The sequence below is a fragment of the Hyperolius riggenbachi genome, chromosome 1, assembly GCF_040937935.1.
Source record: "Hyperolius riggenbachi isolate aHypRig1 chromosome 1, aHypRig1.pri, whole genome shotgun sequence".
Lineage (NCBI taxonomy): Eukaryota > Metazoa > Chordata > Amphibia > Anura > Hyperoliidae > Hyperolius > Hyperolius riggenbachi.
This window is the reverse complement of record NC_090646.1, coordinates 58,153,771-58,297,949: the sequence shown is the minus strand read 5'-3', so window position 1 is coordinate 58,297,949 and position 144,179 is coordinate 58,153,771. Positions and strand designations below refer to the sequence as shown.

The window sequence follows — 144,179 nt, the reverse complement described above, 5'->3', positions numbered from 1 at the left end:
ACCCTACCTCTCAAGCCCGCTGTCTGGGTGTCACCCTGGACTCCGCACTCTCCTTCACTCCCCACATCCAAAACCTCACAAAGTCCTGCAACTTCCACCTTCGTAACATCTGTAAGATTCGCCCTTTCCTGACCCCTGCCACCACCAAACTCCTCATCCATGCCCTCATAATTTCCCACCTCGACTACTGCAATGCCCTTCTGTCTGGACTCCCTAAGACCCGAATAGCCCCACAGCAGTCCATCATGAATGCGGCTGCCAGAATTATCCACTCCTCCCATCGCTCCACCAGGGCGGCTCCCCTCCGTGAATTCCTCCACTGGCTTCCTATCCAGTCCAGAATCAGATTCAAGATATTGTGTCTGACCTACAAATCCATCCACAAAACCTGTCCAACCTACATTTCTGATCTTACTCAGAGATACACACCAAGCCGCTCACTCCGCTTCCCCAATGAACTTCGCCTGACCGTCCCCCGCATCACCCAGTCCCATGCACGCCTCCAAGACTTCTCAAGAGCCGCTCCGACACTATGGAACTCCCTACCTCCACCCATTAGGGCAGCCCCCTCCTTCAACACCTTCAAGAAGGCCCTCAAAACTCACCTTTTCACTCTTGCCTACCACCCCTCACAATTGCTCTAAACCCACAGCCGAACTCTGGTCCCCTACCTCTCGTGTCCCTTCCTCTCCCTCTAGATTGTAAGCCTTTGGGCAGGGTCCTCACTCCTTTTGTGTCCTACCTGATCATGCACCTCCATTACTGTGCACCCATGCTATGCATTTGAGTGAACCTAACTTGCCTAACTCCATGCTCCCATCCAGTGACTGACTAAGCATTACCTTGTACTCATACTGTGCTGTGTGATCTGGTTTTCTTGTATTCCTGTATTGTCATATTGCTGTTTGTCACCCCTAAATATTGTCTGTAACCTAAATTAATGTCCAGCGCTGCGTAATATGTTGGCGCTTTATAAATACAACAAATAAATAAATAATAAAATAAATAGTGACCAGGCCATTTTTTTTTACAATTCGGCACTTCACCCACAACTTTAAGGCTGCTTTTACAGTGAGACGTTACAGGCGCACGTTGTGCAGCCTGTAACGCAGCCCACCGCACAGTAATGAAAAATCAATGGGCTGTTCACAGTGCCCACGTTGCGTTACATTGTAACGCAAGACGTCAAGACAACGTACTGCATGCAGTACTTTATACACGGCTAAGCCGCGTTAGACTGCTTGCACATGCTTAGTAATGTTGGGGAGGAGGGGAGAACGGCGAGGCACATGGCTAATTCATATTCACTGCACTTTGCAGTGTTTACTTCCTGGAGCGACCGCTCTGTGCGGCGGGACCACTTGGCTGGCGGGACCACGTGATGCCGCATGCATCCAAGAGCTGCACGTGATGCCGCATGCGTCATCAGTGAGCTGCACAACGCGGCTCGCTCTGACGTCCACATCCAACACCACCAAGCGTTGCGTTAGGGGCACGTTATGCGACCATAACGTCCCCTAAAACGCAACGTCCTGGTGGGAAAGTAGCCTAATGGTTAATTGCTCGGTCATACAACTTAGCACCCAAATGAATTTTACCTGCTTTTATTATCACAAATAGAGCTTTCTTTAGGTGGTATTTGGCTGCTGCTATTTTTATGGATTTATTTTTATTAATCAAAAAGACCTACATTTTTTGAGAACAAAATATATATTTTTTATTTCCCCCACCAATTGGCCCTATATTAAGATACATTCACTACACTATACATACATAGACATATGCCCATGGTAGGGGATTAGATTGTGAGCCCCTCCTAGGGACATTTAGAGACAAGACTATACTCTGTACAATGCTGCGTAAGATGTCAGCGCTATATAAACACTCAAATGTAAATTGCAAAAAAAAAACAGCCTGCCTGCGCTGATCAGCAGATGGCAGGCTGATTGCTGGTTAAGCGGTTAACAGTGCTAGGGGGCCAAACTAGTCAAATAAAACACATTTTTTTGCTGATTGCTGTTAGGTGCACTATGCCTGTAACATTCATTGGTAATAAAACATTTCAACTGGAAATAACCCATATACCATGTGCAGTTGGCACAGGGCCAGCAGCTTATCAGTGGCTGTTACTGTGACTGCTACTGACACAGTGGCAGCTGCTAATTAGTGGTTGTTACTGCTGCTGGCACAGTGGCGGCTGCTAATCAGTGGCTGTTACTGTTGCTGGCACAGTGTCAGCTGCTAATCAGTGGATGTTACTGCTGCTGGCACAGTGGCGGCTGCTAATCATAGGCTGTTACTGCTGCTGGCATAGTGGCAGCTACTAATCAGTGGATTTTACTGCTGCTGGCACAGTGGCAGCTGCTAATCAGTGGCTGTTACTGCTGCTGGCACAGTGGCAGCTGCTAATCAGTAGCTGTTACTGCTGCTGGCATAGTGGCAGCTGCTAATCAGTGGCTGCTACTGCTACAGTGGTGGCTGATAGCCTACAGGCAAGCAAAGGGGGAGGCAGAGCGGTGCAACAAGGTGGCCCCTGCATGCAGCACTTCAGCTAATGTCTGCGGGCTGCGTGGAATTACCAACAGTAGATAGCTTTGGGGGCCACCAACAAAGTCTCCGTGGTCCGCATTGCCCCCCAGTGACAGATTTGGACATGACTAAATTAATGGAACTTTGCTACCAAACATATAGAGAGAGACCGTTAACTCCGAGGCAGAATTTTTACTACCTGATCCTAAAATTGGGCTTCCCTTGTTTTGCATAGGATCTGTTTACATTCGTTTGGATCCATTCCATTCCTATAAATAGAACATTTTTACTGGCAGTGTGAAAGGAGCCTTAGTCTGTATGGCACCTGGTCATGAGGTGGTTAATAAAGTTGTTATTCCTGCTTAATATGAAGAAGTGGAAAACAAAACATTGAGGGCTGTTCCCGTAGACACTAATGACAGGGATGACAGATGAAAGTGCTCTCATAAAAGCTCATAAGTGTGTCCTCACACAGCTCTCCCCAGCTAATGAACAGTCCAATGTTTGCACACGTCCTGTGTGTGCAAATATATAGATTGCATTTTATCTTAATGTGTCAGCCAGATGGGAATTCTCAAGCTCTCCGCTTCCCCGATGAACACTGTGCTGTTGTAGCCGGAGGAGTTTGTGCCCAATGCTTGTGCCTGAATATCACAAACAGTATACTCTGATAGTAGAACAATAACTGCATTCAGGGCTGGATTTACCATAAGGCATTGTAGGCATGTGACTACAGGCGTCTGATAATGGAATGGCGGTTCACTCCTCTCCCCATGTGCCTTTCTCTCCCCTTCCCTTTGCAGAGGCCTGAGTAGAGCATAAATGGGAGGTTATTTTATTTGCCCATGTTGTCCCGGTTATTAAAACATTTAAAATATTTCCTTAATACAATGTATGGCGCTAATATTTTATTTGGAAATAAAGGTGCATTTTTTCAATTTTGCGTCCATCACTAATTTCAAGTCCATAATTTCATAAATGACATTAATATACCCTTTTGACATACATATTAAAAAAAGTTCAGTCCCTAAGGTAACTATTTATGTATTTTTTTTTATTTGTCATTTTTTTTAATATGCATATAATTTATTTAGGTAACTATGGGATAGGGTGGGAGGTCAGGGGTTAATTTTAAATGTATACATACTGTATATGAGTCTTTTTATTAAAATAAATGAATGTAGGTGTAATTTTACTATTTGACCACAAGATGTCCTTGTGCATTATTTCCTGTTAGTGTACTATAAGTACGCTAACAGGAAGTAATGTGTGGATGTATTACTTCGGAAGTTACAAATGATTGTGGCATCTCATTGACACCGGGACTTAGTTTAATGAACGGGAACTACGTTCCCATTCATTCATCTCCCCACTAAAGGGTGTCGATGAGTGCCTGCATGGGAGCGAGCGGTGCCCACCCGCTGCAATAGTCGAATATCTACGTCCCTGTGCAGGAACTGAAGTTCTGCGGGACGTACAGTAGATATACCATCTTAAATCACATAAGTGGTTAATACTGAGTGTACCTCTGGCTACCTAATATTAAGGGACACGTGGGCTAGCCAGCACACCTGTGGTGCAGCTCTGAGGGGGTTTGTAGGTTCATGGAGGGTGGAAGTCTAGGGTGCCAGAACACCTGTGCCTATAGGCTTCTGTAATGTACTGACTGTATTCTTATTACTAATGCCTGTAGATGCACAAGTTTTACAAATGGGCAAAGGGCTAGTACTGTTCTAGCAGCTGGATAGTGGATAGTGTGCTAGTTTAAGACACCGCCTTTGTACACAGGAGACCAGCATTCGCATCCTGGCTGCGGCTAGTTACCTATACAGCAAAGAATGGGCATCTCTCCCTAATCATTCAGGGTGGTCTGTTGTGTGCAGCACAACTCTCCCTACACTGACTCCAGGCAGACTGTACACTGGCTCCCAGGTTTGTCTCTTTTATAAGGGGTGAAAGTGGCCTGTGTGGTAAAAATGCTTAATTGGTCGTCCTGTCCCACCTGACTTAAGGGTGAAGAGTCAAAGTATGGTTCCATGTTAAAGTATGGGACGAACGCAAACACTACATAAGGCAGTAGATGCAGTGGTGGGTAAAATTTACGCATCGTAATTGTAATGCAAAATTTCAGAGAAAATTGTAATTAATTTCATATGTAAAAGTAGTTTTTCAAAATTTCGCGTAATGTTTTGCGTAATTTAGCAAAATTTCGCATAATTTCGTGCCGAATTTAGGGGTTAATAGCAAAGCCCCCATACATGCTATTGCTTCCAAACTGGCTACCTATGTTAAGCAGAGTAGTGGGTATAAGTCACAACATTTTTCAAAATGACCTTGTAGTTTTTGAGAAACTCGATTTTTTACTTTGCATTTTTAAAATCGAGTTTCTCAAAACTACAAGGTCTTTTTGCAAAATTCTTTTTTTTGACTTGTACCCACAATTCTCCTTAACATAGGTAGCAATTTTGGTGCCAATAGCATGTATGGGGGCTTTGCTATTCACTGCCAAAGTCGGCAAGAAATTATGCAAAATTTTGGGAAATTTTGCGAAATTGTGTACGAAATTACGAGTGACTACACGAAATCAATTGAATTTACAAATCGAAATTACGTATAAGCGTAATTGCGAAAATGTATGCGATCATATGATTACGATCATTACTACGTAGATGTGAACCACAAGCATACGAAATTCACCAACTTTTTGAATTTTTTCATTTAAGTTGTAGCCACATCTCACCTTTATAATCCATGCAAATTTGGTGTTTCTAGCAGGCATGGGCTAAAATTCGGCTTCGGGTGACAGTAGTGCTGTGCGGGTTGGGCGGGGGGGTCAAGCTTACCTCTCTGACGTCTTCTTCGCTCGTCCCTCGGCGCCTCCCACGATGCAGTCCAATCCGCCGTCACATGATTACAAACACTATCTCCTTCCGGGTTGAACATGGACTGCATCGTGGGAGGCGCCGAGGGACGAGCAAAGAAGACATCAGAGAGGTAAGCTTGACCCCCCGCCCAACCCGCACAGCACTACTGGGTGACATCTGGATAGTAACTATCCGGATCATCCGAAGCCGAATTTTAGCCCATGCCTGGTTTCTAGCATGTAGGGGGCTTTGCTATTAACCATTAAAGTCAAATCATGATCACGGATATCACTTTTAATCAGGGTTAAAATCCGAGTCAAATTCTGAATTGGGCATCAAGTCTGGATCACGATCACGGTGTATCCGGATTTCGATGCTGCCGTGATCGGATTTACTTGAATCCGTGATAGGGAGTATTCGAGCACCACCGATCCTGTCTACCAAATGAAAGTAATGCTACACATTCATGTAAAACAAGTAATGGGCTATTATTGAAGATTAAGAAGCATCGGTTTATAAGAATCAATATATTTTAGGTTGTACCGGCAGAACAGACCTGCAATTCTGGATGCACAATTTGCCACTGAGCATAAAGGAGTTCATTACTGGTCTCTGTTCTTAAGTCCAACAGAAATACAAAAGTCCATGGTACCTTGACTTGTGATTGTAGTGGGACACAAATTCATTTTCATTGAACAAATATGATACCCATTTCATATAAGCAGCTAAAAATAAATTGTGTAAACTAACTTGTGTTTTAAAGTTACAGGATGCTGCTGAAGATTGTTTGTATCGCTGTATTCCAATATCAGCACACACAAGAACTGAGTAGCGTAAATGACATGGTGGATGTTTAAGCTATCACAGTGGAAATAAATGCTACCATGGCAATGCAGATAAAGGACTCACACCTCCCGCTTCTTATTGGAGAAAACCTTTAAAAGGGAGCTAACTGTCCAGGTGTGCTTTTGTGTCATCAAAAACACATATGGAAGGTATATCGATGCTGGAGATGTAAGGTGGTCCAGAACCGATTTGTGAAGAACTACGGATCCTTGATCTCTAAACTATGACATTAAGTGGACCGGATATTGCCTCTCTAATCATTTATTTTTCTGCTCTTTTGGGAACTGTGGCAAACTTGGTCCTCATCTTTGCCTTTGCTAGCAATGCCATCAAGAATAAAGTATTCCAGCCATTGGACAGAATCATCGTGAACATGGCAGTGGTCAACCTGTTGTTGTGTTTTTACAAGGAGATCCCTGCGGTACTTTTGTTCTTCAACATCAAGGTTTTTGGGCGTGTTAGCTGTAAGATTCTGCTTTATTTTTACCATACCCTGCGTCTCGTCAGTATCTGGTCTGTGGAGAACTTAAGCTTTCTTCACCTCATCAAGATAAGGAGGCCAAGTCACCGCTGGTCAAAGTTTATCCATCGCCATCAGGCCCTGTATGTCAATTGGTCACTTGCTGGCTGCTGGGTCATTACCATGACCTACCATATACCTTATCTGCTCTACACAGAATCTTCAAGCTTTCTTAACAAGAGCAACCTTAGGATGACAAGCACTAACTGCATTGGGCCATCACAAAGCCGAATGGTGAGTGCTCTGACTTACACCACCGTGAGTGTGGACTTCATATTTGTTTTCCTAGTTGTCCTCTTGAATGGGTTCACTATTGACCTGATCTGTAGACACCGGAGACAGGTGAGGGACTCAATGACTGCCAGACGTGGTTGGAATAAGCACTCAGCCCAGGCAACAAAGATATTGCTGTCTCTTATGTCCCTTTATGTCATCTGTTGGATATCCAGTGACTTGGTGTGGATATTAATAGTCTCTGGCCAATCTGAAAATGACTACAAAAGTGGACTTCTCTCAGCTTTGTACGGAATCCTCTCCTCTGTTTATTATTCCATCAGTTCGTGTATCATGGTGTTTGGCTACAGGCGAGTGAAGGACTACTTAATGCAGTCTGGTCATTGCTGCTGCCTCCCGGAGCCACCATTGCCCTCAACAGCTGTGCACAGTATCCAAGACCAGCAGTGACATCAATGCCAATGTCAGTATTGAAGTGTATAAACGTTTTTTTTTTAATTTTTTACAATTTTAGTGTACAACGTTAGTGTAATTTTAATAAAACTTATATTTGCAATAGTTTATTTTAATAAATGTGGATTTTTTTATGCAACTTGATTATTGGAAATCTAGTACTAAGGCTGTGCATACTGCTGCTGTGGAATTATATGAAATGGTAAATGTAAGTATTAAAGGATAATGACGTAGAATAATGACAAGAATATAAAAGGACACCTAGACTAAGAGGCATATAAAGGCTGCCATATTTATTTGCTTTTAAACAATACCAGTTGTCTGGCAGTCCTGCTGATCTCTTTGGCTGCAGTAGTGTCTAAATCACGCCAGAAACAAGTATCCAGCTAATCCAGTCAGACTTCAGTCAGAAACATATGATCTTAAGGACAACTAGGCAACTGGTATTGTTTTAAAGGAAATAAATATGGCAGCCTCCACTCAGTTCAGGTGGCCTTTAAAGGAAATCTTAAGTAAAAGAAACAAACAAAAAAAAAGAAGCTGTTTAACTTACCTGGGACCCCTGCAGTCATCCTGTGCCCTCGCCATCCTTCTGTGACCCAACAGCAAGCAGCGTTGACCCCTACAAAGCTGGCCGGCCTTGCGCCTCCTCTTTGTGTACCCGTTCATACAGCATTCTGCACATGTACATTAAGGGAAAATCGCTACTGTGCAGAACGCTCCCAGCAACGGGAGCGCGTTCAGTGTGCACAGAGCCACACATGCGCAGTAGCCAGTGACTGGCCATGACCGGCCAACTTCATGGCGGTCGCAGCTGCTGGCTGAAGGATCTCGGAAAGACCGCCCAGGCACAGGATGTCTGCAGGGGGCTGACCCCAGGTAAGTTAAAGTGGATCCGAGATAAACTTTTACTCATTGCATAATTGTGTCCCTTTCCTATTGTTTATAGGACATTCCTCAAGCCAAATACTTTTTTGTTTTTGTTTTAATACTTTAATTCCCTATAAACTAAACAAGCCTCGCCCACAGCTTTTCAGAGAGTCAAGGCACTTTCAGACAATAGCAAGGGCTTACAGGAGCTCAGTCTGGGCAGGAGGAGGGGGAGGGGTTACTAGCCATTGATTTCAATGGCAGAGGGGAGGAGAGAGAAGGAGAGGGGACTGAATTGACACACAGGCAAGCTGATAGCATCTCCAGCCCTTAGCCTGTGACAATATGACAAAAAGAACATGGCTGCCCTCATTGTATCACAGGAATAAATAATTAAACTTTTGCAGCTAGATATGCAGTGTAAACTATCTAAACTTTAGATAAGATATATAGACAAGTTACTTGTTATAGTTAGTTTTTCATCTCGGATCTGCTTTAAGCTGAGTTAATGAGTTTTTTGGCAGATTGATGGCTTGAAAGATAATTTCAGACAGGTCCAATCTGATTTCTATGTTTTTTTTGATCGATTTTTTTCTCATAGAAGTGAATGAATGCATAAACACATCCAATTTACTACAGGGAGGTGGTAAAATTGGTCAAACATAACTGGAAGTGTGTACCAGGCTTAAGCCTCTATAAGGCAAGAACACGTTAGGCTTAAAGTGGAGCTGTCAGCCAAACTATCTCAGAAAAAGACCCCAATATATAAGTAGATAAATACTTGCTCTACTTACATAACATATGTATTGCACTGTCCACATTTTGATTCTAGTGACTTTTCTATAGTTAAGAGAAAATGGTTCTTAAAGAGAATCTGTATTGTTAAAATCGCACAAAAGTAAACATACCAGTGCGTTAGGGGACATCTCCTATTACCCTCTGACACAATTTCGCCGCTCCTCGACGCATTAAAAGTGGTTAAAAACAGTTTTTAAAAGTTTGTTTATAAACAAACAAAATGGCCACCAAAACAGGAAGTAGGTTGATGTACAGCATGTCCACACATAGAAAATACATCCATACACAAGCAGGCTGTATACAGCCTTCCTTTTGAATCTCAAGAGATCATTTGTGTGTTTCTGTCCCCCTGTTCTCATGCACTGAAGTTTCAGGCTGCTTGTTTCTTCCTGCAAACAGCTTTGCCCTTGTCTGTAATTCTTCAGTATGTGAAAGCCCAGCCAGCTCAGAGGACGATTTATCCAGCTTGTAAAAGATAAGAGAGAAGAGAGAAGCTGCTCTAATCCTAAATAACACACAGGCAGTGTGCATAGAGGGGCCTGGTTCATAGCAGAACCACAACACTGAAGAACTTGGCAGCCTTCCAGACACAGGCCGACAAGTCTGACAGGGGAAAGATACATTGATTTATTACAGAGACCGTGATAGTATAAAGTGCTGCAGTAAGCCAGAACACATTAGAATAGCTTTTTGAACTTGTAGGATGATAAAAAACAGGATGCAATTTTTGTTACGGAGTCTCTTTAAGAGTTTCCATTTTGTCTGTCTGTGTCTATCTTGAAGCCAATTCTGACATAATTTCCTCCCTTACTCTGTCTGTGTATGCATTGCTTGTGCACCAACCAGTCTTCAGACACTCCCACCCAGCTCTGCAGTAGAAAGTGCTTTGAGAAATATTGGAAAATCAAAGAGGAACAGTGATTTTGGAGGGAAAAACAGGTGGAAAAGAGGCTTCAGCCAATCAGGCTGCATTAGTTACGTCTGAGGGGAAAGTAAAGAAGAAAAAAAGAAAACCCAGCATGCCCTGCAACTTCCTTTGCGCGGCAGATGTACCAAATACGAGCCAGGGAAACTGGGGAATTATTTTTTTATGAAGAAGAAAAATAGGAGTGATTTTTAACTTTTGGATTGCCTGGTTAGCATCCCTATTACTTGTTTATCAGATAAAAATAAATAATTGATTTTTGATTTTTATACCTGACAGTTACCTGGCAGTCAGTGTACAGATTGTTTAACTGTAAATTTGCTGTCCCACCAAAATAACTCAACACACAGCCATTAATCGCTAAACAGCTGGCAACAAAACAAAAAAGTACACCCTTAAGTAAATAAAGTCTAATATTGCGCCAAAAGTGTCAATATTTTGTGTGGCCACCATTCTTTTCCACCACTACCTTAAAGAGGAACTCCAGTGAAAATAATGTAATTGAAAAAAAAGTGCTTAATTTTTACAATAATTATGTATAAATGATTAATTCAGTGTTTACCCATTGTAAAAGCTTTCCTCTCCCTGATTTACATTCTAAACATTTATCACATGGTGACATTTTCACTGCTGGCAGGTGATGTCACTGGAAGTAGCTGCTGCTTGCTTTTTTGGCAGTTGGAAACAGCTGTAAACAGCAATTTCCCACAATGCAACGAGGTTCACAGACAGTAAACTGCCAGCACCATGGTCCTCACAGTTCTCTGTGGGAGGGGTTTCACCACAATATCAGTCATATAGCGCCCCCTGATGATCCGTTTGAGAAAAGGAATAGATTTCTTTTGGGAATGGGGGTATCAGCTACTGATTGGGATGAAGTTCAATTCGTGGTCACGGTTTCTCTTCAACTCTCTTCGGCATGGAGCTCACTAGAACTTCACAGGTCGCCAATGGAATCCTCTCATCCATTCTTCATGACAAAGCTGGTAGATGTTAAATACTTTGCACTCCTCCAACACCAGGTGCAAACCCAGGATTTTCGGGTGGGAGGGGGGGGGGGGGTATTGGGAATTCCTGAAATGTCTCTCTTAGCCACAAACAATATAATAATATAGTTAGGACATTGGACTGTGACTCTAGTAGGGATTAGACTGTGGCTGGATAGTGTACTGGTTAAGGGCTCTGCCTTTGACATGGGAGACCAGGTTTCGAATCCTGGCTAGGTCAAGTACCTATTCAGTAAGGAGTTTAAGGCAAGACTCCCTAACACTGCAAGGTGGCCTCCTGAGCGCGTCCGAGAGGCTGCAGCTCTTGAGCGCTTTGAGTCCGACAGGAGAAAAGCGCTATATAAATGTTCAGATTATTATTATTATTATTATTAGACTGTGATCTCCTCTGAGGACAGTCAATGACATGACTATGTACTCCGTAAAATGCTGCAAAAGACACCAGTGTTATATAAATATTATACATTAGTTAGAATTTTTTATTAGAATGTTGATTTTTTTTCTATTCTTTTAGGGAGGAGGGTGGTGAGAGAAAGATGGCGAGACAAAGACAGGAGAGTGGAAGAAGGAGATGAAGGGGGGAGGGGTGTAGGGAAAGTGAGAGGCAGGAAAGTGGGAAGAAACATGAGTGAGTGTGTGTCCGTGAGGAAGTAGAAAGTGGGGGAAAGAGAGAGAGGAGAGGGGAAGAGTGAGAGACAAAGAATGGGGGAAACAGAGAGAGAGACACACAGAACAGAGTAGGGGAGAGGGAGGCAACACAGAAGCAGGTGAGAGATACCTGACCAGGATTGGAAAATTCTATTTTGCAGGGACATACTGAGATAATACACCATTGCACTGTGGAGGAGAGACGGGGGGTAAAGGGAGAGGGGATAAACCATCAAGAAAGGGTGAGAAAGACATGGGGGAGAGCGAGACACACACTTCAGTGATAAATAGAGGTAATTGGATGTAAGAGGGCTATCACATGAGCAGCCAGAGACCAGGAAGTATTCAGCTGGCTTATCCATCCAGACTTTCTTCAGTGCTTCTTCTCCTATCACTACAGAAGTCGGCTGATTGTAAGCAGTTTTATCTGTATCCACTGGCCGCTGCAGCATATTCAGTTTGGTGCCAGCGAATACAGATAATAATGAGGACAGCCAGGATCAGCAATGAAGGGGAAAGTGAAGCCTTCTGCAAGATCCTAACTTCCTTCTTTACTAGCACACTGCAGGGACACAGGACTGTGCTCATACTGGGTTCTGTGCTCTATCATGTTCCCCAGAGCTGCTCCATGCTCTGTACACTTGCTTCTGCTACATCCAAAGTCAACAGAGCAGCGTGGTGCTGTGAGCTGCAGGGTGCTTGCAGACACTCTGGTGTTTCAACAAAAATTTCCACAAGTTGTACACTGATTACTTCATATTGTATCAAAGTGCCTCTTCATCGTCACTGTTGTTCCGTTGTTCCTTAAAAAGATATAATAAAATATATAGAAGAAAATGTGATAGATGTACTCACTTTTGTGAGATTCTGTATGTTAACGTGTAATCTTGTGCTAGTCATGGTCACAAGGTTAGTGGAAATGCTGGGGCACTAAGGGAGTGGCAGAGGCGTAGCTAGGCTTTTCAGTGCCCGGGGACAAAAACAGTTCTTGCGCCCCCCTCTGGAGAAATTGGGCATGGCCACGCATCAGAATGTGGTCATGGTCATGGGTGGAGCCATATGTACAAATGCTTTTTAGATAGCCAGTGATCTGCCTCTTACTCACTTGGGGGTGCGGTGGCCATGCTCTGTGCCCCCTTACAGTGCTGCACCCGTGGACATGTGTCTCCCCTTGCCCACTCACAACTACGCCTCTGGGCAGAGGGGGAGAAGCAGGACCACACAAGGAGCAGATAGGTGAATGTATTCACTCCTCTAAAGATCCATTCATGGGAGGGATGCATGCAATCCTTTTTCTTAGGTGTCTCCATTGCTGCAGCGGCCTCCGTCATCACTTGACCCTCATCCGCGGTTTACGTGATGATAGACGCCGCTGCTGCCATTGGAGATCAGGACGCCTAAGAGATAGATGGATCTTGTGTGTCTGGTCCATCACTGGATCTTAGAGTGGTGAGTCACGGCACTCCTCTGTTCCGCTGCACTCTCTATGGATAAAAGGGCACTCTGGCTACCAATACAGGGGTTCATATTGAGCTACCTATACGGGAGGGCTAGCTAATATGGGAGGCTCATCTTGCTGTCTATACTGGAAGTCCCATCTGTCTACTTATATTGTAGGGCCACATGTGTCTACCTAATATTGGGGGCTAGTTTGGCTACCCATTCTGGGATCCCACACTCGCCCTGGGGACTATTTAGCCTAGAAACTGCCCTGCGAGTTACAAATCATATTAAAGAGTACTTCCAGTATAAATGACAGAGCTGTCATGTCAAGATGCAGGACTGGAAGGGTCTCAGGGTTAATGGGCTGAGCCATGACAGGCTCTGTCTTCTATACTGGAGGTACTCTTTAGTGACTTCTACTGACAACGAGCTCTTAGAGCTTCAAATTATGTGCTGAGACTAGCAGCTGCCAATGCAGAGGACCAAGGTATCAGGTAAGGCATGAAGCTTACATTTATAATAGCTTAGAGTTCCTCTTTAAAGGGACATTTACCATATATTCCGGCGTATAAGTCGACCGGGCGTATAAGACGACCCCCCAACTTTTCCAGTTAAAATATAGAGTTTGGGATATACTTGCCATATAAGACTACCCCTCTTCCAACGCACACCAAATAAAAATTAAAAAAACATCATATACTGGTGCAATGTATGAACAGATACTGGTGCTGTACTGTATGTGGTACTCAGCATATAACTGCATATAGGCGATTGACGGGTTGGATTGGTCAACTCTCCCTCTCCCTAGATTGGTGAGCTCTCCTTGTCTGTCTGTTTATCAGAGCGGTATGGAAGAATAGATAGCGCTGTACCCATAAAACATGCCTCTTTCAACTTTCTAGCCCACCCTTGTATCCTATTTATCTCCTTCTCTGCCTCTCAGATCTCGCACATGTGTGCCTGCGCTGCTTCACTACAGCCCTCAGCAGCGAGATCTGAGAGGTGGTAACAGGATAGGGCGTATCACCCGGCATCAATGACATCCGGCGTATAAGACGACCCCTGACTTTTCAGATGATTTTCAAGGGTTAAAAAGTAGTCAACGCCAGAATATACAGTAAGGGCCTGTACACACTGAAAAACGCAGGCAAAAACGCAAGCGCATGCGTTTTTAAAGTGCCTGTAGTTTTAAAAACGCATGCGCTTTTGCCTGCGTTTTTTGTGCGTTTGCGTTTTTCTTGTAATTGCTGATTGGCTAAAGAATCCTTTGTTTTTTTCTAGTTTACATTTCAACAGGAATCAGGACATTGCGGAGTCTTCTGGGATACTGACTTCTGAAAAACGCAGGCAAAAACGCAAGCGCATGCGTTTTTAATGCGTTTTTTTTATGCGCTGCGCTTAAAAAAGCGCAGCAGGCACTGCGATTGCGTTTTTCTAAAAACGCATCGCACCAGTGTGTACAAGTCATCACGATTTTCATTCTTTTTCAAAAGACCTTGCGTTTTTAAAAACGCATGCGTTTTTAAAAACGCAACGCAAGCGCAGCAGTGTGTACAGGCCCTAACTGGAAAAAAAAAATGGTCAATTACTTACCTGGGGCTTTTTCCAGCCCCCTAAAGTTATTCTGCTCCCTCGCTGTGATTCCACGCTGCTCCGCTCCTCTGCTCTTTCCCTTCGCAAGCCGGGCAACTGTGTGAGTTTCCTCCTACTGAGCATGTGCAGCACGCGCTTCATGCCTTCTCTATCACGCTTCCATGGCCAGGAGCATTGTGCCCATGAGCAGTAGCAACGGAGGGGGACAGCGGCCATATGGACCAGTAAGGAATGACAGTGTGGGACCAGGTGGACTTCAGGTAGGTAACTACCCATTTTTATTTTAAGTTAACCATTACTGCCGCACGGACATGAGTCTCACGTCCGTGGCTGATGCTGGTGTACCTCACAGGAGCCTATAGGCACAGATAGACTTCACCTTTTAATGAACCTACAAACACCTGCCGAACTGCACCACAAGTGTGCTGGCTGGCCCAGCTGTCACTCCTCCCTTACTTCCCTTGCCCGTCATAGTTAGCTACAGATGCCCCTTAGTATTAGGCAGCCAGAAGTACCTACAATATTAAGTAGCTAGAGGTGCCACCAAATATTAGGTAGCTAGAGGAACATCAGTATTAAGTAGCTAGAGGTGCTCCTGACTGAAGGGAGATCTCGTCAGTAGAAAGAGCTGGGTGAGTAACCTCTCATTTATACTCTTATCAGTTTTGCACAGGGAAGGAGGGAGGGAGGTGCTTGGGGAGGAGAGAAAGCCACCTTTTTCACCATCAGGCGCCTGTAGGCATGTGCCTACAGTGCCTTATGGTAAATCCGGCCCTGTGCATGGCTGTACGCATTATAAGCCAATTAGGCCAGATTTACAAAGCCAGATTTGTTAGGGTTAAATTTGGTGTTTGAGCACGCGTAAATTCTCTTGTGGTGAGCTGTACGCACGATTGTGCGGGTGGAAACCCGCAATTGCGATGGTCCTTGCCACAGGGGGGATTGGTGGCAGGGGTCAGAAGTCCCCGAGCCAATTCGTACTTGTCCGGTGAGAATGATCACTGTTCCAAAACTGTGATCATTCTCAAATGATGCCTCCATGCTCCCTCCCGATTGCTTATTTCCACCGCCCCCGCCGACGATCGTTAGATGAATGAATGGGAACAACGTGATCACTGGCATCAATGAGATGCCTTTGTCACATCCTAAGTAACACAGGCACATATCACTTTCTATTTAGTGTACTTATTGTACGCAATAGGAAATAATGCACAAGGACATCTTGTGGCCAAATAGTAAAATTACACCTACAGACTTTAGGGACTAAAAATGTTTTAATATGTATGCCAAGAGGATGTATTAATATTAAATAATGGGCTTGTAATTAGTGATGGATGTAAAACTGAAAATATGCACCTTTATTTCCAAATAAAATATTGTCACCACACATTGTACTAGGGATATAATTTAAGCATTGCTATAACCGGGACAAATAAAATGGGTGACTTTTATCCACAGTTTTAAAAAAAAATTTATAACTATAATGGCAGAAAACTAAGAAATAATGATTTTTTTCTTATTATTATTTCTTTTAAAATGCATTTAGAATAAATTAATTCTTAGCATAATGTATCACCCAAAGAAAGCCTAATTGGTGGTGAAAAAAAACAAGATATACTGTAAATCATTTCGTGGTGACAAGTAGTGATAAAGTTATTGGGGAATGAATGCTGTTCCTGTGCCTTGTGGTCCTGGTGTAGATGGATCGGAATCTCCGGCCTAAGGGAAGTCTACTGAAGAAGCGAAAGCCTGGGTGGGATGGATCATTAGCGATTTTATGAGCTCTGGAGTGCAGTCTAGAGATGAAGATTTGGTCTAGAGAGGGGAGTGGTTTCCCAATGATTCTCTCCGCTGATCTGATGACCCTCTGCAGTTTGTGTCTGTCGCTGGCGGAGGAGCCGGCATACCAGACCAGGATGGAGGAGCAGAGGACAGATTCAATTGTGGCAGTGTAAAAGCTCGTCAGAAGCTCACGGGCCATACCGAACTTCTTTAGTTGGCGTAGGAAAAATAGTCTCTGCTGGGCTTTTTTCTGGGTGGAGGCTGTGTTGGCTTTCCATGTCAGGTCCTTAGAGATTGTCGTGCCGAGGAGCCGTGCGCAGGGAACGTTCTCAACTACTGTGCCATCAATGCTGATCGGGGGTGGAGTGGTAGCGTGTTTCCTAAAGTCAATGGTCATCTCAACCGTTTTTGAAATAACAAGAGGAATAATTGTTTTTAATGTTTAAAGTGTAAGATCTTTCCTCTACCTGATTTACATTCTTAAATTTATCACAGGTGGTGAAATCTTTAGTTCTGCCATGCGATCTGTACGCAGTGTCGGACTGGGAGCTGGAAAAGCTGAGAAAATGCACTTGCTGGCCAAGCAGCAGTAATCAGGTTTTGCTGCTCACAGTGAAGACTTGCTACAGGTTTCTATTGGGAGTGATAACATAGGGTTTCTGCTTCTTGGCCAGCAGGTGGATTTCCTCAATTTTTCCACCTCCAAGTCTGACACTATGTGTACGGAATGTTCATTACTGATAGTTCTACACAAAGAAGGGAGATATTGCTTGCTTGGAAGAAGCTGTATTTCCCACAATGCAATGAGGTTGACAGTCAGGAAACTGTCAGGACCATGGTCATGATGACATCACACTGTGGGAGGGGTTTTACCACAATATCAGCCATACAGGCCCCCTTGATGATCTATTTGAGAAAAGGTAATGGTTTATTGTGGGAAAGGTGGTATCAGCTACTGATTCGGATTCTTGGTTAACCTGCTGGGCGGTCTGGACGAGCTCAGCTCGTCCAGTACCGCCGGAGCCTGCCGCTCAGGCCCTGCTAGGCCGATTTGGCTGAAATAAAAAGCAGCACACGCAGCCGGCACTTTGCCAGCCGCGTGTGCTGCCTGATCGCCGCCGCTCTGCGGCGATCCGCCGCGAGCAGCGGCGAAAGAGGGTCCCCCCAGCCGCCTGAGCCCAGCGTAGCCGGAACAAAAAGTTCCGGCCAGCGCTAAGGGCTGGATCGGAGGCGGCTGACGTCAGGACGTCGGCTGACGTCGATGACGTCACTCCGCTCGTCGCTATGGCGACGATGTAAGCAAAACAAGGAAGGCCGCTCATTGCGGCCTTCCTTGTTTATTCTGGGCGCCGGAGGCGATCGGAAGAACGCCTCCGGAGCGCCCTCTAGTGGGCTTTCATGCAGCCAACTTTCAGTTGGCTGCATGAAATAGTTTTTTTTTTATTAAAAAAAAACCCTCCCGCAGCCTGCCTGGCGATCTTAATAGAACGCCAGGCAGGTTAAAGTTTCTCTTTAAGGTTTCCTTTAAGCCGTATCTGGTATCTTCTCTTTTCTATTCTGTGATAGGATTATTTTCAGCATTATTTACACAACACAGGCAGACAGAATCAGCTTTTGAAATATGTATTTTGCATTCAAATATTTCCACCTACGGAAACATAAAAATAAATAAAGCTGCGTGAGTGATGGATGACAGCGGCGGTCCATCTAAACGGCACAAATAACAGCCGGCACTGATAGCTATTCCCCGATTGAATGGCAGGAATATGATATAGCAATCTGCCTCACTCAAACTGACGCAGCTCCATTCACAGGGCCGGGTATGAGAGGCATTAATAGGAATTTAATATCACAGCAAATAGAAGGAGATGGAAAATCCATGGAGTGAAACTAATGTCACCTCGTAGGTGATATGGGACTATCAGACACCTGTAATATAGGCGGGCGGGGGATGGAGAGCGCATAGGTGGCCATTTATCTGCTATCTGCCGTCTGTAACAAGCAGTTTTCCCTGTGAACAGATCAAGTTCTGGCAGTGGGATCTGTCCAGGACTCTCATAAAGAGTGGTGTAGCGAAGGAGCTTTGGGCCCCGGTGCAAGTTTTACATTGGGCCCTCCCAGGGCTGCCATCAGAAATTTCTGGGCGTCATACTGGAAAAACCTACTGGGCCCACCTCACTAAAAATCACATAAATAAATCGCAATGCAAAATCAGCTGGTCGAGACAAACACAACCATACTCACTGACGGGTTGGACATTCTGTGACAGACATACAACTGGGGCCCATGTGCGTGGCATTGTTCGCTGGGCCCTAGACTCACTCGGGCCCCGTACTGCAGTCCCACCAGTGATGCCCCTCCAAGCACTCTATACATAACAGTTGATACGGCGCACCAAAACCTGTCAAGGACAGCCACAGTGTCAGAGGTGCAGGAAGGGAATGGGGAACAGTTTGTTAATGATAACTACTATCAGGCCCGGATTTACATCACAGAAGCCTATAGGAATAGATATCCTGGCACCCTAGACTTCGGCCTCCATAAACCTACAAACCCCCACCAAACTGCACAATTGGGGGTTGATTCATAAAGCTGCTAAAGCAGCGCAGCTTAAATTGAGCAAGTTAAAATGTCAGCGCGCACCTAAGGTGAGGTAGTGCTGCGTAGCTTGCGTTGGTAACTTTTGCACTGGACAGTTTCTAGGCTAAATTGCACCCAGGACGAGGGTGTAAAAATTGCGCCCCCACGAATCCTCTCCCCCTTGGACTCGCAAACCCATACTCTTTAGGGACAGTCACACAGCCACTGGTCCCAAGTAGATCTAGCTACTTACTAGTGACCAGCCGCTCGTCCAGGAGGAAGTAGGGACCAGGAAAACACAAAGGCGAATAGAGCCCGGGCAAGCCGACTCCTGCAGGCGAATAGACCCCGGGCAAGCCGACTCCTGCAGGCGAATAGAGCCTGGGCAAGCCGACTCCTGCAGGCGAATAGAGCCCGGGCAAGCCGACTCCTGCAGGCGAATAGAGCCTGGGCAAGCCGGCTCCTGCATGGGCGCCGCACACTGACAACCTGCAGTTCCGCTACAGGACATCAGGTGTCATCACATGGTGGTGGCGTGAAGATGACTTGACGTCGGACACAGGCAGCCGCAGGACGCCCAGGAGGAGTCAAGGAAGGTGATTGCCCTGCTGTTCTTTCTTCTTCCATTTGGCTGGACCGCACCTCACCGGCTCCCTAGGGCCTAGCGGTAATGTCCTTCTGCCAGCGCCCCCCTTTTTCTACTTGCCAGTCTGCGCCCAGGGTGGTCGCCACTGCCTAAAAAGCGGCCCTGCTTTTGCCTGCTCCTTTTAAATAACAGCCGCTCCTTTAATCCCACCCTGGGCCCTGTCAGGTCCAGTCAGGGCTGGTTCTAGCAACAATTGGGCCCCAGGGCAAAATTAGCCTGGGGCCCCCCCAACAGACACTGCAACCAAAAAGCGGCACTAGGGGCCCTTTGTTGCAGCCAAATTTCCCTTCTTGGCCCTCAGCCCGCTGCTAACTCTCCTTCCCAATCACCTCCCAACTTAACTGTGCTCCCCGGGGCCCCTGCAGAGTCTTAGGCAGTGTAGTGTCTCACTTGCCTTCCAGCACAGGTGAGATGCTACGCTGCCAAAAACTCTGTAGAGGCCCCGGGGAGCAACAGTTAAGATGGTGGGAGACACCTTGGGGGACCCTACAGGCTCTGGGTTCCTGGGGCAATTGCCCCCTTTGCCTCTATGGTAGCGCCGGCCCTGAGCCCAGTTGCTTTCAGGATGTGATCCCCACACTTTGATTGGCCCAATAGGCAGCCTGTCACTTCTCTCTAGCCAGAGGTACCCTCAGTATTAAGTTACCCCCAAGTGAAAGGAGATCTTATCAGTGGAATGCAGAGAGCCAGGTGAGTAACCTCTCATTTACACTCTGCTCAGAACTCTGCATAGGGAAGGAAGGAGGGGGCACATGGGAAGGGGAGTAAGCCGCATTTCCATCATCAGGTGCTTGTAGGCCTTATGATAATTCCAGCCCTTACTACTATTCAAAGCATCTATAGCAGTGATCATTACAAGAGCAGGACCTAAAAAGAGCTAATACTGCTGTTGAAGGGGGCCCCACAGAGTCCCTCTGGCCCAAGGGCTCCATTGCTATTGCAACCTTTGCATTCCCTATCTTAAGCTACTGATCATAGGCTTGAGAGATATTTTACTTTCTATTGTTTTAGTGATCTTCTGATTGGAAATGTATGTTGAATGTATGTATGAACAGTGGCTGTATAATGTACTGGTTAAGGGCACCACCTTTGACATGGGAGACCAGGGTTTGAATCCTGGCTAGGGTCAGTAACTATTCAGTAAGGAGTTCAAGGCAAGACTCCCTAACACTGCAGGGTGGCCTCTTGAGTCCCAGTGGCTGCAGCTCTCCAACAGGAGAAAAGCGTTATACAAATGTTTGGATTATTCGGATTATGTTATATACAGGTGAAACTCGAAAAAGTTTGAATATTGTGCAAAAGTCCATTAATTTTGGTACTTCAACGTAAAAGATGAAACTGATATATGAAATAGGAACCCTCTGCAGGTGTTTTGGATGAATTAGCTGATTAGATTCTGACACTTTGAGCCTATAATATTGAACATTGTCACAATATTCTAATGGTCTGAGATTTTGATTTGGGGTTCTCATAAACTGTAATCCATTATCATCAAACTTATAACAAATAAAGACTTGAAATATTTTGCTTTGCTTGTAATGAGACTATTTAATATATTTTGCTTATATTTCACCTTTTCAGTTGAATTACAGAAATAGGTGGACTTTTGCATGATATTCTAATTTGTTGAGTTTTTACAGCAAAGTCCCCATTATCCGGCACCCACGGGGATTGGCTGATGCCAGATAAGGGCTGATTCACACTACAAGAGCTTTAACCTCTTGACGACCAGCTAACGCCGATTGGCGTAAACTAGTCGTCTGCGGGTTACCATGGAAACGGCCGCTCGATCTTTCCATGTCAGTTCACGGAGGGTGTCTAGAAGGCAAATCAGAGATCCCCGGCCTCTGATTGGCCGGGGATCGCTGGCATCTGATAGGCGGAAGCCTATCCTTCAATGCACAGGACGGAACTCCATCCTGCGCATTACGGAGAGAGGGAGGGAGGGAGGTAAGGAGGCAGAGGGCGGAAATGGCTGCGGAGGGGGGCTTTGAGGAGCCCCCCCCGCAAAACGCAGATTTTTACAAAATCACATTGCTCCAGTGAGAACACTCACATAGGATAATATTAGCAGGAGCTTTTAAAATCACAAGCACTTAGAATAGCTTTTGTAGTGTGCACCAGCCCTAAAGGGTTTGCGGATTTTTTTAAGCCCTGTCGATTTTGTAAATCGCTCTAAAAGCGCTTGTGCAATGATTTCCTATGGGAGTGTTCATATATGAGCGCTCTGCTTTCTATTGAATCACAAACACGGCTCCTGTACCATTTTATGATAGTTTGTTTTAAATAGAAAGTATAGGGAAATTGCAAAGGGCTTGAAAAAGCACTTTGAATTGTGATTTCACTAGCACTTTAATGAATAAATACATAATACATTGTGTTTATTTATTTCTGGGGACAGTGTCAAAATTAGCTCAGCAAAAGCGCTTAAAAAAAACGCTTACAAAAGCGCTTTTCTAAGCGGAATGAGCAAGGAAAAGTTCTTTTAAAATAGCTCAACAAATTGCTCAGCTCTTGCGATTGAGCTAGTGATTTATATTTTGATAAAGGGCTTAGTGTGCTTTCTGGTTGCTTGAGACTGAATGTTAAAAATAAACCTAGTTAATACAGTACAATCCTAGACTCTGTATACAGGAGCGCCACCAGGCACCAAGCAGGCCAAGCAGCCACTTGGGGCCTCACGTTTTTAGAGGTCTCAGAGGCTCCGTGATGTCGCCGTGACGTCACACTGTTATCCGCACTGGGCTGGCCATGGCATCTAATAGACGCCGTGCCAGTTTATAGCCCGCAGCCCCGCTCCAGCCTGCATAGTCTTCCGGCAGGCAGAGCAGGGCTATGGGAAGATGGCATCCGAAGGCCTGTACTGGAGACTATTTGTGTCTCCAGTACAGGGTTTCGGGCGCCATCTTCCCGTAGCCCTGCTATTCCATTCAGCGTGGGAGACTGCAGGAGCAAGATGGTCCGGGGAGCTGCGCGCCAGAGGCTGGCGGGGAGAGGAGACTTCTGTCAGGTGAGTAAATTCCTTTTTTTGCAGGTGAAATGTTGCCCACTGAGTTATTTTCTGATGAAATGTTGCCCACATTGCGTTTATTTTCTACTGAAATGTTGACCACATTGCGTTATTTTCTGCTGAAATGTTGACCACATTGCGTTTATTTTCTGCTGAAATATTGCCCAAATTGCGTTTGTTTTTTTGCTGAAATGTTGCTCAAATTGCATTTTTTTTTTTTGCTGAAATGTTTCCCAAATTGCGTTTGTTTTTTGCTGAAATGTTGCCCACATTGCGTTTGTTTTTTGTTGAAATGTTGCCCAAATTGCGTTTGTTTTTTGCTGAAATGTTGCCCAAATTGCGTTTGTTTTCTGCTGAAATGTTGCCCAAATTGCATTTGTTTTCTGCTGAAATGTTGCCCACATTGTGTTAGTTTTTTGCTGAAATGTTGCCCACATTGCGTTTTTTATCTGGTGAAATGTTGCCCACATTGCATTTATTTTCTGGTGTCTAGGGTAACTGTTGCTGCATTTATTATTTAATGGTCATAGTTGGCTATATTTGCTGCTTTGGGGTTACGGATACGCTCCGCCCATACAATGTCATGGCCACACCCATTTTTCGGTGGGGGTCGCTACGTGCGCTGCGAACACCCCCTAGTCCCCCCCTCTCGCTCCACCCACATGTCATGGCCACGCACCCCACTTTCTGCAGAATAGCCACGCCCATTTTTCGCAGGATAGGGCCACTTCCTACATTCCGCTTGGGGCCACAAAAACCTTACAGTTTTGTTTAAAATTATTCAACCCCCACTGAAATTAAGTGATTTGCCCAGTTTGACGTTGATTTTGATCATTTCAGTCATCTTGTTTACAATTAAATCAAAGAGGCACTTGTAAGTCAGACAAATATGACATAACATTTATAATGAAATAACCACAAATGTCTTTTCTGTGCTCACATCATTATCAGCTTGGTGAAGTGGTTAAAGGGGGATTCCCTTCACTTGGGAACACTCAGAACCTGGAAATTAGCACAGGTGCTAGAGATGGTCAATGGGGTGCAACAAATTCTGGCATGGAAATTTAGGTAAGTAGCTTGGAAATTAGGACTTTCAAAATCAACACGACGTACATTTGATTGCTCCAATTTCAAGATGAGTACAATTTTCATTAAATTTGCAAGCATGTTGGAATTATTTACATCTCTTATGCAACGTATGAGAAGCCTCCGGGGGGGGGGGGGGGGGAGAGGACAACAGTGAAGGAGAGAGAGGACGGGCCGTGCAGCTTCCGGGCAGCACGATGGGACTTACACCACCATGGAACAGGTGAGATGTCCCTGACAGGGTTGCTCAGCAGGACCCCCGAAAAATTCGGGTGTTTTTTGGATTTGCCGCATGCGAACCCGAATGCTGCGATCCGAGCCGAACCCGAATACGAAGCCTGCCGAATGTGCGCGCTCGAATTCGGCCTGATGGAGCTGTGGGTTCGGCTTCGGGATTTGGGGATGACGTGATTGGGCCAATCAGAAGTCCTCCTGCCGAGGAGCTGGCAACCCTAGCAACCAATCAGAGGAGGGGAGCCTGGCCCTCCCCTCCTGTATATAAGGCGGCGGTCATGTTGCGGAGCAACGCACTTGTGTGACTGCTGCTGGTACTGAGAGATTCTCCAGTGCTGTGCTGTGTCTGAGCAAGTGCTTTTCACTGCTAAACCTAGCGTTTTGCTTCCTAAACACCTCCTAAACACATTTATTGTTGTCTTATATAGTTAGCTAGTATTTTGATTGTTTTTAGTCAGCTAGTGTATAGTGTATACTGTGCTAGGCTAGTGTTAGTCTGTGAGCAGGCTAGGCCTGCTAGCCTAGGTAGCCTTAGCCTACTACTAGCTTAGGTAGGTTAGGGATTCTAGTTAGTTGTGTACTAATAGTACTAGTTTAGTTAATTATTACTGCTGTAGTCTGTTACTTTATTAGTTTCAGTACTGTGTTAGTTAGTTACTGACTGTGAGTGACAGGTCACCACCAGCATCCATTGTGAGTGACCTGACCTGCCCGAGCCTATTGATTGATTGCGTCTGACCGTGTGTGACCGATTGTTGTAATTGTCACTGACTGTCTGCAGCACTGTGATGATCTGCTCGGCTGCCTGTGCAGGCAGGCAGGCAGTTTTTTGACCATTGTTTAGGTTTGCATGCTGCAGGACTCTGGAAAGAAGAGCTTCTGTCAGTTTTGCAGCTTGTGCTTGCTGAGGAATTTGCATACGTTGTCATGCAAATTGCCTGGCCACATTCATTGGAGGCGTGTACTATAAGTACTATGTGTAACGATTGTGGGATATCTCCGTGTTCAGCGCACTAAGATGTGCGCTGACACTGCGGAGGTCCTCCACAAGCGTGTCAAGATACTAGAACCCAGCTTTTGGTGCAAGCACCAGTAGAGGGAAATTCCTGGCGGCAGAGGGCGCTGGGGAGCGCAGAGGAACCAATCCCCTGCACCTCCACAAATGCCAGACAGGAATTGCACGAAGCGCAGAACGCAATCGCAAGAGAAGCGATTGCGAATGAGAACGAGCAAAGGGACAGGTTGTATGTGTGTGCGCCAATCTAGTCGCCACCCCGCGACCGCGCACACACAACAGCAGATGCGAAACAGAAACGCAACCGCCAAGAACGGCGATTGCCAGAAGTGACACAAGGCAGATCAGAACAGAATACGAGGATAGCAAAGGCACAGCAAATCATACAATGAGAAGATACGGAAAATAATAAACGGTAGCTAACCGCGAACACCACACTCATTCGCAACAGTGCACGCGGTTATGCGCGGTCTCCACGTGATAAGCACAATAGAGACAAGCACACCTAACTAACCATCAACAGACAAACACGAAACAAAGAACGTGAACGCTTGCTTAACGGTTACCTCATCGAGCCTACAGCAAGCGCCCGTATCAGACAAGACAGACAAACGAGAAACAGGAACTAGGCAGAAAGGATCCACCGCTCTTCCGCCAGAGCAAGTGTGATCCAAGCAGGAACACAGATCAGAAAGATCCACAGCCGCTAACGCTAGCAGCTAGTGTGATCTAAACAAGACAGATCAGATGAGGTAGCTGGTAGCAACCGCTGCTCCAGCTTACACTCCAGGAACTAGATCAGAAGGATCCACAGCCGCTACCGCTAGAGGCTAGTGTGATCCAAACAAGACAGAGCGATTCGCTATCAACCGCCGCTGGTGACAGCGCAATCGCGACAGACAAGACAGGACAGAATAGGCAGTACAAATTATACACAAACTGACTGAACTAACTTGGAATGCAAGGAGCACTCCCCAAGAATTAACTATACTAAGATAGCAGTGGCTGACACTCCAGGTGAGTCCAGCAGGAACAAACCTCTATGAGCAGCGAAGCATTGTGGGACACACATAGTACTTATAGTACACGCCTCCAATGAATGTGGCCAGGCAATTTGCATGACAACGTATGCAAATTCCTCAGCAAGCACAAGCTGCAAAACTGACAGAAGGTCTTCTTTCCAGAGTCCTGCAGCATGCAGACCTGAATAATGATCAAAAGGCTGCCTGCCTGCGCAGGCAGCCGAGCGGATCGTTACAGTACCCCCCCCCCCCCCCCCCCCTCTATGGACGAATTCCAGACGTCTTTCAAAACTGGCGTTACCAAAAAACCCTAACTGAAGACTCATGAAGGTCGGGGCAGCCCGACAAGGTCCAATTCCAGAGTCAGTCCACCCGAAACCGACCTCATCGGAAACAGAAGCCACCGAAACATGCCCATCAGTGCTACCAGTCTTAGCGTAACACCCATCAGGACTGTGGATACCAGAGAAAAAGCCATCAACACCCTCCAGACAATACCCACCACCTTCCAAGGAGCGTCCAAAAATACCAAACCTGCCACAATACCTGTTCGAAGTGTCCCTTACAACACAAAAGCCACCGTTGATCTTATCCAGGGGACCAAGCAAAATCTCTCCCGGAATCTCCCAGAACCTTTTGAAGCTCCACAGAGATCCCAAGAGGGCAGAACAATCTCCAGGCTCACATGGAGAATTACCAAGAACCCCCATGGAACCAATGACAATTCCGGATTCAGAATTACGAGGACACCCATCAAGATCAAGACTTTCAGGGACCACTTCTGGGCATGCAAGCAGGCAGGCTAAATCAGAGCATGTCTCCACCGAGGAAGCATCTGAGTACGCTGGTAACCGAGGCACACTTGGGCTTTCTGGGTCACAAAGCACACTGGGGTACACCAGCACAGGAGACACCTCAGTAAATGTCGGGGGAACTGCCAACCTCAGAGTCCGGCACGACAAGACCAAAACCAGTACCGGACAGAGAATCATCATGAGTGGAGGTCACAGGCACTGGACTTTCACAAGAAGACTCGGATACAAATTCAGAAATTTCTGTGACAATAATATCATCATTGACTACATATGAGTGAAGCTCCTTTAGAGCTGAAAAGGGAGCCAGCAAGGCAGCAATGCCTACGGAAGAGACATCTCCTACAAGTTCTGCACCCTTTGGGAGGAACTCGGAGACCTCCAGAACATCAAACAAGACCTCAGGAACATCATTTTTCAAGTTTTTTTGGAAGGATTCTGAACTATCCATGTTACAGGGCAAAACTGGAACTTTATTTTGTGGACAGGGCAGATGTCCCAGGAATGGTTCCACCATAACCTGAGACTGGATCTCATCATCATGAGGGGAATGTACAGGTATATTTACTGGAACACACACTGACTCCCTAACTTCATTCTCACTGTACCCAGAATTCTGTGTGGCAGTCAAACTAGCTTGTAACTCCAAAACTGCAGAAAAACAGGTGAGTATAGTGGCAATACCTAGACGAGCCTCTAGGGACACTGCAGGAGACTCTAAACAAGGCCATCTTAACTCATCCAGAGTACAGGGTGCAGAATCACCACTTTCCTCAGAACAAGAAAGGGACTCACAAATGTCAGTGTGATTGGACATCATATTGTTATTCATGGTACAGGGCAGGCTCAGAGAAACTTTCTCTGGACCCAGCAAAGATGTTTCAGAGTCAGATTCGCAAAACCGAAGCGCTGTCTCACTCTTAGATTCGGCTAACAATGTCAAATCCGAGGAGCCAGAACGCAAAACCTGCGAATCCAAGATCGCTTTAGGTTGTGAAACTGACGCTTCCATAGCGCAAATCTCCGCGATCTGCGGAGCAGACTGCAAGGCATCTAGGGTCGAAACACTGGAGCAATTGTCCCCAGGCAACGGGCCCTTACAGGTGTGAACAGGGTGAGACAGAGACTCATCTGCAGAAGAAATAGCGACATCAACAGAATAAACTTTATTAGGCATATTAATTTCACTTTTGATGCTGCATAGTTTAGGAATTTTTCCCATAGCAGGGTCATAGATGGAAGATCTTAAAGATCTGTTCTTAGATGACAAGGGATCCCACATCTCTTTGAGAAAACTGGCACATTCATGTTGATCACAATCTGCAGGAACATCTGAGAAACAGGCATTACATCGCATAGATTCAAACTTCACGCAATCAGGAGAGAATCTTTCAAGATTCGCACAGGAATCAACCACAGTAGTGCACCCATTCATGTCAGGTCGCACAATATCTAGACTCACATGCTTTACCCCAGAAAGGCAGGAACAATCATCCGATAACGATGTCTCTTTATTTAAGTCAATTGATTGGTGTGTGTGCAATTCATCCAAAATTGTCTGCCACACATAAGTCACCGGATTCACAAAACATTCGTCACACTCATCAGAGTCAATCAAAGCGTACACCGAATCAAGACAAGCATAAAGAATCTCTGCGCTTTTTGCGATGTAGAAATCGCAAAACGCCTTCCAATCAATCTCGAACTCAATTAATGCTCCAATATCCCATGGAGCAAATGGGGGTTCAAACAACCCGGTTTCCAAGAAACCCTCATAAGCAGAGCCGGGACAAGGTCCTCCAGCACCCAAGGCAGAGACACCAAAATGCGCCCCTCCATCCCCCCCCACCCCAGCCGTCACACACTGATTGCTATTAGACTAAGAGGTGCCACGGGGCCCACAACCTCCCCAACACCTTAATATCTAGTTATCTGGCTTGCAGTCACTGTCATGTATCCCCTTTTCTTATTTCTTTCTGCTTCAAACACAATTAGGAATGACAGCTGAATGAATTGTGCGCCCCCTCCTACACTGCGCCCTGAGGCTGGAGCCTCTCCAGCCTATGCCTCGGCCCGGCCCTGCTCATAAGGGTTGGGGTCAGGAACATGCAAAGACTTTCTTACTCCTTTAATATAGAAAATAATTCTGCCTATCAAAGGATCCACAAATGCCCTTTCTTGGGGTAATGAAACCTGAGACTGAGAAATTTCAGACTTTACAGAAACAATTTTTTTATTTGTAGTTGCTATAGGCAACGGATTTTTCAGCTGAGAAGTCTTCCTTTTTTTCCTGCTTTTAGTCCTTGCTGCTTTAGGTGGCTGCTGTTTAGACCCAGGGGAATAGTTACTGCATTCATTTTCAAACTGAATGGTTTTGCATGAAGTAGGTAGAGCAGCTGACTCATTAGCAACTACACACTCATACAGGGCAGGTGGCAAGCAAGGCAACTCAAACCAGTAGGAGAATGTAAATGTAAGAAACTGATACAGATTATCATTCCAAGAATTGTCTTGCAATATTTCATGAGCCCATACAAACAGATCGTCTTTCAAAAGCACATAAGCTAATTGGAGAGCAGACGTGGACGGATCAGTAATTTGAAAAGTAGGATTCAGACAAAATGTTACGCATTCAGAGAGAAAATCCTCTTTCGTCTCTGAATTTAATATTTTGAAACTCTTAAAGACACAGGAACCAAAATCGTACAAATCAGAAATTCCCTCTACACTGGGGTTTTTGGTGTGGCTGCTCATAATGTAACGATTGTGGGATATCTCCGTGTTCAGCGCACAAAGATGTGCGCTGACACTGCGTAGGTCCTCCACAAGCGTGTCAAGATACTAGAACCCAGCTTTTGGTGCAAGCACCAGTAGAGGGAAATTCCTGTCGGCAGAGGGCGCTGGGGAGCGCAGAGGAACCAATCCCCTGCACCTCCACAAATGCCAGACAGGAATTGCACGAAGCGCAGAACGCAATCGCAAGAGAAGCGATTGCGAATGAGAACGAGCAAAGGGACAGGTTGTATGTGTGTGCGCCAATCTAGTCGCCACCCCCGCGACCGCGCACACACAACAGCAGGTGCGAAACAGAAACGCAACTGCCAAGAACGGCGATTGCCAGAAGTGACACAAGGCAGATCAGAACAGAATACGAGGATAGCAAAGGCACACAATGAGAATCATACAATGAGAATCATACAATGAGAAGATACGGAAAATAATAAACGCTAGCTAACCGCGAACACCGCACTCATTCGCAACAGTGCACACGGTTATGCGCGGTCTCCATGTGATAAGCACAATAGAGACAAGCACGCCTAACTAACCATCAACAGACAAACACGAAACAAAGAACGTGAACGCTTGCTTAACGGTTACCTCATCGAGCCTACAGCAAGCGCCCGTATCAGACAAGACAGACAAACGAGAAACAGGAACTAGGCAGAAAGGATCCACCGCTCTTCCGCCAGAGCAAGTGTGATCCAAGCAGGAACACAGATCAGAAAGATCCACAGCCGCTAACGCTAGCGGCTAGTGCGATCTAAACAAGACAGATCAGATGAGGTAGCTGGTAGCAACCGCTGCTCCAACTTACACTCCAGGAACTAGATCAGAAGGATCCACAGCCGCTACCGCTAGAGGCTAGTGCGATCCAAACAAGATAGAACGATTCGCTATCAACCGCCGCTGGTGACAGCGCAATCGCGACAGACAAGACAGGACAGAATAGGCAGTACAAATTATACACAAACTGACTGCACTAACAAGGAATGCAAGGAGCACTCCCCAAGAATTAACTATACTAAGATAGCAGTGGCTGACACTCCAGGTGAGTCCAGCAGGAACAAACCTCTATGAGCAGCGAAGCATTGTGGGACACACATAGTACTTATAGTACACGCCTCCAATGAATGTGGCCAGGCAATTTGCATGACAACGTATGCAAATTCCTCAGCAAGCAGAAGCTGCAAAACTGACAGAAGGTCTTCTTTCCAGAGTCCTGCAGCATGCAGACCTGAATAATGATCAAAAGGCTGCCTGCCTGCGCAGGCAGCCGAGCGGATCGTTACACTATGTCTTTCCCACAATGCTTCGCTGTTCATAAGGAGTCTTCCTGTGAAACACTCTGGAGAGTGTCAGCCATGCTCTTTGTTTGAAGATCAGCTTAGAGTAATTCCTGGAAAACTGCACTAGGCAGGTTTCCTTAGTGCAGTTAGGATTGCTTATCTGTTTGTTTGTTCTGTTGCTATTGTCCTGTCCCAGCGGTGGTCGACAGGAAATGGTTCTGATCTCTGTTCTTGGAGTATAGCTGGTGCAGCGGTTGCTACCAGCTATCTCTTCTGTTCTGTCTCCTTGGATCGCGCTAGCCACTTTTTGCTAGCACTGTGGATCCTTCTGTTCTGTCTCCTAGGATCGCGCTAGCCACTTTTTGCTAGCGCTGTGGATCCTTCTGTTCTGTCTCCTGGGATCGCGCTAGCCACTTTCCGCAAGTGCTGTGGATCCTTCTGTTCTGCTACTCTGTACCTGGATCGCGCTAGCCACTTTCGCTAGTGCCGTGGATCCTATCTCTCGCTTGTCCCTGTTTTCGTGTGTCTGCCTTGTCTGCTACGAACGCTTGCTGGCTCGGTGAGGTAACCGTTAAGCAAGCGCTCACGTCCTCTGTTACTTGTTTGTCTTGTCTTGGTTAGTTAGGCGTGCTTGTCTCTATTGTGCTTATCATGTGGAGACCGCGCACGAAGGCGTGCACTGTTGCGAATGAGTGCGGTGTTCGCGTTCAGTTAGCGTTTGTTATTTTCCTTGTTATTCTCATTGTATTATTTGCTGTGCCTTTGCTAACCTCGTATTCTGTTCTGATCTGCCTTGTGTCACGTCTGGCGATCGCACCTCTCGTGATCGCGTTCCTATTTCATATCTGCTGTTGTGTGTGCACTGTCGCGGGGTGGCGACTAGGTTGGCGCACACACATACAACCTGTCCCTTTGCTCGTTCTCATTCGCAATCGCCTCTCTTGCGATTGCGTTCTGCGCTTCGTACAATTCCTGTCTGGCATTTGTGGAGGTACAGAGGATTGGTTCCTCTGCACTCTCCAGCGCCATCTGCCGACAGGAATTTCCCTCTACAGGTGCGTAGCACCTTTTTGCTGGGTGCCTGCAAATATACGCTTGTGGAGGATTTCTGCCGTATCAGCGCACGCGTTGTGCGCTGATCACGGAGAAAGTTCCACAATCGTTACACGCACGACTTACTTGTACCGTAGTACGCTAGGTGTTTCTTAGTTACCTGTGTGCGTGCATACTACTAGTGTCTACTACTATACTACTAGTCTACTAGTACCCGTTCACTTATTTTTTTTTTCACTTTTACTGTGTGATTTTATTATCATCCGTAGTGTGTGTAATAAATAAGAGTTACAACACAAACAGGCCACCACCAGCATCCGTTGTGTGTGACCTGTGTCTGTCTGTCGCCTGCCCGAGCTTATTGATTGATTGCGTCTGACCGGGTGTGACCGTTTGTAATTGTCACCGACTGTCTGCCGCACGACTTACTTGTATCGTAGTACGCTAGGTGTTTCTTAGTTACCTGCGTGCGTGCATACTACTAGTGTCTACTACTATACTACTATTCTACTAGTACCCGTTCACTTATATTTTTTTTTCACTTTTACTGTGTGATTTTATTATCATCCGTAGTGTGTGTAATAAATAAGAGTTACAACACATACAGGCCACCACCAGCATCCGTTGTGAGTGACCTGTGTCTGTCTGTCGCCTGCCCGAGCGTATTGATTGATTGCGTCTGACCGTGTGTGACCGTTTTTAATTGTCACCGACTGTCTGCCGCACGACTTACTTGTAGCGTAGTACGCTAGGTGTTTCTTAGTTACCTGCGTGCGTGCATACTACTAGTGTCTACTACTATACCACTAGTCTACTAGTACCCGTTCACATATATATTTTTTTCACTTTTACTGTGTGATTTTATTATCATCCGTAGTGTGTGTAATAAATAAGAGTTACAACACATACAGGCCACCACCAGCATCCGTTGTGAGTGACCTGTGACTGTCTGTCGCCTGCCCGAGCCTATTGATTGATTGCGTCTGACCGTGTGTGACCATTTTTAATTGTCACCGACTGTCTGCCGCACGACTTACTTGAAGCGTAGTACGCTAGGTGTTTCTTAGCTACCTGCGTGCGTACTACTACTGCCTACTACTACTACTAGTAACCACCAAGTCACCACCAACACAGACTTTATTAAAGTTTACACCCTTTCCCGCCCTCTTCTACTTATTTTTTTTTTACTGTATTTGTATAGTACACAATGACTGGCAGAGGTAGGGGGCGAGGCACCACCAGGAGAGGAAGCGCAATTGCAGGAGCCACTGCCAGCAGCAGCAGGTCTGGGACTGGTCCGCCACCAGCCACTGACCAGAGGGAGGAGGGAGCAGAGGCGCAACAACAGCAAAACTGGCAGACATCCAGCAGCAGGAGGGCCTGCCACGACACCGCCTCATCATAGATGTGCCAACTCGCTGGAACTCCACCCTGGCGATGTTGGAGCGGCTGGTTGAGCAGAGGAGGGCTGTCAACCGGTACATCTATGATGCCTCTGTCGCCGGCACCGGCAGCAGAAGCAGCACCACACTCCAGCTCCTCACCAACGCGCAATGGGGGCAGATGCAGCAGGTCTGCTTGGTGTTGGATCCCTTCCTGCAGGGAACCAACCTGGTGAGTGAACAACGGGCATCCATCTGCCAGTGGGTGCCCTTTGTTTGTCTGCTGGACAGGGCACTTGGCGATTCGGTGGATTTGGGAGAGGAGGCCCTGAAGCAGCTGGAACAGCAGCCGCTTGCGCAGTGCACCGCTCCGCAGGTATTTGAGTCCCTGGAGGAGGAGGAGGAGGAGTTGGAAGTGCTGGACGTTGCTGCTGGGGGGGGGGGACATCGGAGCGCAGCAGCATTGGTGCGAGGGTGGAGAGAGGAGGAAGAGTCTCAGGGGCAAGAGGAGGAGGAGGAGGACGCTGACCCTGTTGTCTCTGTTAGATGGTCCACCCTGTTCCCCATGGCAGCGCACATGCTGCGCTGCCTGCGCACAGACCCCAAGGTCAAGCAGATGCAAGCGAGGGAGGACGCCTGCATCAGCATGATCCTGGACCCACGGCTGAGGGGGATGTGGGATCAGTTTCTGCCTGCCAGAGACCGTGAGCAGCGAGCAAGGGAGTTGTAGGAGATCCTTGTTCGGCGACTGGAGGAAGCCTTCCCCCCCGCCTTCCACTCCCTCTGTCCCTGTCCAACAGCCAGCAGCACAGCAGCAGGTGCCTGCGGCCAGCAGCAGCGTCAGGCGCCCAGGAGACCTGCTGTCATTGACGCAGGCGTTCTACATGAAGGTACAGCAGCCGAGAGAGGAGGTGCGGGCAGCAGCCACCTTCGGTGAGAGTCACAGCCAGCGCATGATCCGGATGGTGGCCGACTACATGGGGTCCTTCAGTGGGCTTGACACCGGCAGCGAAGAGCCTGTAGACCCCATGGAGTACTGGGTGGAGCACTTGCACATCTGGAGGGAGCTTGCGCAGTACGCCCTGGAGGTATTGTCTTGCCCCCCTTCCAGCGTGCTGTCTTAGAGGTGCTTCAGTGCGGCCGGTGGCGTGGTCACCGAGAAGCGCTCTCATCTGTCCACAGAGGGCGTGGACAGACTGACATTTTTGAAGATAAACCAGGCCTGGATAGAAGGCACGTTCCTGGCACCTGTTGTCGGCGAAAGGAGGTCATGAGGTGCCTGCCTGAAAATTACAATACATTGCCTGCTGCCTGCCATACGTGACTCCTCCTCCTCCTCCTCCTCCTGCTGGTCTGCTGCATTGATTTACCTATGAATTTATTTATGTACTAGCTGATTGCCCGGCGTTGCCCGGGAATGTATTTGGCTGGTGTTGGCTCCGCACACTTAATGACCAAGTTTGTGAGCTTTTGGGGTCTTTGGCATCAGTAATTCGCATTGAAATGAAACAAATCTGATTGGCTGTTTGTGGCTCCACCCCATTTCTGAATTTGAACCCCAGTGACCCAATAACCAACTGTACCAGGTTTGAGGACCGTGCCCTTAACAGTGTAAGAATGGTAGCAATTAAATATTCCCCTTGAAAAGCAATAGGTGAAGTTTGATTCACTTTTGTAGGCTCCACCCACTTTTCTGAATAGTAATCCCAGTCACCCAGTGACCAACTGTGCCAAGTTTAAAAACCCTCCCATTAACAGTGTAAGAATGGCTGCAGTTTACATTTTCCCAGTGAAATTTGTATTTGTCTCCACCCACTGATGACCAGGTGTTGCCCGGGTATGTATTTGACTGGTGTTGGCTCCGCCCACTTTCTAACCCTAACGCACACTCAATGACCAAGTTTGTGAGCTTTGGGGTCCTTGGTATCAATAATTTGTATATTCCCATAGAAATTAAATCAGATACGCTGTTTGTGGCTCCGCCCCTCTCCAGCATTTGAACCCCAGTCACCCAATGACCAACTGTAGCAGGTTTGAGGCATCTGCTATTAACAGTGTAAAAATGGCAGCAATTTAAATATTCCACTTGAAAATCAACAGGTGAATCTTGATTGGCTATTATAGGCTCCGCCCACTTCCCTGAATATTATTCTCAGTCACTCAGTGACCATCTGGGAAATGTTTGTGAACCCTGCCATTAACAGTGTAAAAAGGGCTGCAGTTTACACTTTCCCAGTGAAATTTGGTTTCGGCTCTGCCCACTTTTTGTAACCTGGACACAAAGTCACTACTCAATGACCAAGTTTGTGAGCTTTGGGGTCCTTTGGCAACAATAATTTGTATTTTCCCATGAAATGAAACAAATCTGATTCACTGTTTGGGGCTCTGTCCCCTTTTCTGAATTTGAACCCCAGTGACCCAATGACCAACTGTACCAGGTTTAAGGCTTGTGCCATTAACAGTGCAAGAATAGCAGCAATTTTAATATTCTCCTTGAAAAGTGACATGTGATTTTTGATTGGCATTTTTAGGCTCCACCCACTTTTCTGAATATTAATCCCAGTCACCCAGTAACCAGCTATGCTAAGTTTGAGAACCCTGCCATTAACAGTGAAGAAGGGCTGCAGTTTACAATTTCCCAGAAAAATCTGTTTTTAACTCCACCCACTTTTTGTAACCTGGACACACAGTCGCTACTCAATGACCAAGTTTGTGAGCTTTTGGGTTCCTGGCATCAAAATTGTGCTAATGGAAGCAGTTTATACAGCAAAGAAATCTGGCTGTTTTTGGCTCCGCCCTTTTACTGAATTTGAACCCCAAACACTTAACGACCGACTGTAGCAGGTTTGAGGCCTCTGCTATTAACAGTGTGAGAATGGCTGCAGTTTTAATATTCCCCTTGAAAATCAATAGGTGAATTTTGATTGGCTCTTGTAGGCTCCACCTACTTTTCCGAATATTAATTCTAGTCACCTAGTGACCAACTGTGTGAATTTTGAGAACCCTGCCATTAACAGTGTAAGAAAAGCTGCAGTTTACATTTTCCCATGTAAAAAGTTAGTTGTTTTTGGCTCCGCCCACTATTTCTAATCTTGACATATAGTCACTTAATGACCAACTTTATGAGCTTTGGTGTCTTTGGCATCAATAAGTTGCATTTTACCATTGAAATTAAACAAATCTGATTGGCTGTTTTTAGCCCGCTTCCTTCAGAATTTAAACCCCAGTCTCCCAGTGACTGACTGTAGCAGATTTTAGGCCTCTGCCATTAAGAGTGCATGAATGGCAGCAATGTAAATATTCCCCTTGAAAATCAAAAGGTGAATTTTGATTGGCTGCTGTAGGCTCCATCCACTTTTCTGAATATTAGTCCCAGTCACCCAGTGGCCAACTGTGTCACGTTTGAGAACCCTGCCAATAACAGAATGGCTGAAATCAATCTAACAAATCTGATTGGCTGTTTGTGGCTCCACCCCTTTAGTGAATTTGGACCCCAGTCACCCAGTGACTGACTGTATCAGGCTTGAGGCCTCTGACGTTAGTGTAAAAATGGTAGCAATGTGAATATTCCCCTTGAAAATCAATAGGTACATTTTGATTGGCTGTTGTAGGCTCCACCCACATTTCTGAATATTCATCCCAGTCACCCAGTGGCCAATTGTGTAAAGTTTGGGAACCCTGCCATGTTAAAAATGTAGTTGTTGGCACCGCCCACTTTTTCAAACCTTGACATACAGTCACTCAATTATCAAGTTTATCAGCTTTTGGGTCCTTGGTATCAATACTTTGTATATTCCCATTGAAAAATAAACAAATCTGGCTGTTTGTGGCTCCTCCCCCTTTCTGAATTTGGACCCTAATCACCCAGTGACCAACTGTACCAGGTTTGAGGAATCTGCTTTTAACAGTATAAGAGAATGGTAGCAGATGAAATATTCCCTTTGAAAATCAAAAGGTGAATTTTTATTGGCTGTTGTAGGCTTCACCCACCTTCCAAAGTCTTAACCTCAGTCATCCAATGACCAACTGTGCAAAGTTTGAGAACTCTGCCATTAACGGTGTAAGAATGGCTGCAGTTTATATTTTCCCAGTAAAAGTTGTTTTGGCTCCGCGCACGTTTTGTAACATTGACACACAGTCACTCAATGTGTGAGTTTTCAGGTTCCTGGCATCAAAAATGTGTGAATGGAAGCAGTTTATACACCAAGGAAATCTGATTGGCTGTATGTGGCCCCGCCCCTTTAGTGAATTTGGACCCAGTCACCCAATGACCGACTGTAGCAAGTTTGAAGCCTCTGCCATTAAAAGTGTAAGAATAGCAGCAGTTTAAATATTCCCCTTGAAAATCAATAGGTGAATTTTGATTGGCTGTTGTAGGCTCCACCCATTTTCTTGAATCTTAATCGCATTCACCCAGTGACCAAATGTGCCAAGTTTGAGAACCCTGCGATTAACAGTGTAAGAATGCCTGCAGTTTACATTTTCCCATTTAAAATGAACGGCTGAAATTTGATTGGCTGTTTTATGCCTCGCCCACTTTTCCTGGATTTGTAACCTCGGTCACCAAGTGACCAACTGTGCCAAGTGTGGGGACTCTGGCTTGATTACTGTGAGAATGGCAGCCTTTTACATTTTTTCCATTGACTTGAATGGATGAAATCTGATTTGCTGTTTGTAGCTCCGCCCAGGTGTGCAGGGGGGACACGAGACCCCCAGAACATATCATCCCAGGTAGTAAGGGATCTGTGTACCAAGTTTCATTCAAATCGGTCAAGCCGTTTTCGAGTGATCGCGGCACACACACACACACACACACACACACACACACACACACACACACACACACACACACACACACACACACACACACACACACACACACACACACACACACACACACACACACACACACACACACACACACACACACACACACACACACACACACACACACACACACACACACACACACACACACACACGATTTTATATATATAGATTTATTGTATTTCTACCTGACTCCTGCTGCTGCTGGCCTGCTGCATTGATTTACGGTTACCTATGAATTTATTTATGTATTTATTGTATTTCTACCTGACTCCTCCTGCTGCTGCTGGCCTGCTGCATTGATTTACCTATGAATTTATTTATGTTTTTATTGTATTTCTACCGGACTCCTCCTGCTGCTGCTGGCCTGCTACATTGATTTACCTATGAATTTATTTATGTATTTATTGTATTTCTACCTGACTCCTGCTGCTGCTGCTGGCCTGCTGCATTGATTTACGGTTACCTATGAATTTATTTATGTATTTATTGTATTTCTACCAGACTCCTCCTGCTGCTGCTGGCCTGCTGCATTGATTTACCTATGAATTTATTTATGTATTTATTGTATTTCTACCTGACTCCTCCTGCTGCTGCTGGCTTGCCGCATTGATTTACCTATGAATTTATTTATGTATTTATTGTATTTCTACTTGACTCCTGCTGCTGCTAGCCTGCTGCATTGATTTACCTATGAATGTATTTATGTATTTATTGTATTTATAAAGCGGCAACATATTACACCACGCTCATTTTCATCCTGCTGCTGTCAGTGGTCCCACCACCAGGGTCCACACTATGCATTGCCTTCTGCCAGTGCCACACGCCACTCCTCCTCCTACTGCTGCTGTTGTATTTATCCTGCTGCTGTCAGTGGTCCCACCGCCAGGGTCCACATTATGCTTTGCCTGCTGTCAGTGCCACACGTCACTCCACCTCCTCCTCCTGCTGCTGTTGTATCTATCCTGCTGCTGTCAGTGGTCCCACCGCCAGAGTCCACACTATGCATTGCCTTCTGCCAGTGCCACACGCCACTCCTCCTCCTCCTGCTGCTGTTGTATTTATCCTGCTGCTGTCAGTGGCCCCACTGCCAGAGTCCACACTATGCCTTGCCTTCTGCCAGTGCCACACGACACTCCTCCTCCTACTGCTGCTGTTGTATTTATCCTGCTGCTGTCAGTGGTCCCACCGCCAGGGTCCACACTATGCATTGCCTGCTGTCAGTGCCACACGTCACTCCACCTCCTCCTCCTGCTGCTGTTGTATTTATCCTGCTGCTGTCAGTGGTCCCACCACCAGAGTCCACACTATGCATTGCCTTCTGCCAGTGCCACACGCCCCACCTCCTCCTCCTGCTACTGTTCTATTTATCCTGCTGCTGTCAGTGGTCCCACCGCCAGAGTCCACACTATGCATTGCCTGCTGTCAGTGCCACACGTCACTCCACCTCCTCCTCCTGCTGCTGTTGTATTTATCCTGCTGCTGTCAGTGGTCCCACCGCCAGAGTCCACACTATGCATTGCCTTCTGCCAGTGCCGCACGTCACTCCACCTCCTCCTCCTGCTGCTGTTGTATTTATCCTCCTGCTGTCAGTGGTCCCACCGCCAGGGTCAACACAATACATTGCCTGCTGCAAGTGCAACATGTCACTCCTCCTCCTGCTGCTGCTGTATTTATCCTCCTGCTGCTGTATTTATCTTCCTGCTGTCAGGGTCCACACAATGCATTGCCTGCTGCCAGTGCCACATGTCACGTTTTTAGTTTTGTTTTTTTAAGTACACCTATGTCAATGTGAATTCCCTTTAAAAAAAACACACAAAAAAACCCCGAATTCGCGAACACGAATTTTTACCGAATTTTGAGCCGTAACCCCGAACCGAATATGAATTCAAATCGAATTTCGTGGTCGAAGGCGAATTCGAATGTCATGCGGACCTGAATTCGAATGTACCCGAACCGAATTTTGGTACATCTGAGCATGCCTGGTCCCTAATATAGCTTCCGTTGTGCCTACTCTGCTTAAAGAAAGGGGGCCGAGGTGGTACATGGGACATATGGGAGACACACAAGGGAGACACAATGGAGACACGGGGGCCAGAGATGAGCCAGAGTGGGACACTGGAGGCACAAAGGACAGAAATGGCACAGCGTCCCGACTTAAGAACAGATTCAGGTTAGGAACGAATCTACAGTCCCTATCTCGTTCGTTAACCGAGGACTACCTGTACAAAATGTTGCACCCCTCCTCTATAATGCCTTTCCACGACACATCCGTCACTCTCCACCCCTTTGATACTGTATCTTTAAAACTAACTTTTTCTGACAAGCATACACTCCACCTAAAGCCATTCTCCATTTGACTTAAGGCCAAGTTGCACTCCTACTAGATATCCTTAAAACACACTGCCTCTAGGTACGTTTTATTGTATTCCACCCCACCTATTCCCCCCCCCCCTCCCCTTCATTCCTTTAGATTGTAAGCTTGCAAGGGCAGGGCTCTCTCACCCTTTTGTGTCTTGGAATTTGTTATACATTTTATTTATCATGTTACTTTTGTCACTGTAATTACCATTTAAGTATTTTGTATCAATTCTGTATTTTGTACCAGTTCTGTATCTTATATATTGATGTACACCATTGTCTGTATTATTACCAGAGGCGTAGCTAGGGCTTTCAGCGCCCGGGGACAAAGACTATTAATGTGCCCTCTAAGGAGAAACCTGCGCGCTGTGCCAAAAAGGGCGTGGCATGCAGTAAATGTGGGCGTGGTCATGGGTGGGGCCAAATATACATGCCCTTAGCAGTGGTGTAAAAGGTCTGCCAGGTAAGTTTAAGCTCCGCCATAGTGTTTCCCCGCCAAATTACATGTAATCTGACAGCATTTCACCCAAAATACATGTAATTTGGCAGAGGTTCCTCCAAAATACAGATATTATGGCAATGGTTTCCCCAAAATAGACATAATCTGGTGGCATCTGTTCCCCAAAAATACAGTTATTCTGGTAGCAGTTCCCCCCAAAATAGGTGCCCCCAGTAAAGGTATCCAGGTCTATAGATATCCCCAGTGGAAGTAACCAGGTCTATAGGTGTTCCCAGTATAGGTAGCCAGGTCTACAGGTGTCCCCAGAATAGGTAGCCAGGTCCATAGGTGTCCCCAGTTTAAGTAGCTAGGTCTATAGGTGTCCCCAGAATAGGTAACCCGGTCCCTAGAATAGGTAGCCAGGTCTATAGGTGCCCCAATTCAGGTACTATAGGTGCCCCCAGAATAGGGAGCCAGGTCTATAGGTGTCCCCAGTATAAGTAGCAAGGTCTATAGGTGTCCCCAGAATAGGTAACCAATGGGTAGCCAGGTCTATAGGTGTCCCAATTTAGGTACTATAGGTGTCCCCAGAATAGGTAGCCAGGTCTGTAGGTGTCCCCAGTATAAGTAGCTAGGTGTACAGGTGTCCCCAGAATAGGTAGCCAGGTCTATAGGTGTCTCCAGTATAAGTATCTAGGTCTATAGGTGTCCCTAGAATAGGTAGCCAGGTTCCCAGAGTAGGTAGCCAGGTCTATAGGTGACGGTGTCCCAATTTAAGTAGCCAGGTCTATAGGTGTCCCCAGAATAGGTAGCCATAGCCAGGTCTATAGGTGTCCCCAGCAGCAGGAGGGGAGGCAGCGCAGTGAAGGGGGAGCAGTGGAAACAGCGGTGGAGAAGGGGGGACGTCTTCCGTCCCTTCCCTCACATTGGGGCTATCCCTTCCTCACTCTCCCCTCCATAACTGAGCGGCTAGCAGTGGGCGGCAGCGGAACACTTCCTCTATTCATGGTTCGGGAGGAAGATCTAGATCTGTGCACCGCTGGTATGGTCTAGTCAGTGACGTCAGACCAGCAGCGCACTGATCTCCCTCTCGCGCTGGCAATAGAGGAAGTGTTCCGCTGCCACGCGCTGCCAGCAGCTGAGTTATGGAGGGGAGAGCGAAGGAAGGGGGAGCCCCAAGGTGAGGGTGAGCTGTTCCTGCTGCTCCCCCTTCATTGTGCTAAGTGGGGTCGGGGGTGGCTTTAGGGGAGGCTCACACCCGGAAAGCCCCAGTGTAGCGCCACCACTGCTGGGTGCCCTTAGGGACCCAGCGCCCGGGGGCACATGTCCCCACCCCCCCCCAAGCTACGCCCCTGATTATTACATACCATGTTTGATTCTTACTTTGTACAGGAGAACAGGATTTGTTGGCACTTTATAAATCAATAATAAAAATGTGGAAAACGTTACCACACAATATAGGTATGGTAAATTCTGTATCTGCTTAGGAGGCTTAGATGCTTTCTGTGCAGTGAAGACATGCACAGCTATAATTCCATAGTAATTCTCAGCACAGCTCATCCATGGATTCTATCTGACTGCCACTTGGAGTCGGGAAGGATTTTTTTCCTTTTAAATGGCTCAAGCTTTATAAGGGTTTTTGCCTTCCTCTAAGTCAGCTGGGATATTAGAGGTTGCTGAACAGAAATTTTCACAAAAAATTGTACCGTAAAAAAAACAACAAAAACAGTTTAACTTACCTGGAGCTTCTTGCAGCCCCCGGCAGTCATCCAGTGTCCCCGCCGTCCTGGCGCGACCGTCCAGCAAGCATTGGTGGACCCAGGGGCTTAGCAATAGTCATAGCATCTGCTATGGGGCCCTAGAGCGTAGGGGGCCCAGTGGGTACTTAATGTATTCATCATTATCTTTCTTGTGTTTCTCCAACCTCTGTCTTTGCCCATGAATTATGTGCAGTGTTATGAATTATGTGCATGAGACTGTAATTTGCCCAGTTAGCTCATGTCCATAGGGTAGGGGCAGGTAAGCCTACATCTGAGGGCCCCATGAACATTTTGCTGTGGTGCTCTATGATCTCTAGCTACACCACTGGGTGGATCCCTGAAAGCCTGACTGGTTGTGGCCAGTCGGAGGCTACTGGGCATGCACAGGCCTGAGCCGCGCCCACCCTGATCCAGCTCCCGCTGTAGGGAGCGCTTTGAGCATACGTAGTACCGATTTTCCTGTACTACGTATGCGCAGAACGCTGCTGTGCACAGGGACACGACAAGCAGACGCATGGCCAGAGGGTCTCAGAAGGATGGCGGGGGCACAGGATGATTGCGAGGGGCCGCAAGAAGCCCCCAGTAAGTTATTTTTTTGTTGTTATTTTTAACATACCTCCCAACGTTTTGAGATGAGAAAGAGGGACACTTAAGCCACACCCCTGACCACACACTCAGCACAACCCTAGTCATGCATACCATAAAGATTTCATAAGAAAAATATGTTGTTTTATAATTCAAACCACACTGGTCCTTTCTATCCTGGTTCATTTTCCTTCATATTAACATTTTAAAATTAGTAATATATCAATTTAAAGAGAAACTCCGACCAAGAATTGAACTTTATCCCAATCAGTAGCTGATACCCACTATTACATGAGAAATCTATTCCTTTTCACAAACAGACCATCAGTGGGCGCTGTATGGCTGATATTGTAGTGAAACCCCTCCCACAAGAAACAAGAAAAGTACGCACTCCTGGCAGTTTCCTGTCTGTGAACCTTGCTGCATTGTGGGAAATAGCTATTTACAGCTCTTTCCAGCTGCCAAAAAATCATGCAGCAGCTACATCACCTGCCAACAGTAAAAATGTCACCATGTAATAAATGTCAGAATGTAAATCAGGGATTTAAAAGATTTTACAATGGGCAAACACTGACTAAATCCTTTATACATAATTATTGTAAAAATGAAGCACTTTTTTATTACATTAGTTTCACTGGAGTACATTTTTTTGGTAAAGAAATATATATATTTACATAGAAAGAGGGACAAAGTCCTGAAAGAGGGACAAATGAGGAGGAAAGAGGGACAGTTAGGAGCTATGTGTTTAACTATACATTTCCTTCAGCACCCACTTAATCTGAAAATCATATGCCTGTATATATCATCTCTGTCACTGCAGTGCTAGTAGTCTCCCTCCCTTCTGCGAACTAGCCATGCCATAAATACTACTAGTTTTTTAATGGAAAAAAGGCAAGCGTGCTTTGACAGCAAACACAATAGGCAAAATGTTTTCTGCCCTCTCCACTCTCTTTCAAAAATGCATCATGCTCTTAACCACAAAACTAAATCTGGGGAGTCGATTCCATTGCAAGACCAGAGGGGAGCTCCAACATTTTCATTTTACATTAGCAGACGACAGCTAACCGCAGAATGGATATACATAGAACTTTCGTAACGTTTACAACTTCCTGTACATTTACACAAATAGAATGCATAAAGGAGGCGCTCCTGCGGCGGGGCGTGTCGGCCTGTCTCCCCCCGCGTGGTGTTTGGTTTCTCCCGGGCAGTGTGTGACGGCTGATGCCGGTGAGGAGCGTCACTGGGGGCGTGGTCTGGTGTTGTGACGTGTAACAATGGACCCCGTGCTGTACATTGTAGCGGCCGCTCTGCTGGCTGTGCTGCTGCTATTCGTTAGCCGGATCCGGGGGCAGGCGGAGCGAGGTGAGCGGGGTCCTAGCGCCCCCCAGAGGCGCCTGCTGTGCGGGGTATGGGGGGGCAGACAGACATACTAGTCATCACACTGCAGCTTCTGTGATTATACACAGCTCCTGTCCACACTCCTCAGCACCAGCAGCAGTACTGACAGATAAAGGGTACCTGTCATGAGGGGAACAAAAAAAAAAAAATTCTACTTACCTGGGGCTTCTTCCAGCCCTCCAGTGGTTCACACGGACGCTTGGAAGCGTTTACCGCCAAGCATTTGTGATTTGTCGGCTAAACGCTCCCATTCAAGTGAATGGGGGCTTTTAGCATCGCGCGGTTACTGTCGATTGCGCAAACGTGGCATTCTGATCCCGATTTAACGCATTGCTTCGGCCGACCCTAGAAGCAGCATGCGGCGTCCAGGGCTGGCTAGCCGCCGCGGCTTCATTTCCCCTTGCGGGGACGAGAAATGCAGATCGCGACGTGAAGCCGACGATCGCTGTACCACCGCCCCGAACGAGACGTCACAGGACGACGCACCTTCCCGGCAGCCCCAACGCCGCCTGCCGTCCGTGTGAACCAGCCCTTAGTCCGTCAGCTCCCTTGGCGTCCGGAGCAGTGCTTTTCAGCGCTGCTAGATTTGGGCGCAGCCAGCACCACCATAGACTATAATGGGAATCACATCTACAGCGGCGCTCAGTGAGTAACGTCGGCGCTGTCAGAAGACGGAGCCGAAGTTGCTTAAAGGGAGGGTTCACGGAGTTAGTTAAAAAAATATACTAATCCACTTACCTGGGGCTTCCTCCAGCCCGTGGCAGGCAGGACGTGCCCTCGACGCCGCTCCGGAGGCTCCCAGTCTTCTCCGGTGGCTCACCTGACCTGACCAGGCCGGCTTCTAGGTCGGACTCTTGTGCGGTCCAACGTCTCATGTGGTCGCTCTGACGTCATCGGACGTCCTCCAGGCTGTACTTCGCAGGCGCAGTAGTTCTGCACCTGCGCAGTACAGTCCGTAGGATGTCCGATTACGTCAGTGCGACCGCGTGAGATGCACGTTGGAGCGCAAGGAGAAGCCCGACCAAGAAGCCAGCCTGAAGAGGTCGGGTGAGCCACCGGAGAAGACCGGGAGCCTCCGGAGCGGCGTCGAGGGCACGGGCTAGAGGAAGCCCCAGGTAAGTGGATTAGTATTTTTATTCTTTTAACCAACTCCGTGGACCTTCCCTTTGAAAACCAATAATTCGGCCTCCAGCAATCGCTGGAAGCCGGATTATATCATCCCCCCACTATCCATGGTGGCCTGGAGGGGGCATAGTAATTAACGCCGCCGGGACCTGTGCAGAAGCAGGATCAGCCTTATACCGGCTGTATCATGCGCCTTAGTCTCCCGGCGCCAATTTCAAATGTATGTTTGGTGTCCGTCTGGTCACCTTCGTTTTGTTGCTGTCAGCCCTAATGAAGACCGCGACTCAATTGGGACGACTGCGCATACTTTGTGCCTGCCTGGTTGTGCTCCCGTATCTGTGAGCGTTCTGCACCTGTGCGCTTACATGGCAAGCCTTAAATAATTGTGGCCACGGTAGTGCAATCGAGGAGGCGTGCAGTCAGGGCCAACGTCCATGTATGCACATTCAACTAATGTTGCTGACAGTGGCAGAACCGTGTGGCAAATCAGACACCTGTAATGACAGGCTCTGTTTACATGAGGACGGATGTAGGTGTCTCGGGGTTGTATACATTACCTGTCCTAAAGTCTTCAGGCAGAGAGAGCCGTTTCCCCCCCCCCCCCTCCTCCCAAAATTGCCAAAGGGCTTCAGAAACCTCCGCCAGCATGGCTGCGGCCTGCTCCCAGCTTGGCAGCCACCAGTCAGGACACAGCAGCCGTGTCCTGATTGGTAGCTGCCAAGCTAGGGGTGGGCAATAAACACGCAGGTGGGTGTGCACAGAGCTCTAGCGGTGATTTGAAAAAAAAAATGCTTGGGCCCCTTGTGACAGGGAGGCGGAGCGATCACCTGCCTGGATGATGTCAGGACAGGTGAGTATTTTGCACCACCAAAAATGGCCCTCAGAGCAATTAAATTTGGCCAACAAGTGGTTTCCCCACTTTGCATTATGTTTGATCCACTCTAGACCACCAGAGAAGATATATTGGCGGTGAAGTCCCAGATCATCAGGGAAGCAATAGACCCAGGGAACTGTATAGGGAGGGGGGTTAGGGGTCTCTAGACACCAGGAAACTATATAGGGGATGAAGGACCACTAAACACCAGGGAACTGTATAGGGGAGGGATGAGAGCTACTAGACCCCAGGAAACTGCATAGGGGTTGGAGGGGGCCATTAGACACCAGGGAACTGCATAGGGGTTTAAGGGGGCCATTAGACACCAGGGAACTGCATAGGGGTTGGAGGGTGGCCATTAGACACCAGGGAACTGCATAGGGGTTGGAGGGGGGCCATTAGACACCTGGGAACTGTATGAGGGAGGAAGGTGGCCAGTAGACATTGAGGTTGGTCCATGTCTAGATCCCAGTGTACAATTTCAGCCCACTTAGTATTTGAGTTTGACACCCTGAAAGTAAAATTGGAGAAAAAGATGGCTACTTGCCTCAGTGGAGGGAAGCGTTTGGATAATCCAGAGGCTTCACCCCCCCTCCCCGCGAGCTCCAGCGCTGGGATCCTCTGAACATATTTGACAAGGACTTGTCAGATAAGTTCACGTTGTTGTGTTCTCGTCTGTTTTTGTCTGCTGCTGCTGAAGTGCAAAACGACGTAGCTCAGAGCTGCTTGTGCAAGGCTTTTTCTTCTGTGTACAAATGACTCCGTGCTTTAGCGCATGCTTGGGCCATCAGTGCTCTTCCACAGTATGGCTGCGCTCGTTCACAGACGGCCGTGCAGAGCAGAAGGGTCCTAGCAAGCAGAGGTGGGCTCAAAAAGGACTGGCATATCCAGGGGAGCCCCTAGTATGGTTGAGGTGACCCAGCGGGAAACTTCATAGGGAACTTCTGCTGATTGGATGCTGTTTCAACAGTTCTCCAATGACAACACCCTGTACAACTTTTTGGTTTCAGATAGGTAGCAATAATAACCACACCTACACTATTCGGCCATTTAGAATGCTTCAAGTAGCTCAGGGTGCTGTGATTGGAGATTCATTTTTTATGAGGTTTCCTGCTGGGTCACCTTAACCTTACCAGCGCCCCAGAGGCTTTCCTTTACTGAGGTACCTAACCTTTTTGGGTTTTTTTAAACTGCAGTGGTACACACATGGTGGGTTGCCGGCTGCCGTACGCATGCCTGATTATCAGCTGAAGCGGTTCTTATTGGCCGCCTCAGACGACTTAAAGGAGTTTCGAGTTGAACTATTTGTATGTTTTTTTTTTTTTTTTTTTTTTATTTAAATATACTTACCTGAGGATTCTTCTAGCCCCTAGAAGTGCCTGTGTTCCTTGCTGCGGTCTTCTCCATCCACCTGCAGTCAACCTGTAATAGATTGCCAACCTGATTCTGCGCAAGCGTGAGGGCGTGCGCTGCCCGTGATGGTGCTCACATAACCAGATGTGTTGTGCGCATGCGCAGTGCTACTTCACATACGGACAACATTCCCGATGACGTGAGTGCGATCACAGGCAGGGTACGCCCCTGGGCATGCACAGAAGTGAAAAAGCATATGATTAGCTCACCTTGGAACTTTTAAGGCCTCGCTGCAGAGCCGTACAACACAGCACACAAGTGATTCCCCCTCACTTTTCTGCCCCCAACAGAGCTCTCTGTTGGTAGGCTATGATCCCTGCCAGCATGTTTATTATTATTATTATTATTTTTTAACTTCCCCTCCCTCCCTCCCCCGCCAGCCAGTCAGCGCAGTCGTCTGTCATAGGGAGCGAATCGCTGTCTTGCCTGCCCAGGGACATGCATGCTTGTTTCTGGTGGTGCAGTAAGACCTTATCTCAAGCTGTCTCTCACTGTTTCTTGGCTGTTTAAACAACATCTGAGGTGAAAATAAACGGATGAGAAAAACAATTATATCTGTCCTCCTTCTCCTAAAAATGATTTTTTTTAATTTTTTTAAAGATATCCTTTAGTTTTATTTTATATTTAAATCTAGTTTTTACTGTTTAATTGTCTCTGCTCAATGACACCTTCATTTAAGTATGACAGAGCTCATCTATGAATTATTGACCCTTCTTTCTCTTTCCTGTTCTCAGATGCCATTTACTGACAGGAAAGTGTATTATGGCTGTAATGACTTATCACTGAGGGTTATGCTATAGTCTGACCCAGTCCAACCTGGTCCCGCCCTGGACAGAAACTGTCACTTGCATACTTGATGTTTAACTCTTTCAGGCAGAGGAAGAAAAAAAAAGGAACACAGCCTAGTTATTTATGTGCTAGGCACTGTACATACACGTCTATCTCATCATGTCACATCATCTCGGTTGTCCTTTAAGCTCTTCAGAAAACAGGACCGAGTTAGACCAAGTTGATCTGCTAGTTCAAAGACGCACTTTTGAAAAGATAACTCAAGTTTAACTCTTCCTGTACTGGAAAATAACATGAGACTCTTTTCTTTGCAACTAATGTTCTATTTATTACCCGTTCTACACATACAATTCATTATCTCATAAGTTTATTTTCACTTCAGATTTGCTTTAATCACTAGTAACATCCCAATTGTAGATATTTGGAAATATATGAAATCTCTTGAAATCACTCTTTCCCCATTTTATCCGACACTAGACAAGAAAAAAAAAAGTTACAAATGGGGTAGAGATTTGTGTTTTAAAGAGACACGGATGCGGAAAAAAAATGAATTTGTGTTGTAGTACAGATAATTACTAGAACATTAGTAGCAGTAGTAGTGTTTTTTTTATAACATGCATCATTCTCTAATATTTACAGTTTACACACTGCTCAGCATTCTAAATGATTTTACAGAGCAGGCCAGTGAACTATTGACCTGTCCTCTGCATAGAAAAACAAAATACAGTGACACACTTGAGATAACAAGCTTCAAAAGACAGAGCGCTCTGCGACTTTGAAAGTTGTGGAGCTCAATGGCTCTTTTGAAGTTTCTTAACTCTTCCTGTACTGGAAACAATATTAGACTAGACTTATGTCTCTGCTGCTTACGTTTTATTTCTTAGCTGTACTACCCATACAAATCATATCATAATTTTTATTTTCGCTTCACTGACTCTTTAATGTCAACATGGATGTGCTTACTGAATTGCCTTGTGTTGTGCTGTAGCCGACCGCGAGCAGCAGCAGAATGTCCAGACGGCAGCAGCAGCTCGGCCACGCCCACAGCGGGAAGAACGAGGTGAAGGAATGCCGAGAAGAAGGGTGAATCGAGGCATGCGGGCGCACACACGGGTGCACCGCATGGAGGAGGAAAGAGAAGGTTAGTGGGGAAAAATCTTTCATGTTTATAGCGTAACATGCCTTTTACCATTGCTAGCACATATTTAACCATGCAAATATTGTTTCTGTAATCCCTTTACTGGTTAAAGTGGCAAAAAACTGTAAAATGTAAAGCTCCTATATACATGCATACACATACACTAGTCTTAGAGTAAGTGCAGTGTAAATGTTTTAATTTCTATGTAGCGGTCACATACAGGAGGTATTTTGCTGATTCTGAATCTTAAAGCGGTATCGTCACCATAAAAATCAAATTTCAACAGCAACTGGTCTGAGTGTATTAAAGGGGAACTGAAGAGAGAGGTATATGGAGGCTGTCCTGTTTATTTCCTTTTAACCTCCTGAGCGGTATGGACGAGCTCAGCTCGTCCATCACCGCCGGAGGCTGCCGCTCAGGCCCTGCTGGGCCGATTTGCACCAAATAAAGTGCAGCACACGCAGCCGGCACTTTGCCAGCCACGTGTGCTGCCTGATCGCCGCCGCTCTGCGGCGATTCGCCGCGAGCAGCGGCGAAAGAGGGCCCCCCTAGCCGCCTGAGCCCTGCGCAGCCGGAACAAAAAGTTCCGGCCAGCGCTAAGGGCTGGATCGGAGGCGGCTGACGTCAGGACGTCGGCTGACGTCCATGACGTCACTCCGCTCGTCGCTATGGCGACGATCTAAGCAAAACAAGGAAGGCCGCTCATTGCGGCCTTCCTTGTTTATTCTGGGCGCCGGAGGCGATCGGAAGAACGCCTCCGGAGCGCCCTCTAGTGGGCTTTCATGCAGCCAACTTTCAGTTGGCTGCATGAAATAGTTTTTTTTTAATTAAAAAAAAACCCTCCCGCAGCCTCCCTGGCGATCTCAATAGAACGCCGGGGAGGTTAATCAATACCAGTTGCCTGGCAGCCCTGCTGGTCTATTTCTCTGCAGTAGTATCTGATTAAAACCAGAAACAAGCATGCAGCTAGTCTTGGCAGATCAGACTTATAAGTCTGAACCACTGAAACACCTGATCTGCTGCATGCTTGTTCAGGGGCTATGGCTAATAGTATTAGAGGCAGAGGATCAGCAGGGCTGCCAGGCAACTGGTATTGTCTAAAAGGAAATAAACATGACAGCCTCCATATACCTCTCTCTCCAGTTCCCCTTTAAGTGATAAAGATGCTAATCCTGCATTCAAAACTTTTTCTGCTGTTATGATTTGGAGTTATCACATACTTAAGGAGCACTGGCCCTTTAGTAGTCATGCCAAGGAATTGCATGCTGGGGGTTCTTTTTATCTATAGTCTATTCCTCCTCTTCCCTTTATTTCCCTGCCAGCTTCTTATCTGAAACCTAATCCCCTACTCACTTGTGTTTACAAGCAAGGCTGAGGCGACTCAGCTATTGGAGGAGACAAGAAAAAAAGTAAAGGGCAGAAATGACATCACGAGTTAGCCTTCACTGTGGGCAAAAGACATGTCCCCCACCAGGAACAGAATTCTTGTCATTTACTATATAACATTCACTGAAATCAAAACATGGACAGTATAAAGCATGTGTTATGTAAGTAGATCAAGTATTTATCTACTTATATGTGTTTTTTTTCCCTGGCATAGTATGGCTGATCCTACTGCTTTAAGATCTAACAAGAGACAGATCGCTCTGTAATCAAATCTGATCAGAGAGAGATCTGTCGCCTGCCCACACACTGCAGGCCAATTTCCGATCGATTTCAGCGTTAACTTTTTGGGGAATCGGCCCTATGAAGCTGCATACCACACGTGGGTGCCAGCGTGTACGGGCCTGTCACGTTATGCTGGCAACCACGTGGGCAGAGATGGGACAAGGTCCTCCAGCACACAAGGCTGAGACACCAAAGTGCGCCCCTCCATCCCTCCCACCCCAGCCGTCACACACTGATTGCTATTAGACTAAGAGGAGCCCCAGGGCCTCCAGCACCTTAATCTCCAGTTATCTGGCTTGCAGTCATGTATCCCTTTTTTTTTTATTTTTCTCTGTTTCAAACCCTGAAGGGCGGCTTCAAAACGTCAAATGACCGATTAATAGCAGAAACAAAATTTATAAATTGTTTTAAAGCTGTGCAGAAGGGTTTGAATAAGGACAACAACTTTTTATATTGGTATGAGATTGATGATATATGAACTGTCTCAGCCACCCTAGCTGAACTTGTGAACTAAGAATTTACGATACCTCTGGGTCAATCCTAATACCAGGTCTGTGAGCAATAAAGTAAACAAGGATCCTTATCTTACCCCATTTAGATGGTCTGTTTGTATTAAGGCATCTTAATGACGTATTTATGCTTGAAAAAAATATCTGTTTTCCCTTTTGATGTTGCATGTATATAAGCTGTCTGTACCACCAGCTTGCAAACTAACAGGATGTAAACCTGACGAAGGCTGCAAGGCCGAAAGCTTGTTTATTCTTATTCATTTGTAGTTAGCCAATAAATGGTATCATCCTGATTTAAAACTTCTTGCTTTTACTGATGGCTAACACGGTACAATACCCTACTGCTCAAACACAATAGGTGATTGATAGATGAGTGAATTGTGCGCCCCTCCTACACTGCGCCCTGAGGCTGGAGCCTCTCTTGCCTCTGCCTGGCCCTGCACGTGGAGTTGCGTGTAGTGGGGACAAAACGTATTGATCACTTCTCCACAGCCGCGGTTTCCAGATGCGGCACGTCTAAGGCCTCATTCACACGATGCAACGCAGATGGCCGGGTGCTTAGAGTGAAATGCATGCGATCGCGCACCGCCTGCGTTGCCATGCATTGTGCTGCTGATCCCATTCTCTACATTGTGTCTTGCTGAAAATGCACGCAGTAGTGCGATATTGCATTACACTGCTGCGTAGCGCATGCAGTCTGAACATCATACTGTGTAGTCCATGCACTTCTGACGTTCCTGCTGATCGCGTACCATGCGGATTGCCGAAGTGCGCAAGGCAACATATATAGTGTGAACGAGGCCTAATACTAATTGGTGTAATTTTTTTTCTTAGTCCAGTTAAAGCGTACCTAAATTCAGAACTTCCTTTCTTCCGTAACGGATAAGCAACAGCATAATAACCTTTTAAAAATAATCATTTCTTTATTACAGGTTACACAACTCCTGCAACAAATCTGCAGTGTGTCTACTCCCTGCTTTCATGGAAGCAGAAAAATGGTTAACATCTTGAAATTATGTATTAGTTGAGAGATCAAATTTCACTTGTAATGACTTGAAGATGAGGGGTAATTAGACAGGCTCTTCTCTCTAAAAGCACACAGGGTGCATTGCTCAATTTTCCTTGTGTCCTGTACAAGAGTTCAGGTCCACTTTAAATGATGCTGCACCATTTTATTATTATTATTATTTAATTTCATGTATTCCACTGTGTAGACCATGGGTGTCAAACTCAAATACAAAGTGGGCCGAAAATGTACACTGGGACCAAGTCGCGGGCCAACTTCAGTGTCTATTGGCTCCTTTTCTCCCTTCTAAGGTGTCTTTCCAGGTGTCTAATGCACCCCCTCCAACCCTTATACAGTTCTCTGTTGTCTAGTGGTCCTCCGTCCCCTATATAGTTCCCTGGGGTCTTGAGGCCCCCACCCTCCCCTATTCAGTTTCCTGGTGTCTAGTGGCCCCCACCCTTCCCTATACAGTCCCCTTGTGTTTAGTGCTTTCCCTTACCTCCCCATATGGCTTGCCTGGTGTTCTAGGGCTCCGTTTCACCCACAATATAGCTTCCCTGGTGGTCTAGAATGGGCCAAACATAATGCAAAGTGGGAAAACCACTTGGGGGCCAAATTGAATGGCTCTGAGGGCCGTATTTGGCCCACGGGCCGGAGTTTGACGTGTGTGGTGTAGACTGACAAATTGACTATAGAACTAGTGTAGTGCTATAAGTCCCAGCATACACGCTATAGTCTTGATCACTGAACAGCAGCTAGCTGTCCTTGGTGAACCAGAGCCCTTAAAGGACAGATGCCCCTGGCGGCAAATATGTCCTTTGCTACAGCTCCGCTTCCAGCTGGTGGCCTAGGGTCCTCTCCGTTGCAGATACAGACTGGCCTCTGCTGCGCATGTGTGCGCGGCTGCACCCCTTGTGTTCTGCACACTCCAGACCACGTTGCAGAAGATGCCGACCTGGCGAGGTCGGCATCTGTATCCGAGGGGACCCCAGGCCACCGGCTGGAGGCGGAGCTGCGGCGTGGGACATATTGACTGCCAGGAGCTAAAGAAACCCCCCGGATAAGTAGAACCCCCCCCCCCTTTAATTTTTTTTATTTTGATAGGACCTTTCCTTTAAAGATAATCTGTACTCTAAAATTCTTACAATAAACAGCATACCATTCTATTCATTATGTTCTCCTGGGCCCCTCTGGGCTGTTTCTGCCACTTCCTGCTGCAATCCTGGCTTGTAAATGCCAGTTTTAGGCAGTGTTTACAAACAAAAGACATGACATGTGATAGGCTGAGAGGAGCTCAGTCTGTGACTCACACAGAGCCTGCAGGGGGCGTGGAGATGGTGTGTACAGCTTCTGCCTATAACAAGCAGAGCTGCACGTTCCAGCCTGAGTGCCTGAGCCCGACAAAGCCGTCAGAGGAATGAAGATTAGATCATATATCAGAGATAATACAGCCACGGTGCAACAAGGAAAGGCTGCAGTAAGACAGACCACATTAGACCAGGTATAGGAACTTATAGGATAGAAGAAATAAGGCTGAACATTTTGTTACAGAGTCTCTTTAAGAACATACAGGGTGAAGGAGGGTCAAGTATCTGCCATCAGACAATCAGTCAAAAATTTTCCACTGTGAGTGGAGTTTGTGTTTTCTGCTGTGAGTGCCTCTCTCAGCCCTGCGCTGAGGTATCAAACAGGAAATGACATTTTACAATCTCAAGTGGATCTGAATATGGGTTACATTTCTCTCAGGCAGTGAAAGGGTTAATTCTCGAAATGACTCACCGGCGCTCGCTATCGCATGTTTTATGTGCTGATGTTTTGCTTTTCACTTTAAAAAAAAGTGACATTTTCGTGGAATTTTCATGCTTCTGCGAGGGTAAAACCTGCCGATGGCCAAAAAGATGTTGGGAGTTGGCAAAAGAGAATTTAAAGAGCAACTTAATTTAAGCAAAAAGGGTAAAAAAAATAAATCAATACATTGCAAAGTAGGAAGTTAAAAAATAGAGGAGAGATCAAAAAATAGATATTTGCCATTTAATTTGTTCATTTTGTTTGATCCACAATGAGCCTGCACGTCATCATTTATTACTACTGGCAGACATGGAAAAAAAAACAGACAGCAGTAACTACCATTATCTGTAACCACACCCACTAACAATGTGGAAGGCTAAACGGATTTTTTTTTTCTTTAGATTTACATATGCACAGAGGGAGATACTGGTTGCTTGGTAGTTGGAAACGGCTGTTATTTCCCACAATGCAACAAGGCTTGCAGACAGGAAACTGTCAGGACCTAGGTCCTGACATCACACTGTGGGCGGGGTTTCACCGCAATATTGTTATTATTTAGTATTTATATAGCGCCGACATCTTGCGCAGCGCTGTACAGACCATATATTTTGTCGTGTCACAGAACTGTCCCTGAGAGGAGCTCACAATCTAATCCGTACCATAGTTATGTCTATGTATGTATCGTGTAGTGCATGTATCTTAGTCTAGGGCCAAATTTAGGGGAAAGCCAATTAACTTATCTATGGGCTTGATTCAGAAAAGCGTGATAGCTGTTATCACGCCTAAAAGCTTTGCACGTGCAAACTAAGGTGCTAAGTAGTTAGCATGTGCAAACTGCTTAGCACACTAGTTTGCATGTGCAAACTGCTTAGCACCCTAGTTTGCACGTGCAAAGCTTTAACACTCAAGTTTGCACATGCAAAGCCTTTACACGTGATAACTGAGTTATCACGCTTTAGTGAACCAAGCCCTTTGCAATCTTTAGTGAATCAAGCCCTAGATAGACAATGGGCTTGATTCACTAAAGCATGATAACTCAGTTATCACGTGTAAAGGCTTTGCATGTGCTAACTGGAGTTTTATGGCTTTGCATGTGCACACTTGGGTGCTAAGTAGTTTGCACGTGCAAAGCGGCTTTTCACTGCTGTGCTAGCACTTAGTACCCTTTAGTGAATGGAGGCCTATATGTTTTTGGGATGTGGGAGGAAACCGGAGTGCCCGGAGGAAACGCACATAGCCACAGGACACTGACACAGGGAGAACATATAAACTCCTTGCAGACGTTGCCCTGGCTGGTATTCGAAGCGCTAACCACTTCGCCACCATGCTGTCCTCAATATCAGCCATACAGGCTCCCCTGATGACCTGTTTCACCTCCTGAGCATTCTGCTGCTAAGGAGGCTTTGCAGCCACAGAGTCTCAGAGTATAAGGCCCGGTTCACATTAGCGTTTTTTGCGGATCGGAACCGGAACGTATACTGTACAAACGGAACGGATGTGAATGGATCCAATGTTAACCTATGGATCCATTCACATGCGTCCGTTGGTACGGATACGTTCCGGTCCACGGATCTAAAAAATGCTGCAGGCCCTAATTTTCCAGACTGTTTTGCCCAGCGGAACAGATCCGGACAAAAAATACTGCTGCATTGGGGCAATGTGAAACGGAACGTTTCTTCACATTTGTGAAGAAACAGGCCGTTCCACGGGGGATGGGGGCATGTGCCGACGCGAATCTAGCGACGGGAGGGTGAGGGGAGGGTGCAGCAGCCAGGCGGGTGGGTGAGGGAGGGTTTATACATACCTAATCTTCAGTAGTAGCTGGCGGTAGAGGCTTCCGTCGTCTTCTGTGTCATGTGACTACATGATGCGCCATGACTAGTCACATGACTCGCTGTGTAGTCACAGCGGAAGAGGAGGAAGCCTCTACCGCCGGCTGCTACTGAAAATTAGGTATGTATTTTCTGAGTGAAAAATGGATCAGATCAATCATTGATCAGATCCGTTTTCACTATGTGAACCGGGCCACGGACTGAGCCATCCGGATCTGGTGAAGCGGAGACCGGATCCTCTCACCGGATCCTTTTCGCTCAGAATGCTAATGTGAACTAAATCTAATAGATTTAGTGCTTCAACAAGGTTTAGCTAGCACTAGGCTAGCTAGTATAGATTGCCAGAACCCTCCGATTTCCTCCACTCCCTCCGATCCAGCCGTTTATACTTTACCCAGCCTCTATCCAGCGATCGGCGCAGCCTTCCTGCACATCTCCGGTCTTCTCTATTGGGAGGATCGTACATGATGTCATGCGATGACCCGAAATGGAGCCTGAATCGAGTAAAAATATTTAAAATAAACACCATATACCTGCAAATTAATCGTACATACTGTATTTACCTCACCATCCGTTCCTCTCAGAAGCTCGTTGTTTTCTTCTTACAATGATCCCTTCCAATTCTGACAAAATCTCGTCAGACCTGAAATCCTTATGGTGGCCACACACCATACAATTAAAAGAATTTAATTTCCAATTACCAATTCGATCATTTTGATTGGTTGTCCTGAAAAATCGAGAGCTTTTCTTTGCTTTCGATCAATAAATCCGATCAAATTTGCCGGGTTTTTTTCCCCGATATTTAGAGATTGGACATGTTGGAAATTTCAGACCAACTTTATCAAGAATTGTATGGTGTGTGTGATGGATTGCCAATTACTTGATGTACAGTTCCAATCATTTTTTTTCTGAGCTTTAAAATATTTTATTTATAATTGGGGAATAATTGAACATAGGTGTGTTGTACATTGGGTCAGATTTTTGAATTGTTAAGAAAATTGATTGCTATTGTTGAATTGAACAGATATTTAAAAAAACAATTGTATGGTGTGTGGCTACCTTTAGGGCCCTTTTCCACTATTTCAATTGCTGTTATAACTGAAAGGACAACTGATGAGCAAGGTAATGTGCATGATTTCTGATGGCTCAAGTGGGCGATATTACAGTTATGGGGTAGAGGCCATTTTTACAATGGATGACAGAGAATTCCATTGACCAGAGTGGAAAAACACAAAGCAGGAGAGGAGAAAGAGATTGATGAATAGACTACACAGGAGGTTAGTATGACCTGTGTATGTTTATTTTGACTTTTATTTTTCAGTTTGTTTGCTTTAAGATTTTACCCCAAACGCAAAAAATAGTGCATGCAGCATCTTTGCTACATTTGGGTTTAATCGAAGGAATCGCAAGAAAATCCTATAGAAAAACACAGTGCTATGCAATTTTCTTACGCTCTCCCACTTTAACATACTACCTGCCATATATTTGTTTTCATCATTGGAAATCGCTATCGTGCTGCAATAACTCGCCTGGATTGCAGCGCAACGTGCACTGTAGAGAGAATAGAGAGAACTGTGAGCAGCAGGGTGGTGGAGTCGGTACGAAAATCTTCAGACTCCAACTTCGACTCCTCAGTTTCTGAAACCACGACTCTGACTCCAACTCCGACTCCGGGTACCCAAAATTGCTCCGACTCCTCGATTCCGACTCCTTAGTCTAATACTTAACAGGGCTGTGGATTTTGTACAAAAATCATGCGACTCCGACTTCCGACTCATCAGTTTATGAAACCACAACTCCGACTCCGGGTGCCCAAAATTACCCCGACTCCGCGACTCCAACTCCGACTCCACAGCCCTGGTGAGCAGCACGTTTGCGATTTTGTGCGTGAAAGGTCCCTATAAGCTACTCCAGCACCTCCAGTGGAATGTCCTGTAGTAACCTGCAGACCTCCGCTCACTCATCGTGTGGGCAGAGCATTGTGGAATTGATGAATGTTGGCCCTGGCTGAGAATAGCTGTGCGAGGGGTTTCGTTTAGATGAGTAGTCATTGATTCACAGAGAAAATGTAAGGTGAGGACTGCTGATCGTGTCTTGCCGGGCTTCCTACGTACAGAACAGGGCTGATGCAGACTAATAGGCAGAGCTGGTGACAGCTAATATCCAGAGCTGGTGGAAGGTCGACAAGCGGCAAAACTGATTTCTGTGCGGTAGGATCGACTCTCGATCTTGTGGGCGAGGAGTTCTATTTTTGGATTTGGTTGTAATGATCTTGAAAGTGATGAGCAGGTTCCTCTGTGTGAAGAGGAACTGTAGTGAAAATAACATAATGAATAAAATTGCTTTTGTTTTTACAGTATTCATTTATAGATTATTTAGTCAGTGTTTGCCCAAAATCTTTCCTCTCCCTGATTTAAAGAGAGACTGAAGCGAGAATAAATCTCGCTTCAGACCTCAGAGTTAGCAGGGGCATGTGTGCCCCTGCTAAACTGCCGCTATCCCGCGGCTTAACGGGGGTCCCTTCACCCCCAAATCCCCCTCCGTAATGCGGGGGAGCGCTTCCTGGTTGGGGCAGGGCTAACCGCCGCAGCCCTGCCCCACGCGCGTCTGTCAGCGCGTATCTCCGCCTCTCCTCCGCCCCTCTCAGTCTTACTTTACTGAGAGGGGCGGGGGAGAGGCGGCGATGCGCGGCTGACAGACGCGACTGGAGGCAGGGCTGCAGCCGTTAGCCCTGCCTCCAGGAGCGACCAAATGCACGACCAAGTAGTGCTGGGGTGGGTTTGGGGGTGAAAGGACCCCCTTTGTGCGGCGCGATAGCGGCGGTTTAGCAGGGGCACACGTGCCCCTGCTAACTTTGAGCTCTGAAGCGAGATTTATTCTTGCTTCAGAGTCTCTTTAAAGGGACTCCGAGCTAAAAAAAATAAACAAAATTGGTACTTACCTGGGGCTTTCTGCAGCCCACCGTAGGTCGGGACGTCACCCGGCATGGTCCTGGCTCCGCTCCCGGCCGGCATGACAGTACTGCGCATGCGCGATTTAACCGCGCATGCGCAGTGCTGTCACGCCGGCTGCCGTGATGACGTGCAGTGGCCGACATGATGATGAAGAGCATCCCGGTTCAGGAAGCGGAAGCCTGACACCTGGCCCGGGTGTCCGGTGCGGTATGCGACGGAGGGACTGGGAGAGGAGCCAGGACCACGCCGGGGAACCTCCCGACCTACAGGGGGCTGCAGAAAGCCCCAGGTAAGTACCAATTTCGTTTATTTTTTTAGGTCAGGGTCCCTTTAAATTTCAGACTGTAACATTGGTGGTGACCTCTTTACTCCTGCCAAATGATCTGTACGGAGAAAAAGCCATTATTTCCCACAAAGCAATGAGGTTCACAGACAGCAAACTGTCAGGTCCTAGGTCCTGACATCACACTGTGGGAAGGGTTTCACCACAAAGAAAAAACATAAAGAATAGCAAAAAAAAAATTATCAGATTCTCCAGCGGAATTGGCTTATATGGCGTGCTGTAGTGACGCATGTTTTCCAGCATGCGGCGAAATGGGCGCAAATCTAACAAGTGTGTTCCCTACCTAAGTTTTGTTAAAAAGGAAAAAAAACTAAAAACTTGTAGTATTGTATTGAAATAGAGTAAATTTTAGGCTACAGTTTTTATGGTCAATTTTAGAAACTGTTGGCTGCAAATTCAAATACCCAAGTATATCCAATACCCTAAACCAGGGGTCTCAAACTCAAGTTACTTGGGGGACGCAGGAGGCACAGTCAGGATGAGGCTGGGCCGCATAAGGAATTTCACAATCGCGGCGCATTGCCGCCTCTGCCCGCCCCTCTCACTCTTCCTTCACAGAGAGGGGCGGGGAGAGGCGGCGATCCATGCGGCGATTGACGTCAGGAGGGGCAGAGCTGAAGCTGAAAGCTCTGGCCCTTCCAGGAAATGCCGGCGGATTACCCCCGGGCGATTTGGGTACTCTGCAGCCCTCGTTTAGCGGCGGATTACTTGGGAGCACTGAAGCGAACTATAAGGAAGCTTTTGCCAGCGAGGGCCACAAAATATTGTATCGAGGGCCGCAAATGGCCCGCGGGCCGCGAGTTTGAGACCCCTGCCCTAAACACTGGCATGGATCCGTCCCTCCAGGCCTGGAGTTCAACACCTGTGCCCTAGGATCTGTGTCCATGTCATCCCGAGTGCGCAGCAGTTACCACGCACGTGGGCGGATGTGGTCGGGAGCACATGCTGGTGGCAGCCATACATTCTACCACCCCTTTTTGAAACTGGCTTACCGTAATTGTCTAGGTGTTTTTTTTTTTTTTTTTTTTATAAACGTGAATTGTAGGAACAATAGCAATTTTTATTTTATTTATTTTTGCAAAAGTAAAATACTTGAAAAAGTTCGGATGTTCGGATGTTTGTTATTCAATCACGCAAAAATGGCTGAACGGATTTGAATGAAATTTGGCACACGCATAGTACATTACCTGGAATAAAGTATAGGACACTTTTTATCCCCATAACCAAAAAGGGGGCGGAGACGAATACAAATTTCACTGAGAAATGGTAAACTGCAGCCATTCTTACACTGTTAATGGTAGGGTTCTCAAACTTTGCACAGTTGGTCACTGGGTGACTGGGATTAATATTCAGAAAGGTGGGTGGAGCCTACAAAAGCCAATCATAATTCACCTATTGATTTTCAAGGGGAATATTTACATTGCTGCCATTTTTGCACTGTTAATGACACAAGCCTCAAACCTGGTACAGTTGATCATTGGGTGACTGGGGTTCAATTTGAGAAAGGGGGGTGGAGCCACAAACAGCCAATTAGATTTGTTTCATTTCAATGCAAATTATTGATGACAAACACCGCAAAGCTTACAAACTTGGTAATTGAGTAATTAATTGTGTGTGAGGGTTAGAAAAGGGAGCACAGCCAACACCAGCCAAATATATAAGCGGGCAACATGGGGTCATAAGTGGATGGAGACAAATACAAATTTTACTGGGAAAATGTAAACTGCAGCCATCCTTACACTAATAATTGTAGGGTTCTCAAACTTTACACCGTTAATTACTGTTGGTGGAGCTTACCAAAGCCAATAAAAAATTACCTATTGATTTTTCAGGGGAATATTTCATTGCTGCCATTCTTGCACTGTTAATGGCACAAGCCTCAAACCTGGCACAGTTGATCATTGGGTGACTGGTGTTAAAATTGATAAAAGGGGGTGGAGCCACAAACAGATAATCATAACCTGCATTAAAATGAAACAAATAAGGATACCAAAAACCGCAAAGCTCACAAACTTGGTCATTGAGTAATTGAGTAATTGTGTGTTAAGGTTAGGAAAAGTGGGCGCAGCCAACACCAGCCAAATACATAATCGGGTAATACCGGGTCATCAGTGGGCGGAGACAAATACCCATTTAACTGAGAAAATGTAAACTGCAGCCATTCTTACACTGTTAATGGTAGGATTCTTAAACTTTGCACAATTGGTCACTGGGTGACTGGGATTAATATTCAGAAAAGTGGGTGGAGCCTACAAAAGACAATCAAAATCCACCTATTGATTTTCAAGGGGAATATGTAATTGCTACCATTCTTGCACTGTTAATAGCACAAGCCTTAAACCTGGTACAGTTGGTCATTGGGTGACTGGGGTTCAAATTTAGACAAAGGGGTGGAGCCACAAACAGCCAATCAGATTTGTTTAATCTCAATGTGAACTATTGATGCCAAAGACCGCAACGCGCACAAACTTGGTAATTGAGTAATTGTGTGTTAGGGTTAGAAAAAGTAGGCGGAGCCAACACCAGCCAAATACATACCTGAACAATGTTAGGAAATCAGTGGGTGGAGAAAAAAACTAATTTCATTGGGAAAATGTAAACTGCAGCCATTCTTTCACTGTTAATGGTAGGGTTCTGGTCACTGGGTGACTGGGATTAATATTCAGAAAAGTGGGTGGAGCGTACAAAAGCCAATCAAAATCCACCTATTGATTTTTAAGGGGAATATTTAATTGCTGCAATTCTTGCACTGTTAATGGCGCAAGCCTCTTGCACTGTTAATCACCTGCACCTGGTACAGTTGGCCATTGGGTGATTTGGGTTCAAATTCAGAAACGGGTGGAGCCACAGCCAATCTGATTTATTTTATTTCAATGCAAATTATTGATGCCAAAGACCGCAAAGCTCACAAAATCAACATCTCAGACATTAGATTATTGTGAAAATGTTCAATAATCTAGACTCAAAGGGCCCAATCCAATTCACTTTTTCTACAAGGTGATATTTTCACACTTTTATAAATACAATTCCTTTTTAAAGACTTGTAAGTAAGGAAATACTCAGAATAATGTTTACAGTACTTTTCTACCTAACCTTTGGTACTTATTCAATTTGCAGAGAGCTAAAAAGTTGTTTTAAAGAAAACCTGAACTGAAAATTAAAAGTAAAAATAAGCATACACAAGTCATACTTACCTCCCATGTAGCAATCTCTTTCTCCTCTCCTGCGTCCCATTTGTCCACTGTAATCAATGCAATTCTCCATCCTCCATTTTGAAAATGGCTATTACCCCATAACAGCTTTCTGGTCAGCACACAGTTAAACTGTAACATCGTCCACTTGAGCCATAGGGAAACATGGACATTACCTGGCACATCAGTTGTCCTCTCAGCTATAACTGACAGCAACTGATCTGTAACTGACAGCAATGGATATATTTCAGTTTTGACAAAATGTTGTCAGAACTGGAAGGGATTATTGTCAGAAGAAAATGGTGAGCTTCTGAGAGGAACTGATGGCAAGGTAACTATGTAATGTTCATTTGAAGTTACCTCATGTGTTTATTTTAAATATTTTTACTCAGTACAGGTTCCCTTTACACAGAAGATGAAAAATTATCTCCTAGGTCAGGAGAAGACAAAAGAGAAAAAGTGAATTGCATATGACCTAAAGAATCACTCTAATTGGCTAATTATTATTATTCATTTATAAAGCACCAACATATTCCGTGGCACTGTACAAAGTAGGAAAACAATCAGGGGTACGTAATGCTACAGGCAATGATATACATCAAATATGGACACTGGAACAAAATAAAGCACACAGGCCCATATGCAATTCACTTTTTCACCTGGGTTTTCTACTAGGAGATAATTTTTTAAAATGCATTTTGTTATCTAAAAAGTACCAAAGAGGAGGTAAAAAAGTACTCAATTTGAGTATTTTCTTGCATTCTGGTGGCTTAAAGAAAACCTGAACTGAAAATTAAAAGTCAAAATAAGCATACACAAGTCATACTTACCTTCCGTGTAGTCTACTCCTCGTCCTGTTTGTTCACTGTGATCAAGGGAATTTTCCGTCCTCCATTTTGAAAATGGCCATTACCCATAACAGCTTTCTGGTCAGCACACAGTTAAACTGTAACATCGCCCACTTGAGCCATAGGGAAACATGGACATTACCTGGTACATCAGTTTTCCTCTCAGCCATAACTGACAGCAACTGATATTTTACTGACAGCAACTGATATATTTCAGATCTGACAAAATATTGTCAAAACTGGAAGGGATCACTGTAAGAAGAAATGGTGAGCTTCTGAGAGGAACTGATGGCAAGGTAACTATGTAATGTTCATTTGAAGTTACCTCATGTGTTTATTTTAAATATTTTTACTCAGTACAGGTTGTCTTTAAAAGGCATTTTATTGACTATTTTTAAAAATATCACCTAGGAGAAAACTCAGGATAAAAAATGTATTGCATGTGGGCCCTGGTGAGTACAATGACAGATGTAGCAGGATGAATAAAATGTATGACAGAGAGCAATTCATCCAAAACACCTACAAAGTGTTCCTATTTCATATATTCGTTTCACTTTTTAAGTTGAATTCGTGAAATAAATGAACTTTTGCAGGATATAATAATTTGTCGATCTCCACCTGTATAATCATGACCCAAACAGACACAGTTTTGAAAGTACAGCAGCAATGAGCGGCTCTGCTGGGATGTTGAGTACACACAGCTCCTCTCCATCTCTGAGTGTGAGGAGACCTGTGAGGAGCGGACAGGGTGTGCGTGGGTAGCTTGTGCTCTCAGTTCCACCACAGGTGGGCGGTGTGTTGGCTCCTGGAGCTTATCTCCTTCACTACAGAACAACACGAAACCCCACCAAGCCCCATCACACTTCATCCTCTTTCATGTGAACTCTATTTTCACACATGGGGTCTGTACATCATCTCATCAGGGGGATTTTAACGCATGTTGCTAGGTGACCGAGTGAGTTATTAACCAAAATAAATGCATAACATTAATAGCGGAGTAGAAAAAAATTGGTTGTGCTTTTTGTTCGTTTTTGTTGTTGTTGTTTTAATATATCTTTCTACCCGGAATGTATTAAAGGGTACCTGTAATCTACAAAAAAAAAAGTTACTTACCTCAATAGGAGGAAGCGCCTGGTTGGTCAAGAGGTTTCTCCCGGTCCTCCTATGCGCCCCTTCTGTGCTGTACTGGGATCCTTTAAACAATCTTAAACCCTCTGGTTAGCAGCGACAACCCCTCAAAGCTGGCCGGCCACACGCACCCTCATCTCATCCCCGCGCATTGGCATTGTTCTGCACATGCACAGTCAGACGCTTAGCTCCGGCGCTTCAGACGCTCTTAGCTCCGGCGGAGCTAAGCGTCTGACGTCGTGAGGACAGCGCACGGACCGGCCGGTCAAGCTAGAGGCGCACGCAAGTGAACCCCGCGACTGAAGGAGGAGGCGGTGGCAACGGGAGAACGCGAGTGTGGTAGACACACACCCGGGAGCCAGACGGATGGGCATTGGCAGCCAACTGTATTTAATACGTGCAGAGTGCTTCTGAACGCGTAAGTGAGATTCTACATTGCGCACAGAAGCAGTGTCAATAGTATTACGCTATGTATGCTTCCTTTTTTTCTCTTTTTATGTTTTATGATTGATTTTAACGGAGAAAATAAATCAAAGTCCCTATAAGAGGTTTTTACAAACTACTGAGGATCGTGCTGTTGATTGGAATAACAGAAAGCGCTGTTTCCACCCAGTAAAGAGGTGGGATACATCTGGTAAGCAGTTTGGCACACATTGCGGTGGACTGGCACTTGTCACAGGTGTGGATACAGAGGCGGGAGTATATAACTGTACTGCAGCTTGAACTATACTACCCTATGCAGAGATCTTTCCCCTGTAGGAACAAGGTCTTGTGATATCCATAAAACCCGCCTGGCAGCTGAGGTAGAGAGGATCGGAAGCAAGTGTTTGTGATATGTGTGAGACCCACCTGACAACTGAGGTGGAGAGAATCTGGTGAGCATTTATGAACAGGGGGTGAGGGAGACAGATGATTCACCACCTGGGGAGCACAGAGCACGAGTGATTTGTAGGTGGTGGAATAGTGTGAAAAGCAGGACTGAACAATATTACCCTATGCGGAGTCTGTTTTTTATGATTACAGGAATGGAGAGCGCGGCAGTTTAATTGAATTTTGTTATCCAAGAACTGGACTTTCTGCAGCGAACCCATCTTTGACTGTTGACTGTATGAAGTGGTAATCAGTGTATGAACTTTGGCGCAGTGTTTTTCTGAATAGATCAGCTCTCATAGCCATCAGCCTATGAGAGGGGATCACATTGTGGGCCATTCGAGGGGACAGCTTTGTCACTAAGCTGTCCCCTTACAGCTCTGTGCATCGATCACAGAGCTGTATAAAGTAAATAAAAAAAGGTTATTTTCTTTTAACAGCCTGATTTCCGAGCAGAGCTCCATAATTACAGGTGTGCGATCTCCGCTAATCTCCGCCCCAGGGCTGGACGCAATTCTGCATTAGGCGGTCCTGCGGGAGCCACTCTGCGACCGCGATTCTGCTTTAAGGCAGTCGCAGAGTGGTTAAACTGCTTTTTTAAAGGCCTAACCCTTTAATGTCAAAGATTGCTTGTGGCCGCACCCCCTTCATCTAGAAGCAGTCCGTATTGTGCATGCCCATGGACGCCTGAGCAATAGCACAGGGGCAATCGTGCTGGCCTTTTCCTCCCTGCATGAGCGACTTCTTGCTGCTGTGCGGGTGCAAACCTACTTGTGCTTGCCCAGTGCTGCCACGCTCATGCACTGAGGGGAGCGCAGCAATGAAGATGAAGAGGGTCCTGGCCAGTAGTGGAGGGGTCGCTGAGGATCAGGGAAGCTACTGGAGCACCCAGAGGCCTCCCCCTACTAACGTAAGTATGTTGATGTTTTTTTTTTTTTTTTGCCCATACACTTATACATTTTCCCTGTTGATTCCTGAGCAGATTTGATCAGATCGAATCTAACCGAAATCTGTGCCCCAACAGATCGATTGCCATTTTGATTTCCACAAAAAAAAGTTACATACTTTCATCAGTAGGGGGAAGCCTTTAGGTGTTCCAATAGCTTCACCCGACTGACATAAGTATGTACTGTAACTGTTTTTTGTGGTCATACACTTACCGTATTCACTTTACATGTCGATTTTTGGCAGATTTGATCACATCGAATGTAACAGAAATCGAATCTATGTTCCGACACGTAAGACGGATTGTCTTTTTGATTTAATTTTCAATTTTTGGCAGGTTCTGATATAAAAAACAACTGGATTGGCCTACATGCCTCCAGCATCTGCGTAGAGATTTAGTGGAGAAAGGGGTGAGGGCTTATAACATGTACTGCAGACTAGCGGGTTGGACAAGAATTTGAGCTACAACTGAACACAAGCTATTGAACTATGTTGTCTTAAATGGTCATAGGAGCAACAGTTATAATGCAGTGGAATTGCAATACTGATAAACAAGCATCATGGTTTGATTTCCAAGGCCGGCTTTATACTTTGTGTGCCCTTCCATGTGCAGCAGCACCTTTCCCACACCATGTGTAGCCCTCTCTGCCCTGTGTATCTCCTATGCAGCCCCTCTCACTAGTGAACAGCCACCTTGAGCACCAGTTTCCCTTTTTCATGTGTTGCTCCCTATTTTTACCCTCCTCTTTCATATGTAGCAACCCCTTTATCAGGGCCAGGTGCCGCCTTGGGCTGTAGCCGCCCAAGATCCGGGCATTTGGGGCCTTTTCAGAAATCCGGCTCTGCTGCTTTCTCTGAATCAGGATTATTTATCCTTCAAATTTTACAATGTGGGGCATTTTATGGAATCCTTTGCTCAGAGTATTGTAGTTCTGTGTATAACATTCTACAGACGTAAGTTGTATTTGTTTTAGTAAATATGGTTGCTTATGCTTTCTTCGCTTTTTATTGACAGTGGCGGTGCAGGAGTACAACGATGATGCCGATGATAATGAGGACGGCGAATCTCCGGAGATTCAGGCGCCAGGGAAGATCGGAGCTAAGAAGCAGAAGAAGTTAGAGGAGAAACAAGCAAGAAAAGCCCAAAGAGAGGTGAGAGCGCCTTGATGGAGAATATCACTGTGTCCAAGTGTCATTGGATTCGCCATTAAAGAGAATCTGTACTGTAAAATTCTTACAATAAAAAGCATACCATTCTATTCATTATGTTCTCCTGGGCCCCTCTGTGCTGTTTCTTACATAGTTACATAGTTATTTTGGTTGAAAAAAGACATACGTCCATCGAGTTCAACCAGTACAAAGTACAACTCCAGCCCGTCCCCCACATACCCCTGTTGATCTAGAGGAAGGCGAAAAAAACCCCACCAGGCATGGTCCAATTAGCCCCAAATGGGAAAAATTTCTGCCACTCCCTGCTGCAATCCTGGCTTGTAATTGCCATTTTTGTGCAGTGTTTACAAACAAAAGACATAACAAGTGATAGGCTGAGAGTAGCTCAGTGTGTGAGTCATGCAGGGGGCCTGGAGAGGGTGTGTATAGCTTTTATCCAATCACAAGCAGCACAGCACATTCAGCCCGACAGAGCCGACAGAGGAGAGAAGATTAGGTCATATAACAGAGATAACACAGCCACTGTGCAACTAGGAAAAGCTGCAGTAAGCCAGACCACATTAGAACAGCTATAGGAACTTATAGGATAGAAGAAATAAGGCTCAACAATTTGTTACAGAGTCTCTTTAATATAAGGTTGTATCTGTTTTGCTTTTTTCTTCCAGTTTACACTTGTTGCCTTTTATGTCCGGCCCAAATTAGCTAGACTGACAGATGTAGAAATAACTGAGTCACCCTGAGAGACAGGAAAGTGCGGAACGTTGCGGTATCTTCAAGCATAGTAGAAGTAATAGGGTATTGTACAAGACCCTATTGCTACTCCACTGAGAGACAGTAGACTCTGACTGGGAAAACTAGCTTATTTTTATTAGCGCAGCAAAAGCTGTAGATATCTTAAAGGACAGCTGAAGTGAGCGGGATATGGAAGGCTGCCATATTAATTTGCTTTTAAACCATATCAGTGTCCTGGTATCCTGCTGTTCTTTAATGCATCAGTAGCGTCTGAATCGCCCGCCTGAAACAAGCATGTGGCAAATGCAGACAGACTTCAGTCAGCAGCATCGGATCTGCATGCTTGTTCAGGGGCTATGGCTAAAAGTGTTAGAGGCAGAGGCTCAGCAGGGCAGGCAGACAATGTCTATTGTTAAAAAGGAAACTAATATGGCTGCCTCCACATCCCTGTCAGGTCAGTTGTTCTTCAAAATGGGTCGGTGTGGTGCAGATCTGGATGCGTGTTGCCGCGCAGCGCCTGCACAGTTGGCAGCGACCACCCCGACCAGAAAGTAAGTCCGGGTGGTTGGTAGGCTGTACCGGAGGAGAGCGGGTTGAGCAGTGGGAATAAGAACCCTTAAACATGCCATCTTCCTCCCCCCCCCCCCCCCCCCCCCATTTGCACTAAGGTATCCTTAGCGGTATGGACGAGCTCAGCTCGTCCATTACCGCCAGAGGGTGCCGCTCAGGCCCTGCTGGGCCGATTTTGATACAATAAAAAGCAGCACACGCAGCCGGCACTTTGCCAGCCGCGTGTGCTACCTGATCGCCGCCGCAGGGCGGCGATCCGCCGCGTGCAGCGGCGAAAGAGGGTCCCCCCAGCCGCCCGAGCCCTGCGCAGCCGGAACAAATAGTTCCGGCCAGCGCTAAGGGCTGGATCGGAGGCGGCTGACGTCAGGACGTCGGCTGACGTCCATGACGTCACTCCGCTCGTCGCCATGGCGACGAGGAAAGCCAAACAAGGAAGGCTGCTCATTGCAGCCTTCCTTGTTAATTCTGATCGCCGGAGGCGATCGGAATTACGCTTCAGGAGCGCCCTCTAGTGGGCTTTCATGCAGCCAACTTTCAGTTGGCTGCATGAAATAGTTTTTTTTTTTTATTTTAAAAAAAACCCTCCCGCAGCCGCCCTGGCGATCTCAATAGAACGCCAGGGTGGTTAAATGCCAGCAAGATATGGTGCCAGGTCTAGTTTAGTATCAACTGCCACACTCCTCGTACGTCTCTTCTGGCTTCATTGCTCATAAAGGAGGTACAGCCGTGAGGGCATTACACCATGCGTTTACCCACAGGAGATGTGGGTGGAGCATGATTCCAAGACCTTCCAGGCCTTACTGGAAATAGAGGAGGAAGGGGGGCAAAATCAATGGTTTTGGCACTTGGCGTCAGTAATGCTATGGTGTGTGTCCCGCAAAAGTGTAGTTTGCGGTTCCGGCAATCGCCGGCCGCAAATTTCTTCTCCCTCTGAGTTATACGACTCTGGGGAATACTGCTTAACACCGCCAGGAATTTCAGCGGCAGCAGGGTGAGTCGTTATTCAGCTCACCCTGCGCCCAACTGAACGGCGGCATAATAATGGGTATGCGGGAGGTAGACACCAGTGATATTTCACCTAAGGGTTGAGTATCACCTTAAAGTTTAAGTGCGCTGACACTTGAAACCACAGATGTCAAACTCCAGTTCTCGAGGGTCATGGACTGAGAAATATGTTCTACGTGATGAACCACAACCTGTCCTGATTCAGTCCCTAAAATGAATTTGAGCTGTATCAAAAATCCGGGAGAGCCTTGGTGCTTGAGGACTGGAGTTGGGACATCTCTGCTTAAACTGCAGCAAAAGAGAGGTTGTTGCTCATGAGTGGAAATCTGGGATATTTGCCTGATCTTTAAAATATAACCAAATCTGAGTGTGGTAATGTCATGCTTACACTTCTCCTGCAATCTGGTCCGCAGGCTGAGGGAGCTGAGCGAGAGGAGAGAAAGAAGATGGACATGAAGCGTGACGAAGAGAGGCGAAAAGAGGAGGAGCAACAGAGGATGGAAGAGGAGAGACAGGTGATGGCCTTTGTAAAATTTACTGCACTCACCCCCACTTGTAGGCGGAGCTCTGCCAAGGGGCAACTAATGCAGGTTTACTGACAAAAGTCAGAAAATGCAATCCTGCAATGTTTGATTCAAGTTTAAAGCAAACTTGTAACTATGGGGGATCCTTCAGTGGCTTCTCACACCCTCCTGCAGATCACTGCTGGATGCCAAACCCAACAACACCCCCCCCCCCCCCCCGCCGCACTCTCATACGTTACAATGTGTCAAACACCCACCAATTTTATACTACTGTGCCACAGGTTGCCATACAGGTCTCCTCCACTAGAGGTTTCTGGAGTCAAATCCACTGTGAGCACAGTAAATGTTTAAAGGGAACCAGAGATGAACATTTCACACAAAATAAACATATCAGTCGATAGCTTGTAAAGACTAAATGCTCTACCTGATAATTTCGCTGCTCTGGTGTGCCTTTTTGAGTGTTTTTTATCCATTATTGCTCCAGGAAAAATCCAATGTGGCCGTTGGCTCTTATCCCTTCTGCTTCCGGTTATGAGCTGTTCTGGATGCGCTGTCTAGGCTCTATGAAACTATAGACAAGCAGGGCTGCTGCTGCAGCCTTTCATCTGTGTGCATTCAACTTTATTATTCTGGTATGCTGTGTGGCTGCCTGTAGGAAGTGTTTCTCATAGGAATGAAACTGCACAGATAATGATGACTGCACAGTGCACACAGATCACACAGCCACACTTGTCTGTTGTCTCAGAGCTTCTTTCTCAGCAGAGCAGCCAAAATTCACCTTTCTGTTTTCGATATCCTTTTAATTTGTTGTTCTTGCTAGGACCTAGTATACTGGTACCTAATCTGTTATGATTTTGTTTTTGTTTTTTTATTCATTTTTTGTAATCTGAAGTCTGCATGCAATGTGTTACTGCATTGTGTGATGCAATGCAGCGTGGCAAGTGTGGAAGGAGCCTGCAGGTGAAAGCACGCAAGTGCATCGGCCACCTTCAGGTTTTGTACCTGACATTGTAAGATGACCCACCAGAGACATCCCTGCTCTGGGCCAACCAGAGGTTTCCCTATACTTGGGTAAATAAAAAAAAAAAAATGTGTGTGTGTGTGTGTGTGTGTGTGTGTGTGTGTGTATATATATATATATAATTTTTTTTTTTTTATTTATTGTGTTGCAGGTTTGGTTTGAAGTCATTAGGGCTCATTCACACTAGTTAGTGAGTTAAATTGCATTAAAATGCATGAATGTAAATCCAGAGCTGTGAAGTCGGTACAAAAATCATCCGACTCCTGACTCCTCAGTTTATGAAACCACCGACTCCAACTCTGACTCTAGGTACCCAATATTGCTCCCACTCCAGGTACCCAATATTGCTCCCACTCCAGGTACCCAAAATTGCTCCAACTCCGACTCAGGTACCCAAAATTGCTCCAACTCCGACTCAGGTACCCAAAATTGCTACAACTCCGACTCAGGTACCCAAAATTGCTCCAACTCCGACTCCAGGTACCCAAAATTGTTCCAACTCCGACTCCAGGTACCCAAAATTGCTACAACTCCTACTCAGACTCCAGGTACCCAAAATTGCTCAGACTCCTCGACTCCGACTCCACAGCCCTGTATAAAACTCAAGAATTGGTATTACTGCATTGTCAAACCCCTGTGAAGTAACGTAGAGGGAAAGGAAATCCACTGATCAGCTGGGCTTATTTGCAAAATCCATGTGCTGAAACTCGCATAGCATGCATTTCCACGCATTTCTATGAGTTTAATCACTCCCGACATGTTGAAATGCACCGCACAGGAACTCACTGTTGTAGTGTGAATGATAAAATGAAAATCTATGGACTTTCATGTTACCATGTAAAACACACACTATGTGCAGTGCGTCGGGTACCATACTGATGACTGTATATGCGTGACTGCTTTAACCAGGGCTGTGGAGTCGGAGTCGTGGAGTCGGGCAATTTTGGGTGCCTGGAGTCGGAGTCGGGAAAAAATGCACCGACTCCGACTCCTAATGAATTTGTAACTGTAATTAAAATAGAAAATATGATAAAATGTTCTATTTCTCAGATAATAGTCATTAAAAATAATGTATATATACAGTAATAGCTGTGCTTAGTCCACAAAAATGAAATAAACCAATCAAAATTAGTTACTTGTGCTGCTTCAATAAAGCAGTCCCCGTATTTTTAAGGTCAGATATACATATCTGATTGTGACTGTATATATGATGCGTACACAGGAATCTCTTATATATACTAAATAACATCTATGCTGTAAGAATAAAGCCTGATGTGTAGCCGTGTCACTAATAGAGATGGTCAACGAGATGGAAATAATTCTGCATTGATGCTGATTTATGCAAATGTATGCACTCCCTTTGCTGATGAAATCAAATAATTTGATATGTTATTAAAATTTGGTTTGGTGACTACAAATTAAAGGGTAACTGAGACGGATGAAAAGTAAAGTTTTATACATACCTGGGGCTTCCTCCAGCCCCCTTCAGGCTAATTAGTCCCTCACTGTCCTCCACCACCCGGATCTTCTGCTATGAGTCCTGGTAATTCAGCCAGTCAGCGCTGTCCGGCCGCATGCCGCTCCCACAGCCAGGAACATTCTGCACCTGCGCAATAGTGCTGCAAAGGTGTAGTATGCTCCTGGCGGCGGAGTGTGTGCATGCGCACTACGCCTGACTGGCTCAAGTACCTGGACTCATAGCAGAAGATCCAGGTGGTGGAGGAGGACAACGAGGGACTGATTATCCTGAAGGCAGCTGGAGGAAGCCCCAGGTATGTATAAAACTTTAATTTCATCTGTCTCAGGTTTACTTTGTTACACAGTAGTACTATACTCTACATATGCACTCCCCACAGAGCTGCAGGGAATCCACTGAGAATGCTGTGCACATTGAACACAGAGGTGTTGTCTGTTTACAATCTCCTCATTCCCCTGCAGAGTACCTGCACATCATTCTTACATGTACCCACACTTACATTGCCTAGGGCCTGATAGATGTTCTTTGTTCCGGTTTGTACCTTTTACAAGTACTCTTACCAAGGACTAGTTTTAGTCTAAAGGGAATAAATATAGTAGTCTACATATCCTTCTCACTTCAGTTGTCTTGTAAAATTCCTAAGCGTTGGCAGTTAAGAGACGAATTTCATGTTACATACTTTTAATCAACAAAATTGTAATATGCAAATTAGAGGAGTCGGAGTCGTGGAGTCGGAGTCGGTGGAATCCTAAACTGAGGAGTCGGAGTCGGTGGATTTTTGGACCGACTCCACAGCCCTGGCTTTAACACATTGGTGTTGGCTGAAGGCTCGTACACACATTTCACTAAAATTGGCTGATTCTGACCACCTCAGCTGATGGATCAAGTGTACTGCAGCCCCCGACCCCCAACCTGTAAGCAATCCACCTAGCAGATCAACTCACCCGACCGACGACCAACTTTATTGTTTACACCGCTCCCCCGACCACCACTTGATGTCACACACGCCGCTCTATCGTCCGTCCGCCCCCCTGCCTAGCAACAGAACGCGTAGTCAGCTCCACAGCTGACGCGCATCTATACTGGCTGGCCCGGCTATGTTTCCCAGGGGGCCAAGGGGATCATGTCAAAGGTCTGTACACTCCTGTAGTCAGCTGGGGAGTGCATTGTGGATTATCTGTAAAGACAGGCGCATGGGTTCATTGGTGCCAAAGACATACCCTGAATCTTACAGCTTTTGTAAATGTCGGTCAGTGAATATATGACTTCAGTAGTATTGATAGAGTTCAGTGTGTGGCGTGAATGTGTCGGCGGTTGGAGGCTGGCCTTCTCCCCACACAGAAGAATCCCTCTGTAGTAGCGAGGAAAGGTCGTGGGAGCACTTTGAGTCACACCTGTGTAGATCTCATATATATGTGTCTGCGTAGGCTGCAGTCACTCTTATTGCTTCTTTATAGCGATGTAGATGTGAGGAGGGTAGATATTTTTGACACAGTCTGTGGAGAGTGTAGGTGGCTGGTCAGGACAGCTGCAGCTTTGATGAAAGAATGTGTCTTGCACAAGTGTTGCTTTGAAGGTTAGGTTTAAAATGAAATAAATAGAACTCTTTTTCAACATTATATTCAAAGTGAACCAGAGACGACGAGTCTTCAAAGATTTATTTTCTCCAGCTCCATCCGCTCAGATCGCTCCCACGCCGCCTTCCTCAGTCTTCTCCGTCTTCTGCCCCGGGTCCCGTAAGTTCGGGCGTCTCCCTCTGGCGAAGAATAGTACTGCGCCTGCACAGTTCTATTCTCTGCCGGAGGGAGCGCACTGCGTTTGTGCAGACTGGCTGCTTCTGGCCGAACTTACAGGACCCGGTGCAGAGGAGGGAGAAGACTGAGGACGGCAGCGTGAGAGTGATCTGTGCGGATGGGGCTGAAAGAAGTATCCTTTAAAGAGTGTACCTGTAACAAAGTGCCCATGGGGGGGGGGGGTGCTTATCTCAGGAGGGGAAGCCTCTGGATCCTAAAGAGGCTTCCCCCTTCTATGCTGCCAATAATGTCTTTCAGAAAGACCAGAACAAAAAAGCCAATCGTGTAGCTAAGTGGACACGTTATGTAATTCATGGAGTCACACAGCTGTCCACTTCTGACAAATTCATCCTGAAGCACAAAATCTGGGGGGGGGGGGGAGACGTAATTCAGGCACCAGCTATTGTTGGTGGCTGAATTATCTTTTTTTTCACTCTAATTTGAGTTCCGCCAATTTCCGGCTCCAAAATTAGTCAGTTAGCCGAAGGTGGTGCCCAAGTCATCAGTGCAGCTCTGTGTCGAAATAAGCTGTCTCATATTGTTTTGCTTATTTGTGTAAACCATAGAGCACCCCTCTTGTGATAGTTAAGTAAATTAAGCGCACACACACACTTCAGTGATCTCCCCAGAAATGTTTTCCTGCCGGGTGGCATAAAAAAGTATGTGAGTGGGGCGCAACGGGGGAATGAAGAGGCGAGCTGATGATAGCCGGGTGCTCCCCAAAACTAGCTGGGTGGAGCACCCGGCTAAAAGGACCTGGAGAGAACACTGCACTTTCTACACAACAATGCGTATTTGTCTTTTGTTACTTATATTTGTATCCACCTGTGTGTAGTGCCATGGCAAATAATTGTACTGTAAAATCATTGGAGGACCACTATCCCGAAAAATGGTAACATAATATACATATGTACGAATGTTGTAAGAAGCACATTTCTCCCAGAGTAAAATGCACTATAAATTTCTTGTCTCCCATGTTGCTGTAGCTTACAATAGGCAGTAAAAAGCTGAGGACAGTTTTTGGAACAGTCAATCTCCTCATGGGGGATTCTCGGTATATCCTTTATTTGTTTTATAGAAGCACTTCCTGTGAAGGATCTATGCAAAGATGCCAGCTGGCCTCCCTACTCACACTATTTTGGCAGTTGGACAGAGCAACTGCTGTTTTGTAAGTGCTTTTGAAAATAAAGAACATCTTAAGAATTCCTCTATGAGGAGATGGACTATCCCAAACCCTGTCAGATCTGACAGCAGCATAGAAAAAAATTAAAGTGCAGCTTAGTCTGGAAGAACTGTACGTCTTGTAAATATGTTTACACATGTATAATTTCAAATACTAGTACAATTTTTTCAATAGTTGCCCTTTAACCCATTAGCGGCTTCAATACAGTTATGTCATTTGAGATAAGTGCTCTTCATTTGAGCTCAGTCAGCAGAACTCCTTGTGCTGTAAATTATTGGAATGCTTTGATCTCTCCCTGCTAACAGAACATATAGAAACTGAAAGCAGAAGTCCTCTATTATTGTCTTGCACTGCTCCCTAGTGACAAGTGGTCATAAATACACATTAACCACCCTGGCGTTCTGATTAAATCGCCAGGGTGGCTGCGGGAGGGTTTTTTTTAAATAAAAAAAAAACTATTTCATGCAGCCAACTGAAAGTTGGCTGCATGAAAGCCCACTAGAGGGCGCTCCGGAGGCGATCTTCCGATCGCCTCCGGCGCCCAGAATAAACAAGGAAGGCCGCAATGAGCGGCCTTCCTTGTTTTGCTTATATCGTCGCCATAGCGACGAGCGGAGTGACGTCATCGACGTCAGCCGACGTCCTGACGTCAGCCGCCTCCGATCCAGCCCTTAGCGCTGGCCGGAACTTTTTGTTCCGGCTGCGCAGGGCTCAGGCGGCTAGGGGGGCCCTCTTTCGCCGCTGCTCGCGGCGAATCGCCGCAGAGCGGCGGCGATCAGGCAGCACACGCGGCTGGCAAAGTGCCGGCTGCGTGTGCTGCACTTTATTTGATAAAAATCGGCCCAGCGGGGCCTGAGCGGCAGCCTCCGGCGGTGATGGACTAGCTGAGCTAGTCCAGACCGCTCAGGAGGTTAAAGCAGTACTATAGTGGGATGTGAAAGTTTGGACAACCTTGTTAATAGTCATATTTTTCCCGTATAAATCGTTGGTTGTTACGATAAAAAATGTCAGTTAAATATATCATATAGGAGACACACACTGTGATATTTGAGAAGTGAAATGAAGTTTATAGGATTTACAAAAAAAGGGTGCAATAATTGTTTAAAAAAAATTAGGCAGGTGCATAAATTTGGGCACCACAAAAAAGAATTGAAATCAATATTTAGTAGATCCTCCTTTTGCAGAAATGGCAGCCTCTAAACACTTCCTGTAGGTTCCAATGAAAGTCTGGATTCTGGTTAAGGGCATTTTGGACCATTCCTTTTTACAAAACCTTTCTAGTTCATTCAGGTTTGATGGCTTCCAGGCATGGACAGCTCTCTTTAACTCGCACCACAAGTTTTCAATTCTATTCAGGTCTGGGGACTGCGATGGCCATTCCAGAACGTTGTACTTGTTCCTCTGCATGGATGCCTTAGTGGATTTTGAGCAGTGTTTAGGGTTGTTATCGTGTTGAAAGACCTAGCCCCAGCGCAGCTTCAGCTTTGTCACTGATCCCTGGACATTGGTCTCCAGAATCTACTGATACTGAGTAGAATCCATGCATCCTTCAACTTTGACAAGATTCCCAGTCCCTGCACTCGCCGCACAGCCCTACAGCAGGATGAAACCACCACCATATTTTACTGTAGGTAGCTACAGGTGTTTTTCTTGGAATGCTGTGTTGTTTTTCCTCCATGCATAACACCCCTTGTTGTGCCCAAATAACTCAATTTTAATTTCATCAGTTCACAGCACCTTATTCCAAAATGAAGCTGGCTTGTCCAAATGTGCTTTAGCATTCCTCAAGTGGCTCTGTTTATGCTGTGGGTGGAGAAAAGGCTTCTTCTGTATCACTCTCGCATACAGCATCTCGTTGTGTAAAGTGCGCCGAATGGTTGAACGATGCACAGTGACTCCATCTGCAGCAAGATGATGTTGTAGGTCTTTGGTGCTGGTCTGTGGGTTGACTTCGACTATTCTCACCAATTGTCGCTTCTGTCTATACGAGATTTTTCTTGGTCTGCCACTTCGAGCCTTAACTTGAACTGAACCTGTGGTCTTCCATTTCCTCAATATGTTCCTAACTGTGGAAACAAACAGCAGAAATCTCTGAGACCGCTTTCTGTATCCTTCCCCTGAACCATGATAGTGAACAATCTTCGACTTCAGGTCATTTGAGAGTTGTTTTGAGACCCCCATGTTTCTACTCTTCAGAGAAAATTAAGAGCAGGGAAGCTCACAATTGACCCCCTTAAATACTCTTTCTTATAATTGGATTCACCTGTGTATGTAGGTCAGGGGTCACTGAGCCTACCAAGCCAATTTGAGTCCCAATAATTAGTTCTAAAGGTGTTGGAATCAATAAATGCCCAAATGTATGCACCTGCCTAATTTTATTTAAACCATTATTGTGCACTTTCCGTAAATCCAATAAACTCCTTCACTTCTCAAATATCACTGTGTGTGTCTCCTAGATAATATATTTAACTGACATTTGTTATTGTAACAACCAACGATTTACAGTATACAGGAAATTCATTACGATTAACAAGGTTGCTCAAACTTTCGCATCCCACTGTATTTATTAGCAAGCAGATGTAACAAATAAATAAATAAAAAAAGTGCTCATATAAATTGGCCTGAAGCACTTGCAAGCCTCTAAATTAATTACAAATAAAATATTACAAATTATATATATATATATATATATATATATATATATTGTGTGTGTGTGTATATATATATATATATATATATATATATATATATATATATATATATATATATATATATATATATATATATACATACCGTACATACATGGTCACTTTCATTAAACCTGAAGCACTTTGGCAGTTTTTACACTCGCCGTCTGTCTTTTAATAGCGAAGCGCCCTTATTTTCACTAAGCAGAAAGACAGGAAAAAAGCATACACTATCCTCCTACTCAAAAACTATATTCAGATCTGACATTTACACATTGCATACCTTTTCTGTGCTTATTTTACCGTTCTAAATAATGTGTGCAAGAAAATACAAAACTAAAAGTCACGCACATATAAAAAAGTCTGTGTACAGTTAGGTCCAAAATGGTTCGGACAGACAACTTTTCTTTACTAGTTTGGTTCTGTACATGACCACAATGAACTTTAAATGAAACTACACAGATGCAGTTGAAGTGCAGACTTTCAGCTTTAGTTCAGTGGGATGTTGGGGCTTTGATGCGATTTTACATACGATTGTGATTTAAAAAAAAAAAAAAAAGTCCTGCTAGCATCCAATGAAAATCGCAAATTGGAATTGGAAATCGGAATTGCGATATGCATTGTGAAAGAAGCCCTATGCTTTGTTTTTTCTGCATTTTTCTTACTGAGTTCCTGGCATCCAGTGAAAATTGCAAATCGTAATTGTGATTTACAGTGTAAAAGATGCCTGACTCAGCCAGTGATGGGTGACACTGCACAAGTGTGGATTGTGCTCCCCTTGCCGGGAGTGTTCTGATTAGAGCCGGGGCCACACATTGCACAGTAGTTCACATAAGGGCTCGGTCAGCTAGCTTTCAGAGGGACACAGCAGCATAATGGAGTGGACCAGGAGGGCAGCGAGGGACCTGAGGGACTACAATGGCCTGCAAGAAGTCCCAAGTAAGTTAAACTGAACACCTGTAGGTCACTTAAAGAAAAACCGTGACCAAGAATTGAATTTCATCCCAATCATTAGCTGATACCCCCTTTACATGAGAAATCTATTCCTTTTCACAATTGGATCATCAGGGGGCGCTGTATGGCTGATATTGTGGTGAAACTTCTCCCACAAGAAACTCTGAGGACCATGGTACTCCTGACAGTTTCCTGTCTGTGAACCTTGTTGCATTGTGGGAAATAGCTGTTTACAGCTGTTTCCAACTGCCAAAAAAAGCGGCAGCTACATCACCTGCAAGCAGTAAAAATGTCACCATGTGATAAATGTCAGAATGTAAATCAGGGAGAGGAAAGATTTTACAATGGGCAAACGCTGACTAAATCATTTTATACATAATTATTGTAAAAATGAAGCACTTTTTTTATTACATTTTTTTCAATGGAGAACGGCAGTAAAAATAACATGATGAACATTTTTTTTTTATTTTTTTATTTTTTACAATATTCATCTGTAGATTTAGACAGTGTTTGCCCCATTGTAAAATCTTTCCTCTCGCTGATTTACATTCTGAAAGGTATTACTGGTGGTGACATGCCAGGTTATCTGTACGGAATGTTCGTCACTGAGAGTTCTATGCACAGAGGTAGATACTGGTTGCTTGGCAGTTGGAAAAAGCTGTTATTTCCCACAATGCAACAAGGTTCATAGATGGCAAACTGTCAAGACCATGGTCATGACATCACACTGTGGGAGGGGTTTCACCACCGTATCAGTCATACAGACTCCCCCTGATGCTCTATTGGAGAAAAAGTAAAGATTTCTCGTGGGGAAGGGAGTATCAGCTACTGATTGGGATGAAGTTCAAACCTTGGTTAAAGTTTCTCTGTAAGGTTCCCTTTTAAAGAGTACCAAAACTAAGAAAATACTTGACCATATATTGCACCCACAGCGTTATTAATAAAACGATATTACCAACTTCTCTTCCATTGTTTAAAATATTCAAAGGCCTCAACTCACTAAGCTTATCTCCTGTCTTTAATAATTCTTCTGAGCTGTTTCTACAGTTATCACCATGATGATAACTGTAGAAACAGCTCAGAAGAGTTATTAGACAGGAGATATGCTTAGTGAATTGAGGCCATGAGTGGTTTGCTGCATGGAACTCAGCCTGCCAGTGGTAAGAATTTTTGTTGTCTGTAATGAATTTCAGAATAAGGGCCGAAAGCTTAAGCTGGCCATACACTGGCCCGATTTGCCGCCGTTTCGACAGCAGATTCGATCACTGGCATCGAATCTGCTGCCAATCGTTCGCGCTACACGCCGAATTTCGATCCATTTCGTCCGATCCCGTCGATCGCTCCGTGCGGAAAATTACTGTCGATCGCCCGCGGGTAGGGAGCGCGTCGCTAGCGGCGTTCGAGTGCCCGACGACCGACGCAATAGAACCGCATACATTACCTGCTCCGCCGGCGAGACTTCCCCCGGTCACCGCTGCTCCGTCTCCGCTCTGGTCTCCGGCATGCTTCAGTTCCTTCTGCCTGGAAGGAAGTTTAAACAGTAGAGGGCACTCTACTGTTTAAACTTCCTGCCGGGCAGGAAGAAGTAAAGCATGCCGGACCTGGAGACCAGAGCGGAGACGGAGCAGCGGTGACCGGGGGCAGTCACGCCGACGGAGCAGGTAATGTATGCGGCGGGGGAGGGGAGCGGCGGCGGCAGCAGCAGCACCACCACCACAACAGATTGTGAACGGTTTCAGGCTGAAATCGGTTCACAATCTGTTTGCAGTAAAGGCAGCCATACAATCCCTCTCTGATCAGATTCGATCAGAGAGGGATCTATCTGTTGGCCGAATCTGATGGCAAATCGACCAGTGTATGGCCACCTTTACTCTTTTATATATACTTTTAAGTTATCCAATGAATGGTATCCTCCTGATTCTAAACTTCTTGCTTTTACTGATGGCTAACAGGGTACAATATTCGACTGCTAAATCGGGGTGAGGAAAGATTTTACAATGGGCAAACACTGACTCAATCTATACAGGTGAAACTCGAAAAGCTAGAATATCGGGCAAAAGTCCATTTGTCAGTAATTCAACTTAAAAGGTGAAACTAAAATATGAAATAGGCACACTACATGCAAAATGAGATATTTCAAGCCTTTATTATTTATAATGTTGATGATTATGGCTTAAAGAGACTCCGTAACAAAAATTGCATCCTGTTTTTTATCATCCTACAACTTCCAAAAGCTATTCTAATGTGCTCTGGCTTACTGCAGCACGTTCTACTATCACCATCTCTGTAATAAATCAACTTATCTCTCTCTTGTCAGACTTGTCAGCCTGTGTCTGGAAGGCTGCCAAGTTCTTTAGTGTTGTGGTTCTGTGATGCATCTCCCCCCTCCTGGCCCCTCTATGCACACTGCCTGTGTATTATTTAGAGTAGGGCAGCTTCTCTCTTATCTTTTACAAGCTGGATAAATCCTCCTCTGAGCTGGCTGGGCTTTCACATACTGAGGAATTACATACAGGCAGAGCTGTCTGCACTCTGCAGGAAGAAACAGCCTGACACTTCAGTGGAAGATAGCTGCAGGGGGAAAGAAACACACAAATGATCTCTTGAGATTCAAAAGGAAGGGTGTATACAGCCTGCTTGTGTATGGATGTATTTTCTATGTGTGGACATACTGTACATCAACCTACTTCCTGTTTTGGTGGCCATTTTGTTTGTTTATAAACAAACTTTTTAAAACTGTTTTTAACCACTTTTAATGCGGCGAGGAGCGGTGAAATTGTGACAGAGGGTAATAGGAGATGTCCCCTAACGCACTGGTATGTTTACTTTTGTGCGTTTTTAACAATACAGATTCTCTTTAAAGCTAATGGGAACCGTTTAAAAAAAAAAAAAAGTCAGATGCTCACCTAAGGAGAGGGAGGCTCTGGGTCCCATAGAGCATTCCCTCTCCTCTCCCGGTGCCCGCTGCTGTCCTGGCTCCCCCATAGCGGTATTCAACCGTTTCGGTCAAATACCACTGTCTCCCGGCCAAAGGGAGGCTTCGGAAATGCCTCGGGAGCCCGAGTGCTCCCGAAGACGGGCCGCTCTACACTGCGCACGTGCGAGCGCCCTCTATGACGCACTCGCGTGGTGCGCCGCCTGTCTTCGGGAGGACTCGGCTGACGAAGACTTCCGAAGTCCCCTCAGCGGGGGATGTGAACGGAGGAGCCAGCGCATCACCGGGGCACCAAGAGAGGAGAGGGATGGCTCATTAGGACTGAGCCTTCCCTCTCCTTAGGTGCCTTTTTGTTTTTTTTAAACGGGGTTACATTAGCTATAAAGCTTATGAGAACCCCAGAATCAAAATCTCACACCATTAGAATATTGTAACAAAGGTTCAATATTCTAGGCTCAAAGTGTCAGACTCTAATTCGCTAAATAATCCAAAACGCCTGCAAAGGGTTCCTATTTCATATACTAGTTTCACCTTTTAAGTTGAATTACTGAAATAAATGGACTTTTGCACAATATTCTAATCTTTCAAGTTTCACCTGTAAATTAATATTGTAAAATATAAGCAATTGCATTCATGATGTTATTTTCAGTGCAGTTCCTCTGCAGTTGGAGCTTGCTATCCTGGCCACAGCGTGTAGCAGAGCTCTGTGTGTGTAGTTCCTGCCCCTCTATGAGGTGTTCTGTGTAGAGAAGTGTGTGCTGCAGCTCTGAGCGCTGTGGCACGCCAGTCTCGTGGGGAATTCCCTCTCACCCGTGGAGTTTTTCTGGTGAGGAAATGGTTTACCAACCGACACTTTATCACCGAGAGAGCGCTTCCTTTTTAGTGCAAAAACAGTGTGCTTCATACAGCATTACAAGAGGTCTGCACTGATCTCTCCGGCTTCCTGTGTACACTCTGTACAGCGGACCCGCTTCTCACCGCTAACAGCTTCTTCTTCTTCTTTTTTTTTTAAACTTCTTTAAATTATTTTGTTCTGTGGTGTAAAAATATACTGTACAGTATTTACAGAGACTGAATTATTGAAAGTCTGCATACAGGTCATTGGTGCAATTGAAAGTGCATCTCTAGTCAGAAATGGGCAGTTTTGCTTATGTGGCCAAGCCAGGGCTGTACAAAAATCATCCGACTCCTCAGTTTATTAAACCACCGACTCCGACTCCAGGTACCCAACAATTGCCTCAACTCCGACTCCACAGCCCTGGACCAAGCTATTGGGCTAGTGGTATCATTTTATTATCATTTTTTGAAATATTTTCTGTTTTATATTCTGAAATGTTTATCTCCATATTGCTGTATGAAAGTCCTATTTCCTCTTGTCGGACATTGCCTGCGGGCGTATGTGAAAAATAGGCGCTGCAGAAATGTGGGCGCCAGAAATCGCCGCTATATAGAACTGATATTCTACTATGGGGCAGTGTTGTAAATTTTAGAGAGATTTTATCTTTAAACCAACCACATGCTGCCCTCTCCCCCCCCCCCGGCCCCCTCCCCTCTTATAAAGCCTAACCTAAACCGACTCCCCTCCCCACAATGCGCTACCTCCACTTCTAAATTGGCCCGTTCTATATCGTTGCATTGTAGCGCAAATGTGTTTGCGTGTACGGAAAAATTTGTAAAATGCAAACGGTCTGAACGAAGCATTATAGAGGCTATGGATCTGTTTTTCTCTAACACACACAAAAATAATACGTTGGCTAATAACCGCACCTGTCTTTCCTAATGTATTATCTAGTTCAGTGTGTGAGCAATACTCTGCAAAATTGATGAAGTGTTCTCCATCAGTTTAGCTTGCATTTAGAAGCTCTCTGTTAAAGCGGACCCAAACCAAATATTTTTTTAATTAAAGATATTTAGTTGCACCACTCTGACACATACAAAGATAAATAAACACTCCTTTAAACCTATGATCATTTCAGTGCATGCTTTTCACCCTTCTCTTTTCATAGCTAGGGTTATACTGAGGGCAGCCATTAGCAATTCCTCCATTGCTGGACACCCTCTACTCCACCAGTTTGGCGGAAAAATCCCGGCAATTTGAAAGGAAGGGGAGGAGTTCCTCCAATAAATGTAAAATATTTTATATTCGTCATCATGCAGCTGAAAAAAGGCTGCTATTTATTATAATTTAGAAAATAGATTTTATGTCTGAAATCTTGTATTTTTAATTTGGGTCCACTTTAAGAATTTTTCCTTCTTATCTCCTGCAGTCAGAGAGAAAACTGCAATCTCTGGGCAGCCTAGAGAGCACACTGCATCTTTGTGAGACATGCTGATAAGTTTCCCCACAGAAAATGAAAGTAAACTCATTAACTTTTTAAACTAAGAATTCATAATTGTGTGGCTAATCCAGAGGGGAAATTATGACTGTAGATCTGCTTTAAAGAGGAACTATGAAAATAACGTAATGAATAAAATCGTTTATTTTTTCTTTTTTTTTTTTTTTGCACTATCCTTTTATAAATTTAGTCAGTTTGCCCATTTGTAAATTTTTCCCTTTCCCTGATTTACATTCTGAAGTTTGTCACAGGTGGCAACATCAGTCCTCTCAGGTGCAACTATGAAGAATGGTTGTTTGTTTGAAAGTTCCAAAGCCAGGAGAAAGCGTACATACCGTTTTTCCCCAAAAATAAGACCGTGTCTTATATTTATTTTTGCACCAAAATATTTGCTAGGGCTTATTTTCAGTGGATGTCTTATAGTTCTATGAATACACTCTGTGCTGTGTGTCGTCCTGCCTTCCCAACTGCGCTGCCTCTTCCTCTGCTGGATCCATCTTTTGTGTCCTCATGTCCCCCGCTGTAACCGTGTCGTCCTCTATTCCCTGTCCTCGTCCTCTGCTGTCCCCATGTCCCCCTCTGTCCTCCGCTGTCCCCATGTCGTCCTGGTTTCCCCGTGTCCCCCGATATTCCCCTGCATCCACTTCTATATAAATAAATCTAGCTTCAGACCTCATAGATAGCAGGGGCACGTGTGCCCCTGCTAAACCGCCACTATCGCGCAGCTAAACGGGGGTCCCTTCATCTCCAAATACCCTCGTTTCAGCGGGGGAGCGCTTCCTGGTTGGGGCAGGGCTAACCGCCGCAGCCCTGCTCCACACGCGTCTGTCAGCGCGTATCTCCGCCTCTCCCCCGCCCCTCTCAGTCTTCCTTCACTGAGAGGGACGGGGGAGAGGCGGCGATGCGCCACTGATAGACGCGACTGGAGGCAGGGCTACAGCCGTTAGCCCTGCCTCCAGGAGCGACCAAGTCTGCGACCAAGTGTCGCAGTGGGGGGTTTGGGGGCGAAGGGACCCCCGTTTAGCGGGGGACAGTTTCTACGTCCAGGAACCATGCGCGCCCCGCGGCCGATCGTGCACGCGCACTCCCGGCTGCTGATTCGGTAGCCAAGGAATCAATGTATCGGGCTATGGAGCCCGATCACTGATTCCTCTCCCCAGCTGAAAAAGCGACAGCTTCTCTCGGAAGCTGAGCTTTTTCTGGCCGTCTCCTTCCCGATGCGTCACTCTAAGCGCGTGCTACGCTTAGAGTGACGTCATGTAAACTCATGGCCGCCATCTTGTGGCCAAAAAGTAATACTACACCTAAAAAAAAAAAAAAAAAGAATTAACACACATTTACATTATAAATCTATTGTTTACCTCCCACCCTCCCAAAAGTACCCAAATAAAATGTTTAGTATAAAAAAAAAAAAACATTACAATAAAAAAAAAAAATGTAAATATTTACCTAAGGGTCTAAACTTTTAAAATATCAATGTAAAGATGAAATATTTCTATATTTTTTTTTTTTATTTTAAACTTGTAAATAGTGATAGATGCAAAATGGAAAAAATGCACCTTTTATTTCCAAATAAAATATTGTCGCCATACATTGTGATAGGGACATAATTTTAACGGTGTAATAACCGGGACATATGGACAAATACAATACGCGAGTGTTAATTATGGAGGCATGTATTATTTTAAAACTATAATGGCTGAAAACTGAGAAATAATGAATTTTTCCATTTTTTTCTTATTCTTCCTGTTAAAATGCATTTACAGTAAAGTGGCTCTTAGCAAAATGTACCCCCCAAAGAAAGCCTAATTGGTGGCGGAAAAAACAAGATATAGATCAGTGCATTGTGATAAGTAGTGATAAAGTTATAGGCTAATGAATGGGAGGTGAACATTTCTCACGTGAAAACGACGGAACCTGAATGGGTTAAAGGGAAGGTTCAGGGAAACCTTTAAAAAAATAAAAATCCATATCCACTTACCTGGGGCTTCCTCCAGCCCGTGGCAGGCAGGAGGTGCCCTCGCCGCCGCTCCAGAGGCTTCCGGTCGTCTTCGGTGGCCGACCCGACCTAGCCAGGCCGGCTGCCAGGTCGGGCTCTTCTGCGTCCCACGCGGGCGCGCTGACGTCATCGGACGTCCTCCGGGCTTTACTGCGCAGGCGCAGAACTACTGCGCATGCACAGTACAGCCCGGAGGACGTCCGATGACGTCAGCGCACCCGCGTGGGACGCAGAAGAGCCCGTCCTTGGAGCGCAGAAGAGCCCGACCTGGCAGCCGGCCTGGCCAGGTCGGGTCGGCCACCGAAGACGACCGGAAGCCTCTGGAGCGGCGGCGAGGGCACCTCCTGCCTGCCGCGGGCTGGAGGAAGCCCCAGGTAAGTTTCCCTGAACCTTCCCTTTAAGGACCAGGCACTTTTTTTCTATTCAGACCACTGCAGCTTTCACGGTTTATTGCTCGGTCATACAACCTACCACCTAAATGAATTTTACCTCCTTTTTCTTGTCACTAATACAGCTTTCTTTTGGTGCTATTTAATTGCTGCTGCGATTTTTACTTTTTATTATATTCATCAAAAAAGACATGAATTTTGTTCAAAAAATGACTTTTTTAACTTTCTCTGCTGACATTTTTCAAATAAAGTAAAATTTCCTATACATTTGAGCGCAAAAGTTATTCTGCTACATGTCTTTGATAAAAAAAAAACACATTCAGTGTATATTTATTGGATTGGGTAAAAGTTATAGCGTTTACAAACTATGGTGCCAAAAGTGAATTTTCCCATTTTAAAGCATCTCTGACTTCTCTGACCACCTGTCAGGTTTCATGAGGTGCTAAAATTCCAGGATAGTATAAATACCCCCCAAATGACCCCATTTTGGAACCCTAAGTATTCACAAAAAAGGAATGGTGAGTTCATAAAAGATTTTATTTTTTGTCACAAGTTAGCGGAAAATGACACTTTGTGACAAAAAAAAATAAAAAATTCCATTTCTGCTAACTTGTGACAAAAAAAAAAAATTAAATCTGCCACGGACTCGCCATAGCCCTCTCTGAATACCTTGAAGTGTCTACTTTCCAAAATGGGGTCATTTGTGGGGTGTATTTACTGTCCTGGCATTTTGGGGGGTGCTAAATTGTAAGCACCCCTGTAAAGCCTAAAGGTGCTCATTGGACGTTGGGCCCCTTAGCGCACCTAGGCTGCAAAAAGGGGTCACACATGTGGTATCGCCGTACTCGGGAGAAGTAGTTTAATGTGTTTTGGGGTGTATTTTTACACATACCCATGCTGGGTGGGAGAAATCTCTCTGCAAATGACAATTTTTTTTTTTTTTTACACACAATTGTCCATTTACAGAGATATTTTTCCCACCCAGCATGGGTATGTGTAAAAATACACCACAAAGCACATTATACTACTTCTCTTGAGTATGGCGATACCACGTGTGGCACTTTTATGCACCCTAACTGCGCTAAGGGGCCCAAAGTCCAATGAGTACCTTTAGGATTTCACAGGTCACTTTGAGAAATTTCGTTTCAAGACTACTCCTCACGATTTAGGGCCCCTAAAATGCCAGGGCAGTATAGGAACCCCACAAATGACCCCATTCTAGAAAGAAGACACCCCAAGGTATTCCGCTAGTAGAATGGGGAGTTCATAGAAGATTTTTATTTTTTGTCACAAGTTAGCGGAAAATGACGCTTTGTGAAAAAAACCAATAAAAATCAATTTCCGCTAACTCGTGAAAAAAAATAAAATCTTCTATGAACTCACCGTAGTACTAATGGAATACCTTGGGGTGTCTTCTTTCTAAAATGGGGTCATTTGTGGGGTTCCTATACTGTCCTGGCATTTTAGGGGCCCTAAACCGTGAGGAGTAGTCTTGAAACGAAATTTCTCAAAATGACCTGTGAAATCCTAAAGGTACTCATTGGACTTTGGGCCCCTTAGCGCAGTTAGGGTGCAAAAAAAGTGCCACACGTGGTATCGCCGCACTCGGGAGAAGTAGTTTAATGTGTTTTAGGGTGTATTTTAACACATACCCCTGCTGGGTGGGAGAAATGTCTCTGTAAATGGACAATTGTGTGAAAAAAAAAAAAAAAAAAAATAAAAAATTGTCATTTACAGAGATATTTCTCCCACCCAGCATGGGTATATGTAAAAATACACCACAAAACACATTATACTACTTCTACTGAGTACAGCAATACCACATGTGTGGCACTTTTTTGCACCCTAACTGTGCTAAGGGGCCCAAAGTCCAATAAGCACCTTCAGGCTTTACAGGGGTGCTTACAATTTAGCACCCCCACACACACACACACTTGCCAGGACAGTTAACAAACCCTACAAATTACCCCATTTTGGAAAGAATACACGCTAAGGTATTCCATGAGGGCCATTTTGTGAAAAAAAAACAAAACCACAATTTCTGCTAACTTGTGACAAAAAATAAAATATTCTATGAACTCACCATGCACCTCACGGAATACTTTGGCTTGTCCTCTTTCCAAAATGGCATCATTCGTGGGGTCTGTCCTGGCATTTTAGGGTCTCTGCAATCATTACATGTATGGCCAGTATTAGGAGTTTCTGCTATACTCCTTATATTGGGCATAAGGGTAATGCACTCTGGGCTGAAAGGAAAAATGAACGTCTAACAATCAATTAATCAATGTGGATGAAAAAATATCTGCCCAAAAAAATTTGATTGAAATCCAAACCCACCAGCTCGTATGCCCTGGCAAACCTGATTTATCAATTCACACCGATTGATGTGGATGAACAAATCATTGCCAGAGTTCTTTTTTGATACAAAGTGCTTGCCAAAGCATATGAAACCCCAACACCACTCCTCGGCCCATATGCCTCGGCAAACGTATCTTTTTGACTGCGGAGGAGAAATATCGTCCTGCAGCGATGCATGCACCGACTTGTGTGTAATCTGACAGACGCGCAGTGTTCTGTCAGGATGCACCATCAGTGCTGCAGCTGGTTAGTCGTTCGCCTGGAAGGTTAATGGATGGAAAAAGAGAAAACCAAAAAACAAAAAAAAAACCCAAACAAAAGCAAGCAGCAAAGCAATTACTTCATTAACATTACTAAACTTTGAACTTTTTTAATCAAAACCTTTAACACTGCGAACCAAACATTAACTTTTTTGCTTACCTGTTTTTAGATTTTTTAACTTACCTCCCGAGGACAAACCTCTCCTCCCCCATGGGACAATGTGCGAAGTGCAAATCGCACAGAGTTGTGGCGAAGTACATTCCGCATTTTGTCCCAAGTGAAAGGAGAGGTTTCTGGCAGCCCTGTGTATTAGGGTCTCTGGAAACCCGATGTTAGGTTTCACACTGCATATTGACATATCCGGTGGGTCGAGCCCGCCGCACCGTATCGTCCAAAACAGACCTTCAGGGAATACCACAAGAGTAACATTCGGCCTAGTAATGAACTGCGTCGCCGTAGACTAACATGACTTCCGGCCCGACCCAAATTGCCGCAGAAGCCGCGCAGTACAGTAACGTAGGCATGCACTAGCGTTCAGTCAAGCACTTCCGGCGTAGGGGGGGACCGCAAAGTGTGACTTTCGCTAGGCATTTTGCCCTAACGCATCGCAGCAGTGTGAAATAGCACTGAGAGACCCTTGTGTGCCTACCGCTGTGTCTGGAGTTCCCTACTCTCTAATAGTGTACCTGCTCGTGGTACCTCTCAAAACACTCCCCTAGGCATAGGCCAGGCTGGTCAGGGCAGCGGGGACAATAAACAGTGGTGTCACGCCTTGTTCCAGCCCTGCTGCAGACACGACGACGTTTTCTTCGGATTCGGTGACCTGGGGTACTCTGAATTGGATAGGCGTAATGCAGCCAGCTAGTTGCATCTTGGGGTTGGGCCCGGGCACCTCCTGGATACAGGAGTTCCATAGTGATCTGTCTCTGAAATTGAAGAAATGATCCAGTTCTCCCAGCCTTACTGTAGAGAACAAAGCTGTTGTAAACTGCCAATTGAATTAAATAAAAAGACACTTTTTTTATACCAGCGCCTTGTTTTGCGGGAAAGTAAATAGGGCGCTAACCTCTGGTCATTGAAGTCCACCCCTCCCATGTTGGTATTATACTCGTGGACGACAAGGGGTTTTTCAATTACCTCAGTTAGCCGTTGAATTTCAACTGTCGTGTCTGCGTGAATGGTGGACAGAAACTAAACGTCCCTCTTGTCCTTCCATTTCACTGCGAGCAGGTCGTCAGCACTCAATGCGGCCCTCTGCCCCCGTTGAAGTTTGGTGGTAATGAGTCGTTGGGGGAAGCCCCGGCGACTAGGCCGCACGGTGCCACAGCATCGGATTCCTTCTAACTTTAAGTGCTGATAGAGGGCCACACTTGAGTAGTAATTGTCCACATAAAGATGGTACCCCTTCTGGAACAAGGGTGACGCCAAGTCCCACACAACCTTTCCACTGCTCCCCAGGTAGTCAGGGCATCCGACCGGCTCCAATTTGGAGTCTTTTCCCTCATAGACCCTAAAATAAGATGTATAGCCTGTGGCCCTTTCACAGAGCTTATACAGTTTCACCCCATACCGGGCGCGCTTGCTTGGGATGTACTGTTTGATGCCAAGGCGCCCGGTAAAACGTATGAGGGACTCGTCTGCGCAGATTTGCTGTTCAGGGGTATAAGCATCTGCAAATTTTGATGACAGGTGGTCTATGAGGGGCCGAATTTTGTGGAGCCGGTCAAAAGCAGGGTGGTCACGTTCATGACAGGTTTCGTCGTCATTGAAGTGCAGGAAGCGCACGATGTTCTCAAATCGTGTCCTGGACATGGCAGCAGAGTACAAGGGAACATGTTGTGATGGGTCCGTAGACCAATAAGACCGCAACACATTTTGTTTGATTAGTCCCATGTGTTAAAGAAGGCCCAAAAAAAAATTTAATTTCGGAAACTTGGACGGGATTCCAGTGCCCAATGGCTGGGCAAGGGGGACATTCGGATTGATGGTTAGAAATTGTGTGGCTTTACGGTTGGTCTCTGCCACGACTAGGTCTAAGAGATCCTGGGTGATGAACAAATAAAAAAAAGTCTAGGAGCGATCCTAGATTATCTGTCTCCACCTGGACTCCAGACTGGGTGGTGAAAGGGGGCAGTACGGGTGCGGCGGTATCAGGGGATTGCCAATTTGGATTTGCCAGCACCTATGGTAAACTAGGGGTTGTACGGGCCTGTCTCCTTGGTGGCTGCGACTGGGGTGTTACTGCACGTGCCACCGAACCAGTTTCAACTTCCATGCTGGTGCTCGCCACTTCACCAGGGTGTACAGAAATACTGGTTCCAGGTCCAGAAGATGCTGTGCTGCTGGTGCCTGCCCCACCATGAAATCTCAGAACCAGCACGAGCACCACTCTGCTGCCCTTGAGGCTGATCCTGCGCCACCTGCAGTCCAACGACATGGGGTGTGGTACGCCTGGCTCTAGCCGGGACCTCAACCTCGTCATCGCTATCGGTCAGTGAGCCACTGCTCAATTCAGGTTCAAACTCTGACCCAGATGATTCGTCGAATGATTCGTCCCAATCGTCCTCATCCGACTGGGCCATGTACCTGAACACCTCATCATCGGAATAGCCCTTTCTTGCCATGGTGGACTGCTTAATTTAGGGGGTATTCCTCTGAGACTACCCAGGAAAAAGAGCACCTACCTAGCGAAAGGGAGAATTTGAGAGGTAGAAAGCTGTGATCACTGAGTTTTGATTAAAAAAAATCAAAACTGATGTTTACAGTGCACACCTAGTGTACAGTGGTTTTTGCAGCGATCAGAAAAAAAAATTCTGTCACTGCGGTGGGGTGAGCTGAACGCAAGTGCAGGCGAACGATCAGACCTGATCGGGCAAACACTGCAGTTTTTTAGTGGATCCTAGTGACCCTAATAGATCTGACTGCGATCAGTAATGATCACATACAGATACTATATGGTAACAATGTTGATTAGCGACAGTGATGACGCTAATTAGTGACTGTGGTGCAGTGGGCTGAGCACTAACTGACACTAACAAAGGGGGCCTAGCTAACTGGCCTAACTGCTAACACTAGTGATACTAAAAAAGTGACAGTTTTCACTGATCACTGTTTTTAGATCACTAGGATAGTGACAGGGGGGTGGTGGCGAGTGGGGAATCAGAGGCAATCAGAAACAATCACAGGGCAATCGCGGGACAATCAAAGCCAATCACGGGACAATCAAAGCCAATCACGGGACAATCAAAGCCAATCACAGGCCAATCACGGGACAATCAAAGCCAATCACGGGACAATCAAAGCCAATCACAGGGCAATCAAAGCCAATCACAGGGCAATCGCGGGACAATCAAAGCCAATCACTGGATAATCAAAGCCAATCACAGGGCAATCACAGCCCAATCACAGGGCAATCACGGGACAATCACAGGCCAATCACAGGACAATCACAGGCCAATCACAGGGCAATCACAGCCGATCACGGGACAATCAAAGCCGATCACGGGACAATCAAATACAATTACGGGACAATCAAATACAATGCACTGGGAAGGTGATTGGGGGAGGGGGGGGGGGTCTGAGGGCGATCTGAGGGTGAGGGGGGGTTGATTAGGTGCCCGCACGGGGCAGATTGGGTGCTGATCTGATGGGTGGCAGACACAGGGGGTGACCGATGGGAGATCATTGAGGGATTACAGGGGAGAATAGATGTAAACAATGCACTGGGGAGGTTATCAGGAGGGGGGGTCTGAGGGCATTCTGAGGGTCTGGGTGGGTGATCAGGTGCCCCCAAGGGACAGTTTAGGGTCTGCTCTGATGGTTGGTGGTGACAAGGGGTGATAGACAGGTGATCAGTAGGTAGGCAGATGTATACAAGTGTATACAGTATACAGGGGGGTGGTCTGGGGGGGGGGGGTCTGGGGGCATCTGAGGGTAGGAAGGGGTGATCAAGGGACCCTAGGGGGCAGTTAGGGACCTAATCTAAAAGCTTTGGCAGATAGTGGCAGGGGGTGATTGATGGGTTTATTGGTGGGTGCTTGGGTGTTTACAGGGGTGGTCAGGGGGGGGGGGTCCTGAGGGCTGGGGTGGCCGATCGGGTGGTCTATAAGTGTAAAAACTGGTGTATTTGTGCACACTTACAGGGCTGCCTCCTCCTCGGACGATCGCACGGACGAAGAGTGCAGAGGAGGAGGAGGCAGCCTGTATAATACACTTTGTCATGTAAACAAAGTGTATTATACATTTTGATTGGCCCAGATCGTAATTTTAAACCCCGCTGGCGCTGCTAATTGGCCGGCGGGGTATCGGGCCAGGTGGGCAGGAACTTTTGCTGGTGGCAGCGCGCGTCATAAATGACGCAATCGCTCCCCGGACACGCCTTAAGGACCCGCCGCCGCCACGCATATTGTGGTCCTTAAGGCGTCCACTTTGCCGCCGCCCACGGGCTGTGGGCGGTCAGCGAGTGGTTAAGTTAGTACAGTTTAAAAATGAAGTACAGTAGTACTATACTCTACATATGCACTCCCCGCAGAGCTGCTGGGAATCCACTGAGAATGCATACCTCCCAACATTTTGAGATAAGAGGGACATTTAAGCCACGCCCATGCTACACATTTAATCACGCCCCCTGTAACACCCCTAGTCACTCATACCATAAAAATTTCATAAGAAAAAATGTTTTGTAATTCAGACCACTCTGTTCTTTTCTATCCTGGTTCATTTTCCTTTACATTAGCATTTGGAATTAAGAAATATATCAATTTAAAGGCTGGGAATAAAGTTTTTATTGCTATTTAACAGCTACTCTACTGCAACATCCTAAGTTCCCCTTACCAGGATGGCTGACAGGGTAAAGTGTCAGCTTCCTGGCCAGGAGCTTTTTATTCTTTTTTTTTTTTTTTTTTTTTTTTTTTTTTATTAAATAAAAAACATAAAAAAATAAATAACCAAAAAGTGGTCGGAGACAAATGCAAATTTCACAGAGAAAATGTAAACTGCAGCCATTCTTACACTGTTAATGGCAGGGTTCTCAAACTTTTCACAGTTGGTCATTGGGTGAAAGGGATTAATATTCAGAAAAGTGGGTGGAGCCTATAAAAGCCAAACAAAACACACCTATTGATTTTCAAGGGGAATATTTACATTGCTGCCATTCTTGCACTGTTAATGGCACAAGCCTCAAACCTGGTACAGTTGATCATTGGGTGACTGGGGTTCAAATTGAGAAAGGGGGTGGAGCCACAAACAGCCAATCAGATTTTTTTCATTCCAATGCAAATTATTGGTGCCAAACACCGCATAGCTCACAAACTTGGTAATTGATTAATTGTGCGTTAGGGTTAGAAAAGTGGGCACAGCCAACTCCAGCCAAATACATAAGCGGATAACGCCGGGTCAAAAGTGGGCAGAGACAAAATACAAATTTCACTGGGAAAATGTAAACTGCAGCCATTCTTACACTGTTAATGGTAGGGTTCTCAAACTTTGCACAGTTGAATACTGGGTGACTGGGATTAATATTCAGAAAAGTGGGTGGAGCCTACAAAAGCCAATCAAAATTCACCTATTGATTTTTAAGGGGGAAATTTCATTGCTGCCATTCTTGCACTGTTAATGGCGCAAGCCTCAAACCTGGTACAGTTGGTCATTGGGTGACTGGGGTTTACATTAATAAAAGGGGGTGGAGCCACAAACAGCCAATCTGATTTGTTTCATTTTAATGCACGTTATTGATGCCAAAGACCACAAAGCTCACAAACTTGTTAATTGAGTAATTGATTAATTGTGTGTTAGGGTTAGGAAAAGTGGGCGTAGCCAACACCAGCCAAATACATAAGTGGGCAATAACGGGTCATCAGTGGGCGGAGACAAAATACAAATGTCACTGATAAACTGTAAACTGCAGCCATTCTTACACTGTTAATGGTAGGGCTGTCAAACGTTGTATAATTGGTCACTGGGTGACTGGGATTAATATTCAGAAAAGTGGGTGGAGCCTACAAAAGCCAATCAAAATCCACCTATCGATTTTTGAGGGGAATATGTAATTGCTGCCATTCTTGCACTGTTAATAGCACAAGCCTTTTGCAATATTAATCACCTGTACCTGGTACACTTGGCCATTTGGTGATTGGGGTTCAAATTCAGAAAAGGGGTGGAGCCACAGCCAATAAGATTTATTTTACTTCAATGCAAATTGCTGATGCCAAAGACCGCAAAGCTCACAAACTTGGTCATGAAGTAATTGAGCAATTGTGTGTCAGGGTCAGGAAAAGGGGGCGGGGCCAACACCAGCCAAATACATACCCGGGCAACGCTGGGCCACCAGCTAGTGTGTGTGTGTGTGTGTATATATATATATATATATATATATATATATATATATATATATATATATATATATATATATATATATATATATATATATATATATATATATATAATTGTTCTCTGCTAAATCTGCCTGTTATCAACTCTGATAAGAATCCCTGACTGAGCATTCAGTCTAGCTTAGTCACGGAATGATTATAGCTGAGTCAGTCTTCTGTGAAGTCTTTTCAAGCCCAAGCCTGCCCCCTTGTGGCTCTGCTATAATGACTCGGCTATAATAATTACAGGCAAAGCTAGACTGAATGCTCATTTGGAGATTCTTATCAGGGCTGATAACAGGGAGCTTTAGGAGAGAAGAATGAAGCAGAGAGCAGGGTAGGTGTTTACTGTCATGTTCCCATTGATATATATGGTCAAATACATGAGGGTGCTTTGTCTCTGGTTCCCTTTAAAGGATAACTCAGGTAAAAAGAATATGGAGGCTGCCATATTTATTTCCTTTGAAACAATACCACTTGCCTGGCAGCCCTGCTGGTCTATTTGGCTGCAGTAGTGTCTGAATAACACCAGAAAGAAGCATGCAGCTAATCTTGTCAGATCTGACCATAATGTCAGAAACACCTGATCTGCTGCATGCTTGTCCAGGGCTCAAACCCACTAGAAGCCTTTTCTAAGCACTAGTAATTTGAAAAAGCTCTTGCTAATGCAATGCTACAGGGGTTTTTATAAAATCACATCGCTCAAGTGGGATCACACCAATAGCATTACATTAGCAAGAGATTTTCAAATCAAAGCGCTCAGAAAGGCTCTCCTAGTGGGTTCTAGGCCTTGGGATCTATGGCTAAAAGTATTAGAGCTAGAGGATCAGAAGGCTGGCCAGGTAACTGGTATTGTTTAAAAGAGAATAAATATGGCAGCTTCCATATCCCTCTCTCGCTTCAGTTGTCTTTTAAAATTCCTAAAGGCTCATACACACATCAGACTATAGTCTTTGGAAAATAAAAGATCACAGACCAATCTTACCACCCTTCATGTAGTATGAGAGCCATACTCTACACAGTCTTTTCTATGGAGCTGAACTCCACATCAGAAAAAAATCTTTGCAAGATGCTGCACACACAGATGCTGTACAGACACAAAAGATCAGTATCTGCAAAAGATCTGTTCCTGCCAAAAATCCATTCCTGCAAATTGCAATGATAGTCTATGTGATCTGCAGATCATCATACACACATGATTTAACTGACATTCATCTGCAGATCAAGCAATCATCCGCAGATCTGAAAATCCATCCTGGTGGATCTGATCTGCAGATGAATGTCAGTTAAATCATGTGTGTATGAGGATCTGCAGATCTCATAGACTATAATTGCAATTTGCAGGAATGGATTTTTGGCAGGAACAGATCTTTTGCAGCTACAGATCTTTTGAGTGTGTGCAGCGTGTTTGTGTACAGTATCTTGCAAAGGTTTTTTTCTGATGGAGAGTTCAACTCCATAGAAAAGACTGTAGGTATGGCTCTGATACTACATGAAAGGTGGTAAGATTGGTCTGTGATCTTTCATTTTCCAAAGACTATAGTCTGATGTGTGTATGCACCTTAAGGGTTGGCAGTGGTGCGATGCCTTTTTATGGTATATACATTCAATCAACAAGATTGTAATATGCAAATTAGGGGAGCTGGGAGTCTCTGAGTTGGTGGAATGCTAAACTGAGGAGGATTTTTGTACAGACTCCACAGCCCAGATTTTCACTACAGTTCCTCATCCGCATTTTGTCAGAAAATTGCAGCTATTAGAAAACCATTTGCAAAGTTGTAATTGTGAAGGGTGTCGGTAAAGAAATGTAGGTGAATTTAGATGTCTGTGCTGCGTGTTGGTACATGTGAAGGCTCTGAGATTGCTGCTTGGGCGGAAGATGTGTGTATTCTAACCACAGCAGCAAATGGATGAGAGCTGGGCAACTTGTCTTTCCAGCTTTCTACATTTAAAGCGGAATAAAACCCTGCATTTCAACTTTGCTCTAAAATATTATTTACAGCATATTATATGCAAAAAGCATTTTTTTTTTTACTAGACCAGCATCGGAAGGGTTAAACACAGAGGTTTAAAGTTCCGTGGAGAGATATGCAGAAGTTCAGATTGTTACATTCGATTTAGTTATATGTATCTATTGATAAATGTTACACACTCTTTGGCTGTCCTCCAAGCTCCTTCTCAGTCAGAGAGAGTGAGTCACTTTCAACACTTAGAGATCTATTTCAGCTTCGGATGCGTCTGCAGAAATGTCCAGGAACTTTAAAGCCCTGTGTAACCCTTCCAATGCTGGTCTAGTAAAAAAAAAAATGCTGGTTGCATATAATATACTGTAAATAATGTTTTAGAGCAAAGTTGAAATGCAGAGTTATATTCCGCTTTAATTAAACTCAAATGCAGTTTTAATTTTTCCCAGTCGTGCTTCATTTGCTACACATTTTATCGTTGACATGCCTTTTTAGAAAACAAAAGTTTGCTTTCTTAAAACAGAAGGTATTTGCGATAATTCAGGTTGGAGTGAGCTCTGAGATGTCTCCCAGTGCATCACTGCTAAAATATGCAAATTAACCATTGTCGTCCTTAGAACTAAGGATGACAATGGTTAATTTGCATATATTTAGCAGTGATGCATTGTGGGAGACATCTCAGAGCTCACTCCAACCTGAATTATCGCAAATACCTTCTGTTTTAAGAAAGCAAACTTGTTTTTCTTAGCATTTTAGTAAGGAGGCTTTTAGGACCATTGTAGCCCCTCTCACACTTCAATGAGTTCTGGGTCACCATGAGCTTGTTGGTTAGTCTATGCCTTTTTCGGGTATTTTTCTGGGCGTTTTACATATCCTAACAGTCATGTCTGTGCTTCTTCTGGAACATTTTGCTGTACAATTCTGTTATGTAATTTTCACAGTGTAAGAACCCTAAAACGCAATTTCTGCTGTTGTGAAAGCTGTTTTTTTTCTGAGTCTCATAACATTTGAAGAAGCTGTTTTAACCACTTGAGGACCCACCCTTTACCCCCCCTTAAGGACCAGCGCTGGTTTGATTGATCTGTGCTGGGTGGGCTCTGCAGCCCCCAGCACAGATCAGGGTGCAGGCAGGGAGATCAGATTGCCCCCCTTTTTTCCCCCCTATGGGGATGATGTGCTGGGGGGGTCTGATCTCTCCTGCCTGCTGTGGGTGGCGGGGGGGGCACCTCAAAGCCCCCCTCCGCGGCGAAATTCCCCCCTCCCTCTCCTACCTGCTGCCTCCCCCGGTGATCGGGGCTGCACAGGACGGCTATCCGTCCTGTGCAGCCAGTGACAGGACGTCCCCTGTCACATGGCGGCGATCCCCGGCCGCTGATTGGCCGGGGATCGCCGATCTGCCTTACGGCGCTGCTGCGCAGCACAAATGTAAACAAAGCGGATTATTTCCGCTTGTGTGTACATCTAGCCTGCGAGCCGCCATCGGCGGCCCGCAGGCTATTCACGGAGCCCCCCGCCGTGATTTGACAGGAAGCAGCCGCTCGTACGAGCGGCTGCTTCCTGATTAATTAGGCTGCGCTGGTCCTGCAGCTGCCACTTTGCCGACGCACGTTATGAGTGTGCGGTCGGCAAGTGGTTAAACATCTTTTAAGTTGCCCATACATGGTACAATTTTATTTTTTTGATTAGATAATTCAGTTCGATTATCCGGTTACATCGAATCGTAATAGAAAAAAATGGAATAATCGTTAATTTTTCTTGATCGAAAAAAAGGATTCTTTTCAACTTTTTCCGTCAATCGTTTTGGTCGAAAAAACTGGAAACTCGAACGTTTTTATTGTACCTTGTATGGGTACCATTAGTGTTAACAGTGGCAAATACCACCCCCAAGCTGGAGTCCCACCATTCTGTTGGCTTTAAAACAGTAGGATCAGCCATACTATGCCAGGGAAAAAAAAACACATGTGTAAGTAGATAAATACTTGATCTACTTACATAACACGTATATAAGTACTGTCCACGTTTTAATTTCAGTGAATGTTATATAGTAAATGACGAGAATTCTGTTCCTGGTGGGGGCCATGTCTTTTGCCCACAGTTAAGGCTAACTCGTGATGTCATTTCCACCTTCTACTTTTTTTCTTGTCTCCTCCAATCCTTGAGTCACCTCAGCCTTTCTTGTAAAGTGAGTAGGGGATTAGGTTTCAGATAAGGAGCTGGCAGGGAAATAAAGGGAAGAGGAGGAATAGATTGTAGATAAAAAGAACCCCCAGCATGCAATTCTTTGGCACTGACTACTAAAGGGCCAGTGCTCCTTAAGTATGTGATAACTCCAAATCATAACAGCAGAAAAAGTTTTGAATGCAGGATTAGCATCTTCATCACTTAATACACTCAGACCAGTTGCTGTTGAAATTTGATTTTATGGTGACGATACCGCTTTAAAGATAACACTATTCTCTTTGACATTGATATAATCTGTTCCTCTAGTTATCTTCTAATTTATTTAAATGGCAAGCTGACTATAGAGAGTTGTTAAACTTCTGCAGCTCAGTAATTTGGAGGGCTGGTGCACACCCGGAGCGCTTCTGAGCAGATTTTAAAACGCTTGCGCTTCAAAAATCGCTTGGCTAATGTATTTGAATGGGATGGAGCACACCAGAGCGATGAGCTTTTTTTTTCTTATCAAACGCGGGTCCTGCAGCATTTCTGCTGATTTCTGAGGTGATTCAGCCTCAATGTTAAGTATAGGAGAGTAGAAAATTGCTCTGCAAAGTGCTAGAACAGAGCAATTTTCCAAGCGTTTTTGTTACAGAAGCTGTTCAGTAACGGCTCTACTGTAAAAAAAAAAAAAAAATACAAAAAAAAAAAGCTACACCAAAAATCGGTAGGCATGATTAGAAAATCGCTAGGCACATGCCTAAGATCGCCTAAAAAAAAATCTTCAAAAAGCGATGTGCTTGCGATTACACAGGCAATTTTGTTGTTGTGCACTGGCCCTGAGAGACACAAAATTATTTCTAGGGTTTGAATTACAATTATTATTGTCACTGAATATCTAACCAGTGACACGTCCAGGAGGGCAGAGAGAAATTAGGAACTATAATAGTATTATTATACTGTATGAACTATGAAAAATATTTGTGTTACTATAGACAGGTAGTTACCAGCTTACATACATCCAACTAACAGCCCGCTAATATGCGAACGGCCTGAAAATATGACATTGATTCTGTGGGAAAAGTATTTTTTAAAAATACCTTATAGTTTTTGCGCAATCGATAAAAAAAAAAATGTTTAAGCTGTTAAAATGACATTTTGCAGCTGTACACTATAAAGGCACAGGGAGGCAGAGGAGAAACAGTGGGGAGACACTGAAGGGGGAACCAAGGTAACAGAGGGGGGACAGTGGAGGCACAAGGGGGCATAGAAGAGATACAGGGGACAGAGATGACACAGTGTTTGACTTATGGACGTACGCAGGTTGAGAATGTGCCTACAGTCCCTATCATGTTTAACTGGAGACTACCTGTGTATATTTATATACGTGTGTGTTTAAAAATTGGGGTTTTATTCAGTACAGAGACTATAGTGTGATTACACAGCTGCTTGTTAATTTCAGCTGTGCTGGTTGTGCGCTCTGATCTTGCGGGCCGTTCAGCATTCTAATATGTTGTGCCCGTTGGTTAGTTGATAAACGTTTAATTAAATAGCTGCTGAGTGTTTTTTTTTTTGTGGGGGGGGGGGGGGGGGGGGTCAAGCTTTTATGCTATTGATTGCTTTTTTGCATTAGGTTGGACTTTCTGCAGTGGAATGTTGTAAGTGAAGCAATACTGACAATCTGTAGAGTGATGCTGGAAGAGGAACTAACCACAGTGAGCTGTGTGTCAGGGAGTGTCTATGTAAATTCTCCAGCCTTGCTGTATATAAGGTCACTGAGTACTGGGGGTGCATTGCTGCTGTCCTCAGCACATGACAAAAGATGCTCCAGCTAGTAGCCAACGAGACCTTCCACCATAGCCACAGGCTGACCAGTGTTTTATCTTCTCCGTAGGAGGAAGAGGAGAGGAAAGCCAAAGAGGAGCAGGAGAAGCGGGACTATGAGGAGTACCTGAAGCTGAAGGAGAGCTTTGTGGTGGAGGAGGAAGGGGTGGCGGAGACCATGGATGAGGATCAGGTAAGTGTCCTCTTACTTTGTCATTTGTCCTGCACAATGATCTCTTTACGACAATAAGTTTGCTTGATAGCCAGCTCCAGCAGGACAGTACAGGTGAAACTCGAAAAATTAGAATATTGTGCAAAAGTTCATTTATTCCAGTAATTCAACTGAAAAGGTGAAACAAACGTATGAAATAGACTCATTATATGCAAAGCCAGATAGTTCAAGCCTTTATTTGTTTTAATGTTGATGATGGCCTACAGCTCATGAGAACCATAAAATCACAATCTCAGCCCATTAGAATATTGTGAAAAATGTTCGATACTCTAGGCTGAAAGTGTCAGACTCTAATCAGCTAATTCATCCAAACACCTGCAAAGGGTTCCTACTTTATACATTAGTTTCACCTTTTAAAGTGAAACTGAAGTGAAAAAAAGACTTGTGATGTAATGAATTGTATGTGTAACACTAATAACTATTAGAACATTTGCAGCAAAGGAAATAGGATCTTATTTTAATTTTAGATACTATATAGATTTTTTTTTTTTATAACATTGCATGATTCTCTAATATTTGCAATTACAAGCCACACTTTGTATTTTAAACTATAAAGCCCAATCTACACGATACGATTCTTTGTACGATTCGATTACGATTCAATTAAATCCAACATGTCCGATCAGGATTTGTTTCGATGCAATTCCATTTGCCATTGTTTTGCAATTGCAAATCGAACTGAATCGAATCCCGATCGGACATGTCGGATTTAATCGAATCGTAAATAGAATCGTAATCGAATCGTACAATGAATCGTACCATGTAGATTGGGCTTAACACAAGCAGAGCTAATGACCCCTTGAACTTCCCAGGAGTAAAAATGTTATCTAAATCTGTCCCTGACTGTTTCTTTGATGTATAAATGATCCAGAAAGCAACTCAAAATTGGTCTTGGAGCTCAGATAGACTCTTTAGCAAGGATAACAACTGAAGTTTCTAAACTCTTCCTGTACTGGAAACACTGGCCTCAATTCACTAAGATCATGCTGGAGATAATAAGGCAAGAGAAAACTTACCTCCACATAAGAGAGAGTTATCTTATCTCTTCATTCCTTACGTTACCTCCTCTGTAGTTAATTTACCTCTTCTGTAGTTATTTTCACACGCAGTTAATAAACAGCCTGTCTTTAACTCTGGAGTTATTTTAAGGATTGAAGAGTTAACTTAAAGACAGAAGAGTTAACTTTAGGTTTGCCTGAGGTAAAATGTTCCCTGAATACGACATGCCTCATCACCATGGTGATCACTCTAGAAACGTTATTAAAGACAGGAGATAAGCTTAGTGAATTGAGGCCAATATGAAGTATTGTTGCATTGTTCTATTACTTAACTGTACTGTAATACAAATCATTATATCATTATTTTATTTTCACTTCAGATTCCCTTTAAGCTGAATTTCTGAAATAAATGGACTTTTGCACGATATTCTAATTTTTTGGCGTTTCACCCGTATGATGTTTGGTGGCATTTCTGAGATTTTAGCAGGATTTTATTTAAAGTGTAAGTTTCGAGGCTGAGCTCCCTATGCTTAATTATTTGCAAAGCATTTCACAAAATCTGAATGGGGCTACTGAGATCTCAGAAATGCGCTGGTTTATTCCACGTTGGTAGTTTGCTTTGTAGTTTCATTTGTACCTTTGTTTAGTTACTAGCAGAGTTCCAATTTCCGTCACCCACAACAATCACTCCACTTATGAAATGAAATCTGATTGGTTCTGTCTGATGAGTAGTAATAGCCGTTCAGGTTCCTCCTCCTCCTTTGTCCCGTCATTATTCTACTCACAGGCTTAGAGTGAGGTTCAAGTTACAATTAAAATAAAATGCGTGCCTAAATGTACGACCTTTAGAGGACACTTGAAGCGAGATGGATATGGAGGCTGCCATATTTATTTCCTTAGTTGTCTGACAGTCCTGATCTCTTTGGCAGCAGTCGTGGCCTGTGGCAAATTCAGTCAAACATCTGATTGGCATGGGTCTATAGCTTAAAGTATAAGAGGCAGAAGGTCAGCAGGACAGCCAGGCAATGTGCATTGTTTAGTTACACTGAAGCGGAAAAAAAACAAAAAACGTATGATATAATGAATTGTATGTGTATCACAGATAATTGTTAGAACATTAGTAGCAAAGAAAAGTCTCTCTCTTCCCCCCCCCCCCCCCTCTCTCTCTCTCTCTCTATATATATATATATGTTTATATATATATATATATATATATATATATATATATATTTTTTTTTTTTTTATTGTATTTTTTTTTTTTATTTATTTAATCTTTCTGTCATATTTTTACACTCTGTATTTTAAATATGAAACAAAGCAGAGCTAATGACCCTTTGAACTTCCCTGCATTACACTTTATCAGAAGCCGATTTTCACTTTCTCTGATGGATAAGTGCTTTTGAAAATAGCACCATCTCTGACCCAAGTTGGGTCGCAGAGCTCAGAGAAGCTCTTTTGCATAGATAACAAGTGACATTTCTTAACTCTTCCTGTACTGGAAACAATATGATACACTTTTCTTTGCTACTAATGTTTTATTTCCTAGCTGTACTACTCATACAATGCATTCAATCATACGTTTATTTTCACTTCAGATTCACTTTAAGGACCGGTCTTGTAGGACGCATGCCGGCACTTGCAGTGATGTGAGTGCTCATCCAAGTCCCTTAAGCTGTGCCATGCATTGCTATAAGGATTCGGGTGTGTGCAGCTGTAAACTGCAGCACACCATCCAGAATCGCATCAGCATGCAATTTGGATGGCATGCTATTGACGGGATAGGCAGAGCTTCCTCGTGCAACTCGGATGCGGGGAAACGCTGCGGATTCAGGATGTATTCAGGTGTAGTGGAAATAGGCCCTAAAAGGAAATATGTCGGCCTCCATACCCCTCTCACTTTAGGTGTCCTTTAACACAAGCATTGTCATGCTCTTTTTGTATGTATAACAAAGCATCATTGGGTCCACATCGCACAGGACTCCCTGCTGCAGCACGTTGTGAATACGCTTCTGCGTGAACAGACAATAACTGACCCATAGGGAAAATTCCTTTACCCCGGATGCCTATCAGTAACTTATGGTGAAGGTTTTATCCCACCCGGATTTTGGCATCCTCTCATCAGAGACTCTCTTCATGACAACTGGGGCAGAAGTGGAGAAGTCTGTTCCAATTGCTCCAGTTTTCTTGGCGTCCATCTTGGTAAACCAGTTGCACTGTTAGTCGTTTGGACTGATTTGTCCAAGAAAATATAATGCCTTTGCTTTGACTTCAAAGGCCGCTTTAAAGGGGTACTATGGCGAAAAATTTTAAAATTTAAAATATGTGCAAGCATAACCAAATAAGAAGTACGTTTTTTCCAGAGTAAAATGAGCCATAAATGACTTTTCTCCTATGTTGCTGTCACTTACAGTAAGTAGTAGAATTCTGACAGAAGCGACAGGTTTTGGACTAGTCCATCTCTTCATAGGGGATTCTCAGCAAGGCTTTTATTCTTTTATAAAGATATTCCCTAAAAAGGATTTAAACAATGATTCCGGGCAGCTACCCTGCTCCCTACACAGTTTTTTGGCAGTTGGATAGAGTAACTGCCATTCACGAAGTGCTTTTGAAAATAAATAAATCCCTGGGAATCCCCTATAAAGAGATGAACTAGTCCAAAACCTGTCACTTCTGTCAGATTTCTACTACTTACTGTAATTGACAGCAGCATAGGAGAAAAGTAATTTATGGCTCATTTTACTCTGGAAAAAATGTACTCCTTATTTGTATGTTTGTACAAATTTTACATTTTACAATTTTTCGCCATAGTGCCCCTTTAAATTAAGTTTTAGAGAAAATCTGATGTGTACATTGATCAGAACTATAATCCTTGTGGTTTTATGTAAGGTTTGAACTCCCAGGTCACCTATATTATTTTACAATTTTAGAAGAAAACATTTTTTTTTAAGTGTACCTGAGGTGACATGTGACATGAGATAAATGTGTATGTAGACTGCAAAACCGATTAATAAACTGTCGGTTTTACTTGTTTTACTTTGCTGTCGGAAAGAGTTAATTTCCAGGCATGGAAGTGACAGCTTCTGTCTTGTCGGTACCTTGTCAGGAATATAGTAATCATCACTGATAAGCAAATACAGCCATAAAAGTTTTCCTGACAGAATAAAACTTCTGAGAACAGAGGGAGGTAAAATGCACAAACTATTGACCTTTTTCTAACTCTGGGACACTTAATAGGCTGCCACTGAGCAGAGGCAACAAAACATTGAGGCTAGGTTCACAGTGGGACGTTATAGTCCTGCGTTATAAAGTAATTATAATGCAGGTTAACGCACCGTAATGTTGAGCCTAGGCGACGCTCACAGTGCAACTTTAAAGTTGTATTGTAAATGTTGCGTTTATTGTAACACACTGCTGCAGTGCGTTACCTCTAAACACAGATGTTAGGAGATACGGGGAATCGCACTTTTCATTACCTGTATGCTCCACTGTATCTACTGTATGCGACAGTTACGCAGCGTTAAGGTGCGTTGTAACTTTTTTGTTGCATTCCGTTGTAATTTTGTGTTGCCACATTTTTAACGTCCTATTGCAAAGCAATGTCCCACTGTTAACCTGGCCTCAATCTATGGTAGTTTGTAAGAACATAAATACAATAGTTTCTCTGTTCAGTTTATTTTCACCCCGGGTTTACTTTAACCAATATGTACATGTCTCTACTTCTCTACTGCTTAAGTAGCATCCACTGTACCAGAACACACATTCTACCTTTTTTGTAACTATATAAGTACAGGTGAAACTCACAAAAATTAGAATATGGTGCACAAGTCCATTTATTTCCGTAATTCAACTTAAAAGGTGAAACTAATATATGAAATAGACTCATTACATGCAAAGCGATATACTGCAAGCCTTTATTTGTTATAATGATGATGATTGTGGCTTACAGCTTATGAGAACCCCAAAATCAGAATCTCAGACCATTAGACTATTGTGAAAAGGTTCATTATTCTAGGAACAAAGTGTCCGACTGAAATCAGCTAATTCATCCAAAACACCTGCAAAGGGTTCCGATTTCAAATATCCGTTTCATTTTTTCAGGCTACGTTTCCACTAGTGCGGTGCGATTCCGTTGTGAAAAATTCGTAAATGAATTTGCATGTGGACGCAAATTCGCTCACATTTGTATTCGAATTTTAACGCAAAAATGCATGCGTTTTTGCGTTAAAATTCGAATACAAATGTGAGCGAATTCGCAGTTATTTTTGTAACTATGCGAAGTTAACCATGTCAGTGCCTGTGTGCTTTTACATTCATTTGACGCAAAAATGTATGCACATTCGCATAGCGAAAACGCATGCAATTTTCCTATTAATTACATTACAGGCAAATTGCACACTAGCCTTGCGGTGTGCGAATTCTGATGGCTCTGCTGGGCAGATTTTTGCTGCACAGTCCACCGCACAGGTTTCCTGACAAATGGAAACGGGCCCATTGATTATTACTGGATATGCGAATCTGCATGCAGAAACCGCATGCAGATTGGCTCTAGTGGAAACGGGCCCTCACTAAAATAAATGGACTTTTTCACATTATTCTAATTTTTAGAATTTCACCTGTACAGTAGAATCCATTTCTAATCTTCAACAAGTACCAATTAATTTACCATATCAGAATTGGCCACACGTGTATTTATACAAGCTCATTTGCTGGGACCTGGGGACAGTTACTATATCCAGAGGTTTACTATAACCTTGATTCTACTGTATAACCTTACAGCAACTTTAGGACACATTAGACGGCCTCGTTGAATCCTTGTACTTTAATCTAGTGTGCTGCTTTGCATCACCATTTTTCAGATCACATAAACCCATTAGCCTCCTATACAAAGTATAGTTGCATAAAAATTGCACTGCCATACATTTTTTTCTGCAATTCTGCCGTTGATTTTTTTCCCCCACCCTTTATTTCTCTCATCATAAATCACAAGCTCATCACAATCGCCTCCGTACACCCGTTGGGTCGTGACAAAATCACTGCAGTGAAAAATGGGAGAAACACCGCCACAGAATCACATTGTGACTGCGATAGCGTTTCTCAGTGTAAAACAGCCCTGACCGATAACAGCTTTTCTAGATGATGCAAAAGCCGATGGGCACACGCTGCGATTCTGGGCAGTTTACTGATCACAGATTAGAGTGCTGAAACGTTATTTTAAAAAGATAAAAAATTACGTCTTAGGAGAACAAGTGAATTGGATAACCCTTGGCCTGCCAGCTATTTTTTAAAGAAAGCTACACACCAGTGCCAGCTATTTTTGAATCCTGTTTTTTAAATTTCTTATCCACCTCTGCATGAACCAAAGTCCACATTAGTCAGTAGGAATGAGGTGCAGATAAATGTCAGATGATTAGTTCTTAGACCAGGCTTTCTCAACCAAGGTTGCCTGGAACCCCGGGGTTCCTTAAGTACTCTGCAGGGGTTGTGGGGGAAGTATGATAGACTACATTATAAGAGAGGGTACTGTAAAATGAAGCACTAAATTGGGGGTCAGAATAATCATGAGCACAGAAATAAAAAAAAACACTAGGATAAGGAGACCGTATAAAGAGGGTCAGTGTAATCGGGGGCAGTGAAATAAACAGCCACGCCTACTTTTAAAGACCATGCCTCCAGCACAACAAATGCAGGGATTCCTCTAGATCCAAAAAATATTTGCAGGGTTCCTCCAGGGTAAAAAGTTTGAGAAAGGCTGACTTGGATGGAAAATAAAGGGCCTACAAGTATTCCAACCACCAATATCCCTGTCATTTATTTATTTCATGATAGACAACATTAACATATATCCCTGGCTGAAGGCTGGTATCTCCACAATCCAGGACTTAATTTCCCAGACAGAAATGAAAGCATTAAGAGAAATTACAGAGGAGCACAGACTTATCTAATTTTGACACCTAATACAGAGTTTGTATAAAAACTGGCCTGTTTGGCCTAAAAATGTATGCTCCAAAATTTGCACTAACGCTAGCTTGGCCAAGGGAATTTCCCTCTGTTATGACACTCTTCTATAGGACTCCTCTGAGAACCTCCAAAAACAGAGTAATCGCTGGGCCAGAAGCCTTTAAATTCAATTATCGATAGAAAAATGGCTAGCCGCCACTACGTTTTTGTCTTGATTTTCCAGATGTATATCTCACGGGGGAAAATATACCTACATTTCTTCTAGACTGGTATATAACCCCAAGTGAAGTACATATATAAGCTAAAGATAAGTCAGGACTATGTTGGCGAAACTGTGGTTTTGAAGGAACTTGAGTACATCTAAAGGTGGCCACACCCCATACAATTTTTTAAATATCTGTTCAATGTAAGAATTGCAATCAGTTTTTCTGATAGTAACATTTCAAAAATATGACCAATGTACCACACACATATGTTCAATTTTTCTTCAATTATGATAAAAATTATTGGAAACTTTGACAAAATTGCTAGGGTGTGTATATTAATAAATTGACAATCTAACACACACCATACAATCTAGAAAAATTAAAGAAACATTTCCAGCATTCCAGATTGATAAAAAACAAGAAATTTCAGTCGAATGAAAAAAAAGCTTACGATTTTTTTGGGGGGAGAACGATCATATTTATCGAATTGCCATAAAATAGGATCATTTTATTGTATCGTGTGGTCACCTTTATGGGAATGGCCTGTCATCAAATCAGTTTGGTCAGAGAGGTTCAGGGAAATCTCAGTAAAAGCAGGATGGGATATCACACTAAGGGGTTGAGTCACCAAAGTTACTTATTTTTCATCTTAATTGTAAGGAGTGCTAATCCATGAGATAAACCAATAAGGAGAGATTTTTCCTGAGATAAATAGATAAGGAGAGCTAAACCATGAGTAATGTCAAATATTTTAGAGGATTAGGAATAATTTTTTTAGAGGATTAGGAACTATGCTTCTTATTATAATACAGAATGATGCTAATTATTATGAAAATATGAAATGTAAATGGACTAATCAGATCTTGCAGTTAATGCCTTTGGTGCATTTTCAAGAATTGCAGTAACATTTGCATAATTCTTCACCAACTTGGAATTACCTACACATTTTAGGACAACTAAAAAGTTGGCACTAAATTAAAACGTTGCATTTAACGCCTTTAGACATGCGTGGCACAGGAATATGGGGAAACGGAATGCCAATAGATGTCCACCTCAGGAAGAAGTAGTTTTGTACTAAAACGTGGTTATAGACTATTGTGGTGTATGGACACAGAAACACAGAAATGCCTATAGACTTCCACGGGAGACTAAGGGTTAAGCTCTCACGTATTTTTTTCCACAACCGTGCATTTCTTGCATTTCTTAAAAGTATGGCATGAAATTCCTCCCTACTCTGTGTGTAATGCAGCATAACCCATATCACACCCTCCCAGTGTGCCTATAAAAGCCATGTGTACCCCTCATCACACAGACTTGTCTGCAGTAACAATTCATCAAAGCTGTTTTTCTTTCTTTTTTTCTTCAGCTTAAACAAACATACTGTCTTTAAGTTACATTAGTTATGTTAAATAACCACTTGAGGACTCAGTCTTTACCCTGATACCCCCCTTAAGGACCAGCGTGTTTTTTTTTTTTTTTATGATCTGTGCTGGGTGGGCTCTGCAGCCCCCAGCACAGATCAGGTTGCAGGCAGAGCGATCAGATCGCCCCCCTTTTTTCCCGCCTATGGGGATGATGTGCAGGGGGGGTCTGATCTCTCCTGCCTGCCTGGGTGTTGCAGGGGGGGGGGGGACACCTCAAAGCCCCCCTCCGTGGCAAAATTCCCCCCTCCCTCTCCTCCCTCTCACCCCTGGTGATCGGGGCTGCACAGGACGCTATCTGTCCTGTGCAGCCTGTGACAGGCTGTCCTCTGTCACATGGCGGCGATCCCCGGCCGCTGATTGGCCGGGGATCGCCGATCTGCCATATCTGCCGTTTTATGTAAACAAAGGAGACAAACGTCTCCTGCGTTTACATTTAGTCTGCGAGCCGCGATTAGCGGCTTGCAGGCTATTCACGGAGACCCGCTCCGTGATCTAACAGGAAACGGCCGCTCGCGCGAGCGGCCTTTCCTGATTAATTAGGGAGGCACCTGGCGACGCAGATGTGCGTCGCTGGTCCTCCAGCTACCACTTTGCCGCCGCACGGTATGAGTGTGCGGTCGGCAAGTGGTTATAATAGATAGGTAATATAATCTCTTACCCACCCTGTTTTAAAAGAACAGGCAAATGTTTGATTTCATGAGGGTAGCCATCTTTTTGGTTGAAAGGAGGTGACAGGGAGCATGAGACACAGTTCCAACTGTCCTGTGTGCTGATCACCCCTCCCAGTTGCTAGGCAACGTGAATAACAACATAGGAAATCCCATCATCCTTTGCTCAGCATCAGGGAAAAAAAAGCCCGGGCAGTTTTCTGTGATGGGGCGGAGCTTAGCTAAAAATGCAGCTAAAAATGATGCTTTGGTAAGAAAAACAAAGTTCTGATGCTGTGAAACTGTTAAAGAAACACGAAGCCTTTCCAGTGCTGTTGAGTAGATTTTTAGTCCGGAGATTCACTTTAAGCAAACACGTGGGTAGAAGTTGTGGGAAGGGTTAAATGACACACAGATCATGAAGGAACTTAATAGGAATTGACAATGGTATTCTTTCAGAGCTTTGGCCGTGCTGGCCGCTAAGAGGTAATCTTTCAGCAGCAGTATAGGGGAGGTGGGCAAGGTGATCACAGTGATAAAATGGCTGGTCTCTCTTCCCACATCTTCCTTTACTGCCTCATATGGGTGGATGATGGAATAGGAGGAGGAGTGGAACAGTAAATATTACCATTCAACTCAACTCTAGGTTGTCCGTAGTCCTCTCATTTAAGTATCTTGATAGTTTTTTCTACCATGGTAACAGCAAAAGATTCCTCCTACTCTTCCTAAAAGATGGCAGCATGTCCCCTTGCTTGTAATGAGAGGATCAATGGGAATGTGGTCACAATAGCTGTGATTGACCAGACTGACTTTTTTTTTTTTTACACATATTCCACTGATCAGAAGTGGAAAGGTGTTTGCAGACACTGGAGAGGGCGACTAGCAGCACCCAGAGGGTCGTATTACAAAATTTGTCTTCTCTGGTAGTGGGTAATTGCAGTCTACAACTGTTTCTTGGTCGTCGTTTTTGGCTAACATGGAAATTTCACGTTCCAGGATGGCTCGAGTCATCATTTAACTTACCGGTAAACACGGCATTCTTCTTTTCATCGTTTTCCCCAATGCTTTGGTGCTTCACCCATTTCTAGTGTCTAGACTTTGGGAATGAGGAAAGGCAGTCAGAGGTTGCTGTCTGGATGACTGAAAGTCAAATGATATTCAAATGCAGTGCAAAGTCTATGCAAACAGACATGTCATTCAATTGAAAATGAAATGTATATACCGTATATACTCGCATATAAGCCGACCCGCATATAAGCCGACCCCCCCAACTTTTACCTAAAAAAAAACAGGGAAAAATGATTGACCCCCATTAAAGCCGGGGGTAGGAAATGCTGGATTGGTGCAGGCCGCGTGATCCCCCCAGTGTGTCCCAGTATAGCTAGTATAGTGCCCAGTATGGGTAGGTAGTGCCTTAGTATAGCTAGTATAGTGCCCAGTATGGGTAGGTAGTGCCCCAGTATAGCTAGTATATTGCCCCAGTATAGCTAGTGTAGTGCCCCAGTATAGCTAGTATAGTGCCTAGTATAGTCAGTAAAGTGCCCAGTAAAGTGCCCAGTATAGTCAGTAAAGTGCCCAGTATAGCCAGTATAGTGCCCAGTATAGCCAGTATAATGCCCAGTATAGCTAGTAAACTGCCCAGTATAGCCAGTAAAGTGTCCAGTATAGCAAGTATAGTGCCCAGTTTAGCCAGTATAATGCCCAGTATAGCTAGTAAACTGCCCAGTATAGCCAGTAAAGTGTCCAGTATAGCAAGTATAGTGCCCAGTTTAGCCAGTATAATGCCCAGTATAGCTAGTAAACTGCCCAGTATAGTCAGTAAAGTGTCCAGTATAGCAAGTATAGTGCCCAGTTTAGCCAGTATAGTGCCCAGTTTAGTGACCCCCCCGTCCGCCCGCAGCTCCCTCCGCGGCCGCCGCTGCTATTACCTCTTCAGCCGGCGGCCGCTTCCTCTACTGCGGGTGCCCCTCTCACTCTGCTCTGCTCGCCGTGTATCACAGCGACGCCGTTACCAGGGGAACCGCTCTCTCCTGCCTCGTCACAGCAGCAGCGCCGGGCGCGCTGCTGTGATACACGGCGAGCAGAGCGAGAGGGGGCACCCGCAGTAGAGGAAGCGGCCGCCGGCTGAAGAGGTAATGGCAGTGGCGGCCGCGGAGGGAGCGGGCGGGGGGGGGGGGGGGCGCCGCGGACCACCACCACCACAATAGAGACTCGCATACAAGCCGACCCTCCAACTTTTGACCCCCTTTTCGAGGGTCAAAAATTCGGCTTGTATGCGAGTATATACGGTAGTTAAACCCGTCAGCAGTATTAGGTTCACACATAAATCTGGTCCTGTTAGTTTCGAATCAGTTTTCTATCAGTTTTACCTGACAGGATTGGAACTGTACACCTTTCATGTATGAACCCACCCTTAGAAAACTGATACCGGACTGGACTTCACTGGACCGGAAATGTACACCTTTTATGTATGAACCAAACAAGCGAAAACTCATACAAAACTGATCCCAACTGTCAAAAGCTGTCAAGACAGGACTGGACACATACCTATGAAACTGCCGCCAGGAGATTTGAGCGCAAGGTTAAGCTGTTAAAAGGCTCAACCTGCTCCTGCACAAGTCCCGGTGGCGTTAATTACTATTCCCCCTCCAGGTCGCCACGGATAGTGGGGGGGAAAGACGTAATTTGGCTTCCAATTGGCGATTGAATTACAGTGTTTTTAGAGTAATTTGTGCTCCATCGTTTGATGGCGCCGAAATCACTCACTGAGCACTGCTGTGATTCTTATTACAGCCTATGGTGGCGCCGGCTGCAACAAAATCTCCTGCACTGTTTTTACAGCGCTCCGGCCTGGACACCATTTATGTGTGATCCAAGCCTTAGAGACAGAGCGTCAGTACAGAAGTGGCATGGTTTACAAGGGAATGGAGATGGCAGCCACTGTATTCCTTTCACTTCCAATTCGCAGCAAAGTGATGAACAAGGTGAAACCATCAATTGTCAAAGTACTATTAAAGCGAACCTGAACTCAGAACTTCCTCTCTGCTCTAAAAGATAAGCAACAGCATAATAACATTTACAGAAAAACATTTCTTTGTTGCAGTCCACAGAACTCCTGCAATAAAGCTGAAGTGTATCCTCTTCCTGCTTTCATGGAAACAGACATATTGTTAACCTGCTGTGTTTACCAATTCGCTCTCTGCCGTGGCAGGAACTGACGCAGCTGAAGAGGTCAAAATTACAAATTGTGATTTGTCACAGATAAGGGGGGATTAGACAGACTAAATTCTGTAAATACTTACAAGGTGCAATTCTCTGTTTTTCTTCTGTCCTGTGCACGAGTTCAGTTCCACTTTAAGGGCTGTTTAACCACCCTGGCGTTCTGATTAAATCGCCAGGGTGGCTGCGGGAGGGTTTTTTTTAAATAAAAAAAAAACTATTTCATGCAGCCAACTGAAAGTTCTTCCGATCGCCTCCGGCGGCCAGAAGTAACACGGAAGGCCGCAATAAGCCATGGCGACGAGCGGAGTGACAGAGGTTGCTGTCTGGATGACTGAAAGTCAAATGATATTCAAATGCAGTGCAAAGTCTATGCAAACAGACATGTCATTCAATTGAAAATGAAATGTATATACCGTATATACTCGCATATAAGCCGACCCGCATATAAGCCGACCCCCCCAACTTTTACCTAAAAAAAAACAGGGAAAAATGATTGACCCCCATTAAAGCCGGGGGTAGGAAATGCTGGATTGGTGCAGGCCGCGTGATCCCCCCAGTGTGTCCCAGTATAGCTAGTATAGTGCCCAGTATGGGTAGGTAGTGCCTTAGTATAGCTTGTATAGTGCCCAGTATGGGTAGGTAGTGCCCCAGTATAGCTAGTATATTGCCCCAGTATAGCTAGTGTAGTGCCCCAGTATAGCTAGTATAGTGCCTAGTATAGTCAGTAAAGTGCCCAGTAAAGTGCCCAGTATAGTCAGTAAAGTGCCCAGTATAGCCAGTATAGTGCCCAGTATAGCCAGTATAATGCCCAGTATAGCTAGTAAACTGCCCAGTATAGCCAGTGAAGTGTCCAGTATAGCAAGTATAGTGCCCAGTTTAGCCAGTATAGTGCCCAGTTTAGTGACCCCCCCGTCCGCCCGCAGCTCCCTCCGCGGCCGCCGCTGCTATTACCTCTTCAGCCGGCGGCCGCTTCCTCTACTGCGGGTGCCCCTCTCACTCTGCTCTGCTCGCCGTGTATCACAGCGACGCCGTTACCAGGGGAACCGCTCTCTCCTGCCTCGTCACAGCAGCAGCGCCGGGCGCGCTGCTGTGATACACGGCGAGCAGAGCGAGAGGGGGCACCCGCAGTAGAGGAAGCGGCCGCCGGCTGAAGAGGTAATGGCAGTGGCGGCCGCGGAGGGAGCGAGCGGGCGGGGGGGGGGGGGGGGGCGCCGCGGAACACCACAATAGAGACTCGCATACAAGCCGACCCTCCAACTTTTGACCCCCTTTTCAGGGGGTCAAAAATTCGGCTTGTATGCGAGTATATACGGTAGTTAAACCCGTCAGCAGTATTAGGTTCACACATAAATCTGGTCCTGTTAGTTTCGAATCAGTTTTCTATCAGTTTTACCTGACAGGATTGGAACTGTACACCTTTCATGTATGAACCCACCCTTAGAAAACTGATACCGGACTGGACTTCACTGGACCGGAAATGTACACCTTTTATGTATGAACCAAACAAGCGAAAACTCATACAAAACTGATCCCAACTGTCAAAAGCTGTCAAGACAGGACTGGACACATACCTATGAAACTGCCGCCAGGAGATTTGAGCGCAAGGTTAAGCTGTTAAAAGGCTCAACCTGCTCCTGCACAAGTCCCGGTGGCGTTAATTACTATTCCCCCTCCAGGTCGCCACGGATAGTGGGGGGGAAAGACGTAATTTGGCTTCCAATTGGCGATTGAATTACAGTGTTTTTAGAGTAATTTGTGCTCCATCGTTTGATGGCGCCGAAATCACTCACTGAGCACTGCTGTGATTCTTATTACAGCCTATGGTGGCGCCGGCTGCAACAAAATCTCCTGCACTGTTTTTACAGCGCTCCGGCCTGGACACCATTTATGTGTGATCCAAGCCTTAGAGACAGAGCGTCAGTACAGAAGTGGCATGGTTTACAAGGGAATGGAGATGGCAGCCACTGTATTCCTTTCACTTCCAATTCGCAGCAAAGTGATGAACAAGGTGAAACCATCAATTGTCAAAGTACTATTAAAGCGAACCTGAACTCAGAACTTCCTCTCTGCTCTAAAAGATAAGCAACAGCATAATAACATTTACAGAAAAACATTTCTTTGTTGCAGTCCACAGAACTCCTGCAATAAAGCTGAAGTGTATCCTCTTCCTGCTTTCATGGAAACAGACATATTGTTAACCTGCTGTGTTTACCAATTCGCTCTCTGCCGTGGCAGGAACTGACGCAGCTGAAGAGGTCAAAATTACAAATTGTGATTTGTCACAGATAAGGGGGGATTAGACAGACTAAATTCTGTAAATACTTACAAGGTGCAATTCTCTGTTTTTCTTCTGTCCTGTGCACGAGTTCAGTTCCACTTTAAGGGCTGTTTAACCACCCTGGCGTTCTGATTAAATCGCCAGGGTGGCTGCGGGAGGGTTTTTTTAAAATAAAAAAAAAACTATTTCATGCAGCCAACTGAAAGTTCTTCCGATCGCCTCCGGCGGCCAGAAGTAACACGGAAGGCCGCAATAAGCCATGGCGACGAGCGGAGTGACGTCATGGACGTCAGCCGCCTCCGATCCAGCCCTTAGCGCTGGCCGGAACTGTTTGTTCGGGCGGCTGGGGGACCCTCTTTCGCCGCTGCACGCGGCGGATCGCCGCGCTGCAGCGGCGATCAGGCAGCACACGCGGCTGGCAAAGTGCCAGCTGCGTGTGCTGCTTTTTATTTCATTAAAATCGGCCCAGCAGGGCCTGAGCGGCAGCCTCTGGCGGTGTTGGACGAGCTGAGCTCGTCCAGACCGCTCAGCAGGTTAAAGTGGATCCGAGATGAACTTTTACACATTGCATAATTGGGTTCCTTTCCTGTTTATAGGGCATTCCTCAAGCCAAATGCTTTTTTGTTTTAATATTCTAATTCCCTATAAACTAAGAAAGCCACGCCCACAGGTTTTCAGAGAGCCAAGGCACTTTCAGACAGTAGCAAGGGCTCATGGGAGCTCAGTCTGGGCAGGAGGAGGGGGACATATTACTAGCCAGAGATTTCGGAGACAGAGGGGAGAAAGGAGGAGGAGGGGGGGGGGGGATTAGGTTTTTGCTCAAGATACAGATAAGCCTGCCTCTGTGTAATGTTTACAAACAACATGGCTGCTGTCATTGTATCACAGGAAGAAATATTCATATTCTATTAAAGCTGTTTGCAGCTAGATTTGCTGTGTAAACCATCTAAACTTTAGATGAGATATGTAGACAAGTCACTGGTTATAGTTTGTTTTTCATCTCGGATCCGCTTTAACACTACAATTTGTGATTGGCAGCGCAAACATGCTACAATCACAACTTTCTCTATTCACACTGTGCATGTTGCGTCTCCATTGTCGTGCATTTGAACGAGTTACATGGCAGGATTACAGGGAGGAGAAAAAAAAACCTTTGTAAATTGCTGGGTCGCAAGAAAATCACCAGTGCACCACAGCTCTATACTAATTTACACACTCGCAAAATGTCGACAAATGCGGCAGGCCCAATGTTTGTGATCGGATAAAATCGCAAACTCTTCACACTAATGTGAACTTGCCCATTGCAATTACGTTCTATAACTGGTGTCCTTGCCTCAAACTATCGAAAACAGGGGATTCTGTATAAGATGCCAACCATTTCAACTGATCACCTCTTTACAAGTATGGAAAACTGAATAAGGTTGATCTGCAATGTTTCTGCTTAAAGTGGACCCAAAATAAAAATACAAGATTTCAGAAATAAAATCTATTTTGTAAATTATAATAATAAATAGCAGCCTTTTTTTCAGTTGCATGATGACAAATATAAAATATTTTACATTTATTGTAGGAACCCCTCCCTTCCTTTCAAAATGCCGGACAAAATCCGGCAAACTTGTGGAGTAGGTGGTGTCCGGCAATGGAGGAATTGCTAATGGCTGCCACCAGTATAACCCTAGTTATGAAAAGAGAAGGGTGAAAAGCATGCACTGAACACAGTGCAGTACATTGCCACAAAACGTGCGTATTAACACAGTGACCGTAAAACATACCAGTGGTCTCCCCAGAATTGTTTTCCAGCTGGGTGGCATGAAATAGTAGCCCGGTGGCATGAAAAAGTAGCCTGGTGGGGCAATATGAGAAAATGCAGGACTGGCACTTATAGCATAGGTCTAGGAGGAGGTAAGCCAATGACAACTGGGTGCTCATCAAAACTAGCCGGGTGGAGCACCTGGCTAAAAGCTTGGGGAAAATACTGCATACTTGTGAATGCCTCTATGCTTCGCAGTATGCAACACAACATGCTGATAATGTGCTGCCAGGCTTTTCTGTTCTAGGGATGCGTTCCTGCTGCTACAGGGAAAGCAGTGCCCACTGTGAACATAGCCTTAGGGTGGCCACCTACGATGTAGCATAGTCCCCACGTTATCCAGTGTTCAGGCAACCGAAGATCTCAACTAACCGACATCCCTGAGGGATAATGAGGACCTTTTTTTCAGGGGGTTTTGGAGGCATTTAAAATACTTAACAAAGCCTCCAGCCTACAGTTTTCCTGTAGCTCCTAGCGGCTTTCCAGCACTGTGCACAGAAGCCAGCATATCACCTGACCCAATGCGGGTCAGGTGACACGCCAACTTCCATGCAGGGAGGATTCCTGAAAAGCCGTCAGGAGCCAGCTAGATGCTGCAGGGAGACTACAAGACTTCGCTGGAGGCTTGGTGATTATTTCTGGGGGGGATATTTGTGGCCGGTTGCTCAAGCAACAGGCAAGCACCATTCAGCAGGCGATCCCCGCCGCTGCCGTATACCGGGGACTCTGCTGTAAAAGAAAGCAATCCGATTTTCTAACATCGATAAAAAGATCGGCTATCCCCAAAAAATCTAAAGCATTTTTTTATTTCAGCAATAAATCCGAACAGATTTCCCATTTTTTTTTTCTTCTTCTCTATAAGTCGATCGGGAGTGGTGGATTTTCATGATCAATTTTTATGAAAATTGAATGGTGCAGGATAGATATACAGGGTGGGCCATTTATATGGATACACCTTAATAAAATGGGAATGGTTGGTGATATTAACTTCCGGTTTGTGGCACATTAGTATATGTGAGGGGGGAAACTTTTCAAAATGGGCGGTGACCATGGTGGCCATTTTGAAGTCAGCCATTTTGAATCCAACTTTTGTTTTTTTCAATAGGAAGAGGGTCATGTGACACATCAAACTTTATTGGGAGTTTCACAAGAAAAACAATGATTTGCTTGGTTTTAACGTAACTTTATTCTTTCATGAGTTATTTACAAGTTTCTGACCACTTATAAAATGTGTTTAACCTGCTTGGCGTTCTGATTCCTGCGGCCGCGGGAACGTTTTTTGCAAAAAATTTTTAATTTATCTTGTAGCTAGCCTAGCGCTAGCTACATGATTCCCCCCTCCCTGCGGCGTCCCTCCCACCCCTCCGATCGCCGCCGGCGCAATGGCCCGTCCAGAAATCCCGTTCTGAACGGGATTTCCAGGAGGGCTTCCCCCGTCGCCATGACGACGCACGTCATGACGTCACAGGGAGACTCGATCCACCCCTCAGCGCTGCCTGGCACTGATTGGCCAGGCAGCGCACGGGGTCTCGCCTGGGGGGGTCCTGCATCGTGGCAGATGGGCGGCGATCGGGTGAGGCACGCAGCAAGCAAAGTGCTTGCTGCGTGTTTAAAAAAAAATTATTGAAATCGGCCCAGCTAGGCCTGAGCGGTGACCTCCGGCGTCTCTGGACGAGCCTAGCTCGTCCAGAATGCTAGGGAGGTTAATGTGCTGCCCATTGTGTTGGTTTGTCAGTGCAACCCTCTTCTCCCACTCTTCACACACTGATAGCAACACGGCAGAAGAAATGCTAGCACAGGCTTCCAGTATCCGTAGTTTCAGGTGCTGCACATCTCGTACCCTCTTCCTATTGAAAAGACAATGGTGTGCTATATGGGGTACAAAGATAGTGGGGCCATTCCTCATCCATGGAAATCTCAAGGCCACTGAATATGCGAAATTGCTACATGATGATGTGTTTCCCTCTTTATGTACTGAAGCTGGCACGTTCCCTGAGATTTTCCAGCAAGATGGTGCACCACCACATTATGGGTGTCATGCAATTTGCTGAAGGATCGTGTACGAATGATTCTTCGCATGAGCGATTGGAAATGATCGTTTGGGACCACTAATTGACAAAAATCTCCTAACCAATCCAATTAGATACATGAAACAAATCCAATTTTCGAATCTATTTCATTAATCTGATCAGATTGGTTATGAGATTTTTGTTCAGTAGTGGTCCCAAACGGTCATTTCCGATAGTTCATATGAAGAATCGTACACATACACGCACGCATACACACACGCACGCATACACACACGCACGCATACACACACGCACGCATACACACACGCACGCATACACACACGCACGCATACACACACGCACGCATACACACGCACGCATACACACACGCACGCATACACACACACATACATACGCACACACACACGCGCGCACACACACATATATGCACACATACACATGCACGCGCACATGCACACACACATGCACACACACATGCACACGCACACACACACGCGCACACATGTACACACATGTACACACACGCACACACACATGCACATGCACACACATGCACACACACACACACACCCATTTGCACACACACACACACCCATTTGCACGCACACACACACCCATTTGCACGCACACACACGCGCGCACACACATGCACACGCACACACACACATTTGCACACACACACACACACACACACGCACACATGCGCGCACACGCACACACACATACACACACACACACACACACACACACACACACACACACACACACACACACACACACACAGTGTGTGTGCTCTCGTAAAAATATAAAAGTGAAAGTACATCTAACCTGTAAAAGTGAAGAGTTGCCCTTCTGCGTGGCTGTGGTGTTTCTGGGTCACCTTTCTTTTTGCTAAACAAAGGTGCCTGCTTTGCCCGGAGGATTACTTTTAGTGCAAAAAGGCAAGATTTTGTGAGCATACAGCCCACCGTGCAGGCTGTGCTTACAAAACACTATCTATGGGGTTTTTTTTCTGTCCCCTTGTTGTTCGATACATATGAAACTGTACTGTGTCACGTGATGAGTTGACCTTCAGAATGTGGTCTTGACTTAAAAAGCTGAGGAAACCACGTGGGGCGTCTGCTCTGCTCAGTGTGCGAGATACACGGCTGACCACATCTGAAGGCGGGGGCGTGTGGTGTGGCTGTGGTTACAGTTTCAGCTAGTTGGGTCTGAGCAGCGAGTTGCCCTTGGTGTTTGTGTGTGGGAGTCGCTCCAGATATACATATCAGCAATATTAACAGCTTGCATCTGTGTACGTTGGATGGCCCTTACATTTTGAATGCAGTTTAATGGAGTAGTGCAATACCAATGCTTTAACCCCAATTTCTTTGCTTCTGTCCTATTTTCCTGAATTTGAAGTCCTTTCCTGTTGTTTTTTGGAATTCAGTGAGTGTCTGGATGATTGAGACCAAATGGTATTGAAATGCAGTGATAAGTCTATGAAAAAAAATGCCATACAAATGAAAATTAAATGTATACAGTTATTCTCGTTTGCTGTCCCCATTTTCACTAACTTGTCTTAAGGGGCCCATACACTGGTCGATTTCAGCGAGAAACTGGAAAATGCTGACTTGTTTCATTCTTGTTTTTCTTTTTCTGTTTTTCCAGGCGCGGAGTTTTCTTTCAGAATTTATTAACTACATTAAGGTGAGTGACCGGTTACTGCTGTATTGTGTAGTAGCCTGAAGTCTGCTGTCTGACAGTGCTACAGCTCTCGGACATCTGTGTGAGCTATTCCTTGGCAACTGAAGCTGTCCTAGAATGTTGAGATCCTGTAACCATGACGACATAGGAGGAAAGTGGCGTAGTCGCAGTGCAAAGGGCTTGTGCGCCTTTGTAAGTTCTACGTGAACATATTTTCTGGTGCGCACTGTCCACATTCATACGCACAGTGCGCACCAGAAAATATGTTCACAGTACAGCGGATGAGGAAATTGAAACTGAAAATGAAATGTTTGCTGTAAAAAAATTAATGTAAGACTATCCTTGGAACTTTGCTGACGCTAATTAACATAACATTGCTGATTTCAGGACAAACATCAGATTTACTTGACATGAAATAATTACTGAGCAAATAAAGAAGAGAAAGTTATCTGCTGCCCCTTGGATACAGCAGAAACTTTTCTGCATTGTTTACACAGCTTAGTATGTTTAAACCAACCTCAGATTCTGGCATGACCTTGGCAGTCTTATCAGTTGGCTTCTCAGTGAATTGAAAAGTTTGAGTATTAACCCTTTCGGTAACTTGGAAACCAATAATATGTTTTAGCTATTACTTTTATGCTTAGTTTATTGCTTTAGAGCAGTGATCTGCAAACTTGGCACTCCAGCTGTTAAGGAACTACAAGTCCCACAATACATAGCGGGAGTGTGACAGCCACAGTCATAAAGGCAAATGCATTGTGGGACTTGAAGTTCCTTAACAGCTGGAGAGCCAAGTTTGCAGATCTGAAGATTGTGTTTCAACCCACTTTAAAAATATGCCTTGCTGTGTGATGATAATATGATGTACATACAGCATAGATTTCCAGTATAATATGAAAGTCTTTCATATGTCCAAGAACTTTTTGTTTCAAAACTGATTGTAATGATGAGTGTGCCATTTTCTTTTTTTGACGTAATTTTCACAAAAAAATGTACACTTTCACGATATTACACGCATAAATATATGGGATTATAATAAGTGAAAAATATACGGTAAGCTTTGTGACAATCCCCATTATGTGCACGAAGTGTTGATTGTTTAACATAGTTACCTGAGGTTTGTGTTTGTAAAAATTAAATGGATTGCTTATGCCACTAGTAGAAATATCATGTGCTTTAGGCAACACCTGTGGTGCTCATCTGACCCGTATTGCCTTTCAGTGGACCTACTAGAGAAGACGGATGGAGAGGACTTGTGGGCAGGTTCCGGCTCTGAGAACTGAATTCCATGGACTGTTACAATACAGAACCTGCGGCCCATAGAGGTCAGTTCTCCAGCCTGGCTGCCTCTCACGACCAGAAAGGAGACGGCTGTTTTTGTTTTTATGGTTTGGGCTGTGAAGTCTGAGATCATATTTTACTTGCTGTAAGCAGCCAGTGTTTCGGGAGTACACAGGGCTCCTTCAGCAAGGCATAGTAATCTAATATTCACTTGATGCAACATAGTCCTGAGCTGTTTTGCCTAAAGAGAACCTGTAGCAAAAAACTGTAACTTATCTCGGGAAGGGGAAGCCTCAAGCTTGACAAGCGGTGATATATTTTCCCAGGGCTGTGGAGTCGGAGTTGGAGTCGGCGGTTTCATAAACTGAGGAGTCAGATGATTTTTTCGTACCAACTCCACAACCCTTGTAAGTATGGGACTAAGGAGTCAAGGAGTCTGAGCCATTTTGGGTACCTGGAATTGGAGTCGGTGGTTTCATAAACTGAGGAGTCTGAGTTGGAATCTGCTGAATTTTGTACCGACTCCACAGCCCTGTATTTTCCTACCGCGATGCTGCGCAGGCGCACACTAGTGGCTCTTCGTTCGGGTAAGGGGGAAATAGTCGAGCCTGCTCTTATCCACTCTTCTGCGCATGAGCATAGGAGTCGCGCCTGCGCAGTAGATCAGATACGATCGGGCTCGGCTATTTCCCCCTTACCCGAATGAAGAGCGGCTAGTGCACCTGCGCAGGATCGTGGTAGGTAAATATTTACATCACCGCACTTAGGGGGGTCCAGTCGCTTGAACGGAGGGATGTAGGAGGATGGGGGAAGCATCGTCTGGATCCAGAGGCTTCCTCCTCCTGAGGTAAGTATCCCCCAGAGGTTTTCTTTTTTTCAGTTACAGATTCTGTTTAAAGGGCAACTACTACGAAAATTGTGAATTTTTTAATGCATACATCAAAAAAAATTGACATTTCTCCCAGTGCAATGCACTATGTTTATTTATTTCTCTGTTGTCACTTACACGCAGAGAGATTGTGGACTAGTTTATCTCCTCATAGGGGATTCTCATAATTACTTTAATTCTTTACAAAGCACAAATTTGAAAGAATCTATACAAAGATGCCAGCCTCCCTAATCATACTATTCTGGCAGTAGGACTAAGTGCTTTTGGAAATTTAGAGACCTCCATGAGGAGAATGACTGGTTCAACACCAGTCAGATCTGTCAGAATTTTAGAATTTGACAGCAACATTGGAAAAAGGTAAATTATACTGAATTTTACTATGGGAGAAATCTACGTTTTAGGCCTAGTTAAAGGGACACATAAGACAGAAAAAAAATGAGTTTTACTCACCTGGGGCTTCTACCAGCCCCCTGCAGCAGTCCTGTGGCCTCGCAGCCACTCACTAATCCTCTGGTCCCCCGCTGCCAGCTAGTTTCATTTTTGCCTACAGGCCCGTCAGGACTGGCCACGCGTAGCTTTCTCCACATTCCCGACTGTAATTAGCGCTGTTGCGGGCCACAACGCGTACACAGATACGCGTTGCCGTATTTTTGAATGCGCTGTGGCCCACAATAGCGCTAATTTCAGTTGGGAATGCGGAGAAAGCTACGCGTGGCCAGTCCTGACGGGCCTGTAGACAAAAATGAAACTAGCTGGCAGTGGGGGACCAGAGGATTAGTGAGTGGCTGCGAGGCCACAGGACTGCTGCAGGGGGCTGGTAGAAGCCCCAGGTGAGTAAAACTCATTTTTTTTTTCTGGCTTAAGTGTCCCTTTAACAGTGCTTATTTATGTTGCCGAATAATTCTGCATGTCTACTCACTACTTATACAATTCTACGGGCCTGGTCACAGTACAGAGTTGTAACTGATCGTGTTATTCCATCTTTGCATTAACTTCTTGCCGACCGCTCCACGCCGATTGGCGTGAACGGCCTTCTATGGGGCTAGCAGGAGAGCGCGCCCAGGCTACGCGTGCATATCCTGCTTGGAAGGCGATCGCCACTCGGAGACTGTTAGATGGCGAAACCGCCGTCTAATACCGGTGTACAGCGTTACGATCTACCCGTGTGACACGGCTGTCCCCTCCATAGGCTGGGGAGTGATCGGCTGTCATAGGCTGAAGACTATGACAGCCGATCACGCTGATTGGCTGGCGGAGGGAGGGAAGAAAATACATTAAAAAAAATAGGCACATTTCATAAAAAATAATAAAATAAATATTTATATAAAAAAAAAATAATATACACGGGGAAGCCATCAGACCCCACTAACAGAGAGCTCTGTTGGTGGGGAGAAAAGGGGGGGGGGGGAATCACTTGTGTGCTATGTTGTGCAGCCCTGCAGCTTGGCCTTAAAGCTGCAGTAGCCCAATTACTAAAAAATGGCCTGGTCACTAGGGGGGGTTTAACACCGCGGTCCTCAAGAGGTTAAAGTCTCCATTACAGTTCACACACATTATAATGCATGCATTGTGCAACTGACCACTGGGAATCCAGCCTTGTGTGTATGGACGGTATTTTCAATTTTATAATTTTTCGCAATAGTCCTTTAACAACTAAATTAACTCATAGAAGATAATTTTTAATTTGCTCATCAAAATAACTTTTCAGCACTCAGTGATTGAAAAAGTACCAAAAAGTAGGTGTGAAAGTACTGTGAAAAGTCGTATTTCCTTGCTTGAAGTGTTACAATATCACGTAGGAGAAAAAGTGAATTGAATAGCGTTTGTTGTCAGTAAAAATCCATCTGGTAACACTATATGTGACCTGTTTTCTAGACTTCAAAAGTGGTCATTCTGGAAGAACTGGGTGCCCATTTTGGTCTCCGAGCTCAGGTAAAACAAAAATATATCAGACAATGTATATGCTGTTTGTCATTTTTTGGTTCTTAACCCTTTAGCAGCCAATTTATTTAGAGGCTTTATTTTAGCACATTTTTTTATATCTTATTTGTTACATTTCCTTGCTTCTAATTAGTACTGATGTAATACGTATTTATGGCCACTTGCCACTAGGGGGCAGTGTGACACCAATGATAAAGGACTTCTGCTTTGTTTCTATATTTTCTGCTAGCAGAGAGACATCAAAGCCTTCCAAGAATTTACAGCACAACTAGTTCTGCTGACTGAGGTCAAAATCCATGCACGTATCTCAAAGGAGATAACTCTATTGAAGCTGTTAATGAGTTAAGGGTGTTATATTTTTAATTTCGTAAGCTTTTAAATGCTAAATGGTCACCTGTTACTATATATCTCCAGCCTGCTCTATGTTTTATGGCCATATGCAATAAGGCAGAGGGACTGGGGAGCCTGTAGTCCTGTGATGTTATGTAAGTGTAGATGCTGCAGTATGCTATGGGCACATGCAGTAGCCAGTAAATTGTTTCTGCTCTATGATTTTTGCCATGGTAGTTTTGGGTGCACTTGTTTTGCTACAAAAACTTTTTGCCACTGTGTAGAACATGTCCGTTTTGGATACGAATGTGGCACCCTGGAGGAATTGAGCCCTTAAGGTGACCTGCAGGGGCCACTGCAAGTAAACTGGTTATTGACAACCTCTCATTCATTTGCAACGTTATGTCTATAGGTGCCCACTAAAGATACAATATTTTTTTGTCCAGTCTTGCAAAATCTATGTAGTAGACCGGTGAACTGAGTGAATATACTTTAAAGGGTAAATGAGTGGATGGATTAAATCTATCTTTACTTAACTAGAGCTTCTTCAAGCCACTATAGAAGTATTTATGTGCCACAATGCAGCTCTGGTCTTCTCCGGTGTCCCACTGACAGCCTGTAAGGGTCGCCGACCTCCGACAGGTTGGTGACTTCTGCACATGTGCAAACTCAGGTGAGAACTCATCCATGTCACCGGGAGCGTACTGCACATGCTCAGAAGACACTGTCCCGTCAGGGGTCGGCAGTCCGGGACACACCTGAGAAGACCGGAGCTGCGGCGAGGGAGCCAAATGACTTCTAGGGGCTGCAAGAAGCCCCAGGTAAGTAAATCCATCACCTCGCTTATCCTTTAAATCGGTATTTTAGGTAGTGACCCTTAGAATACCTCCCATTTGAGAAAGCTTTGCAATTCTACACTGAAAATTGTAAAGTTGGTGGGCTCCTTCGGGTGCCGACACACAGTTACTTTTGATTGCCCAATGATTGACCAGTTTTACCACTTCCATTTAGTAGAAGTTCTTGCAGACACAATCTGTTCATACCATTCAAAATCTGCTAGCCCTCATACCACATTGGAAGTGGCAAAATTGGCCAATCAAAATTGAATGTGTATACCAGGCTTAAAGGGACTCCGAGCTCTAAATAAAAACGAAATTGGTACTCACCTGGGGCTTTCTGCTGCCCACCGTAGGTCGGGAGGTCCCATGGCGTCCACAAGGCTCTTCTCCCATGACGACGGCTGGCGTGACAGTACTGCACATGCTCAATTTAATCGTGCATGCACAGTACTGTCACGCTGGCCACCGTGATGACGCGAGGCGGCCGACATGGTGTCGACAGACATGACGTTTCAGGAAGAAGGAGCCCGACACTCGGGCCCAGTGTCGTTGGGGAGCCATTTCTGGCCAGGCTCTGGGAGAAGAGCCGGATGGACGCCGTGGGACCTCCCGACCTACGGTAAGCTGCAGAAAGCCCCAGGTGAGTACCAATTTCGTTTTTATTTAGAGCTCGGAGTCCCTTTAAGGAAGCATAAACACATCCAATTTTGATTGGCCATCTTTACCACTGTAGAATGAGGGGCAGCAGATTTTGAATGCTATTTAGGTACATTTCCATAAAATTGGCCAATCAAATTTGGACGTGTGTGCACCCTAAAGCCGCATCTACACGCGTAGATGCGGCGGCGATGTGGCTTATCAATCGAGCCGCTGATGCAGTTCGATTGATAAGATCCGACAGGACGGATCTCTCCACCGCCGATTCCCTGCTCGATCCCCGCGAGGGGACAATGGCAGGGAATCAAGCGGAAGATAAGCGGGGACGAGCGAGGAATCGAATCCGGCGCACGTGCGGCGAGTGGGGACCCGGTGGGCACACGCGGGGACGCGGAAGAGGCAATCCGGCGGCTAATCGAGCCACCGGATCGCAGCCTCATCTACCCGTGTAGATGAGGCTTAAGGCATTTGGAGGGGTGATAGAAGTGAAGTAATGCAATAAAGTTCAGCAGCAGGCTGAATAATTCAAGTACAGTATATAGGGGAAAAGCTTTGTCATACTGACTTGCATGTTAATTCTGAGCAAATGGCAATAGCTTGGATTTGGGCAATTCAGGTGCACACCCTGCCAGTTTTAATTTTCCCAGTTCCAAATGGCATACAAGTTGCTTTAAATTTGCCTGCAAGTCCGAAGTAGGGATGATCAATGAGATTTAAATAATTCTGAAATTATGCACATTTTTATGCAAATATATGCAGCTTGAAAAATGAACAATCCATTTAAACCTGGGTTTAAATGGATTGGTCAATTTTTAAACTGCATATATTTGCATAAAAATGTGCATCAATTTGGAAGAATTTGCATACCTGTGATCATCCCTAGTCAGAAGTGTTAACATTTTATTGACCATCTCTGCCGTGCTGTCCTGTGAATTATATAAGGCCTCTATTCCACGGACTGTTGAGCTGTGTGCTCAGCAAGCAGTTACCAGGCAGCAGTGAGAGTCTGAGAGGCATTTCACTGTCTATCAACAGTCCGTGGAAAAGTGGCCTAAACTAACTCTTAACCTCATCTTGCCTCATCACACTCGGTTCACAACAACAGGTGGCGCTGTAGTATCATCTGCTCACAGTATTCTCTCCTAGTGCTCATAATACTCTCTTCTTACCAGGATGCCATCAGCAGAATACAAGATCTACTGGCTGATGGCTCCATCACAGGTGAGTAAAACTCATCCCTGTCCAAAAGATCTTATAGTGATGATAAATGCTCCAACCTTAACTGAACTTTTTGTCTTTGCCATTTTATTCACTGTGGTTATTTGTGAAGCTGAAGGCATGGCTCAAGGGAAGGTGAAGGCAAGGCCAAGCCGAGGCAGAGGCGAGAGAGGCTCCAGTCTCCAGGCGCAGTGTAGGAGGGGCACACAACTAACACAGCTATCATTCCCCTATTGTGTTTGAAGCAGAGAGAAATTAGAAAAGGGGATACATAGTGCCTGCAAGCCAGATAACTAGAGATGAGGGGGTTGGGGGCCCTGGGGTGCCTCTTAGTCTAATAGCAATCAGTGTGTGACGGCTGGGGTGGGAGGTATGGAAGGGCGCACTTTGGTGTCTCAGCCTTGGCTGCTGGAGGACCTTGTCCTGGCTCTGGGAGAAGGGAAGTATATGCAACAATAGCGCACAACGCAATTGATCCAAATGTATAAAAAAAATAACTTTATTATATATTATATTAATCAGAAAACAATAATGAACAAGACATTTTTCTGAAGCTGTCCTCGCGTCCCTCCAGCAGAAATCCAGACATCCTCATTGTTAAAGCCTGCTACACACATGCAACGCCTGTACAACTACTGTCGCCCAGCAGGGACTGACATTCCATTACTCGGCCGACAGTTTGAGGCTGAGGTTGTACAGACACATAGCTAGACTTTAGCAGTAATGGGTAGGATGGAGGCCCCCAATGTGTGATCTGTTTTATTGGTTTAAAATAAAAATAAGAGAGAGAGAGGTAATCTTTTATCTTTCTAGAAGATGTAGACAATACTTCAACTAGATAAAATGTATTCAAATAGCAATTTCACGCATTCCACAGGTCACGGCCCGCTTCCTCAGGTCAATAGAACATGCCTTGATAGCATAGGGGATAGAGTATAGATGCCTCTAATTGACATTGGGTTGCTATGCATTGAGGGGGGTATGGGGTGATGATGGGGCAATGGATTGGGCGGTGTTAGTCGAAGTACAATGCCCTTAGGCCTCGTTCAAGTTGTGTGCGTGTGGAAAACACATAGAACGCAGGGAGAAAACGCATATCAAAATGCGTTTGTACGCGTTTTTGTAATGCGTTTCTGTGCGTTTTTGGTCCTCATGCATTTTTCTTTTTTTTTCTTCTTTTGTCCACTACACTTCCGTCGAGAAACGCGATTCCCGAAACGCAGGAAAAATGCATGTCATGCGTTTTTACTGCACGCACATTGACTTGCATTTGCATGCGTTTGTGCGCGCAACGCACAGAAATGCATGCAGCTATGCGTTTCAAACACGCGTACGTTTGAAACGCAGTTATGTGAACGAGGCACATAGAAAATCATTGATTTATATGTACCTTTACTAAACGCACACCCCATGTGTTGTTGAAAAGCACACAACAACGCGTGAAGTGTGAACGAGGCCTTAGACGAGTTCGTCCATCCAGCGGGTCACTGGGCGGGGCTTCTGTACACACACACTGGGTTCTTGGTCGAGTTGGCCCCAAGCTGTGAACCATCTGGAGTGTGTACAATGCTCAGAGGAACCGTAGTGAAAATAACTTTTTTTTTTTGTGTAGTGAAAATAACTACAACTAAAATATATATTTTTTACAATATTTATTTATACATTTTATACATTATTTAGTCAGTGTTTGCCCACTGTAAGATCTTTCCTCATCCCGATTTACATTCTGACATTTACAGGTGGTGACATCTTTACGCCTGTGGGCTCTGTGGAATGTTTTCAGTTACATGAGGATCGTAAATCGTATCTGCAGGTTCTGGACAGGCTAGAAGGTCTCTCTGAACAGATTTGATGAGAGAGAGAGAGAGAGAGAGAGAGAGCTATCTGATGGTCATTCTGGGGGCAGATTGAAAGGTGTAGGGCCACCTTTAGATGTATAGTATCCAGTCTCAGCAGATGTTGTATACAAATCCATCACTTTACTCCTAAGATGAACTCCTGCCGCTAAGCCACACTTGTGCCTGGCACTCCTGTATATTGTCTTCTCTTTGCAGGGGTGATTGATGACAGAGGGAAGTTTATCTACATCACAGAGGAGGAGTTGGCAGCCGTCGCCCAGTTCATCCGTCAGAGAGGACGAGTCTCCATCTCAGAGCTGGCACAGGCCACCAACAAGCTCATCAACCTGAACCCGGAAGCCTGCCCGGAACTTCTCCAAGTATCATAAATTCTACACTTTCACTGTGTTTTCCAAAAACTTTGCAGTGTTAAAGGGTACCTGAGATGAGCCATAAAAAAAGGTTTATATGCCTGGGGCTTCCTCCAGCCCCCTTCATGCTGATCCCTCCCTCGCCGTCCTCCTCAGCCGCCTGGATCCTCCGCTTTGTGTCCCGGTAATTTTCCAAGTCGGCGCAGTCCACACATGCGCAGTAAGCCTTGAGTTGGGAAATAAATGGGACTCATAGCAGAGGATCCAGGCGGTGGAGGAGGGCGGCGAGGGAGTGATCAGCCTGACGAGGGCTGAAGGAAGCACCAGGTATGTATAAAACTTTTTTTTATTTCTTTGGCTTATCTCAGGTTTACTTTAAAGGACAGATGTGAGAGAAAAAAAAGATCTACTTGCCCTGGGCTTCCTCCATCCCCCAGCAGCCGATATGTCCATCCCTGCAGCTCCGGTGGCCCGGGATCCCCTCCTCATCAGATCGGCATCTTCTGCATCTGCATGTGGCCGTGCCGCACACGATTGCGCTCACGTGGCCAGGAGCGTTCTGCGCAGTAGTTCCAGGCCACGTGAGTGTAAATGGCGTGGCCGCGTGCAGCTGCAGAAGATTCTGGCAAGGTCGGCATCTGCAGCGGAGGGGACCCAGAGACACCTGAGCTGCGGCGAGGGACGTATTGGCTGCCAGGTGCTGGTGGAAGATCTGGGTAAGTAGATCCTTTTTTTTTTTCTTTTTTCCTCTTTTCCCTCTGACCTGTCCTTTTAAAGCTGAACTCTAAACAACAGACCAAACACATACAACACAGTCAAATGACCCGATACCAACAGCCTAAAGTGAACCTGAGGTAAGAGAGATATTGTGGCGGCCATATTTATTTCCTTTTAAACAATACTAGGTGCCTGCCAGTCCTGGTAAATCTTTTTGCATCAGTAGTCTGAGCCACAACCCTGAAACAAGCATATAACTAAAGCAGTCAGACTTAAAGTGAACCTCCGGACTAAAAATCTACTCAGCAGCACTGAAAAGGCTTGGTTTTTAACAGTTTCACAGGATCAGAACTTTGTTTTTCTTACCAAAGCATCATTTTAGCTGTATTTTTATCTAAGCTCCACCCATCAAAGAAAAAAAGCCCAGGATTTTTTCCCTGATGCTGTGCAGAGCATGATGGGATTTCCTATATTATTCACGTTGCTTAGCAACTGGGAGGGGTGATCAGGACACAGGACAGTTGGAACTGTGTATCATACTCCCTGTCATCTCCTTACAACCAAAAAGATGGCTGCCATCATGAAATCAAACATTTGCCTGTTCTTTTAAAACAGGATGGGTAAGAGATTATATTACCTATCTATTTTAATTAACATAAGTAATGTAACTTAATGACAGTATGTTTGTTTAGGCTGAAGTTCCTCTTTAGGTCAGAGCACCTGATCGGCATGCTTGTTCAGGGTCTATGGCTAAAAATATTAGAGACAAAAGGTCAGTGGAATAGCCAGGCAACATGCATTGTTTAAAAGGAAATAAATAGGGCAGCCTCCATATCACTCTCACTTCGTGGCTCCCTTTAAGCATTACTGTTTAGTCATGTCATCATATACCGTAAATCAATACTGTAGTGGCCTTGAAAAAAAGTTACTCACTTATGTAGGGGGAAGTCTCTGCATCCCACAGAGCCTTCCCAGTCCTCACCTGAAGTGAATATGGAGGCTGCCATATTTATTTCCTTTCAAACAATGCAAATTGCCTGGCAGTCCTGCTGATCCTCTGTCTCTAATATTGTTGGTTATAAATCCAGAACAAGCATGCCAGTCAGGTGTTTCTGACAAGAGTAGCTGCATGTGTGATTCAGACACTACTGCAGCCAAAGAGCTCAGCAGGACACCCAGGCGACTGGTATTGTTTAAAAGGTACTACATATGGCAGCCTACATATCACTCTCACATCAGGTGTGCTTTATAACCTGACTAAACCCAAAACTGCAAATTCTTACAGCAGCAAGGAGAACAAGTGAAGATTAATTGTGTTTAGAAGCTAAGCCTTGGCTAAATGTACTGAACAGTGCAGTGGTGCTTACTTCCTCTTCCGTTTGGATTTAGCTGCTGAGCGAGTCAGTCAAATGTAACGGTCAAAATATGGAAGACCATAGATACTAGACCACATTTCCCAGCATTACTGCACTACATTAGTACCCTTGTGGCTACAGAAAGAGGTGGGACACATCAGTCACTGGAGGTAGGAGAGCAATAACGTCTCATTCTGTTAAGGGAACCTACTTCTACTGAAGAGATCTGTAGTTTGCATGGATGGGCGCTGCAGGCAAGGAGACGTACACAATAGGTTTTTGGATCTAAAAAATTCACTTATAATTTGAACTAGTCAATATGATTGCTGTAAGCCTGTGACTTGAGAAATGTTGTCTTCAAGAGTCATGAATTTATCAGAACAGACTTGTGTATTTTTCTGAATTCTGTAGGCTTCCTATTTAGGAAGAGCCTCTTGTTTGCAGAGAGTTTATATTATTATTAAAAAAAAACTTTAATTTGCTCTTTTGTGTTCAGTTGTGTTTTCTTTATGTTCTGTTTACTTTTTTTTTTTTTTTTGTTACTTTCTCCTTTACCAATGTATTGGAAATGCCAGAAGCGTCTGATTGGATGGCACGTCCATTCATGAGTTTAGATACAGTGGCTTGCAAAAGTATTCGGCCCCCTTGAAGTTTTCCACATTTGTAAAAAATGTTTGGAATCATGTATGATTTTCGTTCCACTTCTCACGTGTACACCACTTTGTATTGGTCTTTCATGTGGAATTCCAATAAAATTGATTCATGTTTGTGGCAGTAATGTGACAAAATGAGGAAAACTTCAAGGGGGCCGAATACTTTTGCAAGCCACTGTATATAGAGATGTGTGAGTTGTAATGTGGTATGTTAATGTATTGTCAAGCAGGCCTGATTGTGATAAGCAGCCCAAGTAATAAAAGATACCAGAATATCATTGAATCTAGGTTGACCTTGTGTACAAGTCAAATCCAATATTTGACCCTCTTAAGTTGAGTTTTTTTTTAATTGACTGAAGCATAAGTCTACTGCATAAAGTATTGCAGCCATTAACCTTTCCTGGCCCTAAAGTGCTGCCAATACCTCCGTCAGGTCCCCAAGTGTAGCCATTATCCACTCCCCCTCTGTAGTAATTACTGCAGCCCACTATCTTTCCCTGCCCTTTCCTTGTTTGTTGTGCCCTGAACTTTCAGACCTGTGTGTTTTTCCCATCATCTTCTATCCAGAAAGTATCCCTTAGCACTAAATAAATAGTTGCAAATGGGAATTATTATTATTTAGTATTTATATAGTACTGACCTCTTCCTCAGCACTGTACAGAGTATATTGTCTTGTACCTTAACTGTCCCTCAGAGGGGCTGACAATCTAATCCCTACCATAGCCCTATGTCTATGTATGTATCGTGTCGAGTATGTATTGTAGTCTAGGGCCAATTTTTAGGGGGAAGCCAATTAACTTATCTGTATATTTTTGGGATGTGGGAGGAAACCGGAGTGCTTGGAGGAAACCCACATAGACTGGAATGGTATGAGTTATAAAGGGGGCACAAAGAGAGAGACAAAAGGCACACAGAGAGAGAGACAGAGGGGAAAAGGGAGACACCGAGGGTGCACAAAGAGAGACGGGGACAGAGAGACACAGAGGCGGAACGAAGGTTGATTTGAAGGAAATTGTGAATCGAATCAAAATCACAATTTCAGAAAGAAATTGCTCAATTCAATTTTTTTTACCAAATTCATTCAGGCCTTGTTCAGAGGCTTCCCGTGTGCTCCTCCACACCACTCAGGGACCCCCTGACAGTTTGTGGCCGCACTTCCCTTCGTGTATAAGTGTGGCTGTATACATTGTGAATGAGCAGATTCAGCTCACTGCAGGTCCAGCTGCACTTGCACAGGCGCAGTACGGCCATGCTCACTCATGAAGGGCTGTGCTCCGGCGAGAACTTATCCAACAAGCTCATGTCAGATGTGTTCACAGAAACCAAGTGCAGCAGTACAGGGGTCGAGAAGGTTCCTTTGGCTTCCTCCCACCCAGGTAAGTGTCTGTTTTTCCATTGGCCAGTGCAGGTTTACTTTATGGTTCTTGTGAGAGGTAGGTTTTGTCATAATTCTGTTATTGTGAAAGTTTGTGTTAGGCCTCTTGCACACTGCAAGTGATTCCGATTCAGATTCCGCTTTTTAATCAGTTTTTACATCCGATTCAGATTCAGATTTGCAGTTTGCTCCCTGCACACTGCAAATCGGAATCTGAATCGGATGTAAAAACTGATTAAAAAGCGGAATCTGAATCGGAATCAGGGCCTTTTTCCGCTAGCCTGCGATTTGTGATTTGCTTCTGATCGCAAATCGCAAGGTACATTAAACTAATGGAAACTGCAGCAGCAATTTCCATTAGTGCGATCCGATTGCAATGCGATTTTGGTCAAAGCGCAATTGTTGTCCTACCGCGTTTTGTATGCGATTGAGCTGGACTACAATGAGTATAGTAGCAATCGCATGGTGGAAATTGAAACGCGATTGCGATCGCGATCGGAATAGCAATCGCGATCGCATTTCATAGTGGAAAAGGGCCCTCACTTGCAGTGTGCAAGAGGCCTTAAAGCGGATCTAAACTCAGAACTTCCTCTCTGCTATAAAAAAAAAGCACAATAGCATAATAACGTTCAGTGTGTTATTCTGTAGTCTTCATTTCAGAATTTTTATGGCCCTAGATTTAGTGATTAAAATCAGTGCAGCTTCTCACAATTCCTGTAACACTCGCAATAGTTTGTATGTAATGAGCTGTCCAAGCAAAGACGTACGATGAGCTTTAGGCCCCGTTCACACTTGCGGTTTGGTTCCTCAAGTGTCCGGGGGTCCGGGTACGGGGGCCGCAAAGAGACCGTACGGGTCTCTGCGCTGGCCACAAGTTGCGGATCCGGAATGTATCAGTTCCGGCTACAATAAAGTAGCGGGAACTATATACGGTACATTGCAGTGCCAGAAAGGCACCGCAAGCATGGGGGATACCGGCGTGTAGTCCAGGCCCCCCAAGTGGCATAGGACCGGTGCTGGAAGCATCCGGTCCTATTGCCAGTGTGATGAGAAACATCCGTTTCCCATTGCACAGCATGGCCGCATGTTCGCGTCAGGATCCGGTCCAGGTGTGTGGGCCGGATGGTCCGGACCCGAAAAATGGCGCATGTTGGAAAAGTGTCCGGATCCGATCCAGCTCTGTTCTGTACAGAAGGGACGCATGTGAACGTCCGCATAGACTTTGCATTGCTATGCGGAACGTACGTTCTGTTTGTACAGTATACGGTCCGGATCCGATCAGGCGAATCCGGACAGCGAACGCTAATGTGAACCAGGCCTTAGGCATAGACTACTAGTTCTTCTGTTTCTTAATTTATCAGCCTTTCATAGATGGCGTGATAGAAGTGCAATACATGATACAGTGCTGCCATCTACAGGCATGCAAAGGCATGCATTGCTCTAATCTTGAGGCATACAGTGCTGATCTGATACAGTGCAGTGGTAGTGAGGAACCAGATTTTTGTTTTGTTGCAGTGAGAATTGCCCTTTTATGCCTATGTACGTTTCAGCACTTTGTATATCATTCTGATCAGTTCTGCAGTATTTAGCTCATCCCAAAACTGACACATAAGAAAGGAAGCAGTAACTCATTCATCATGTCAGAAACTGATCTATTTCTATCTATTCTAATAACCATTTTGTTGACTTGGTGGTCTTACAGCTCTTCCTAGCCAGCCTGTTCTATGCTCTATGTAATTTCTAATGCCAGTGGCTTAGCGACTATTGTGTCAAGCACAACTCTGTGTTGGCGCCGATCAGCTGCAATTAAAGGGACTCTGCATAAAAATGAAATTTGGACTTGCCTAGGGCTTCCTCCAGCCCAATCACCTGCGAGGTCCTCCGGCGTCATCCTTGTCCCAGCTCCAGTAATCCAGTGACTTCGGCTGAAGTCACCTGTGCATACCCGTGTCGAGCACGCTGCGCGTCATCACGCTGGCTGGCGTAAGAGTCCTGCGCATGCGCGGTTCTCTAAGACTGGACCGAGCATGTGCAGGACTCCTACACCGGCCAGCGTGATGACGCGCAACAGAGGTGTGCACGGATAACTTCTGCCGACATCACCTAATTACCAGAGCCAGGAACACGCCGGGAGACCTCGTGGGTTATGGGGGGAGGGGGGCTGGAGGAAGCCCCAGATAGGTCCAAATTTCATTTTCATGTAGATCTCAGGGTCCCTTTAAGGCACCATTCACAGTGGTGCGTTGTGGTGTAATGGCCGCTTTGTGCAATTCACTTCCTCAGCGCGGCAGGTGCGTTGCGGTACAAAGGAGTGTGGCATGTTAGTGCACTGCATGTGCATTAACTAACAATAAAGCATACTTTCATTCACTGTATACTGCACTGTAGACGATGCAATGCAGGGGTCATGTGTGGCACTACCTTCCCAATCTGTTGCATACTTCCCGTCACTGGTAACTGAATGTGGCGGTCATGGAATGCCGCCTAAAGTTTTCTTGCTGAGACCTTCTAGGCAGAAACCACCAATTACCTAATTTTGGCACAGTGCAGCACGATTGATGGGGTGCCCTCATAAGCCGTAATGAGAACTATGACTATAGTGGCGCGCCCTGAATAATTTGGGCGCCAGAGATGCCAGAGCTTAAATTAGAAAAAAAAATTGCCACTAGCAATGACCGGTGCCCAAATTACTTATTCCCCCCCCCCCCCCCCCCACACACACACACACGCGACAACTTGGAGGGTGAATAGCATTAACGCCATGCAGGAGTTTGCCTGCAGCCAGGTGAGCCGTCTTTCAGCTTCACCCTGTGCCAAAATTTGGCCGTGGCCATTTCAAATGCACGCCAATAACCAGGGGTGATGTGAGCTGCATCGGCAGCTTAGATTACAATCAGCATAGTATAACACATTTGCACAGAGATGCAGCGACAGTAGAGCTGGTGTATAGTGTACATTACACATGCTGCTGTGAAGGAGACACTAAAAATAGGATGTGGGTGGTATCTTAGTTATAGTGTACTCAGTGGCGTAACTAGGCCCCACCGGGCCCCCCTGCAGAATTTCAAAGACTCTGAATGGCTGGTGGCAATTATATCATTATAGCGTAATTCTTCGCCCTGCGCATGTTGAACCGGGAGCAGAAATGAGGCCAGAAACCCACTAGGAGCGCTTTCTGAGCGCTAGTGATTTGAAAAAGCTCTTGTTAATGCAATGCTACGGGGGATTTTTATAAAATCACTCCCATAGCATAGCATAGTGGGATCACTCCCATAGCATCACATTAGCAAGAGTTTTAAAATCACAAAGTGCTCAGAAAAGCGCTCCAAGTGGGTTTCTGGCCTAAGGAATGTTTGCCTGCCAGCCAAATCCAATCACCTGATTAAAGTGGAGGTGCAAAACATACACACACACAACATACATGTGACATCTGACAGGAATGTGTGGGATGGGTAGCTGCAAAACATTGCTGCAATTTAAAAACAAACTTACAGGCCTTTACACACATACACATGGTTGCAGACAGGTGAACAGACACCTTTATACATTATTAACAATTGACTCAAGAAGGACTTTGAGTTCAATAGTTAAAAAAAATAATACAATGCTGCCATCTAGTGGAGACTTTGAAATCTACACCTAATTGAAAACTGAAAATGAAATTTTACTTTGCATTCAGGATTGTTAATTTAGCATTTTTAATCTGGCGAGTAAATCTATGTAGAGATGCTAGATTTTCACTGCTTGAGTGTTGTTAGACACAGAAAAGAAAAAAAAAGGCGGTGGCTTACCTCGTAAAACAATAAATGTTTATCAGCATTTATTAGCTAATCAATATGTATTCTCTTACGAGACTGACTTTATTGAGGTAAGCCGCCTCCTTTTTTTTGTGTGTGTGTTTTTAACTTTTTTATTAGATTTATTAATCCCTGGGCCCCTCTTCTCCCTTTCTGCGTCTGTATACCACAGGCTAGCAACGTGTCCTGTTACCAATGATGGGGATGAAGGGAGGATGGGGCAGGAGGGATAAGGTGGAGAACAATGGCCTCTGCTTGCACTTGGACGAGATGACCCAGTAGTCTTGAACTCGCTGACGCATCTGGCCTGATACACACGAGCTCGATTTTCGGCTGAGGTCATCTCACATGTGCACAAGGCTTTTAATACCGCAGGTAAATTGTAAGAGATTGTTAGAAGATTTGTCTTCCACTGTACTGGAGATCTAGCTGAACTAAAGCCTGGTATTTTACCACTTGTAGGTAATATGAGTTTACACAATCTGTTCATAGTATTCAAACTCTGCTGGCCCTCCTACTGCATGGAGGGGGTAAAATAGGCCAGTCCTTGGCCAATCAAAATTAGATGTGTATACCAAGTCTAAAGGACAACTTCAACCAATAAAAACAAATATCCCACCTGCTGTGTCTTTGGGTCTCCTCGGAAGTACTCAAGTCTCTGAATACTCTAAGTGAATAACCAGGACTCGGATTCTTTTGTGTATATATACTGTATACTCTGGCGTATAAGACTACTTTTTAACCCTTGAAAATCTTCTGAAAAGTCAGGGGTCGTCTTATACACCGGGTGTCATTGATGCTGGGTGATATGCCCTATTCTGTTACCTCCTCTCAGATCTCGCTGCTGAGGACTGTAGTGAAGCGGCGCAGGTGCACATACATATATCAGTACATAGCATTAGTATATTATTATTATTATTATTATTGATTTATAAAGCGCCAACCTATTCCGTGGGCTGTACAAAGTAAATGTATATGATTTTTTTTTTATTTGGTGTGCTTGGAAGAGAGGTAGTCTTATACGGCGAGTATATCCTGGTCGTCTAATATGCCGGATTATACCGTATGTCGTTTTACTGGGTTTTGGTTTTTTTTGTTTGTTTGTTTTTGAATGAATTGCAGTACTTTCTTGTGGTCTGCAGGTGTCACTGTGTAACTGATTGATTACATTTTAGTTTATCCACCAGATATGGCTTTGAAAACAGTTACATCATTACTAGGCTTGAAATCCATAGAGTATGAAGAATAGAACAGTGTAGGAAAACAGGCAGTCTGAAACAAACTTTCTGTTCCCCCCCCCCCCTTTCCCCAATAGTATAGGTGTCAAATTCACCCTGAAGGATGAGTTCTCCATTTTTGCACTGTTCAGGTTTGGATCACACTTGCGCAGTTTAACAGTGTTTTGCGCAATGCAAAATGGCATGTGACTTTCTATGGAACCGCTGCGTTTTCAGGAGGAATCTGCGATTCTGCACAGTGCTAAAAAAAAAAGATACAGTCTGCACTTTCTGCAAAACACCTACATAACCTCATTTAAAAACACTGGCTAATGTAATCAAATATGCATGAGATAAACTGTGAGCAACGCATCTGTAGTGCAGGAAACTGCTTGCGGGGGGAATCGTCTGTGGCCCCTGCAGACACAAGTGTGATCCCTCCCTTCCTGACAGCAGGCCCCCACCACTGTGATCCTTAGGCCTCATTCAACTAGACACAGAACATTTATATTGCGCTTTTCTCAAAGCACCAGAGCTGCAGCCATTAGGGTGCACTCTATATGCGGTAGCAGTGTTAGGGAGTCTTATACAACTTATCCTCACTTAATATTTGCTGGCTTACTTAGCAGGAGGCGCCGAAATTCAAACCCTGGTCTCCTGTGTCAGAGGCAGAGGAGGCAGCGCAGGCGCAGTTGTTTGCGACATTAAAGCCGCAATTTCCGGAAGTGAACCAACAGCGGGGACAGGAGCATTGGTGAGTGGCTGTGCGGGCACAGGATGTCTGCTGGGTACCATTAGAAGCCCCAGGTAAGTTCAACTGTTTGTTTTTTCCCCTCCCCCCCCTTACAATACTCCTTTAAGCCCTCCCCTCCTAACTACATGAGTGGCATCACCCTCCGGCTCTGCTGAGAGAGGGGACATTCAGGAATGGAGGGGAGCCACCTTTGCCACATAAGGCGTATGTAGGCACACGCCTACAGTGCCTTACGGTAAATCCTGCCCTGGGTAAGGCAGACCCCTTCCTGATGCCTGACTCAGCTTTCCTTCATATCCCTAACCTCATCTGAAGCCCAGACAAGGCCCAGTTTCAACACTGTGCCATCATGTGTCTTGCGATACGCAAGGCCGGTAAAGCTGTAATGTGAGACGCATCCAAATCCCTCTAGCCATACCGTGCACGGCTGGAAGGATCCGGATGCATGATGTGAAAAATAGCATGCCATACTAATAACTGGAACGGCAGCCTATCGATTTCAAATGGAAACAGGCCCTTAGGGGCTGTGCTTATGGAAACGCGATCACAGGGCCATCCGAGAGTGCATAGCCTGCTCTTTCTGATGTTTCCATACATGCGCTGCGATTTACCACTGAATCACTGCGCATGGTTGCCTGCGTTTTGGGGCAATTGCCCCCGCAATCCCATTCATTATAGTGAATGGGATCACAAGCGCCGCCCCCTGGGGGGATCACGTGCAACGCATAGTGGAAACGAGCCCTTAGTCTTGTCACACCAAGATGTAGAGCTGAATTCCTTTTACCCTGCTATCTCTGAGGGATGTTTTCCACTAGCAGCATTTTGCTATGCGATTCTAATCACTGATGGATCGCAAAACACTAGCTGCTCACTGAATGAATGGAAACCACGTGGGGGCGTTTCTATTAGTGCGTTGTGTATGTAACATGTTTTTCCCAATCATAATCTTGCCTGCTTTTTGTAAGTAAATAAACTTAGAATGCCCTATGAAGAGATTGACTAGTCTAGAATCTGACAGATCTGTCAGATTTTCACTACCTACTATAAAGCTAAGTACACACACATGATAGCTGTCGCCTGTCGTGGATTGAGAAATGATCCCTTCGGCAACAATTTGCGGAATGATGCTGTACAGACACATCCCTAGCCTAGAGGGTAGCGATGTGCTCTGTTGCTGTGGAGGGAGGCAGGAGGACGACAATTGGCGGACGATGTAGCTGCTTCAGTTGGTCGCAGGGTAGTAAAACGGTCATGCTCGAGCATCGGAGGTTGTTAAATATGGGACAGATCTTTAACAATTCCAGAGCAATATTAATTGGCGGCCGCTGTACATACATAACGAACGTCGTCTAAAACGGACGCTATCGGCTGTTTCAAACGACAGTTATCGCATATGTGTACGCAGGTTAAAAGACCACTCCAGTGAAAAAAGTAAGCAGTTAAAATATGACAGAACCGACAGATTTTAAAATAGTCCATCTCTGCATGGAGGATTCTGAAGGTGTTCTTTTTTTTTAAAAATCATTCCCAGAAAGACAG

At 45.1% G+C, this 144,179-nt stretch overlaps 2 protein-coding genes across 2 annotated transcripts; both read left to right on the top strand.

The window, feature by feature from the left end:
• Nucleotides 1-6,462: 6,462 nt before the first annotated feature.
• Nucleotides 6,463-7,443, top strand: LOC137553497 (vomeronasal type-1 receptor 96-like). The gene has a single exon (XM_068271456.1). It carries the CDS (start codon nt 6,463-6,465, stop codon nt 7,441-7,443), a length of 981 nt encoding a protein of 326 aa, XP_068127557.1.
• Nucleotides 7,444-44,640: 37,197 nt separating this feature from the next.
• On the top strand, nt 44,641-135,325 carry DDRGK1 (DDRGK domain containing 1). Its single transcript, XM_068274593.1, has 9 exons — nt 44,641-44,753; nt 49,979-50,131; nt 68,226-68,362; nt 71,101-71,202; nt 102,988-103,110; nt 123,373-123,411; nt 127,454-127,510; nt 130,518-130,566; nt 132,618-135,325. The coding sequence occupies exons 1-9, from the start codon at nt 44,666-44,668 to the stop codon at nt 132,788-132,790; spliced, it is 921 nt and encodes a 306-aa protein (XP_068130694.1). The 5' UTR covers nt 44,641-44,665; the 3' UTR covers nt 132,791-135,325.
• Nucleotides 135,326-144,179: the final 8,854 nt, after the last annotated feature.

Bases quoted from the DNA above. Each gene is read 5' to 3' on its own strand.
- LOC137553497 (XM_068271456.1), top strand. From the start codon at position 6,463: ATGACATTAAGTGGACCGGATATTGCCTCTCTAATCATTTATTTTTCT.
- DDRGK1 (XM_068274593.1), top strand. From the start codon at position 44,666: ATGGACCCCGTGCTGTACATTGTAGCGGCCGCTCTGCTGGCTGTGCTG. The intron at 50,132-68,225 runs GTTAGTGGGGAA...TTTTATTGACAG, and splicing joins CATGGAGGAGGAAAGAGAAG to TGGCGGTGCAGGAGTACAAC. The intron at 130,567-132,617 runs GTGAGTAAAACT...TTCTCTTTGCAG, and splicing joins GGCTGATGGCTCCATCACAG to GGGTGATTGATGACAGAGGG.